Raw genomic sequence first — 143,009 nt, forward strand, 5'->3', positions numbered from 1 at the left:
AATAAAGCATAATTTTAAATAAATGTGTTTTATTACTATGACCATTAAAAAGAAAACATTTATTTAATAAAAGAGAGAGATATGGGAGAAAAATGATGAAATGAATATGAAGGTGACACGTGACATGAGAGATTCTTTATTTATTATATACTATACATATAGATACCAATATACTTAAGGCTTGACTAATACAACACAATCAAAACTTACTACGCTTCATATACTTGATGCACATGCATTCATAAATACCATGAGTCAATAATATTTTTTTTAAACTGTATTTTATTTACTAACAAAAATGTTAAACCCGTCGACCTGACTTTTCAATCATTAACTCAGTAAGATATTTAGCCGACCATATTTTGCCACTTGTCTAAAGTAATTTCGTCGGAAGTCAAACTAAACTCTTTAGAAACCAAAACAATCTTGTCAGCGGCCAACATAATCTCGTCGGTTTTAGGACAAGTGGAATAATCTGGCTGGCTAAAAGTTCGATCAAGTTAATGATTAAAAGTCAATGAGTCAATAGCATTTAGCATTGATGTATTAGAAAATTGTTTGTCAAATCAAAAATGAATATTTTGGTCGTTCTCTCGTTATCCTCTTAAATTAAATGTAATATTTATAGAAAGAAATAAATAATATCAAAAAATCAAGAGAATGTTCTTTTCAACAACCTCTTCTCAAAATATTCATGCTAAGCCTCATTGACCTGCTGTCTTTTCAAAGATTTTTAACCAACCATATTCTGATATTTGTCAAGAGTAATCTCTTCGGAGGCCATATAACCTTGTCAGTTTTAGGACAAATGAGATGATTTGGTTAACTAATGTTTTCATTGAGTTAATCATTAAAGGTTAGTGAGCCAACAAGGTTTAACGTGAACACTTTAGGAAATCATTAGTCAAGTGAACATTCTGTTAACGTGACTAGTCAAATAGACATTTCGGTTGTTATCCCATTACCTGTTAAGTTAAATGTTATATTTATGGAAAGACCTAACTATATATAAAAAAAATATCAAAACTACAAATCCCAACTAGAATCAGCTCATTCCTATGTCCTCTAGTTTAACATTTAACAACTAACACTCAAACCAACAAACTTGAACCCATCCGAATACAAAACCAAAATACCCAATTACACAATCCAAATCCCGCACCGAAGGCGACGACCAACGGAAGAAGAAGATACAAAAGAAGATGAAAAAGACGATGACGAAGAAGAAAAAGAGGATGACCAAAATGTCCATTTGACTAATCAACATCAAGAGAGTGTCCATTTGCCCAAACTCTTCTTAAAATATCCGCTGTAATACCTGTCGACACGCAAACTTTTTAATCATTATCTTAACAAATTTTTGGCCAACCAAATTCTGCCACTTGTCTAGAGTAATCTCGTCGGAAGCCAAAATTATCTCGCCAGACACTAAAATAATCTCGTCGAAAACCGAAATAATCTTGTCGGTTTTAGGATAATGGGATAATCTAGTTGACTAAAATTTTCATCGAGTGAGTTAATCAGTAGGGTTGTTCACGAGCCGATCCGAACCGAGCGAAGGCTTGCTCGTTGCTTGGCTCGTTTACAACCGAACCGAACCGAACGGCTGAAATTCGAACCGAGTGAAAAAGGAAACGAGCCAAATCGAACTGAGCATTTTTCGATCGAACATCGAGCGATTTCGTGCATATTTATTTATTTTTCACTTTAGTTTTTTCAATAATAAACAAATTTGTAGGGTGCAAATAATATATTTTTGTAAACAAATTAGTACATTTTAGAGAAACGTATAAAATGTCGTAAATTTTTTAGAGAAAAAAGTTTAAGGTGAGATATAAACATTTAAACAAACTTTTAATATTCTGAAAACTTGAATCAAGCTAATGAACTATAAAATTGACGAAATAGGAAAATTTTTTAAAAAAATGTATACTTATAATTTATGTGTGTTGTCTATATATTTATATATTTGTTCATATATAAAATAAATTAAAAATATTCGAGCCGAACCGAACCGAACCGAACCGAACCGAGCAGACATTTGCTCGTTGCTTGGCTCGTTTACAAACCGAATCGAGCAGATTGACTCGTTTACAATCTAGCAAAAAAACGAGCGAGCAGTTTCCGAGCAAGCGGCGAATGAGTTCGAGTGTCGAGCGGTTTGGACGGGCGCTAGGATAATGATTAAAAATCAACGGATATTGAACATTTCGATTATTATCCCTTGTATTTATGGAATTTATGAGAAGAAACAAGTAATATAAAAACAAAAGATGAAAATTCCCAATTACAAATCCCAACTAGAATGGGTTCATTCCGCATGTCCTCTAACAAACTCGAACCCATCCAAACACAAAACTAAACTCGGTCCAGAAAAGCGTATACACCCACCCCCATTTCACCTCTCTCTCTCTCTCTATACCGGCAATGTCTCACCGGAAGCCTTCCGATAATGGAACTGAAGGCGACGATGAACGCGAAGAAGAAGAAGAAGAGAATGAAGAAGAAGATGAGCCGCGGCTTAAGTACCAGAGAATGGGAGGCAACGTGCCGTCGTTGTTATCGAGTGATGCAGCGTCGTGTGTTGCTGTGGCGGAACGCATGATCGCTCTCGGTACTCATGGAGGATCCGTTCATATCCTCGATTTCCTAGGCAATCAGGTATTTAGGTTTTAATTATTTCATTCGATTGAATCGGTTCATTTTGCGGATGTGTTTAGTGTTAGTTTAGGTATTTAGGTTTGGAATTTAGTTATGCGGTAGGTTAATTTAGATAATTGATTGATTGATTGATTGATTAAATGGTTCATAGCTTGATACTAGATCTGAAGCTCAATTTCTATAATATTATACAGTATTGTTGTGGTAGTTATAGTTTTAGTAGAACTGTAGAAACACAGATTGTTTCAATTGAGATCATGCTAGAACAAATACCAGATCAATTGGCAAATGCTAAGTTGCGTTCATATTCTCGATTTCCTCGGGAATCAGGTAAGGTGCTCGTGTTAGGTTTTGGTTTAAATTGAATTGTTTCATCGACTGCATCGGTTATTTATGTGATTTGTTTGGTGTTTAGTGTTGGAATTCAGTTATGCGGTGTGTTGATTTAGGTGATTTTGTTGACTAATTGATTGATTGATTGATCGATTGAATCGTTTTTGTTAGGTTCTGATGTATTTTATCCGATCATATCGGTTAATTTTGCGTATTGTCACGTGTTTAGTGTTAAGAGGTGTTATTGGTTTGGAATTCAATTATTCTGTAGGTTAATCTAGGTAACTTGATTGATTGGTTGAATTGCTGGTGGCTTTATACGAGATCTGAAGCTGAATTTTTGTAATATTCAGTATTGTTGTGACATTCATAGTTTTAGCAGAAGCACAAATTGCTTCAACTGAGATCATGCTAGAATAAATACCAGATCAACTGGAAAATGCTAGATGTCCTAGTTGACTCTTGTATACCTAATTGAATATGATCATTTGGATAATTTGCTGTTATTAATGGATTAGGGCATTAGTCTATGAAGAAAAGAGGACGCGATTGAGACACTTAAGTGTTAAAAGGGATACATTAATGATCAAATCACTCAGATACATGAATGTTGGACATGGATGATGATGTTTATAGGATTATTGTGCAGCCTGTAAGTTTAATTAGGTGATTTTGGACCAATATTCATTTCTTCTCTTCTCCAGATATGGCCACTTCAGGCTTAAAAAACTAAAAAAGTGAACACTAGGATGGCTTGAATAACATTTGTGGTTTATTCTCTCCATCTTAGCTGTATTAGGTCTGCTAGCAACACTGTACATTGCACAACATCCTATATAACGATCACCAATCTTCTTTAGGAATTTGTATATGGAAACCTTATTCATGTGCATCAAGATGACTGAGAACTAAAGTTATGCTTTTACTTTGCTTCATAATTACTGATCAAGTAATGTTGCCAGTTGCAATAACTATCTAATAGAAGCATGCATGTCTTCTGAATGAACGTATAGTTATACACTGTTTTATTTTTGAGTTTTTCTCTATATTCAACATCTCATTTGAGCTCTAATTAATGTTCATATGGATACTATTTTCTTCATATATGAATTTCTATACATCTAATGTTCGTTACAGATTAAGGAATTCCGGGCACATACTGCTGCAGTCAATGATCTTTGCTTTGACTTGGAGGGTGAATTCATTGGAAGCTGTTCTGATGATGGTTCTGTTGTAATCATCAGTCTTTTCACAGATGAGAAACTGAAATTCGAGTATCATCGCCCTATGAAGGCTATTGCACTAGATCCAGATTATGCAAGAAAAGCATCTAGAAGATTCGTTGCTGGTGGTTTGGCTGGAAACTTATATTTTAATGTTAAAAAATGGTTAGGCTACCGTGATCAGGTATTTTGTTCTCCGATTTATCTTTTTTATGTCATTTTGGTTGTCTTTTGAACTAAAAAACAAAACACATCCTTTTGCATAGATTTTACACTCTGGAGAAGGTCCAATACATGCAGTTAAATGGAGAACAAGTTTAATTGCATGGGCTAATGATGCGGGAGTAAAAGTTTATGATGCTGCTAATGATCAACGTGTTACATTTATTGAAAGACCTAAAGGAAGCCCACGGCCCGAGCTTCTTCTTCCTCATTTAGTTTGGCAAGTAAGCAAAACAGTTAACATTTCTGATATTATTACATGACAATAAACTAGTTACTTTTAGCTACTGTATTTAATGTATAAGCCAAGTTGTTTGATGATATCAGGATGATGCTCTTCTTGTTATTGGTTGGGGAACAGCTATAAAAATTGCTTCAATAAAAACTAATCAAGCCAGAGGGGTAAATGGGTCATATAGGCAAATTACAACCTCCAACATGAACCAAGTTGATATTGTGGCATCTTTTCAAACAAGTTATTTCATATCGGGAGTTGCTCCGTTTGGTGACTCTTTGGTTGTTTTAGCTTATATACCCGGAGAAGAAGATGGAGAGAAGGAATTTAGTAGTAGTGTTCCATCACGACAGGTAATTCATTATTATGAGAAATTGAGAAAAATATGAAAAGAAATAATGTGTGTAAATATAATTTAAGCAGGGAAATGCACAAAGACCAGAAGTGCATGTGGTGACATGGAACAATGATGAGCTGGCGACGGATGCGTTACCTGTACTTGGATTTGAGCATTACAAAGCTAAAGATTATTCTCTTGCTCATGTTCCTTTCACAGGTACATGTTCATGCTCATTCCTAGTTATTTCAATAGCACAAGATAATTACATGTTTTAAATGTAGGTAGCAGCTATGCAGGGGGTCAATGGGCAGCTGGTGATGAACCGTTATACTATGTTGTGTCCCCAAAAGATGTAGTTATTGCCAAACCTAGGTAAGTAACAATTCTTCATTTTTTTTTGCAATTGTTTGTCATATGAAGTGTGCTTTTAATAATATTAAATTCAAAATGATAATATGCTTCTGATTGCAGGGATGCAGAAGATCATATTAATTGGCTTCTTCAACACGGATGGCACGAGAAAGCTTTAGCAGCTGTTGAAGCTGGTCAAGGGCGTAGCGAGCTTCTTGACGAGGTATTTTGCTTTAACTTCCTTTAAGTTACAATGTGTTTTGTCTGTTTACATAAAACCTGGGGCTGTAAACGAACCGAACGAGACCTTGTTCATGTTCGTTCGTTAGCATTTATCGGACAAATGAACGGTTCACGAACCCATAACCGAGTAGGTGAGTAGAACTTTATGTTTGTTTTCGATCATTAAGGAAATGATTTTTTTTTGTGTTCGTTCGTTAGTTTGATAAACAGATATAAATGAACATGTATTAATCTGAAACATAAAAATCAACATTATTAAACTCAAGGATTAGACATAATCAAGGCTGTAAAAGTAGGTCTACAAGGCCCGAGTACTCGCCGAGTAATCGATAAAAGGTATGCTGTCGCGGCGCCTTCTTTAACTCCGCTTAGTTACTCGAAATCGATCAGAGGTAGTAAACCTCGGCCAGAATTGGGTCTAGTCGGTTCACTCGAGCCAATTTTGACTTAAAAAAATAAAACATATTTCCTATGTCTATAATATTAAAGAATGAATATTATTTTTTTAATTAATGATTATCAGTTTTTAGAATACCTTAGTATTTAAAGAAGTGTATTATTTATATTGATGTTCACGTATTTTGTTATAAATATTAGTAACTTATGATATTTGACCTGGGAGCGCCTAGCAACTTCTGCAACCATGGACATAATCATATAAAGTTAAGTACCTGACATTACTATTCGAAAATACTTAACCTAATAAACAACAAATTTTATAACCCCTTAATGACCATACAAACATAACCGGACAAGCATTAGCGAGCGTTAACACACGTAAATGAACGAACATAAACGGACACATTACCGAACACAGCCCTGGTAAAATCTATAGTTGTTTAAAGTTACTGAACTCGCCTAGTCATCACCTAGTGTAACAACTGCAGATTTGATCTTTTTAGTACTTATACTTCTCATCTGACAATAACTTATACAAACATATTAATTAGGTGGGGTCAAGATATCTGGATCATTTGATTGTAGAAAGGAAATATGCTGAAGCAGCATCTTTATGTCCCAAAGTGCTACGAGGTTCTGCAACAGCATGGGAGAGGTAGGATCTTATATTCTCTTTAAATGAAATGTTTTTCCTATAAAGTTTATTATTTAAAACGTTTAATATTCACAGATGGGTTTTCCACTTTGCTCATCTCCGTCAGCTTCCTGTTCTGGTTCCATACATCCCAACCGAGAATCCAGTACTGCGTGATACTGCTTATGAGGTATGCAATATAAACTTAATGTATAAACTACACAAATGTCATATTAATTAATTGCTGTCATGGTTTTAATACGTTTAAAAATTGCAGGTTGCTCTTGTGGCTCTGGCAACAATACCGTCATCACATAAGGATCTTTTGTCTGCTGTGAAATCTTGGCCACCTGCAATATACTCTGCATTACCTGTCATCGCAGCAATAGAGCCCCAACTTAGCACGTCATTCATGAGTGATGAACTCAAAGAGGCAAGTGCATGTATTACGACGTGTGCACATTTGAACTATATATTAAGCATACTAAATCTCTCAGATATAATGATATGTTAGGCACTTGCAGTGTTGTATGAAATTGATGGGCAATATGAGAAAGCTTTTGCGATTTATGCTGATGTAAGTGCTCACATATATTGCAATTTATGCTGCGTTGTAACTTGTATATGTCATTAACTTGTTTGCATTTTTTGAAAATCTGTTTTTCAGCTAATGAAGCCAGATATCTTTGAGTTTATCGAGAAGCATAACTTGCATGATGTCATTCGTGAAAAGGTGCGAGAACATTCTTATCTTACATGTTTTTCATCTATTTGTTTGATCAACTGATTTGTGAATGTTCTATGTATTATCTACAGGTGGTCCAGCTAATGCAGATTGATCATAAACGTGCGGTTTCACTGTTAGTTCAATACAGGGACATAATTACCCCCGCTGAAGTTGTTTCCCAGCTTCTGGCTTCAAAAACACAGTGTGATTCCAGATATTATTTATATGAGTATTTGCATTCACTATTCGAAGTTAATCCTCATGCTGGCAGAGATTTTCATGACATGCAGGTGTCATGTTTTATTCAAAGGTTACATTATGTTTTTCATATATATATTCTTTTGTAATTAATGATATTTTTTTTCTTCAGGTGGAGCTTTATGCAGAATATGATCAAAAAATGCTACTTCCATTTCTTCGTAGTAGTCAGCATTATATGCTCGAAAAGGTTTAGTAACATTAATGTCTATGATTTTTTGCATTTCATATTTTATTTTTTGACGCTAACAAAAGGTGAATTTTAGGCATATGAAGTTTGCATTAACAAAAATCTACTAAGTGAGCAAGTTTTCATTCTCGGAAGAATGGGAAACACGAAACAAGCACTTGCTGTTATTATCGACAAACAAGGGGATATAGAAGAGGTTCCTGAATTTTAAATTATTAATTTATTATTGACAAATGTGTTGATTGTATTTGAGAAAGTGATATAATATATTTTTTTTCAGGCGGTAGAATTTGTCAGTATGCAACATGATGACGACTTGTGGGAAGAACTTATTAGACAGTGCATTAATAAACCCGAAATGGTAATATTAAATCTTAAAACCTTACAGATTGTTATATTTAAAAGATTAGATTAAAAATAATATAAACATCGGTTTTTGTTAGGTTGGTGTATTGTTAGAGCATACTGTCGGCAATCTTGACCCCCTTTATATAGTCAACATTGTACCTAATGGTTTGGAAATCCCTCGGTTAGTATTAAATTTTTAGTTATTGCTTACTTTGATGTTATTAATCGTCAGATGCATTTATATTTTGGATTAATTTGATCCGTTAATTTCAGGCTGAGGGATCGTTTAGTCAAGATTATCACAGATTACAGAACCGAAACTTCTCTGAGACACGGTTGTAATGATATACTCAAGGTATTGGTTTTGTTATCATACTTAACAAGTTAACATTATTATATTATCGAGTTAAGTGTCATTTTCATACCTGAGGTTTGGCCAACTAGGCAACTTTAGTATCTTTTTTAAATTTCTTGCAAATCAACGCCCGATGTTTCCAAAATCATGCTATTTTAGTACTTTTCGTCAACCCTGTCTGTTTTTTCGTTAAGCCAGGGGTAAAATAGTAATTTTTTATTTTTCATTTATTTTAAGTTTTTAACCCTGTGGTAAAAAAATAAATAAACCGAACTACTTTTTTCAACAAAAATATACGAACCGAACCACATTAAAAAAAAACAAAACATACGTTGAATTATTTTTTAAACGATAATAAAAGAATCGAACCACGTGTTTTACAAAAATAATCGATCCGTACTGCTTTTTTTTAAAAAGTGGCTCGTTTGTTTACTTTTGTTAAAATAAGTGGTTGGGTCATTTATTTTGTTAAAAAAGTAGTTTGGTTAATTTATTTTTTACCACGGTGTTAAAATAAATGAGAAATAAAAACAAAATTACTATTTTAGTACTAAAATAGCATATGATTTTGGTAACGTCAGCTGTTGATTTGCAAAAAATTGTACTAAAGTTGCTTAGTTAGCCAAACCTTATGTACGAAAATGACACACTTAACTCTAATATTATCATTGAAATATTGTTAATCTGTTAATGTGATATTGTCAGGCGGACATCGTCAACCTTTTGGTAAAATATTACAAAGAAGCAAGACGAGCAATATACCTCAGCAATGAAGAAACAGAATCACGTTCCAACATGAACGATGGAAATAATCCAATGGAGCGAGCGCCTGTGCTAAAATCCATGGACGCCAAATCAAAAACCCGAGCGGGTGGAAGATGTTGCATATGTTTCGACCCCTTGTCGATACAAGGTGCATCCGTTATGGTGTTCTTTTGTTGTCACGCATACCACTTGCATTGTTTAATGGATTCCACTAATAGTATTACTACCAAAAAGGGGTCGGGAGTTGCGTCTGGCAACTCATATACTAATGGGGATTATATGGAGGACGAAGAAGATGAAAATGACCAAGATACCCCTTCGGGTGGCTCTCGGATGCGATGCGTGTTGTGTACCACTGCCGCTGCCGGTTGATTTAGTTTGTGGATGTGTTTGTTGTTCTTTTATTCATGGTTGTGGTAGTGCTTGTATATTATGTATTGGTGTTATTTAATGGTGAGAAAATGAGGCTTTTTGTTTGTTGTTTTAATTTGAGAGATGGACTCTGTCAGAAGCTGTTGATGTGTTTATGGACGTTAATACTATATGATAATATTCTTGAATCATTTACAGGTAAAACAGATTACATGTAAATATTCATGTGTTCGTCGTAACTAAACCCGACATGTTTGTTTTTTCTGTTCATGTGTCGGTGCAGTTTGGCTATTAGTCATTCGAATTTATAATCGTTGGTTTCATGATAATTCTTTGCTGTGATGGATCGGGTTTTGTTATAAATGGTTTATGTTTTGTTTGTTATAAGCGAAACGGTTCAGTTTATTTGGTTACTCTTTGTAACTTTAATCTCATTTCAGTTAGTAAATCTAATTGTCTAGATGTGTAACATGTAACGATATTTTATAAGATCACGTGTAATTGTCTAACTTTACAACTCTCCCACTACACATGAACAACGAATCTGCAAGTTATATTTGTCTTTTAGATGGGCGAGCATTGATTGGTATTCAGGGTGCAAATTTATATTTGTTAATTTTCTTTTATTAGTTTCAAGTCCGTTTGCTTTAGTTGGTGGTTGCTTGTTTTAATCTTCTTTGTACTTTTCAGGCTTCTTGCTTCTTGCATGAGGTTATTTTGTTTTTCTATATTATATAAATTGACTTTTCAAAAAAATAAAAAAAATCTATCTTTCGTTTCTCTTTTTAAAAATATTGAAGTCATAATCGAGCTAAGAAACCGTTATTTCTTATGTTTAAATTGTCTAAAATATTGCTTTGCCATCAACGACAAAGATTATTCTATAATTAAGGAATAAACTGTCCTATGTTACAAGGCCCTAATACACACAACCAGAGAAACAACTATAAATCCTACACAAAAATCTATTCCACTAAAACTAAACATATGAATTTCAAAAATGAGACAAACATCATTTCTGATACTAACCTTGATCTCCATGCTCCTAGTAACATTTGCTACCGCAACGGGTACCACTAGACCACGATTAAGCATTTTGAACGAAAAGGCCGATTATTATCCGAAGGGCGTGCCCCTTACACCCGATTTTGTGTTCTATAACTATACACAAACTCTTGATCATTTCAACTATAAGCCCGAAAGTTACATGACTTTCCAACAACGGTATATAGTTAATTCCAAATATTGGGGCGGGTCCAATAGGAGTTCTCCAATCTTTGTTTATATGGGTGCTGAGGTAGATGTTACTATCGAACTGTCTGTGGCGGGATTCTTTCCGATCCTTGCTTCGCAGTTCCATGGTCTCTTGGTGTATATAGAGGCAAGTCTTTTAAATACAAGTTTCATTAAACAACATAGAAGGCCAGACGATTCACTATATAAAAACATAATACAAAATAATGTCTGATTTGTAGCATCGATACTATGGGATTTCAATGCCATTTGGATCGAAAGAGGAAGCATATAAGGATGCCAATAGTCTTGGATTCTTTAGTTCGGAACAAGCCTTAGCAGACTATGCTCAAATAATCCTTAATCTTAAACAATACTTATCTGCTATAAATTGTCCCGTTATAGTTGTTGGAGGATCCTATGGTGGAAGTAAGTTCTATTCAGAGGTCTAAACTAAACAAGTTCGGCTCGTTTATTATTTGTTTCATTATATTTACATATAACTATTTTTTATATATACTTACGAACGTAATTTATTTTTTTTGGGTTTAGTGTTAGCCTCGTGGTTTGTTTTGAAATATCCACACATAGCATATGGTGCATTGGCAGTATCTGCCCCAATTCTCTACTTTAAGGATCTCACTCCTGAAAATGGTTATGCTCTAGTGGTGTCTAATGATTTTAATGTAAGGGAACAAAACAATTAACTTAGATATATTATATTATTATGTGGAGATATCATTGATATAACGTTTAATGCACAGAGTACAAGCGAGACTTGCTACAAAACCATTAAAGATTCTTGGGCTGAAATTGATAGAGTTGCTGCTCAACCCAATGGGCTTTTGGCCCTTTCTCAATTATTCAACACTTGTTTGTAAGTTTAGTTGCTACATGGCTACATTACATTAGAGTACACAAAAAAACCCGAACCTGAAAAAAAATCTTGGAATCGGGTTTTTACTACCGAACCTCTACCCGGTCTATCCGTAGGATATAGATAGGATATACATTCAAGTACCAAAACCCATACCCGGAACTGGACCTGATTTGCATCCGGTAATACCCGAAAACCGGAAGCAGGTTTTCCAATGTCCGAAATCAGGTTTTAAAAAATACCTGAAAAATACATAAAAAATTACCCAAAAAAGGGCAACCCCTTAAAAAACCCAATATGTACCAAAAAATACCCGAAAATAAGGTTTTTTCAATATCCATAAATAAGGTATTCAAATACTCGGTTTTAAAATACCCGGTTCTATACCGACCCGAACCCGGTGCATAGGATGTGGTTTTTAAAGACAATATATGGACCAGAATCTAAACCGGGTATGGCTAATACCCGACTTCCCAATACCCGAACCTGGTTCCATACCCGGAACCGGGTATCAGAAAAACCCAATTTGTGCACCTCTACATTACATCCTTGAATAATCTTCCAATATTATCTTTCAAAAATTATTTTGTAAGTTTATTTGCTACATTACACTTGCTTGTATGGGTTTCGCATTCAACAATCATCGAATATTATTTATCAACATTGTTAGTATGTTTATTCTCAAATTTTTATATATTTTTTTCGCCGAAGACCATTAAACACATCACAGGAGCTCAAGGACGATTTGGAGTATCTGTATAATGGTATGGCTCAGTATAACAGAGATAATTCCCTATACACGTTTTGCAATGCATCTGATACAACCGATAATGAGGAATATATTCTCAATAAAATCACGGCTGGATACAATGCGGTTCGTGGACAAAGTTGTAAACAAGTTTTCCCTTATAGTCTAAGCAAAGATTTCGGATGGGATTGGCAGGTAGACATGTTGAGAGTTATATTGAATATTATCTAAGCCTTAACTCTTTTTAATCGTATATTATAATATACTTATAATTTTTTTCATCGATATATAACTATAAGTATGTTATGCATGATTAAAAATGTTGCATATATCAGTAACTTATGTTTGACGTAATTTGACACCCCATTTGTGTTTTATGTAGTCGTGTACCGAAATGGTTATGCCAATGGGACGTGGTGACAATGAGACGATGTTTCAAGCGAAGCCGTTCGATATGGCTAACTTTACAAGAGAATGTGAGCAAGTGTTTGGTGTTACACCAAGACCTTACTGGGCACCAATAGAGTTTGGAGGCCATGTAAATTAACATTTTATTATTATTATTATTACTATTACTATTACTATTATTATTTCTTTGTTGAACTTGCTTTAGAAGTTATAGATTTATATGTCTTGCAGGATATTAAAAATGTGGTGAACATGTTTGCAAGTAACATTATATTTTCTAATGGATTACAAGATCCATATAGCTCAGGAGGGTAAGAAACATGATTTGTTTTGTACATTTATTTGGTTATAATATTATTTGTAACTAATTAAATGAATTATTTAAATGACAGAGTTCTTCAAAACATATCGGACACTATAGTTGCTATTTATACACAAGAAGGTATCAAAACAAGTTTTATTTAATTTTTTCCCCATTTTGTGGTATCACCGATGTTGTAAAACTCGTTAAGCGCTAGTCGGGCGATGAGGTAGGAACTAGCGATTAATCTGATTAAATTTACATGTAACTTTTTAAAATTATGACCAATTTTGACTAGGGGTGCAAACGAGCCGAGCCGCTCGTGAGCCACTCGAGATCGGCTCGTGAAAAAGCGTGATCGAGCTGAGCTTAATCAAGCATGAGCCCGAGCATAAAAGTAAGCTCGTTTAATAAACGAGCCCGAGCTTCACTTATCGAGCTCGAGCCGGCTCGCGAGCTTAAACGAGTTTGTCATTAATTTTTTTTAATATATATAGTTAATAATTATTAATTTATATATATATATATATGTGTGTGTGTGTGTGTGTATGATGAAAAAAATAACCAAATATAACTAAATAATATGTATTACTATACATAAACTTATAATTAAAAGAATTGTATAAAAATAATAATAAATATATAAAAATTAATTAATAAATAGTAAACGAGCCGAGCCCGAGCCAAGCTTGAGCTTGGAAATCTACTCACGAGCCAAGATCAAGCTCGAGCTCCGTTTAAGTTAAACGAGTTGAGTTCGAGCCTTGTCAAGCTCGGGCTTTGGTCGGCTCGTTCACACCCTAAATTTCGACCAAATACGGATTAATCGGCGACTAGTCGGTCGGGTACCAACTAGCGATTAATCAGGGATTAATCGACGCCTAGACGAGATTTTTACAACCATGGGTATAAGTGATGTGACAAGCGGAGTAGCGTAGCAACTAACAAGCAAAAAAGACTACAATCATATTATTAATTGTATGTGTTGTGTGGAAATGATAATTAGGTCATCATTGCTGGGATTTGCATACTCCAATGGATAGTGATCCAGAATGGTTGATTGCACAAAGATTGGAAGAGATTAAAGTCATAGAAGGATGGCTAGCAATGTCCTCACATCCTTGATATTAATATTGTCCCACAAGATGCATATTATTTTGTTTCATAAATATAAAAGTTTGGAGCCTAACACAAAAACACATGTCCTTGAATAGTTAAGTCTTGTAAGCACAAAAATTATAAACTTCAACATCCCAAAAGGATGAACATTAACAAGATGATGGAGAACCTGAAAGAATTAAAACAAGTGTTTTAAAAACATGTTCGTACTGGTCAGTTGAACCGGTAAAACCAGAGCCCGGTATTTTTGGGCGGTTTGCTAGAACATCAAACCAACGTTTTTTTTTTCTAAAATACTAGTTTAAGCTGGCATAACGGTTTTAAGCCCCAGACATTTTGCGGTCCGTATTTTAAAACAAATACTTTTAACCTAGCGTTTAATATTAAAACGAGTAAACTTTTGGATTGTTTTTTGAAAATCGAGTGCTTTTGGGTTATTATTTTTAATTATGGATTAACTTTTGGATTATGTTTTATGATGGAATCATATACTTTTGGACTATTTTTTGAGTTGAAGTTGCATTTATATGAAATTACAAGGTAAGCTTTTCAAGCTGGTTTAACCGGTTATACCATTTTTTAACCCAATCCAATACAAGTTAAAAATCGGTTTTTAAAACATTGATTAAAAGTATAAATTTTACTTAATATGGATAATTATATTTATCATAACTCTTATAATACTATAATTAGTAGGATTTTGATCAAATAAAAATAACTTTTATCGTGAGGAGTGTACAAATAACTAGCGTAATTATGTTAACACTAGAGTAATTATTGATTATTATTACAGTCTCACTTTTGAACTAGATTAATTATTACTACACTATATTATTTTTTATAACATAATTACTCTAGTTCAAAACTGTAATTACTCTAGTTGTTTATATGTTTAGTATGTTGATTTTATTTGTACAGGATCTCACCACATAATTAGTATATAGTGACGGTAATAAAAAACTATTAAAAATCAAGAACTTACATTTGTCAACAAGGCGGATGCGATGCGATAGCAAGTTCACTTATTATCACATTGGATCTTCAAACGATCCGCCATAACACCCATGCTAGCTTCAGCCTCAGCGCACAAACTATTAAAACTTACTTGCAACTTAGCCCAATGCGACGCAGGCAGCTTTGTGACTACTCCTTCAATCTTCCGCAGCATTGAAATTGCATGACCAGTATCTTTAAACCCTTTCTTGAACCGCTCTTTGATGCGTGTCATCCGTTCAATATGACACTTCACATTTGTGTCAACTTCAACTTGCTTGTGCTCAGTTTCCGTATGGTTCTTCAAAGGCTCCTTGCGTTTCTTCACACGAGTTGTTTTTGTTTTTGGTTCACTATTTTTTTTCCACTGATCTAGTAGCGCCTGCAATTCTCGCATAAGGTTTCGTGCTGATGCAACATTCATCGCAGCTCTAGCCTCCTGCATGGATCAGATAATAAGCATGAAACATATACATAATCTTCATTTGGTTCACTTTAAATAAAACATAACCGAGGCCGTCTCTGAGAATCCCTTAAAATTTCAAGGCTCGGGACGAGTAAAAAATAAAGAGCACCTAAGGAAACATTTTAATTATGTGATAAATAATGTGACAATTATACCAATCAGGTTGCATTTCCAAAGCCCAATACGTACCAAAGCAAATAATAATATTAATAATAATAATAATAATAACAATAATATAATAATAATAATAAAAATAATATAATAATAATAACAATAATATAATAATAATAATAATAATAATAATAATAATAATAATAATAATAATAAACAAATTACTAAATGGCCCATCAAGGCCGGCTATGAGGCAGGGACGGGGGACCGACCCCAGCCCCGACACCTCGATATGCCCGAATTTTATTTTTTTAATAAAATTATATATGTTTTTTGGGAAAAATATATATATGCATTCGTATTTCGTAATGTTTAAACCCAATTACTCAACTAATTTAACGCCTAAATTTTTTTTCGCTTTCGGCCCAAATTTTTTTTCACAATTCTCGGAGACGGCCCTGGTTCCATGGACTAGCACGTTTTCCATTAAACCAATGAGTCATTTTGAAGGATTTTGTTTATATAATTTTTTTTAACAATTATGGGTTTCTCGGGAGACTGGGCACCATCCCTTTGGGCCGGCCCTGAACAAAGCAGAGTAATAAGTAAAATGTATGGAAGATACCTCATACGAAACCAGTGTGAAGGTGGCACATTGAGAACTATCCAGTAAATAGTTTTTGACTTCAGTAGACATGGTTATTTCCAGCTCGGTAGCATCAGCTTGATAAATCTTTAAACTCTTTAAGTTGGTAAATGGAGAAGGATGATGCGAGATTAGTCCCATTGATGAAGAAAGAAGCTGTAAATAATGCCAAAAGGAATCATGTATACAATCTCACTATACCTCTTTTAAATGCTGTAAACGAACCAAACGTTCAGCGAACAGTTGAACCGTTCGTTTAGGTTCGTTCGCTTAATAAAAGAACGAACATGAACAAGAAATTACGTTCGATTAGTTAAACAAACGAACATGAACCAAGCCCCCGCTCGTTCAGTTGTGTTCGTGAACGTTCGTTTGTATATGTTGCTCTGAAAGTTTTTCGTATTTATTTATTGATTATATCTTAACATTATATATTATTTAATTTATAACCCCTAACATAAAATAGGAAACCATATTCTCACATTATTTTTGCATTATTCCCATTTCCTTCCTCATTATTCACATTGACGAATACATCGATCTCAACTCTAGGTCCCCCGATTTTATTTGTGTTCGTGAACACATTCATTTCCTTAATGAACGAACACAAACATAAAATCTCGTTCGTTAAGTGTTCATGAACACAATATTTCTTTAACAAACGAACATGAACAAGGGCTTGTTCATGTTCGTTCGGTTCGTTTACAGCCCTACTTTTATTTGTTTTGGCAATCTTATGTATATATCCACTGTTGGTATCAAAAATGTTCGTTAGATCAAATTAAACATTAAGGAGCAATACCAGCATACCTCGACAAGTTCCAAGTTAAGTGTAAGAAATTTGACACTACGGAGCTGTTGAAGCAGACAAACAATTTTACGCGTATAATCCTCATATTTAAAGTAATATTGAATACATAGTCTCCAAATGAAGGTCAGCTGAAACCTTCAGAGGCCAAGCATCACTCTTATCTTTATCAACTTTATAACGCAAGGAGACAAGGTTCGGTGCGGAAGCCAAATGTATCCTTGACGAATTTATTATCGTGAGATTCTTAAGTTGAGGTGTAACCACCTTGACACGCTCAGAACAATCAAGTGTTAGATAAGATAATCCATCATGGCATATACTGATATCATGCATATGATAGTCATCGTTCGTTAGTTTACAATCATTTAAGGCGAGATTTTTCAAGTTTGCACAACTGGAGAAAAGACGAGCACACGTTTCAGTCGTATTGTCATCAAAAAATGAGGTCATATTCTCATCAAACAATGCGACACACACGAGATTCAATGTTTCTAAAGCTGGAAGGTCCCAAGTAGGCGTAGTGTCTGTAACCATAACCAGACAAAGTGAGACATTTGTTTGGATTGCTTGTTTAATGCCAATAAAAGACAAGATTTTATGAATAAGATCATCTGGCAAGTTGCTTAGTCTATCGCGTTCAATACTTCGTCTAGTTTTACGACGCCTAGCCATTCCCAAAGACATAAGAATCTTGTTACAACACAACACAAATAAAACACAAAGTGTGAGCACAGTAAAGAATAAGCAAAACTCCAAACAAATGAAACTGGGAACATAACAATTTGTGGTAATAAGACCAGGCCTGTAAATGAACCAAACGTTCGGTGAACCGTTCGGCGAGAAGTTCGTTTATATTCGTTTAGAACACAAAATTTGTGTTCATTTAATTAAACGAACGAACATGAACACATGTTTCGTTCATTCATTCATGTTTGTTTATTCATGTCCGTTTATTCATGTTCCTATATGTTCGTTTATGTGTTAATAGTGAATAATTTAATATTAGTTCAGTGAGTCATCTACTTAAAGGTTTTATATTTGTTCATTTAAGTGTGTTCATTTTCATTTGTTCATATATAAGTTCGTTTGTCTTTGTTTAGTTATATTCATTTATGTTCGTGAACTATTTGTTTAGACATTAAACAAACAAACATAAACGAACACGAGCATGTTCAATTTCTAAATAAACGAACATGAACAAAAAATATGTGTTAGATTAAGTGTTCGTGTTTGTGTTCGTTTAAAGTTAATTGAACGAACACGAACATGCCCTTGTTCGTGTTCGTTCGGTTCGTTTACGGGCCTAAATAAGACCGTGTGTCATTTCAAAGAAAAACAGATCATGCATCATTCAAAATCTTTTATTTTTTAAAAAATCCAACTATATATATCATTAAAAAGCAAAGTTTACATCGATACAGAAGGCAAACGGGCAACTAGCTGCGCCGCTAGCCCTTTTCGGATAGCAAAAGTCTAGGGGCGTGCACGGTTCGGTTATTAGCCTCCACCGTATTAACCAATCGGTTGTTCAGTTAATTGGTTCGGTTAATAACCAAAATCAAACTTGGGCTAAAACATTTACTTAAAATTACATAAAATGGATGCATAAATACATGAATCGGAGGTATAAAAACTAGAAATATATGAAAATACGAATGATTCGATTCGGTTCGGTTAATTTCGGTTAACCGAGAGTAAAAAAAATAATCAATAACCGCTTTTCGGTTAAGTTCAGTTAGGTTCGTCAGTTTTTGTTTCAATTATTGCTCACCAAGTCGTTTAAAATAACATTCATATAAAGTGGGGTCATACAGTATACTCATACATTACTATTCATGACTCGCCAGACACGACTAAGTATCTATGCAACCTTGATCTTATCTGTTAATTAGTTGGGATGAGTGTGAAAATGTGGCAATGCAAATGCATATTAATTATACCTGAAAACCCTAAATCTGGTTTAGGTGTGGTCGAATGCCGGCGTGTTCGTGTTTACTACTTACTAGTATGCTTCTTTAATATAAGTTTTAAAACAAAGAGTAAACTACGTTTTTCGTCATGTGTCGTGTCTAAATCTGTAATTTTAGTCTAATAGTTTTAAATTTGTGATTTTCGTCTATGTGGTTTCATTTCACTTGTAACTAAATCCGACTATACTAACCCCGTTAAACTTTTTCTTTAAACTCATCAGCGTGCCATCACGTAACGGGCAGTTTTGTCTTTTTTTTTTCTCCCAAAATACTCCTCAATCCTAATTCGCAAGCCGAGGGGTACACTGATGGGTTTAACAACAAAATTTAATAGTTTAACAGGGTTTGTGGGATCGGGTTTAATTGCAAGTGAAAAGAAAACACATGGACGAAAAGCGCAAATTTGAAACTATTGGACTAAAATCGCATATTTAGACAAACCACAAGGACGAAAACCGCAGTTTACTCTAAAATAAACTAGGTAACCACTCGGGGTCGATTGGTGTCGATTAGGTTTGTAACAGTAATGAGTAATGACTATAAACTCAAAAGAATAAATAATAAGCATAATAGTTTAACATTCGTATAACTTATGATAAAGAAAAACCAATTAGTCGGTTGGTTGGCAAAACTCACGTGGTGCGACTGAGAGTGAAAGTCGACACACATTCGGCCAGTGTCTAGATAGCTCATACCAACCAATATTATTCATATGCCACAATGACTTTTCTGATTGTTATTTAGTTGCTCAAGTTAAGACATCCCAGATAGTCACCCATTATGAGATAGTTCCTACACAGATACGTTTAGTTGTGGAGTTCTTATCCATATGTGATGCGTTAAAACATGTTGTGATAGTTCTTATGTAACATTCGTTATGGACCTAACATGTCTCTTTAATCCAAATGTGAGATTTCTATATATGTTACAAGTAACCTTAGTGTTTATTGTTTTAAAAATCAATTGAGAATGATAAAATTAATGTCTATGAGCAAATTATATATCTACTTAACAGGATTGGACCACGTGGCGGATGTGGTGATGTTATATCATTCTCTTTTGTTTTAAAATATGTCATTTGTTTTTTGAGGCTTACTAATTAATGTTTACGATTCAACATGGTACCGTTGATGGCAACCAAATTCAAGTTAGTTCACCCCCATAACATGCAAGTTTATATGTATATATATGTTAATGTTGGATTTTGCCATATCCTAATTTAGTTGTTTGTTTAGTTCATGTTCACTAAACAATACCAAACATATTCGCGTCTATTCACAGCCACACGGTGCAAGTTTTAACATCCGACTACACGTTTTTTAAATATTTTTTTCTTTATCATAGGTATACGAGTGTTAGTACTATTACGGGTGTTTACTAATCAATATCAACTGAATTTGTCTCGCTGTGTTACCACAATGCGACGGGTTTTGTGCTAATTAGTAATTACATCATTTCACATTATTCGAAAAAGTGGAGGGCAAAAAACCCGGTTTCATACCCGGTCCTACCTGACCCGCGGTTACAAACTAGGTTTTGATTCCTCAGAAAAATCGTACCCTGACTCACTGGAAGTCTGGAACCAGTCCCACTTATATCCAATTAAAACACAGACCCGACCCGGCTAAAACCGGATGAAAACTCAAACCGGTAACTATCTAATTATACCTGACCCGATTCTTGAATTTTGTTGATCATAACCAGAACCGAATATATTGTCGATGAATTAACAGGCCAACCCGACCCAAGTATAATATCCGGATCCTGCTTCATTCAAAACCCTGCATCACTTCACACACCAACTCATCATCATCATCATCGCCGTAGAGAAGATGTTGAGGTTGAAGCAGCTGACGTCATACAGATCTACAGTTACTCTCACCTCTCGGCTGTTATTTACTAATGAAGATAAATCAATTTTACCGAATAATATTCCATCACGGTTAACCTCTAACCGCTTTCTCGATTTCTATCAGGTTAATTATTATCATTTGATTACGCATTTATCCCCAAATTTCAAACCCTAGGCATTTAATAATCTTGCATTTATCGAATTTCATCGATTAGACTTACGAGAGCTCTACCTCGCCTCGGCTCGTTTATTATTTATTAATAAATAATAAGGTTATATACATCTTTAGTTTTTTTTTATATATATAGTTTTTAGTTACTGTTGGTGCAAACGAGCCAAGCCCGAGCTCGACCAGGCTCGAGCTCGGCTTCTTTCACTTACACAGAGCTCGAGCTCGGCTCGTTTCGAGCTCTATTTCCAAAGCTCGAGCTCGGCTCGTAAGTAGATTTTAAAGCTCAAGCTCGGCTCTGGCTCGGCTCATTTACCATTTATTAGTTATTTTTTAAATAATATAATTATTTGTATATATTTTTTTCTATTATATTTTTCTGTATAAATAATATATATCATTTAGTTATTTTTATTTATTTATTTATAACATTATATATATATATGTATATATTAATAATTATTAAATATATATTTTAAAAAATTATTTAACTGACAGGCTCGTTTAGGCTCGCGAGCCGGCTCGAGCTCGATAAGTGAAGCTCGGGCTCGGGCTCGTTTATTAAACGAGCTTACTTTTAGGCTTGAGCTCGGGCTCGATTAAGCTCGGCTCGTTCGAGCTTTTTAACGAGCCGATCCGGAGTAGCTCGCGAGCAGCTCGGCTCGTTTGCACCCTTAGACTTATTAACTTATAATATTTATGCATAACATAATGTATATTATTTAGTTATAGTTTTATGGACGGTAAGTATATTTAATTCAATAAGTAGAAGTTGTATGTATAATATTAATAGGCTCGATTAGGCTTGCGATCCAGCTCGAGCTCAATTAATGAAGCTCGGGCTCGTTTATTAAACAAGCTTTTTTTATGGCTTAGACTCGAGCTTTTAATGGTTTATTTATTATCAAATAATAAGTTTATATACATTTTTAGTTTTTTTATATATACTTTTTAGTTATTAACTTATAATATTTATGTATAACATAATGTATATTCTTTAGTTATAGTTTTATGGACGGTAAGTATTATTATATAAATATATATTTAATTCAATAAGTAGAAGTTGTATGTATAATAGGCTCGATTAAGATTGCAAGCCAGCTCGAGCTCAAATGCTCAATCAGTGGAAGCTTGGGCTCGTTGATTAAACAAGCTAATTTTAAGGCTTGAGCTCGTTTAAGCTCGCCTTGATTCATTTCAAGCTTTTAACGGGCCGATCTCAAGTAATGTAGCCTGATTTTTAGTTATAATGTTTATGTGTAACATAATGTATATTATTTAGTTATTTTTAATTATAGTTTTATGGATAGTAAATAATATTATATAAATATGTATTTATCTCAATAAATTGAAGTCTTATATATGATAGGCTCGATTAGGCTTGTGTACTAGCTGAGCTCTAGCAGTGAAACTCACACTTGGGCTCGTTATTAAACAAGCTTTTTTTAAGGTTTGAGCTCGTTTAAGCTCGGTTCAGTTCGAGCTTTTAACAAGCCGATATCAGTAATGAAGCCTGATTTGAATGCAGCTCAACTCGAGCTTTTAACGGTTATTATGTTGCAAAAGTGAATTTCATCGTTTGAAATCGTTCAGACTTACGAGAGCTCTACCTCAGCTCGTTTGTTATTTATTAATAAATAGACTTACGAGAGCTCTACCCCAGCTCGTTTGTTATTTATTAATAAATATAATAAATTGATATACATTTTTTAGTTTTAATGTTTATGTGTAACATTATGTATATTATTTAGTTAATTTTTTATGGTAGTTATATGGATAGTAAATCATATTAATGAAGTATAAACTTAATTCATTAAATTAAAGTTATATATGTAATAGGCTGATTTAGGCTCGAGAAGCTCGGGCTCGTTAGTTAAACAAGCTTAGTTTAAGGTTCGAGCTCGTTTAAGCTCGGCTCAATTCGAGCTTTAATTATTTTTATATACATTTTATGTTTAGTTATTGTTATTATAATATTATGTATAGTAAATATTATTATATAAATATATATTTGTTTATCTCAGTAAATTAAAGTTATATATATGATAGGCTCAATTAGTGAAGCTCACGCCCAGGCTTGTTTATAAAACAAGCTTGTTTTAAGGTTTGAGCTCGTTTAAGCTTGGCTCGATTCGAGCTTTTAACGAGCTGCTCTTGAGTAATGAAGCCTTGATTTGAATGCAGCTCAACTCAAGCTTTTAACGGTTATTATGTTGCAAACAAGCCGAGCCTGAACACGATTAGGCTCCAGCTTGGCTCATCTATAGACTTACGAGAGCGAGAGCTCGCTAATTGGTAATTTGGTATCGTGAGCCAGCTTGAGCTCGATAACTCGATAAGTGGAGCTCGTTTTTTTTTAGGCTCGCGAACCAGCTCGGGCTTGGGCTCGTTTATTAAACAATCGTGTATTAAGGCTCGAGCTCGTTTAAGCATTGCTCGATTTTAGCTGTAAATGAGACAATCTCGAGTAGCTCATGAGCCGGCTCGGCTCGTTTGCACTTTGCACCACTAGTACTTGCAATTTTAATGAAGCTTAGTTTGAATGCAGCTCGGAAATAAGGATGCGATCGAGAAAGAGCGTGCTCGACTGTAAGTTTTAGGATTTAGTGTTTGATAACTGTAATTTGTTCTTGAGTGGATCATATTGGTTAATTTTTGTTTTGTGTGATTTAGGGCAGTAAAGATGAGATGAATAGAGGATATTTTGCTGATATGGCAGAACTCAAAGAACATGGTGGTAAGGTAAGTTGTTTCTTTAATAATATATGCAGATTATATGAACTCTTTACGGATTATAGTTTATCGAATGTATACACATTACACAGATTGCTACAGCAAATAAGATTATCATTCCAGCAATGACCGCTGTGAAGTTTCCTCAGCTAGAAGCCAATTCTTCAAATGGCAAATGTTTCAAATTACCAATAACTACTTATGGAACCGACACAGAATCAATGAAGGATGAAATCCCGAAAGCTACTTTGATGTGTCTTTCGTTTCGAGCAACCTCCCAGGTTTCAATTTCATTTCATTTCTCATCAATTTAGTATAAGGAATTATGTTGATCTGTGTTACATGATATTAAATATGTTTTTTAATACATGTTAATTGTATCATAGCTAATAATAAACCTGCTAGAGAGAGATTGTTTATATGCAAATTTCTGGATTGTCGCATATGTATATGAAATGTGAATTATAGTATGATGTAAAGTTTATAACTTGGAATATATATTGCATATATTGAAATTAGGGGTGCAATGAGCCAGGTCCGAGCTCGACTAGGCTAGAGTCTGGCCTATTTTGTTTTATGGGAGCTCGAGATCAGCTTGTTAGTCTTTTTGTCAAGCTCTAGCTGATCTTGGGCTTGACTCGTATACATTTTATTTATTAGTTTGTATACATTTTTAAATGTTTTTATAATTGTTTTGATATAGTCTGTTTATATATACATATGTACATATATATTATTTAGTTATTTTTATCCTAATTTCATATATAATAAATATTATTATATAAATGTATATTTAATACATTAACTAAAAATCATATAAATAATAGGCTCGTTTAGGCTCGCGAGCCAGCTCGAGCTCGATAAGTGAAGCTCGGGCTCGATCTCTTTTAAGCTCAGCTCGTCCGAGCCAATCTTGAGTAGCTCACGAGCCGGCACTGCTCGTTTGCACCCCTAGTTGAAATGTCATCTTTTTACAGGCAATGACTGATTCTTGGAGTGCTCCCTTTATTGAAGCTTTCAAAGACTCAAATAAAGTTCGGTTATATGAGGTATTATGACTTATGAGTTTTTGCATATTCTTTATAGAAATTTATGTTTTCTTGCATATTTTAATTTTTATTTTTATAGAGATTACAAGTTTTTTTTGTGTTTCAGATATCATTCATTGAATCATGGCTGTTATCTTTAACCCCAATAAAGAAGCTTTTACTTATGATGCTAAATAAGTCAAAACCCGAGGAAAATAGCTTGTTGCATAAACAAATCGCGTATGCATTCGGAGATCATTATTACTTTAGAAAAGAGCTAAAAATACTCAACCTTCTAACGGGGTATCAATATTTTTATCTACATCTTTCTACTTTAGTTATGAAATATGAAAAATATCATTCGTTTTTTAATAAACTTCTGTTATCGTTTATGATCTACAGTTACATGTTCTTGCTGGATAAATTTGGTAGAATACGTTGGCAAGGGTTTGGCAATGCGACACCCGATGAATTGTCTTCACTTCTATCGTGCGCGTCACTTTTGCTTGAAGAAGAATAATGGTAACAAAAGTTTTGTAATTCTTTTTTAAGAGATTGTTATAATAAAAAGAAAACATGTCTGCTTAACATGTCATGGTTTAGATTTTGGAACCATGGACTTCAACATCTAAGATAGTAATATATCTGGTTGCCTTGTAAGTCAAAACTGAGAAAACAATTTTTTGCTAATGTTTATGTACCATTGTATCCGTTCATTGTCAAAAGGCGTGTAAATTGTGAAGTCTATCGAGTATGTGCAATAGAGATGCATAACTACGCCATTTGACCTTGTTTTTAATCATCACGCCGAGTCTTTTACACAATTTTACACAATGCTCATACAATGAGTCTTTGATCCTTGTGTTTAGCTTCGACTCACTTCCCCATCATCCGAACAATCAACAACTTTTAAATTATAAATGAACGTATATTCAGTCGACTGTTTGTGAATCATTTGGGTGGAGGGAATGGGTGAAGTCTTGTTCGCGAGCGTTCGTTTTTGTTCGCAAGCGTTCGTTTATCTTTCTACGTTTAAAAGGGAATGTTAAGATAAACGCGGGTAAAATAATAAAAATCTCTTTGTATACAAGACACATGATCCACTTGCTAAGGAGAGCTCTGAAGTTTCAACAATTTCAATCCTTAGGAAATTTTTTTATACTTAATTTGTTATTAAAATTGATTAAAGGCTTTTAGATACAAATTAAGAATTCATAAACTAACATTTGACTTAATTACGAATTTCCCTCTACCTTCTATCAAGTTGCAAAAATAAGAGCTTGAATACCATTTGTAAATGATCGAAGAAACAAGAACGACTACTAATTTATTGGCTAATATATTTCTGAAAAGTCGAAAACTAAATTATACGGGCTTTGTCAAATCTTCTAAAATAGGTAAAAGAATTGATGTTGATTGAATGTATTTTCCGAAATAACCTAATCCTTTTTTTATAAGACCCGCATAGAAACATGCCACTTAAGTGAGTAAAGCCAAAGCAATAGTCATTCATATTACAATGAATTGTGTAGGTTCTATGGATTATGTGTAGGAAAGATACCCGCACATATGCAATATCTATAAATAAAGGAAAATTCGTTTTTACTGGTCCCAACTATTGCATTTTGGTCATTGCCGGTCCCAACTAGCGAATTGGTCATGATGGTCCCAACTTTTAATGTATCTATTAATAATGGTCCGCGGCTAACAGAATTCTAACGCCGTTAGTTTCAGATCGCCGGAAAAACGTTTTTGACTTGAAAAGTCAACTTTTTTTGCCTGAAAACACCACCTGAACACCGCCACCACAACCAGCTGACTCATCGCCAACCAACCACCGTCACTTAAGCACCATCAATTGATTCCGACGATGGTTCTAGGGTTCCGGCGACCTCAGCAATTGGGGTTTTTACAAGAAAAATGTTTCTAAAGGTATGATACAAAGTTACCATGATTTTTGGGACAAAATTGTTGAGTTTTCGGGAAAAATGTGTGTTTTCCGGCAAAAAAACGTTTTTCCGGCGACCTGAAACTAACGACGTTAGAAAACGGTTAGTCGTGGACCGTCAGGAACAAATACGTTAACTGTTGGGACCGTCAGCAGCCAATTCGTTAGTTGGGACCGGCAGTGACCAAAAGACGATAGTTGAGACCAATAAAAACCAATTTTCCATAAATAAATTTAACTTTAGTTATGTATTTTTTTAGAAGGTTAAAAAGGATGAAAAACATTGAATTTTAACCATTTACTTAAATTTCACCATTCTCAGGTTCACTCGATTAAAGAGGCCCTTGACATCACAAACAAGTGCATTGGTACAAAAATTATAAAACAGTTATTAACGCAATTGTGTTGGTTTCTCTTTGGTCAATTTGGGGGTGCAAGGAACTACAAGATTTGTAATATATTACTACTTTACCTTCAAAAGTGTTGGAGCGGATCAAATCAAGGCTTTCTTTGGGTAAAGAATATCAAAAAGTTTTCTCACTTAGATTAAGATAATGGGTGCAAATTTAGCTTTGTATAGTTTTTCAACTTTTAACTTATTTGTAAGAATATGTGTTATGTGTTGTGGTTTAACTAAAAAATGAAGAATGCCACGTAGGCATGGAGGCTCTCGCTAACCTTTCATTTAAAAACCCGTAATGATTTAACTAACAATAAATATATTATTATTATTATTATTATTATTATTATTATTATTATTATGCGAGTGTGTGAGTGTGATTCGTTGGAAAGAGTTATGACCCCAACCACTTAGTCCTGGTGCATGTTATAGTATTAGCGCCCAACCAGGCTTTCTCATCTTTGACGTCCACATGAAATTCGGGTGAAATGGTTTAACATAAAACAGGGTGAGGTGACAGGCAGTGATGTAAAAATTGCTAGTCGGGTGAGGGGGTGAGTACTAGCGATTAATCAGATCGGTCTTCAATGTATAATGTTCAGTTTTACACACACACACATTTTTATATGTAATTTTCAGCTTTATACATACGAAACACGTTTGGGTCAGAAATTCGTTGGAATCTCGCTCGAAACCGCTGATTTTGATCGGAATCTCGCCGGAAACTGCCGATTTTGGCCAGATGCTAAAAAAAAACCAGTTAAGTCTTAACTAATCCTGATTTTGGCCGGATTTGACCATTGACCGATTAATTAGCCGATTAGCCCAAAATTAATTAGTGAAATGGAAACTAGCGCTTAACTATAGATTAATCGACGTCTGGTCGGGATTATTGCAACACTGGTGACGTGGGCACCACCCCCACTACTATTGGTCTAATTTTTGATCTCTAAGCCACCCGCATGTTCTAACTAATCAATTCAATATTGTCGTTAAAAATAAACATTCCGTTCAATTTATATTAATCTATGCTAGTATAGTAGGTTATAAACGAGTCAAACTGCTCGTAAACCATATCTACTCATTTAAAGTTGAATCAAGCCAAGCTTAACCGAGTCCAAACCCGAGCCCAAACCTAAAAATAAACTCCTATATAAACAAGACTAGACCCGACCTTCACTTACTGAGTCATAAACAAACTTTTTGGTGGGGTTTGAATAATAATAATAATAATAATAATAATAATATTACCGACTTTTCAAATTTGGGGCTTCTCATCATCCTCCATCAACCACCAACAAATTATCACAAACCAAACAATTACCCAATTTTAAAACCCTATGATATTATTATTATTATCTTCACAAAATCACAAACAACCCATTTGCACACAAGGTGTTTGATAAAAGTCCTCAAAGAAAACACAATACCATTAAGAACAGAAATTCGGGATGCAGGCATTGTCCGGCATTGGCATTGCGGTCGCCGTGTTGTTGTTACAAGGGGTGGTTGTTCTTTGTAGTTTTCCGGCGAGTTTTAAATTGGAAAGAGCTTTTCCACATTATAATAATATTGATGATTTGGTGGAGTTGAGCAAGATTAGAGATAGAGATTATTCGAGGCACCGTGGATTGTTACAGCAGGCGTCGAGAAAAGATTTTATTGATTTCCCGGTTAAAGGGACTTATGATCCGTATCGTGTCGGGTAGTTTCTTGATTAATTGTTACAAAGTTTCAATCTTTTTAATGTATGCAAAGCGATGGAATAAGAACGAGGCGTGTTCGTGTTCGATTGGTTTGGTTTAACGGAACAAACGATCGAATACAAACAATTAAACGAAGGGGCTTTCTTGTTCGTGTTTGTTCGTTAAGGGATGAACGTTTTCATGTTTGTTATGCACGTTCGTTAGGGGTGTACATGGCCCGGTTCGGTTTTGTGCTAAACCGGAATGTTGGTTTTTGAGTTATTGAAAACCGCTCGGTTTCGGTTTTTGAGTTGGGTTATGTTTGGTTCGGTTTCGGTTTTTTTGCTTTTGCCATTTGGGCCGAAAAAAAAGTTCTCCGAAAATACTGAATTTGGGCCTAAATTTTTTTGTTCGTTAATAATAAAGAATAAAAAATATGAGCTCGGTTCAGTTATTTCGGTTTTAGTTACACGCAAAACTGAACAGAAAGTTCGGATTACAAAAACATGAAACCAAACCGTCAGTTTTTGTTATGGTATGGTTTTTTCGGTTTCATTCACACCCCTAAAGTTTGTTAACAATATAAACGAACGCTTCATTAAGTTAAACGAACGAACATAACTCAATATAAATGAACAAACATTAATGAACATAACCGAGTGGAAACCACTTATAAGTAAGCATGAACATAAATCTGTTGGGCCTAAGAATTTAATAAAACCAGACTAAATTGTAACAGGTTATATTATAATTTCATGAAACTAGACTAGATTGTAATGGACCAAAAAATTTAAAATAATTGTATAAAAGAACGTACACGACTGGACACAAATAAATTTAAATTAATGAACGTTCATGAATGTGGCACGTGCTCATGTTTGTTCATGTAAGTAAATGAACAAACAATGCTGTTCATGTTCGTTCGTTTATTAAATTAACGAACTTTATGTTCAGTGGTTCCCAAGCAGTTCATTGAACATTCGTTTCGTTTGCAGGCATATTTATTTTAATAAGAAAGATGAGTAATTCTTTAAGTTACATTGTATGTTACTCTGCAAACTTCTTTTATTAAAAGATTTCTATATGTATTAGGCTTTATTATTCAAAAGTCAAATTGGGTTCTCCTCCGACGGAATATTATGTACAAGTTGATACCGGAAGTGATGTATTGTGGGTCAACTGCAAAGATTGCAAAGGCTGCCCTACATCAAGTGGACTCAACGTATTATTCACACATCCTCTTTTATATACAATTTCATCATATTTTGACATTTAAACGATCGACTGATGACAATGTGCACGCGTGTGTGTGTGTGTTTTTTTTATAAATTTAAAACAGATTCCAGTTGCATTGTATGACCATTCAAGTTCATCAACATCTTCTCTAATCAACTGTTCAGACGAAAAATGTTCCATTGGAATGCAAACCGGTGATGCAGAATGTTCAAAGGACCAGTGCACTTATAGATTTAAGTATGGAGATGGCAGTGCAACATCAGGATATTACGTGTCTGATTTACTTCATTTGGAAATGATGTCTGATAAGACAAACCAATCATCAAATGCTTCATCCCCGGTTGTGTTCGGGTAAGTTATTAACTGAATAAAAAAGTAGCAAACTTTGGTTAAATTTCTGTTTTAGGTAATAAACTTTTTTTTTCACCAGAAAGAAAAAACCATCAAAGTTTCAAAAATGTTGATTTATGTTAACTTTGACCATGTTGACTTTTTTTTTTCTTGGCGTGACACTTGAAAACCGGTTAACTCAAAAGATTACTTAAGATTGAAGAGTTTGAAACTTTGATGTTTCTGTCCACATGCAAAAGTGTCACATACTATTATTATATGTACATTTACTGCATTTTTTAGTTTTCCAATTTTACTCTATTGACTTGAAAAACTTGTAAGATTTAATGATAGATGAAGGTAAAATGGGAAATCTTGTAATTTCAACTATCGTTTTTCGAACACCAGTTGACTCAAAAGATTACTGAAGGTCGAAAAGTTTAAAACTTTGATAGTTTTGTCCACAAGGACAAGTGGCACAATTTAATATATGTAAATTTAATGCATTTTTTTAGCTAACAAATACCAATTTTACTCTATTGACTTGAAAAACTTGCAAGATTTAATGTTAAATGTAATGAAGGGTAAAATGGGAACTTGAGTAAGTCATAACTATCCATTTTCGTAGTTGAACAATTATTTTTGGACAAAAATAAGATAGAAAGTTGGTTACTTGAAATAAAAATTTAGTCAAAGTTGGTCAACTCTTATGCATTTTGGTGAATGTTAAAACCTTTTTTGATCTAACAGAGTTATGAAACAGTTGCAGCACATATCAATCTGGTGAGTTAACTATGCCCGATAGAGCGGTTGATGGAATATTCGGGTTCGGTCAACAGGGCTTATCCGTAATTTCACAACTTTCTTCACAAGGGGCAGCCCCAGACGCGTTTTCTCATTGTCTTGTTGGTGATGGTGATGGCGGGGGTATTTTGGTCATTGGTCAAATCATGGATCCAAATATGGTCTATACGCCACTTGTCCCGTCACAGTAAGCTTTCTTTTGAATTATTGTCTTTGCAGTTTGTGGCACGGTTTCTTAGTCAAACATGGTCAACCTTGCAGGCAACATTATAATCTAAATCTGCAAAGTATTTCTGTTAAAGACAAAAAATTATCAATCGATCCATCGGTTTTTGAATCATCAAATAACCGAAAAGGAACTGTAATTGATTCGGGAACAACTCTTGGATACCTCGCAGAGGAGGCGTATGATGCGTTTGTAAATGAGGTAAGAACAAAAGGGCCAAAATGTCATAAAGCTTTAAACTTTTTAACTCCCTTAATAATTTAACAGTTTTGCACAATGTTTGCAGCTTACAAAGTCTGTTCCAAAATCTGTGCAGCCTTTTGATGCAAAGGGATATCAGTGTTATGTAACTAAGAATAAGTTAGTATTTGGTGCTTTTTTAAATGATATTATTAGTATTTATTTATTTTAATATCGTTTTAGTGGCTCTGAGGAGTTCCCGAGTGTGAGCTTTAATTTTGCGGGTGACGCTTCTATGGTTTTAAAACCCGAGAACTACCTTCTGAGACAGAAGACCGTGGTATTTTCATGCTCAATATTGTTATCATTAAAAAACAAGTGAATCTTTTTTTTTTTTTGTTAATTTGAATATAAATTACATTCTTTTAGGACGGTGAGACCGCATGGTGTATCGGATTTCAGAAGGTTAAGGGTCAAGGTTTCACAATTTTAGGAGGTATAAATATTTAAATTATTATTTTCCGAGTTCTTGATCATTAAATGTGGCATTTTCAACTTTTTGATGGCATCTTGTTTCATGCAGATATTGTTTTGAAAGACAAGAGTATTGTTTACGACTTGGGCGGTCAACGATTTGGATGGGTTGACCATGACTGTAAGTCCACAAACTTTGACTCTTATTTAAAAAGAAAAAAAAATGAAGACATTGTTTAAGAATTTTTAATCGTGTTGTTAGGTAGAAAGCCGGTTAACGTGTCTACTAAATCAAGCGGTCGTAGAAGGATGTCAAATGCTAGTTCAATGGATTATACAAACTCACTGCATAATACACTTTATAAACTGACCCTCATCATGTATCTTGCTTTCTTGCTACATTTAATGTAATTTTTTAAATGAAAGTAATCTTTATTTATTTTTGAATTTTATAGCATAACAACCATCATACTTTATGATTATGTCAATAGTTACACGAGGTCGGTTTTTGTATATCTATAGAGCTTAGACATGTATATGTAATAGGCATTAAGTTACACATTGTTGGAAGTTGTAAAGCTTATGGTTTTGAATACAAATGTTTTCTTGTGCTTTATGCTTGGGCATTTCATTTCCGGTTACTAAGTTTACGATTGCAAAACGTTTACCCGTTTGGTTTCAAGCGTTAGGCGGCCACAAAGCCAATCACAAGAAGCCGAGGCTTAATGTGGACGAGGATTGACTTGCTATTACCAATTTCAAGTATGTATATATATTTGTGAATATATTGGGTTTCAATGAAAAAAAACAAAGTATTCTGGTAGTTTCTGCACGAAATAATTTAAAGGGGTAAAATAGTCATTATGCACAGATTCAGATTTCTAACCAAACAACACTTACTGGTTCAGCACTTATTGGCTCAAACTCTCTTAATCATTCAAACCTCTTATTGATTCAGTATTTAATGATTCGGCATTTGCCAAACAGCTCCTAAGTTGTAATTTTATTATTATTTTTAATACCTGAACTGAAACAAGTATAAGACTACTTAGTTTAGTTCAAATTATGGTTTCATTTGCAAGTATCACAAACCATAATATGATATTGTAAGTATGCCCATTTTTCTACACTTTCTTTAGTGGTCTTTAACTTCTAATGAATATAATTTTAAACTCATGTAATAAATTAAATTTTGTTGATATCTTTCTTAAATTTTAAAAACCTGTAGTAAGGTTGACTTGATCAACTTTCCTGGATAACGAAAAGACGAACTTAACGAAATGATGTTGTCTTTATAGCATTTGAAAGTTTTCGTTCAAGTCAGTCAACAAATATTGCCAAAACAACGAAATAAAGAACGTTTCATAGGTGGTCCAGATATGAAATATGCAGGAGTCTTCATTCGTCACATTCGTTGTCCCCGGTCCAATTAATGTTATTCGATATTTCATTTGTTCATTCCTATTTTAAGTCTTTCTCGAGACAAATCCTGTGTACCGTGTACGTTGGGCATAATTTCCACCACTTCTAAAACATCATTATTAGAAGTATAGATATTTTAGTTTATAACGTTAAGCCTATCCAAGCATCGTGTGAGTAGTCTAGTCATATTTGAGAAAATGTTTAGCTTGGGTGATATAACTGACACAAGGCTTGAGTACGACCCAACCTTTCAAAACATCAATATTGTTTCTCTGAGAGGAACATAATATGAGTTACTACGCCCTACTCGAATATATCAAACTTGTGAAACAAGTGGAGTCTTACAGCAATATTATTCCTGAAACTTTGATACATTCCTTGAAATCCTACACCATGTTAGTATACCAGTCAGATCTAACAAATGAATTCAGCAAACCTATGCCATGGATCGGGATGTATATCGCGTCAGCATCTCTTTTTTGCATCCTTGCGATGACGGGCGATTTATTACATGGTTTCCGAAATAAAAACCTTTGGTTTCCATGCAAATATTTTACTCTAAACGCGGCTTCTCTTACATTGATAGCTGTTGCAATGAAGCTACCCATGGATCTTAATAATTCAATGCCTGGTTATGTGGACCAGACCGCAAAGCTCGGAAGCTTGGCATTTATGTGCACCATGATGGCTAATTCATTGCCTTCTCTAGCAACCATGGACCATAAGGAGCTTCTCACAAACGTCATCGCTTTAGGATTTCTGGTAATCACCATTTGTGTTAATGTTTGCATTCAGATAAATACGGGTGTGCTTTCATATTATATGGATGACGAGTACACGCTTGAGAATATTTCTGATGCTAAAGATCTATCGTCACATATGCATTTATGTGACCGAAGCTTTATAGCAATCGCTTATTTGGTACTGTTACTCATGTCGTTGATAATATACATGTGTTCCTCTTTAGCGATTCTAACGTCCAAACAGATGCTCGAGTTAAAAAACAAAGTAGTTCACGAAAACGATTTACTAATTGTTGAGAAGTTAAAGCAGCATGTGAGCAACCACTGGATCATGAATGTAACTAGCAACTCCATATACATGACAACTTGCTTTACTACAACATCTGCTTCAGGGGTAATATCTGTTATAAACACGCTCATGCATTGTACGACTATGTCTTTCATGTGTGCACATGTAGTTAAACATAATTTGGACAATAAGTCGGATTATAAGTGGTCGATGTTAGTGATTGTCGGTATACAGTTTATCGGAGTTATAGTTGCTTCAATCGCTCCATTTTTTAGATGCTTTGCGGGATTAAGCTTTAAGGTGTCCACAGAATGGTTTTCGAACCATATCAATGTGTTTAAAGTAGAGAGCTATTGGACTCAGAAGTTATGTGATTGGGAACAGAACAGCATATCGTTCTCAACCGGTGACAGTAGAAGCACAATTATCATCCAGAATATCAAAATCCTAATTTTGAGATTTTGTATCGGACTTCAGAAGAAAGTTGTGGTAGCATGCAAGATGATAGCGTTGATCCCGGTTTTCTTTGTCATTTGTGTCTTGTGGCTTCAGACCATCTTCGGGTTAGTTTTTAGACATGCACAACAAGATACAAGCATTAATATTTGTGATTTACATAATCGAGACGATGTGGAGCTTGCTGATACAACAGTGAAGAAGATTCTGAACTTTGTCGATAGCGTTATCAAGAAAGCTGAAAAACAACAACCTTGTAATCTAATGAAGCTGCTAGAGAGATCTCGAGTTTTTGAAGGAGTCGAATTCTTTAACAGGCATCATGTTCTGCCTTTACTTTCAGAAGAACTCGTCAGTTGTTGGAGCTTAAATGTGATAACCTTAACAAGCATAGTCCGTTCTCTTCCAAACATCGAACACGACAAAGTTGATACCTTGCTAAGCAGGGTAAGTGAAGGTCTTGTATATGTCACCCTTGTGGAAGAAAGCCTCAATGCTACTAGTGAGTATATAAGCATTCAAAAAGCGGCAAAAATGTTACGACTAGAAGTTGAAGTCTACCATAGATGGTTGGGAAACAAAATGCTAAACCATGTTCCTCATTTGCATACGACACGACAAATTCTTGAATGGTTAAGGGATACCGCTAAAAACATGGTCATCAAGACGGAAAGTAAAGATACTGAAAACCAAAATGATAATTCGGATAATTCCATCTGCAAGTCTATTTGTGCCAATTCAATGTATTTTGTCACCAAAAACTCCTACTTTCGTATCGCTCCAACATTGAGCCGATTAGCCAAGAAGAATTATTTGAGCAATTATCATCACTGATTGCAGACACATTGGCGGCTTGTCTCACAAACTTACCCCGAGTTATAGCAATGAAATGCAACAAAAGTGCGATAGAGGAAAGGGAGGCCAGTATCCATGCTGCAACCCGACTTCTTGGTGAGACAAAGCAGATAATCGATAACCTTCAAGATCGTGAACTTCCAAGTATGAATCCAGACGAGCCCGTTTATTGACAAGTGGCATGCTTATTATAACTTATGAGCAAACATTTCCTTGAAAAAAAATGTTGGACCAATGAGGCAAGTTCATTCATCATCATCATCATCGTACTCAGTATATCCCACCAATAGCAAAGCTATGGTAGGGTCTGAGGAGGGTAAGATGTAGGCAGCCTTACCTCTACCCCATAGGGATAGAGAGGCTGCTTCCGGTGAGACCCCCGGCTCGATGGCAAGTTCATTAATATCTATAATCATTTCTCTTCATTAGGCTAAATACGACATTTGTTATTTGCTTCCTTCTATTGATTTCATTTCATATTGCAGTGAACTCCAGGATCAAGCCGATTATAGCGCGAGTAACACAATCCAACATTTGAAAACATGTTAAGATCAATATGGGTTCCTAGTATATATTGTATCCTTGGTATCAGTAATATCATTTATTATACTTAATTTTGGTGTGATTTGAGACATGTTAATTGAATTAACTTAATGAATTTTTTATTTTATTTTTAATTTGTATTTGAAGCTTCTTAAATATTTTTTTTTTCATAAAATGCAAACATATTGTTGAAGATCAACCAATGAAATAGGGATGAGATGGTATACTAGTGATACCGAATCGGTATTTGTATGATTGTATCAAAAATACCGAAAGCGAAAATGAGTAGATCACAAACCGTGAATACCTTAACGATTAGGGTAGTATGGTACCGGTTCAAAACTCATAGTGAAAAATTACTGAAACCGAAAACAACAAAAATGAAATTGGTACCGGTAGTGATGGACACATAAACTTTTCGTAGGGGGGGGGGGGGGCACAATATGGGGTGGTAAAAACGGGCCAAGTCAAAAAAGTTGACGGGTTTTCACGTGAAAATAATCCTTTTAATATTTTTTCTTACTTCCCAACAAATAATAGATTAATGCAATTAAAATGTAAATTTTAACTTTAAAGAAACAAGTAAAATATTAACATGATGAAAACTTAAAAAAAACAGTTAGAACATATTACTAAAGTTAGAAAACATAAAGTTATATTCTTGGTTTATAGTAACACTCACGTCAAATAGTTATCATTATTTAATAGAACAAAGAGGTCAAAATTAAAAGGAATATCCCATTGAATAATAACCAAGTTTTAAAAATGTTTTAATTAGGTCACTCATATATATTTTTCTCAAATCGGGTCACTAAATCTTTTATGTGCGTCAAGAAAGAAATGGAGGATAAGATGTGGGGGCCAGAATTTGCAATATATGTAGTTAAATTTAGAATATTTCAACGTCAACGTTAAAATAAAGATAAATTAAAACACATTGTAAAGTTAAAACCCTAATTAGAACACTTTTTAAAATTAAGTGATTTAATTAAAACATTTTTAAAACTTAATTATTATTATATGAAATTACCTCTAAAATATTACTAAATTTCTTTAATACACTGTGGGCCATCATAAAATTACCCACTTATACAAACCTAAGGTGGGCCTTTAGTTTAGCTAAAATGTTAAAATATATATATATATACTTAGTTGAGAATTACTTACCCAACAATAAACCTACGGTGGACCCACCCTAACTTAAGGCTGAATCCGCCTCTGAACCTGTACCGGTACCGACTACCGATGCTGTTTGATCGATTTCAGTTTGGTATCATGCCAATATAGAATATACCAAAAACCAAAACCGAAAATAAGTTAAAGCACCAAGTAAATATGTTATCGATAACGGCAACACGGTAGTGGTTTGAAACTAGTAGTGAAAAAATACAAAATGTATCAAAACAAACTCATACCAAATGTGTTGATCCCACTATTATCAATTATCATTGTACCAAAACACAATAGCTATGATCTTTAAATGTTATTGAACAATTACAATTAATAACATATCAATACAAACTTTAAAGACCAATAACCTCTACAAACTTACTGTCTCGTGTCTTCTCATCACATATTTCTTGTCCAACTTCACCAACTGTTTAAGTGACACAACACACCATCCATTTTTACCTTTAGCAAACACCTTCTCATCAACACAATCAATAACAACACTAACATTCCCGAACCCGTAAACTTGACGCCCGTCGTGCATTCTCCCTTGTTTCGGTTTAAACATCAAACCATTCTCTTGCGCATAAAGCTGGATAACCTCTTTCAAACTTATATCACTTAAGTCATCCACTTGTACACTACGCTTTTGTATAGTCGAATAAAGCGTATCGAGTTTTTTCCCTAATAACGGGATCCACGGATGAAACCATTTGTTCCATTTGTGTATCGCGGTATGGTCACGAATCGGGTCCCACAAATTAGCCGCAGCCGATAGTTTTGGCATTACTATATGATCGAGTAATATTTGAACCGTCTGACGTGGCATTAACCGTTCCCACGATTCGAGAAACTTAAGCATCGGTTCCGGGTCCCGCACGTGCCACGTGTTCGTGCACGATGTCCTTAAGTACGGGAACACGACCTCCATAAAAACCTGACTGTACGACGAGTCGAATGTCTCGTCTCCTTGTAACAAACCTTTCCAAACCGACACAACGCCTAAATAATTTTCCGGGTTCGTTAACGGGTCCCACCTTCGAAATTCTCTATAAAACAAAGGGAAAGAAAACAAGCACGCGAGTGTCCATAAGCTGCCGAGTTTATATTCGTCGGGAAACCGGTTCTGTAAACTCGTGAAAGATTTAGCGAGTGCGTCTAGAGTCAGCGCACGCGTTTCGCTCTCGTGACCCAATTGTTCGAGCACGTTAACGATCTCTTCCATGTTATCGAGCTCTTTCGTGGTGAACACGCAAGTACACGGGCCCCGCAGTTGACTTTCTGAAACTGGCCGAGTCGAACCCTTTGACCACAACTTCTCCTGCAGTTGACTTTCCGAAACGGGCCTAGTCAAACCCTTGTTCTGGTCAAACTTGTCTTGTAACATAGGCACATTAACAGCTTCTTTGTATTCTTCATATCCCATCCCCATATTTTTCGGGCGCATTTTCGCTTCAATCGGAACAACGATTCCTTGCGCGTTTTTCCCAAGCCCGCCTCCTTTATACCCCATTTTCTCAAGTAACTTTGCACCAATCCCTTTCGTTATAACGCCTAAATTCCCAGCATTGACTTCTTTACCAGTGTTGACTATCTTTGACCCAAAACCGGGCTTGCTACCATCGTCATTTGGATTATCTCCTTTGACGTTTTGACTGATTTCTTCGGCTGGCATTACAACACCTTTAGAAACAAAGTTCACTGGTTTGGTCAAATCACAAAAAGTCGAAAATCCGCCTTTCCTACGTTTATTCTTGCGTTCTGAGCCGTTGTCACTGTAATAAAAAACACCATAGAGCACATCATCTTTGGTTTGGCTACGCGTTTTTTCTTTGCGTTTTCGATAATAAAATTCTCCGTCAATCCACTGACCGTCTTCGTAATCGTTCTCCATCCCGAATCTCTCCATTTCTTGGTCTACATCCATTGTAAACAAACCTGCAACATGATCAAATATTCGGTTAACAATCTTAACTACTAACTATTTTGACTTATTATTATTATTATTATTTTCAAATGTTTATTTCTAATAACCTTTCATACAATTTTAACTATCACATGATAAGATAAAGCATTAATGATCAAAATCATCTTAGCAGACAATTTCATTCTATCAAGTAGGGCCAGTAAACGAACATAACGTTCATAGACTGTTCGTTTAGTTATGTTCATGAACGTCCGTTTATGTTCATTCATTTATTTACATTCATTTAACTTTCAATATACATGTAAGTAGTTATATTTATATAATATAAACATAAAAAGGGCTCATTTAAATTATATGTACATGTATATGTATATGTATATGTATATGTATACATAGTTAAGTTTTATTTGGTTTGGCTAACCGAAAATAGTCAGTGTCAACGATTCAGTCCAAGTACCAAGTTTGTGTAATTGTGTTGATGTTTTCTTTACATTCATATGTTAATTTTTATGCATAAATTAATCCCATAATACCCATATATATTTTTATTTTGATACATAATTATTTTGCTTAAATCCTATACATTACCATGAATTAAACATGTATGTAAAACAATCAATAATAAAAACATATGTAATTAAAAACTTACTGTATTGTTATCGTTGATCACCGCTGTTAATGCTGAAGTTAAAAGATTCGAATGTGTTACGGAGGGTAAAAGGTTTGTTTAATTGTTACGCAAGTAATGTGAGTTTGTATGTATAAAATTTGATTTTAGAGTAATATATATTTATAAACAAACCCACCGACATTAACTAAAACTAATATTAAGTTATTAACTAAAAAAAAGCCTTAGGTTTGTAAGTTTGACATATAACCCCTCGTACTTACATATTATTACACTAACAATCACTCTTGTTCGTTTCTCTGTAATTACTCATTTACTCGTACCGTTATCAAGAGTCTATGTATTTTTGTCATATAAGATTGTAGCATACTTTTTTGGATCAACCTGATATTCCGTCAAAATACCACATCTTTTCTGGTCTCGGATACAGTGAGCATATCTGGCACGGTCCGTTATCTTGAGCAAGATTGTTTTTTTCTCCCTGGTCCTTTTTTTGTGCAGGACTCGATGAGGCGAAGTGCTCTAGCGACTAGCCCGTCACACCGTAAACATTTCGGTTTAGATCGATTATAGTGGTTAAGACGGCCTAAATGATCGGTCTTTTCCAATAAATAAATAAATAAAGATATTTGTTTTTTTGTAAATCCGGATTTATACTATACGAATTTTGTTCCTGCTTGATCCCAACGGTTCATGTCTATTCAGGTTATTTTCATTCAAAACCGGTTTGGTTTTAATCCAGTTTTGACTCTGTTGACCGATTATGATCCGGTTTAAAAAATTATCGGTTTCTTCACTTGTTTATTATCACAATTAAAGGTTAGGAAATAAATAGTATACTTGTTAATAATTGTTAGTTTCCAACACTAATTTATTAAATTACAATTGAAACAATATTGTAACAAATTAGTTCTATTTTTAAACATATTTAACTAAGATGGTTAAAAATGTACAAAAATTGCAATTTTAACATCGAAAGTTTATATAATACATGAACAAAGGTTATACGTAAACAACTAAATAGGCTTCAAAATCACTACTTACTTCTTTTAAGCCTTTCTTTCTTGAAAAGTTGTGAATAACAACAATCAATCAAACCCAGTGGGATCCCACCAATAGCAAGCTATAAGTAGGATCTGGGGAGGGTGAGATGTAGGCACACCGTACCTCTATCCAGATGGGATAGAGAGGTGGCTTTCAGGGAGACCCTGGTATCACGGAGCTATCCCTTTTGACTCCGTGTGGCGCCCGAAGGCCAGCCAGTTGGTCCGCTCATGACCAGGGCTTGCTGGTTTCGTCCTGCCTTGGACTCATCAGGCGAGCGTCAACAGCTCGCAACCAGCGATGTGTTCGTCGTGCCAGCACGACTAGGCATGTACGCCTTCTTTCCCGCTGAGGCCGTGCCCGAGGAAGTCCAGGACGAGCCAACAAACCCAAGCGTTGCAACACAAATTAAGCATCTCGATCATCAAATATTTGGTCCATGACACTGGGCTCTAAAAACATATGTTTGAGGGAATATAAGAGGAAATTAAAGTTTAACATTAATATAATTAGTAATAGCCCGTAATAGAATTAAAACTACTAATAAATAAAACTATATAGTACATGACATTAAAATAGCATAATGGTGTGTGACCAAAATAAGGTAAACAGCAGCCCTTTAATAATTAAATGTATTATTATTATTATTATTGATTATATAATAATCGTGCTAAAGTATCTAAAACTATAAATGCCAGCTCACCACTGGTTTTCAACTATTAGGGGGTGTTTGGTACAGAGAATGGAATTGTAGAGAAATGGAATAGAGAAATGGAATTGCAGAGAAAGGGAATTGGTCTGGAGAATGAGAATTGACTGTTCTGTTTGGTAGTACAGAGATTTCAGTAGAGAAATATAGCTGAGAATCATTTCTCTTGTTTGGTACATAGAAAATAAACAGAGAATTATATCAACTTTATCATTAGCACAAGTATTTTTTTCATAACAAATATTTATTAAAAAATAAAAAAACATATAAAAAGATGCATAAATTCCAACCAAAATATGCATTGATCAAACCAATTCACATACAAAACATAGTTTTTAAGCAAAAAACATCAACCATAGTTAAAACCAATTCACATACAAAACATACTTCAACCATACACAACTATCCCATTGAACCATCGGTATACAACTCGACCATCTCAATTTTCTCTTCTATTGTCAACGCAAGAAAAGAACGTCCTAGATCCACATCTTTACCAATCAAATGAGCTGCTTTGAACCGTTTTTTCGTAGTGATACCTGGTAAAGCTTTCAACTCATCACTAACCTTTTCATAGATTGCACGAGCCTCCATACCTTCTTTGCTAAGTTGTTCACCCACCATCTCCCCAAATCGAAGCAAAACTTCCTTGATATCTTTGCAAGACTCTCGATATATCTCATCTGCATCCGTGCTTCTAGTGACCTGGCGCATCATAGTCAACTCTTGAACCAATGTTGTCATACAACCATGCTTTTATTTTCCCATCAGTTGCAGTTGAGAATATAAACTGCACGGTTTCTTTAAAATGTGGACATACAGAATAAACAGGTGCTTCATGACCCTCAAATGTGTATTGTTTGAAACCCGTAACTGCATTCCAAACTTTTATTAATCTATCGTCACCGCAAGTCACAATGCAAAGTTGTTTGTTTGGATAAGAAAACGCGAGATCATTCACACTGCCAACATGAGCATCGATCTGTATATAATATGGAACATAATAAATGCATTAATATATACATAATGATGGCAACCGCCTAAAGAGCTAAAAATTAAAAGGTGAAGACAATATAAACCTCCAAGTGGTTTCTGACATCATCGCCGCCATGATACGAGTATATCTGCACAATGTGCTTTGAGTACGCAACACCTGTATCAACGTTCATTATTGTTAACTTTGAACTTTAATGACAAAAGATATAAAACTATTAAAAAGTTAATAATATACCAAAAAGGGTTCCATCAGGGCTCCAAGTTACACGATTGATTAATGCAGTATAGTCGCTGGTCAAAGCGGCCTACAATAAAGAGCCAATGCTCGACGTATAAACAAAATAATAAAAATTATAATTTAATAAAGAATAAACACATCACAGCAAACTGTGTTCATTTAGTTAAACGAACAAACATGAACAATTATGTTCTTTAGTTTACATTTGTTTAAGTTTGTTTGTTAACGTTGAAGTTCATTCGTTAATATTTCCATATATGTTCAGTCATGTTCATTCGTGAACCTTTCGTTATCCTGTTAACGTACAAACATAAACAAACACGAACATGTTTATTTTCTTAATGAGCGAAGACAAACAAGAAAACCACATTCGTTTAACTGTTCGTGTTCGATCGTTTGTTGTGTTAAAGTTAAGCGAACAAACACAAGCGTGCTCCCTTCGTGCTTGTTCGGTTCATTTACAAGGCTACCTGCAAAGGCGTTGAAAAGACGCTAAGATCCCAAACTTTAAAATTCTTATGAGCAAGTTTTTCTCTGCTACCAAGTTCCCATATCATGATATCCCCAGTATTTGTTCCAACTGCAATTAGTGAAAAAAGACAGACATTAATGACATAATACACAATTAATAAAAAGTAATTTAGAGTAAACGAGAGCCAACCAAGAAGCAGAATCTGCTGTACTGGATGAAAATCCATACTCTTAACCACGGAGCCTTGATTAAGTGTCATCACCACAGTTTTTGGTAAATCATCTGACGAGTATGAACTTTGACCATGGTGACTTTGACCACTGTAACCAATAGGCAAGATATTTACAGGCATATGATTAACCTGCTAACAACACACAAATGCCATCAGAACCTGGTAACATTTAATGTCAAGACTACTCAATTTTTTATAAAAGAAAATGACATACTTCATCAGAAATACCAAATGCCCTTGTTCTTTTTAATACATGTTCTGAGTCAGCTATTTGATAATCTACAGCAGTATTGTTCGTTGGCGGAGTCCTAGGGCGCTTTAGCATAGCTGTTATACCTTACATTAAGATAACATGTACCACTAATTCATTATATAGAAAAACAACCTTAAATCACATCAAATGTAAGCGAATAAAGTATGTACCCGAATTATTTGGTGAATTGAAACCAAGAGGACCAGCAGAAGCCGAGGGATGAGAAACAGTTGGTGGATTAGCCATCCAACCAGCAAACACGATAACAATCGACATCAGCAGCTGAGTTTGGATCGAGGTTTAGGTCTGGTCGAGCATAAGAAAGTCGAAAAAATGAAAATTTCATAACTAGGATCGTTGGAACAGCAGGGAGAGGCGTGAGAGAGTGAGGCTGAGAAATGAAACCCTAGAAATCCAATTCTCCGCTTTTTTTAGAGAAACAAAATCAGAGAAATGGAATGGTTTATTTCCATTTCTCACCTCTTTCTTTCATAAACAAACAAGAGAATTCTTTCCAATTCCATTTCTCACCCCTCAATTCCCTCTACCAAACACCCCCTTATTTCTCCACTCATAATATTGTTTAGATTCCATCCCCTAATTCTTAGAAAATAAATAACATACTTGTTAGTTTCCAACACTAATTTATCAAATAACAAATGGAACAACATTGCAACAAAGAAAAACTTGTAAAATTTTTTTAACTAAGTTAAATACATTAACATCGAAATTTTATAATGCATGAACAAAACTCATACATAATAACTAAAGAGCTTAAAAATCATGACTTCAATTTATTACCTTTTAGTTTAAGAAAAAAAACTAAAGAGCTTCAAACAAAACTTAAAAGGCATGATATGTACCAGTGTACCACAAAAGTGTCTTTCATGTTTGATTCAGCCACATTGCATGACGTGGTGGTGCCATGTTAGCACATTTTAATATATTTATATGAGTGTTTAATGATTTCTTTTTCAGATAAATTGTTGTTAATGTAACAAACTTAACAGATATCTATCGTATTTGTGTTGCTGCTAGGGGTGTAAACAAGTCGAGGCCGAGCTTAATTCAGTTCGAGCTCTTTTTTCTAAAACTTGAGCTAGACTCGTGATTTGTTTTTCAAGTCGGGGCTCAACTCAGGCTCAACTAGTTTGCTATTTATTAAATAATTTATATAATTTTTTTTAAAAAAAGTTTGAGAACCTTAAAATAGCCTAAAAGCTCGATTTGACCTCGTTTAGTAATTAGTACCTTAAACAAACCAAAGCTCGAATTTGAAGTGTTAACCTAATACATGAATTTCAAAAGAGATCAAACTTAAAAATACACAAGGCTTGTTAAAGCTCAATGATTCTAAATAGGCTTCGACAATGCTCTAGCTCGAAAATGCTTAACTCATTTCGAGCCGTCTATCGTTCAAGCCCGAGTAACTTACAAGTAGATTGGCTTGTTTACATCTTCAGTTGAAGTGCTACCACAATGCGAGGAGCTTTATTACTCACTTGAAATTTATTAGCGCATTCTCAGCCCGTCCCCCATCCCGATATCTATAATTACACTACAAAAACCGCATTTCTATTTCATGTTCAATTAAATAATACTTTTATTATATCTTTATCATTACATTTTATACTCTCATCTACTCACAACCAATTTAACAAATATTAAAAAATAAATAGGTGCAAACAACCTTTTCCCAAATTTACAAAAAAATCACCACATTTTCTCTATCCACCATATAATTTATAAAAAAAATTCCCAAATAACCCTTTTGAAGAGAGAGAAATGGGAAAATAGCCAAAATCCCTAAATATTCCTAAAATAGGCCACTAAATTTGGACTGTGACGACGAGTTAATAATGTTTCATACAAGATCTCTTTAAATTCCAAAAACTTGTAAAATTGTGTAAAACTCAGTCTTTTAAAACAAATTTGTGTTGAATTTGTACAAAGAAGACGAGGTAGTAGTTTATTTCCTAAGGGGTGAGTTGCTTTTATTATTGATTATATAATTGTGCATAATCTATAAATGCCACTCACTTTATATATCATATCTATATACATACACTCACTCACTAACTATATATTCTCCACCAATCTTAGATCTGCATTCTATTCATTTTATTATTCATCCACCACAATGTCCATCACTACTACTAAGTTATTCATTACACTACTATCTTTCACTCTTCTCACCATAACCGTCATATCTTCAGATCCAACCGTAACCTCACCGGCACCGGCACCACACCTCGGTACCTCCGCCGACTCCTCACCGCCACTTCCTCCACCGTCACATTCACCAGCATCATCAGATCTACCACCTGCTCCTACTCCGTCGGATAATAAACCACAATCTCATACTCCAGCACCGACACCGGAGGCTGCGGACGCTGCTGACGTGAAGAGTGAGGAACATAATAACGGTTCGAAGTCCGGTGGAATGAGCGGCGGAAAGAAGGCCGGAATTGCAATCGGAGTGATTGCTGCGGCGTGTGTGGTTGGATTCGGTGGAGTGTTGTATAAGAAACGCCAGCAGAATATAAGAAGAGCAGAGTTTAGTTCGGCCGCACGCAGAGAGTTTCTCTAGATCCAGATCTATTATTATTATTACAGTTATTATTATTATTATTATGTTTATTATTGTTTGATGTATTATTATTATGATGATGTAGATTGAAGCATGAGGTTTTATATTTTTTACATTTACATACAGTTTATGCAAATTTATGTCTGATTATTTAGATTTTATTTATGATTTATGATGATTAGTAGTTTGAGTTTGATACATGTTACCGGATGATTGAATTTGAATGTCAAGTTTTTAATCAATTTTTTTGTGGAACTCATTTAGATCAACTCAGTGTTGTAGAATTCACTAGACGATTGTATGTATAGTTATATAATATGTAAAATCATGAAGTAGATAGGTACTATACCCTCCTTGACCCATTCAAGACCGAAATTGCTGGAATAATATTAGGTGTAGGGGTTTAAATAAGTCAAGCATCTCGTGAATTACACGAGATTGGCTTGTTAAAAAGCTTGAGTTACACAAAATAGCTGGAATTAGCATCTCTATTATTCAAAGCTATTGGTATTATTATTATTATTATTATTTGATATTGATATTGATATATTAAGTTATTATGATGTAGATTTATTTGTTGTATTCTTTACATTTTTATAAAAATTTTATGTCTGATTGTTTACTGTTATATTCTTTAATCATCACATGTTTACTGTTTGATTAGTATTATAATATTATTATAATAACTGTTGCCTGATGATTGAATTTCGGTTTTCAAATCAATTCAGTATTATGGGACTAGCTATTAATCGGGATTAATTAGATTTGAGTGTTTATAAATATTTTTTAGTTTTATATCTATATGATATACACACATTTTTTTATATGGAAAATTTTGAATGTGACTGGATTCTGGAGGTGTAAACGAGCCAAGCCTCTCATGAGCTACTCGAGATCGGCTCGTTAAAAAGCTCGAACCTAAAAATAAGTTTGTTTAGTAAACGAGTCTGAGCTTTAGTTATCGGACCTGAGTCGACTCGCGAGCCTGGTCGAGTTTGTTATATATATATATATATATGTTATTTTATAAATATAATATGTATTTATTTATTAAATGTTATTATAGATTATGTTATATATAAAATTAAATTAAAAAACAATATAAAGTTAATTATAAATATATAGAAATGTATTAATAAATAATATACAGGTCGAGCTTGAGCTATAGAAATTGAGCTCAAAACGAGCCTTGCTTGAGCTCTCAGCAAGTTAAAGGAGCCCAGTCGAACTTGGGCTCTACTCGTTCACGTCTCAAATTTGGTCCAATCAGTGACTAATGTCACCAGTTACCAAAAATTTTATGTACAGGGTAAGCAATTAGTCGAGCTCGAGCTCGACTCATTTACATCTCTAATTTTGCCCGATTAGGAACGATTAGTAATTAATGTCACCAATTACCCAAAATTTAATGGGGATTTTTTCTGATTTTTACAACCATGGATCAATGCATAGAACATCATTGATAAAAAAAAACACAACACATTAGTTACAAAATTTCATAATGCTTCTGTATACTGTTCTTCAAATTCCAGATATTAAATTTGGCAACACATCACTCTTTATCTCTCAGTTAAATAATAATTTAGCTTCCTCTGTAACCTTCTGTGTTATTAGTTTCGGTTCCTTGTTGAGGAACAGCTTGAGATTGCGAGGATGCAGTTTGATTGCGCCTCGGTTCAGGGCGTAAAACAATCTGTGAGTTTATTGGTTGATCTGCAGATATATCGTTTAACCACCGTCTTTTTAACCTTAAAATCTCGACGATAATCGAGCTGCCACTCATTGCAATCCCACAGCCTGCAAATGTTGCAAGCAGGATCGACAAAACGGGCTGAACATGAACCTGAAAATGCCATTAATAAGATTGTAATAATAGTAATACTTGTTTTTTCACATGTGAAAGAAAATGATATAGTTGGTTGCTTACAAGAGAGTAGAAAATATGCGCGAAGATTACTACTAATGCAAATTGAATCGATGCGTATAACCACACGAATCTTCTTTTTACTGTAAACAAAACAAAATATTTTAGGTAAAAACAAAACATGAACACAATGATTCAAAAGGTGTTCATAAAAAGTAGAAAGCAACATAACTGTCTAAACTGAAACAAGTCGACCGGTTTAAGATTTAGGCGCTTTGGTTCACAGTTCCGTTTTTACAATATGAAATTACGTGTATGCATTATATTCGTAAACCATTTAATTATCAAAAAATTTCAATATAAACTACCAATTTTGAAAAAAAAAAAGAAATCGGTTTGAACATTCAAAACTTAACTGTCAAACCGCTAAATCTGACAGTTAAGTTTTGAATGTTCAAACCGATAACTTACGTTAAAAAATCGGTTTGAGCATTCAAAACTTAACTGTAGACCGTAGTTAACGGGCTGGCCCATAACTTATGTTAAAACGAGTCAAACCAGACCGTGTACTTACCCATGGTTGAAGATGTCATGGATGAAAGAAGGCCCAAAACGCACGAAAATGGAAGAGAGAGCGCAATAGCACTTGTACCCATGTTTCCGATCTTCATACAGAATGTAGCGTCGTCAAAACTATATTATTCAAAACCTAAGGGGGTGTTTGGGATTGCGTTTTAGTATGATTATCTCACTCCAAAATAGTGAGATAATCAGTTTGTCAACACAATCCCAAACCGGGCTTAAATGATGTTATTATGTGTCTTACCAAAAGCTGCTCAATGAAACAAAAGTAGGCCAACATGCTGACAATAACAAGAATTGGCACTTCTTGCCATACCCTATAGACATCACTGCCAAATATAAACATAAGCGGTTTAATATTAAGTATTAACTAGGGGTGGCAAATGTGGCCCATGGGTTGTATTAAAATGTATATAATGGGTCAGAATGAGTCAAACTAAAAAAAATGATTGAAACGGGTTGACATTTCTCGAGTTTTTTTTTATGAAACTAGAAAACGGAGAAAACTTTTTAGTGTTTTTACTTTTTTAGTTTTTGATTTATATTTCGAGTTATGATTTTTTAATTTTTTTTTTTTGAATTTTTAGTGAGGGGTTTTTGAAAAATAATTAAAAAATCATAACTCGAAATATAAATAAAAAACTAAAAGTACTAAAAAGTTTCCTTCGTTTTCTCGTTCCATAAAATAATAATAATAATAATAAATAAATAAATAAATAAATAAAACTTTCAAGAAATGTCAACCCGTTTCATTCATTTTCTTTTTTTAGTTTGACCCATTCTGACTCATTCTATACATTTTAATACAACTCATTCAACCCAATGGGTCACATTTGCCACCCCTAGACTATTAACCGATAAAAATATCAAAACCAAAATGATTAACATACCCGAATCCATCTGCTTCCATTGGTTGTAATCTACTTACACCCGTGTGTCGGTTTCTGACAGTACTTTGTATCCTTAAAAGTGTCACGGGTAAATTTTGGACATCTTGATGACACACATCACAAGTCTTGTTACCCTTGATGCTAAACCATTTTACCGCACAATCTTTGTGAGCTAACGCAAGCTCGCCTTTGCAACTGCATTCCATTTTTAGTGTTTCTCCGCCTTCACATAGTTCAACCATGCATATCCTACAAACAGCCTCTTCTTCGGGTATATCCTCGTTATCTTAAAAAAAAAGTTTTATGATAAAAGATTTAAATATGTAAATGCGACTCGAATATTCAAGCTTTATAAATTATAATCACCCTTGTCACTAGTTGGAGAACGGGTTGGTGAAACGGTATCAAAATCTTTCACTCGTGGAGTTGAAGGAATCACGCGGAAAAAAGATTCCATTGTCTTGATACTTGTATCTTTATTGAGGACTGGGACTGAACGTGACCGCGCTATATGCACTTTAACTTTACTCTACAAACAAACGACACGAAAAATAATTAAAACATTTTACACATCTAAATGGGTTGGGTCGGACGGGTTGAAATAGCAAGTTGACCCGAAACACTTTTTATTCTTTTTAAAAAGAAAAATAAATCATTTATTAGTAATACAAAAAACAATTATTACGGTAAAAAAATGAAAGTTTAGAATTTAAACGATTTAGGATGTTATATGCATTAAAAATAGACTCGTGTAACTTTCACTTAAAAGTAAATCAGACAGGGAATGAGTCAGATGGAACTTTTACGTCTGACTCATTCCCTGTCTGACTAACCTTTTTTTATGATATAAAATATAATTAAAGTTGACCCATTTTTCAACTATGGTCAACACATAGAACTTAACGGGCCGAAAGTCAACATACCTCCAAATTAAGCGAACCACCTGAGTTTCCCAGTACAGATTCTTGATCCGACTGTACAATGGGCGTAACGGGCAAAGAAGAAGTCCTTTGAGGGGTGAACATTTTGGTAAGTGACCATGATCGCGGTATTGAAGGCCTTTCTTGCATCACTGAACATGAAGCTGCTGGCATTACATTATTATTATTACCATCATTCTTTTCTACATCAAGAATTGTATTCTTGTTTATAAAGTTAGGTTTTGGTAGTAAACTTTTCTTTGAAGATTTTGTTCTTGAAGCATAATTAGCAGAACATGCATTTGCATTTGCGTTTGTGTCTGTGTCTGCGTTTGCGTTTGTTCTTGTATGTGATGCCAGATTGAAATTTACTTTCTTGTGATTTGGTGATGAGTTTATCTTGATTTGAACAGATTCGTGAGACGACGAAGACGATTGTGTTGTTCTTGATGGTATCTCCAAGAACAGATTTTGTTTTTTCGGGTTTGGTGAATTGGTCGCAGTAGAAATCTCTTCATCAACCTGAAAACAATGAACAAATATGTAAAATCTCATGCACTAGGCAACTACAAAAAAATAATAAGTTCTTGTCACATTTAAATCTAACACTGTCTACTATCTATCATCTATGCACTATGTTGTTGTTGTTCTTCTTATTATTATTATTATGTTACTTTTGATTATTCCATATTACATAGGGGTGGTAAATGTGACCCATTTGGGTTGAATGTGTTATAATAAAATGTATATAATGGGCTAGAATAGATTAAACAAAAAAAATGAATGAAACGGGTCAAAACGGGTTGACATTTCTCAAGTTTTTTTTATGGAATGAGAAAAACAGAGGAAACATTTTAGTACTTTTAGTTTTTGATTTATATATCGAGTTATGATTTTTTAATTATCTTTTTTGAATTTTTTAATGAGGGTTTTTGAAATGGGTCAAAATGAGTTGAGATTTCAAAAACCCCTCACTAAAAAATTCAAAAAAAAAAATAAAAAAGCATAACTCGAAATATAAATCAAAAACAAAAAAAGTTAAAGTACTAAAGTTTCCTCCGTTTTTCTCGTTCCATTAAAAAACAAAACAAAAAAACTCGAGAACTGTCAACCTGCTTTGACTCGTTTCAATCATTTTCTTTGTTTTGTTTAACCCATTCTGACCCATTATATACATTTTATTACAACACATTCAACCCAATGGATCACATTTGCCACCCCTAATATTACACGATCGCTTTCAAACCGTGACACCAATAACGACAAGGAAGATTTCGCCTTTTGAACTCGTAAGAATTAAGAAACACCCTTGGACTGCAAACAGGAAAGAACTTTTGGTTCTTTTTGAAGATTTGTTTGATAAGTAAATGCAATCCAAATCATTCTCCACTAAGTTAACTTATATCAAGCTTATTCCAACAACATAATGTCAAGTTAAAAGCACATATAGCTTTTTTCGCCATTCGAGTTGCATAAAGTACGCCACTAATCTAGCGATTAATAGTCGTTAACAGTTTCTTAGTGTTGTTAACTTGTGATCATATTGACATATATAAGTGGGATTAAAAGTTGATTAAAAGTAAGATTACTTTTTGCCTCTAAACAAGTATTAGCCTTGTGTGCTTTCTTTTATTCCCTCATATCAGCAACTTTTTACTTTGCTGTTAAAATTTAAATTCTAATACAAGTATATAAAGAAATTGTTTAAATTTTATACACGAATCACGCACGTCATACACACGAACAATGTTCACATTTTAATCGGTTAAAGTAACGAGTTCACCGTCTTTAAAGTGGAAATAATAAGTAGACAGATCATGTGTTAGTTTGGTATATGTTGTTGCTAGCGAGTGCCAACATCATGAGTTGTTTAGTTAAAGCACCCCTTATCATGATGGACACAAATCTTGAAACCAACTTTAGAAATTAATAATAATGGACTTCAATTATTTTAGACAGAATTACAGTTTTTGTCTTTAATAATAATGGACTTCAATTTTTTAGCCCGTTTCTTTTTGCAGTAGTCTTGGATGAGTTGTCAAAGTCGATTCAGGGGACTCTCCCGTGGTGCATGATGTTCGCAGACGATATTGTGTTACTTGCTGAGAAAAAACAAGATCTAAACATGAGGCTTGAGGAGTGGCGAACAGCCTTAGAGACAAAAGGTTTAAAGATTAGCTGATCTAAGACGGAGTACCTCCACTGTGATTTTGGTGGGATAAACGACAATGAAGACGCACAGATCACAATTGAAGGGCAGGTGGTCCCGCAGGTAACGAAGTTCAAGTATTTAGGATCATTTGTACAGAGCGATGGGGAATTAGACAGTGATGTGACCCACCGAGTTCAGGTAGGATGGTGTAGACGGAAAGCAGCCACAGGTATATTGTGCGACAAGAGTTTCCCGACTAAACTAAAGGGAAAATTCTATAGGGTGGCAGTTAGACCTGCAATGCTATATGGAACAGATTGTTGGGCCATCAAGAAGGCACAAGTGCGGAAGATGGAGGTAGCAGAAATGAGAATGCTACGTTGGATGTGTGGGCACACAAGGCTAGACCGAATAAGAAACGTTGTGTTTCACGAGAGATTAGGGGTGGCGAACATAGCAGACAAGATAAGAGAGTGGAGACTGAGATGGTTTGGACATGTAAAGAGAAGACAGACGACGAATCCTGTTAGATCCGTAGAAAACATTACTATAGAGGGGAGGAGGGGTAGAGGACGACCGAAATTGACTTGGGATGAGAGGATTAGGCATGATTTGATAGACCTAAACCTCTCCGAGGACATGGTTGAGGATAGGAATTCGTGGAGAAGTAGAATTAAAGTTAAGGATTTTTAGAGAGAATTGAATACCTTAGGGCTTAGACTTTACTTATTTAGGTCACATACCATAATGGTATTTCCCTTACATATATTATTATTATTATTATTATTATTATTATAATTATTATTAGCTTTTATATAGCTGTTAAACTGTGAACTTATTATTAATATTATTATAATTAGTAGTAGTTTTTATATAACTGTTAAACTTTGATTTCCTTTATTTTGCTTCATACACATGTACTTAGAGCCGAGGGTCTCTCTGGAAGCCACCTCTTTATTCCTTTGGATAGAGGTACGGTGTGCCTACATCCCACCCTCCCCAGACCCTACTTATAGCTTTGTTGTCGGTGGGATTTCACTGGGCATGATTGATTGATTGATTGATTGTCCTTTAAATATATACAATTTATGGATCGGATTCTTTAAAAAGTTTATTTGCTGACAAAATACATTCGTTTTTTGTGTGTCATCCAAAAACTCAGTTAAATCCAAACATGCCAAGACTTAACGAAGTTTTTGTTTAACATAGTTTGTTTAGTTTCCTTTTCTAATAATATATTTACTTTGTTTTTTAATTATAAATACTGAAAAGGAAAAGTAAAATGACTTAAATACCCTCACATGCCAAGACTTAACGGGGTTTTTGGATGCCAGTTAGTCAAAAGGATAAAAATCAAACAAACATGCAATGTAAATGACACTGCCTGCAAATAAACTTTATAAAGGATCCAATAAATAAATTGCATGTGTTTAAAAGGCAAAATTTGTAATACTCTCATTATTTTATAAAAACTAAGCTAATAATAGAAAATCAAGAGGGTTTGCTGGCATGGATGAGAAAGTGTTTTTGGTCCAAAAAGCTTTTAATAAAAGCACCAATTTGTTGCTCCTGAGGAAATTTTCTATAATGAATCTGAAAAGTGACATGACTCAAAAAAAAAAAAAAAAAAAAAAAAAAGAAACTGATCTTCCCTCCAAAATTAGGCAAACTTTCATGATTAACATAAACTTATTCATAATAAATAAATAAAATAAAATAACTATAAACTATATGACAAGATTAACTAACAAACAGAAAAGTTACTCAAAACTAGCATAAAGTCATCACTTCTTTATTGCCATAAACACATAATCATTATTATGAAAAAATGCAATGGACATAATGTGCACAAAATCTTCATTACTATGCAAACTTTATATCGCAGCTTGTTGCCCGCTTACCTTTTGTTTCGATGTAATCACTATTTTTCAAGTTTTAAGTTATTAAAACATATGGCATATTGTTTTATTAAAAAAAAAATCAATTCTAAAAGATCATCCGAATAACTGATATTATGATATTATTATAAGCAAAAATTTTGTTTCTTGCATATTGTAATTAGATATTTAGCTAAGACTTGATCAACATGAAGTTTACATCATAAACAAACATACCCACATGCTAGAAACTTAAAAAGATCATAACTTTCTTAATAAACAACCCGATTACCGAAGACCCATAAGCGATTTTATACGATAAACACATAATTCATTGATTTGAATCAAGAAAACAAACCAATATCAAGAAAAAAATATAAAAAAAAAAGGAAGAAAGTGGAAACCAGCCTTGTGAATAGAGATGACAACTTCTTCACTTTGTGATGGACTTGAATTATGGTCTTGAGCTATAGACATGATGTTGTTAATGTTATGCTCTTCAAGATTTATATAAAGTTTTGATTTTTATTGAACACCAAGAATCTTGAAATGAAAATTTTGAAGAAAAATGATGAAAGATGAGATGTGTGAAAAAACTAGAAAGAAAAGATGAGTCTTTAATGCCATATATAGATGGCATGGTGGTGTCATTTAAATCCTTCATTTGTTCTCACACAAAAAAACAGACAAATGGGCCTACTTCCATACTCATATCCTTCTATATTATGCCTTTTTCACATTAGTCAAAAAAAAAACTTTTTTTCTTTAAATTTTTACTTTATTTCAAATGTGTCCATCACCAAAATATTGATAATGATGTCACAATAGCTTGATTGAAATTCAATTAGCTAACACAAAGTTCACATGGACTCCTTTGTAACCATATGTTTCTTTTGAGTAGCATGTGTGATGTGTAGAGAGTAAGCAATGCTTCACTTTAAATGATGTTTTTTTTTAATTCTATTTTGCATTTCCTTTAATTCTCATGATATGAATTTTATGAATTTGGACAAGCAAGATTAAGTATGATTAGACTTAACAACTTTTAAAATTTATTATAAAATGTGTCGATAATGTACGACAATTTATATCTGAATTTAATATCGTGTCGGATCATTAAAAGATTTTAAGTGTTTCAGTTTTGTGTTTTATAAATGCGATACAATAATAATATAATCCTTACAATCATATAGTCCTACAAAATTTAAGTAGAATAAAAGAGTGATGTTATCCATTGATGTAACTGTCGACAGTTATAACCATCAACTCAAAGTTAAAATGGTTCGTTTCCTTATATAAGGAAGATCTATGTTCTAAATTCGAGTACATTGTCACAACAAATTTTGCATATCCGTCATTGTTTTCTTTGTAATCTTAAAATATACCACACGATTAGAGATACATTTAGATATACAAATTCTAAAACCTCTAAAACCAAGAAGTTGGATTAATGTATGTAAACTCAATGTGTATACACATATAAATATTAATTATTATACATATATTTTGGTAGTTATTTTAGGATGGTTAGATGTTTTAAAACTCAATGTTTTTTTGGCAAATATAGTAAATAGTTAGTGTCTACCGCTAGTAGAATGTCGGTTAAAGTGACACACAAATCATATACTTGTTTAGTATAAAAACGTGTATGTTATGTAACAAATAAACAAAATAATCACTTTCAGATATATAAGCTAAGATTTTTTTTTTCATGTGTTCAATTTTTATTTATTTTTTATAGAATAATTTAATCCACAATGTATTTTTATTGGTCGATAATAATATCATCTTTAAAAATATGTGTCCACGGTCCAACCTTTCGACTATTTTTCTCTCAATGGACCTCCGTTAAAAAATACATACGTCGTTAAGTGTTTTCCGAATTTTAAACCGAAGTTTTACGGTTTTTGATCAGAAGACAAAAACGAGTCGATTGATGTAAAACTTATCTCGAAATAATGATTCAAATGGCTTAATAAAATTGAGCAACCAACTACAACCAATATTTTATAATAATAATAATAATAATAATAATAATAATAATAAATAAAATAAAAGTTTATAAAAGAAATTCTGTCATGGGAAAGGTATAACAAGCTCACAAGAAATATGTGAATGATAATGATGGAAGTTGTGAACAATTCAAAATTTGGAACTTAAATTTGTGATAATCATTGACCTTAGGTGGATAAAGTCAATCTTTAGGGTACCATAATAACCGTGCGTGTATCATGATGCGTCATGCACTTAACAACATAAACATAATATATAAAGAGAAAAAAAAAGTACAATAAGAAGTGCTTTGTGGATTTAACATAAAGGAAAAAGAACTGGATACTCAGTTACTTAGATCACGCGTAATGATAACTAAGCATAAACGCTTGTTTTCTGATACATGGCATCCCGGTCAACAATGGCTACTTTTATAAAAAGTGACGTAGTGGTAACAATGCTCCGTAACTAAGTTCAAAACTAAGTGGTGTAGTGGTAACTAAGCATGTGTAACTAAGTACAACCGTTCATTTTCTGATACATGGCATCCAGTCAGCAATGGCCACCAGTCCTCCGCCCCCCCCCCCCTACCTAAAACTAAGCTTTGCTCCCCTCGTTTTGAGTTTGTTTTCCCCTTCAAAACATGACCACTACGTATGGTCTTACTGTTGATTATGTATTAAAAATCCCTCAATTTTTTTATGCTTCATAATATCATATATTAGTGTTTTAATTGGTTAAATATGAATTTATCAAGCTCTAAGAAATACACACTTTTAGTTGTTTTCTATTTTTTTCTCTATATAAATATTTGGAAAATATGAATATGCATGCTTTAATATGAATGTTCTCATGTATTTATGTGTTTTCTTATTATTAATAATCGCAGTACATTTACAAAGAAGTTATTGAATTTGTCTTGTTAATGAGTAGTTAATTAATTAATAATAATAATAATAATAATAATAATAATATAATTTTACTAAACCATATGCTAATGATATGATGATTCTTTGGAACTTATTTTTTCGAATGGAGGTCGAGAACAATTTATAAGAGATGATATTCGAATGACGAAATATATAAGTGCAATTATTTATTTATTAAATAATTAATATTATCATCATTAAATAGTTAATAGTATCTAGTTGAAATTGCACATTGTCGGTGTTGAAATTGCACATTATTTGACTTTATTGGAGAAACATGTATGCAATTGAGTTAACTAGTTTTTCATGGTATGATTTTATACGATACATTATACCCGTTTTTATGTGTTATATTTCATTTAGTCCCTCGAGTGTTATCAACTTTACGATCTTTTCAAAAGGCAACACCACAAAAACTCTTGGATTCGCAACTTGTTACAACTTACAAGTACAACTACTTGAATGTAGAGGTGCACAAACCGGGTATTCTCAGGAACCGGAACCGAGCATGGTCAACAAACTCAAAACCGGGTCCGGGTAGGAACCTGTTCCGGATATAGTCGAGTATTTGCAAGGTTTTGACGGGTTACATCAGGTTTTTTTTTGGGTTTCGGGTAGAGTCGGGTTTTGACCAGGTATTGGCGGAACCAATTCCCCCGGGTACAATTCCGGGGGGAAACCCAAAGCCCGGTCCGTAACCACGGGTAGGGTCGGGTCCGGTTCCTGGTAGGAACCATCGGGTCGGGTCCGGAACTGGTTTTTTTGTGCACCTCTACTTGAATGTTGCATTGGTACTTTAAACTGGAAAACATAACCTCACTTTTAAACATAAAATGCACATGACATATCTAGGTGTTTTTTTAATCATTTTAAGAACCTTAATATTTATCCAAAAGAACCTAAAGCAAAATAAAAAAGCACATTTGAAAGTAAAAAAAATGGTCAATAGTGGACTAGTAGACCCCACAAATAAAAGCCCAATTATACCCCTGTTATTGCCTATTCAGCAACCTCAGAGATGAATGAAAAGAAGATAAAAGTAAAAGAAAACACAAGCATGACTAGAAGAAAGGTGCATATAAATTGCTAGTGTGACTATGTTACATATATATACACATACACCTGCAAAAGCAAAAGGTGGTCTAAAAGTTATCAACAATAAGGTTGTTTCTCGACCCGTTTACATAAAAACTAGGGGGTGTGTGGCGCAGTTCGGTGCGGTTTTAAGCTTCAACCAAACCGAAAACCAAAACTTCAGTTTTTGAATTTTTTAAACAGTTCAGTTTCGGTTTTTAGGTTTTCATTTTGGTTTCAGTTGGGCAAAAATAATGAATTTAGGTCAAAATAATTTTGTTAATTGTTAACTAATAGATTATTATCTATTCGAATAAAAGTATTTGAGTTACATATTTATTAAATTCTTATAAATTACTTAAAAAATTTAGAAATTCGGTTCGGTCTTTTTGGTTTTTATTACATGCAAAACCAGAACTGAACCGTTAATTCGGTTTTTACAAAAACATAAACGCTGTCAGTTTTTGTTTCTATTCGGTTTTTTCGGTTTGGATTTGTTGGTTTCGGATTCGGATCGATTTTTTTTGTTTCTTGCAAACCCCTAATAAAAACCGATCGATCTGTGTTGTGTTTTTATCTCAAAACATGTAAATTAACCAAACCAACAAAATTGTTAAAAAAGAAATATTACTCGTACAAAAATACAAAATTTTAATCGGTACACTAAAAAGTGTTTACCTATACGAGTTGTCGACAATGTGAATAAGTAAATAACATAAATAAGTTCTTTTCTATCTGACTCATGTGAATTTGAATAAATATTATATTAGTTATTACCTCTCAAGAAGCATTACTAATTCACAATGTGGAGTATGAGGAAAAAGGTCAACCGCCATGGCTTTGACCGGTTGAAATGGGTCAGAAACGGGCATAGATTTGGCTCTCTGACGAGCTAAACTCACACTACTCATATTTCTCCATCCTCGGTTTTTGTTATTCCCTTTTTCGTTTTTTTCAGTAGATGGAGTGCAAAGTTCAATAGCGTTTGCCATTAAGCTCTCGGGATTACATGAAATATAACTGCAAATCAAAGTTAAACGAATTGATGTTATTATTAACTCGAGTTACAAATATATTGTTCATAACAAAGATAATGTGAAAATGGATACTTACACAAGCCTCTTCAAACCCGAGTGAGTTCTGAGAGCTTTAATCACCTGCAAATATATCCGTTTTAAGATAACTCTTAACACGAACTTAACCAATTTATAAATAAATTTATATGACCAAAAATTATATAACCAAAAATCATTACTTACGGTGGGATGAAGTCCAACACGAGGCGGGTCAACAATGGCAACAACATTATCGAAACGATGCATTTTAGTATATTCGGTATCTGGTGATTTGTCTTCAGGGGCACTTGTTTCATCTTTATTACCGGTATTGCCATGTGATTCTTCTTTTGTCAAATACTCTTTTAGTAAAGATCCCATCACATCCTCAGCCTGTTGCACAATGCCCAAAAAAGTTTATAAAATTTATTGGAGTGTGTTATACTCGAAAGATTTAGATTTAACTGAAAAACGTTAAGTTTCGTCTTTTAATCCTCACCTTTGAACAGACAAACCTGCAATTGCTTATGCCGTTTAATTCAGCATTCCTATTTGCATCAGCTACTGCAGAAGCATTCATTTCAATTCCAACAACCTAAAAAAAAGATTGCGAAAATCTGGTTAAGGTAAAACCAAGTTACATATATAAAGTATCCTTCACAAATATGTCTGTCCTAGTCATTTTATCTATCGTCGCTATAAAGTAAAAACAATAAGCATTTGCCTAACACTAAAATATCTTATTATTATAACTAACAATACTATTTTATACAACTTGTTTTATTACAGCTAATTATCTGATTATTACATAACCACTGTGTCAAAATGCACATCCAACCAACCCCATAACAGTTTTTAGTTTGTAGTTCACAATTTAACACCTCCCACCAGGCCTGTAAACAAACTGAACGAGCGTGGTTTTCTTGTTTGTTCGTTAAGAAGATGAATGTGCTTGGATTCATTTATGTACGTTCATTAACAATATAAACGAACAGTTTACAAGTGTAAGTGAACAAACATTACCGTGCATTGATAAATGCACATATCTTAGCTGAAACCAATTATGAGTAAATGTGAACAAGAATGTATTAGGCCCAAAAGGTTATTAAAACTATAGATTATGTATTAATGAGCCTTAAAAATATATAACTTTAATAACTGGACGAGCTTATATAAGTGTAAACTAGCGAAAACATAACTGAACGTAAACAAACTAACATAAACAAATTTAAATGAACGAGCGTTCACAAACATAAGTGAATGAACTGGACATGTGTTCATGCTTTTTCATTTAACTAAATAAACAAAAATTTCTGTTCATGCTTGTTCATTTATTAAACAAACAAACAAACTTCCTTTTTGACGCTTCAAGGAACAGTTCATCGAACGTTCGATTTGTTACAGACCTACCTCCCACTAAGATAATCAAAAAATATTAATGAAAAGCAAGTTACCATTCCAACACGGTTAGCTAAAGTAAGACCAATGGTCCCGGTCCCACAACACACATCAAAAAGCAAAGTATTAGGTCCCAAACAAGCCCAATCTCCAGCAAGTGCATACAATTTCTCTGCTGCAAGAGTGTTCACCTGCAAGATTTTAAAGTTCAAAAGTTATAAACTTACAATTCAATAACTAATATTTCAAAAATTACATACATGTAAAGTGAAAAGGCCAATACTTGAAAAAAGGCTGTTGGAGATATACAAAACCGAAGATTATTTATATAATCATGAATCCTCGCTTCAGCAACAGCTTCGAATTTAACAAGAGGTAGGGACCGCAATGGGGCATCAGCTGGTGCTACATTGGATACCCCTTGATGATCCTACATATAAATGAATAGATCAAAATAAAATCATGGATATTGTTGTTATATGCTAAAAGAGAAGATATTGATTTAGAAAACGATACCTGAACAACAAGTACCGTAAGAGGCAAAGATGGTGAATTTGTGGCAGCGTTCGTCACAAAAGCTTCAGCCATTTTCTCAAGTTCAACATTAACAGCTTCCTCATCAAATCCTGCTGATGAAATCTGTGTATAGAATATTAGATATTAGCAAGATTCTTATAAAGATTTAGAAGATGCAAACTAAATACAACCTGAACCATAAGCAAGACTTCTGCAATGTTTGATTCACCAAGTTCACCCTCAGGAATATTACCCTGTTTCCTTCCTTCTCGGACCTAGTTTATTCGTTCCCATAAAGTGTTATAAGATAATTATTTAGACGTAAATCATAAATGCTGGTTTGTTAATAAAAAGAATAGGTTTCACTTACTGTTAGTTGACGCCAAAATCCAGTATTAGTCATTCTATTCCATATAGGAAAAGTTGAATCTTGCAGAAAATTCTGGAAGATTTTGGCATACTTGCAACTAATTTTAGAAACATTGGGGCAATCTGAAGGTTCTTCAACTGCGGTCACACCCTCCCTAATTCATAATAATTTTAACTCATGATCAAAAACAAGGCTAATAAAATAAAAAAAATACCAAAAGTCAAAATAACCTGAAGTTTCCAAGCAAAAATCCCACTGTTGGTTTTCCTTGTAGTGAGTATCCAACAGAAAATTCACATTTGTTGCGGTATCCGTTTACAAGCGGTGATTCAATTATACCCTCTAGTTTGCAAGCAAGACCGCCTGCAACCATTAAGAGAAAAAAATGCAAATTTTTAAACTTTGGTGTCTATTGTATATCGATTTCAATATTAGTGAATCATATAAAAATATATATCACCTATATCCCTGGATTTTTGTATCCAGTCTGGTTGTGCAACACCATCGGGACAACCTTTGCGAGCATTTCGAGCCTACAAATATTCAAAAAGTTAAGTTTTTTTAACGGTAATGATACACCAACTATGATATAAGATTAATTAAAATAAAAAATAAGAGTAAAAGTTGTGTACAAATTTTTTCAAAATCTGCATAATGTTCTTCTTCTTTTGCTCTAGCTGATCTTCATAAGACATATGAGCAAGTGGAGTTACAGCATCCCGGGCACTTCTACCCTTCAATGCTGAACTTCCAGGGGTAGAATCGTCATTTACCAACCCTCCATCTTCAGCTTTATTGTCTGAATCCAATGAATCTGAATTGTTTGAAACCATTGATGGTTTCACATTTCTTTCAAATGATCTGGGAACTGCGTCCACTATCTTTAAGTTTTTATTCCCAATCGGTTTGCCCTGAAGCTTCTGTAACAACAAGGTGTATCATTACAACCTTCAATTATCCTACGTATTTAGTAGAAAATAAATCATCTCATATAATTAGATGATACCTCTATTGCAGCTTTCACTTGCTCCGCTGTTTCAAAGCTTACAAATCCTACAACCATCCCTTTCCTAGTCTTAGCTGACTTGTATTCAACTCCCTGTAGTACGTTAATCAATATAAACCCTAATTAATTGTATAATTAGACAAAACATATTCTACCATGTCATTGTAATGTAAATTCCCTATAATAACTAAAAGCGCATATATTGGGGCCTCGACTGGAAAATGCGCCTAGGCGCAACAAGTGAGGGCTTTTAATAACTATGAATACATTAATCAATATAAACCCAAATAAACTATATAACTAGCCAAAACATTTTCTACCATAGCATTATAATGTAAATCCCTATAATATATTAATCAATACAAGTCCTAACAAATTGTATAATAAAAACATATTCTACGAGGTGAGCAATAACCAAACCGTTAACCAAAACTGAACCTCATTAACTGAAAACTGATTAACCAAAAAATCGGTTATCGGTTTTTTGTAGCTAAGTTAACTGAGCCGAGCCATTCGTATTTTCTTACAACTCCTAGCTTTTATATCTGAATTTCATGTATTTATACCTCCACTTAATGTATTTCTAAGCAAAAATTTTAGCAAAAATTTGGTCTTGGCAATTACCCGAACCAAAAACAACAAACTAACCGATTAACCGAAAACCAATTGGTTAATAAACTAGATTAACCAACGACTACAGTTTTGGTGTTGGTTGAGGCTAATAACTGAAGGTGTAAACAAGCCGAGCCCAAGCTCGACCGGGCTCGAGCTTGGCTTGTTTTGACTTACGAGGGTTCGAGTTTAGCTTGTTTTGAATTACTAGGCCTTGAGCTCGGCTCGTTTCAAAATCTATTTCCAAAACTCAAGCTTGGCTCTTGAGTTCCTTTTTCAAGCTCAGGTTCGGCTAATTTATTATTTATTAATTAGTTTACACTTTACATACATTTTTTTATCATTTTGACATATTTTTAGAAAAAAGACATAAACGAGCCTAAGCTCGGCTTGGCTATTAAGTGTTAACTTAATGCATAGAAGTCCAAACGAGGTAAAACTTAAAAACACACAAGCCTCGTTAAGGCTCGACAAGCCTAAACGAACTTCGCATACAAGGCTCGGGATCGATAACTAAACAAGATTTATTAAGCTTGAAAAGGCTAGGCACCACATTTCGAGCATTTTATCGATCCGAGCTCAAGTAGATCGCGAGCAGCTCAACTCACATAATAGCCAGACCGAACCGTGCGCGCAACTATTCTACCATATCATTGTAATGCAAACCTAAACAATTTATATAATTAAACAAAACATTCAAAACTAAACAAATGCAGCACACATAAACAAGTAAACATTAACAAAACATTCAACCTGCTCATCTATAAAGTTTTTTAAATTATCCGAGCTCCATTTCATCGGAACATTAACGAAACACTTATCGAGTCCAGTCTCCGAGCATCCGTCTTCATCCGTCACCACAACTCCATCACCTTCACCTTCCTTCTCCACCTTCAACTTCTTCACTCGTTCAGAAGTCGGATCCAAGTATTATCCGGCCGCATCCGGAGCTCCGACTCACCGTGAGCATACCGACACGTGTCACCGTGACTACACGCAGCACCAGTCCGCCGGAAGTATGAACAGAGGCTCGTTTTCCATAACGGATGTACTGAACCGGTTTCCGGTTGGGTTATGGTTTCGGTTTCGGTTTCGGTTCGCTTACGTTTCTCGCCGTGTTCTTCTTCTTCTTCTTCTGCAGCGGCGGCGGCGGCGGGTGGATTGGCGTCTGGAGGTGAACTGATGACGTGTTCCGGCGAGGTTGGTTGTTCGACGGTGGCGTTTGACGGTGGTTCGTTCGCCGGAGTAGTTAGGGTTTCGGTTTCCATTGTCGTTAAAACGGTTTTGGGGTTTAGAGGTTTAGAGAGTGTTTTGAGTTCGGCTTCTTTTTATTTAGACTATGTTCAGTTTGTGCAAACGAGCCGAGCCGTTTGCGATATACTCGAGTTTGGCTCGTAAAAAATTTCAATCAAGCCGAATTTACTGGGCTTGATTTTAAAATTAAGCTTGTTTAATAAATGAGTATGAGCTTCATATGACGACCCCAAGTCGGCTCATGAAGATAACAGGCCTAGCATCTTTATAATAATATAATATATTATTTTAGAAAGCGACTTTCTTGTAATTTTTTTAGAGTGAGCCCCGATGGCCCATACTGGTCAGGACTATGTTTTAACCGGGTTCATGTTGGCTACAGAGTTTGGCTTGGACGTTACCCCGGGAAACCATACCGTCGACTGTCACTTAACAATCGTACCGCCATAAGAGCATAACTCTCTGGCGTAACACACGGTGGGACGAAAACCCGGGTGGGCTGCGAGTTCGAACTGACAACCTTTGCATAAGGCCTAGCTCAAATCATTCATTGTCAATATCCCACCCAAATATGACACTAGTGGGATCCGAACTTGGGTCGTTATTGAAGAATCTAATCTTTCTATCATTAGGCCACAAGTGGGGGATTAATAATATAATATATACTTATATAATTGTTAATTAATATATATATACATATAAATATATATATATATATAAAATGGTTCAAATAAGAAAAAAGAGTTTCCTATAAATGGTAAGAACCAACAAAATTTTGACATTTAGCATTACAAATGATGAAGAAAGAACAAATGTAGAAAACTAATATCTATGTACACTTTTCAGTTATTTAACTCGTATACACCTCGTGTACTTAATATATACAGACTCAGAGTAGTTGACCCGTATACATCCCGAGCAGTTAACACTTCACCTCAAGTATTTAAAATCTTATACATCTCATGTATTTAACATCTATTCAACATGTGTATTTAACTTGTATATACATTTTACTATACACTCGATATAGTAACATTTCAATGGGCCAGCATATGTCAATTATGGACATCTAAACGCTATACCATATCTATTGGGCTCACTGGGGCAACATAGGTTTGCAGGTCCATTTAAATACATATGCCTATTTGTCTAGTGAAAAGTCAAGGCCCATCCAACTTTTATTTTTTTTCCTTTTTTTGAAAGGCAACTTGGTGTCTTGGTACATTTGCTATTAAACGATGATTTTTTTTAACTTTTGTTGTTTATGGGATTTGAACTCAAAATCTCACAAAATTTCTCAATTTATTATGTTTAAAGATTTTGTCATTACCAATTGACAACCAACCCATTAATATATGGACACTTGGTTGTCCTGTACACATAGTACCTATGTGTGTGTGATCTTCATGTAGTATTTATGATTATTAAGAAGTATTTTTACTTTTATTACATCAGTAGGCAAAAACTAATAAGAAGAATTACATTTATTTGTATAAACCTTCAAAAGTTAATACATCTTTAAATTAATAATACATATTACTTGTAATGGTAAATACGTGTAAAATCAGAAAAGTTGAATTTTTTTCTTTACACGTGATGTCACTTTTTAAAATACTTTTACACACATAATAACTTTGTTTAAAAAAACAATTTTAGGAATACATTAATATAAAATAGAGATAGTTGAATTTGATTGTGTTTTCTTCATTATAAATTATCATGTGAATTATATATAACTTTACATGGTTTATTAACACACATGTGCATTAACTAACGTACTTTTGTTGAATAGGGAATCGAATATTATTATTGGCAGATTGCAATAATTCAACAATAAAATAAAAGCTACACACCAATTTAATTTGTAGATTTATCTTTTAAATTGTGTATATTTAGAACACATTTACCTTTTATCATATTAATTTTATTATAAATTATTCTTATATGATTATATAATATACGACATTTTTAACAACGTTTGGAGCTACCCTAATACATAAGTGAACGAACCTTTTGAGACGGATGTCCGTCTATACTAACTTTGACATTTCACGTCTGACTCACCTGGAAACACCAACAATAAGGAAACTCATTACTATAGAAAAAACATCTTGAATCATGTTTCAAATCTTAGACCTTAAAGATCGTAAGCCTTAATCATCACTCAATGTCATTGGACTAGAATGCCAGATTGCCAGTTACGGTGATTTTTGGGATTATTTATGAAACCTCCTCATTAATTTTCAAAAAGTTAATACGTTACACATGTATGACTTATTAACTTTTCATCGTCACATAAAAAGCAATCCCAAACAGGTTGTTAATTTTTAAAAAGTTAACGAGTTATAAGTTGGCTAAAATAAGTAATCCGGAACATACCCTACATATAATATACGACACTAACAAGTGATTTAGAACTTAAAAGCATGTTATTTATTCTTAAACGCAAGTGATTGATAGAACACAAAATGATTTGATGATGGATCAAGTGGAATCAACGTGTCGGAATTTTAAGGTTGAGACTTGAGAGTTGAAACCTAAACTCCATTATTTGACTTGACTATCTTAAATTAAGATACCTTTCCATTAGTAATGATTGCAGAGTGGGGATTAGCTAGGTACAATATATTATGTATGTATCGATTCCGAAAATCTTGATTATGAATTTTCGAAAACTTAGCAGTGGCACTGAAAGTGTTCGATTTGGTATCATTCGGTACCGGTAACATAGTCAAATGTTTAGTAAATATCAATACCGATCCCGATTTTCTTAAAACCTGATACTGGTATTGAAATACTTGTTTAGGCGGTACTTCATCCTTATTGCAGAGTGCATACCAACACTGAATTATATATAACTTTTTAGCGGCTTATTTATTTATTCTTTTCACGCATTTTAATGTAATAAATTAGTAAAAGAAGATCTAATTGACTTTTAGTGTTCTATTGGCAAAGTCAAAGACTTTAAGCACGTTGGCTTGGAAGTGTTTGGAAGGTCCTGAATTTAAGTCCCACAAACAACAAGAATTAAAAGAAATTCGCCGTTAAAAAAAATATAAGTTCAAGCACGAGCTCCTAGCTTGTGTAAGCTCAACTTGATTCGAGCTTTTAGCGAGCCGATATTTCGTATTCATGAGCGGCTTGACTCATTTACGCCCATAAATAAAGCAATTATGTAAATGTTGCTACGAGACTTTATCACCTAAAGGCTAAAGTCCTAAAGCAATGCAAAAGAGTGACTTGTCGAGTTACTATTCATCTCGTTGGTGATTCAACTTCATTCTTTCTCTTCTCAAACTCATAAACCACAAAACAAATAACACTTTGAATCTCACCACCAACAAAAGGGAGTTCTATCTATTTACCGGTCCCCGTGTGAGAATAAGTATGCATGTTTGGCGAATAAGAAGAATGAACAAAGGATATTAAGCATAACAGTATATATAATAGAACGTTATCATATATACTTGAGAGGTGTGTGGGATATATAAGATCACTTGGTTAGGGTTTTTTATCTTAATGTTTTATTTTTATTTCGAGGAACTTGTAGTCAACATTCTAGGAAGTGATCATGCTTAGGGGCTGTTTGGTTCATACAGATCTGAATGAGTCAGATCTGAATGAGCCTATGTTCCATTCAGCAACAACAACAAGTCTGAATGGTTTAGGCCTAATTTTAATCATGCAAATGTTTTTCTGTTTGGAACCAAACAATCTGAAGTCTGAATGAATTAAATGTTTACATCTGAATGGTTCCATTCAGATGTAAACAAACAGCCCCTTACTTACATAAAATGTTACATTTGTTTTGGTGTAAGTAGTCATTGCTTAAGAAATTATGGTGCATGTCTGTTGGTTGTTACTACTTTATCGGCATGTAAGCTAATTATATTTGTTATGAGTTAGGATATCGTACAATAATCCTTAACGTACAAAAATATACGCGAATTATGCTCAAGCCAAAAACAAAACTCTCAAGGCCAAAAATCAAAAACGTTCAAAAGCCAAAAAAACGCTCAAGAATTCGTAATACGCTCAAAATAGGTTTCGTGAAGAAAAGTAAAAAATCGATCGATTAACAATCCAAATATGTTTTTTTTGTTGAATCGATTATTAATTGGGTATGTATTGATGATTTCGAGATCTTGTAATGTGATTTCATGGATCAATTTCATGAATATAGGTATTTTTGTTTGTTAAGGTACGTTAAGGATTATTGTATACTATCCCTTATCATTTGTTTATAACCAATGGGATTTATGTAAGTGTTGTGTGTCGCGTCTTCTTGAGTATATTAGAGTTGTGAGTCTTTTACTAGACTCTGAAGTTAGTATGAGACCAGTTAAGACAACATAATCTGAGCAGAGTGAGACAACTTAGCTTTATAAATTAAAAATTACGATAGCTTAACACACAAGAAAGTCGTCAGTATAAAAAAAACCCACTCTTAAACCATTGAAAAGACTTTTTACCAAATGTTTTGTTTTTTTTATGGATGGGTTGCTTTCCCAACTTAAACGGCTAACATTAATCCAACGTTGGTTTCCCACTGACACACTTTCAAGTCAACCCGCCCGAGACTTACCTGCCCCATATGAAGCCATGAAGTGTCCTAGTATTCATTTTTATATTATTGTATTATAATTCTTTAATTAATGGTATTTTAGTGTTGCATTAATAGTTTTTTTTTTTTTTACTTTCTAAAGATATACGAGTGTTGGTATGATGCTAACTAGAGATGAGCAAATAAACCGATTAACCGAACTGATCTTAAAATCGAATCGAAACTGAACTGGTTTAAAACCGATCATGTAAAAACCAGTTTGGACAATTGGACCCGATTAAAACTGTAGGTTCGGAACCGGTTTTTAATTTTCTCCACCAAAACCACTTTCAAATCGGAACCAAAACCGGTAAAAACCGATCATAACCTATTTATTGAAACGAACTGCACAAATTATAAAGTATCCGAGTCTAGATTATTAAATTATTAATAAGTAATCTAGAATCGGATTAGTTCATTTGTGCTTTCACTTTAAATTAGCTATAAAATATAAACTACACAAGAATCTATTAGGTATCTAAGAGGAAAATATAGTAAAGACATGGATAGGGACATAGGGTATGATGGAACATTTTTTGGTACTTTGCATGCTTTAATTTTGCTAAAATCTCAGGCAAATAGAATGAAAAGTCACATAAACACCAAATCCTTTTTTGAAAAAAGAAAAAAAGAAGACCAAATCCTAAAAGTTAACTTTTTGTTTAAACCCTTTAAAACAATATTTATTTTAAATTTTATATTAGGCAAGTTAAAGTCATTACTCATTACACTAAATTGTAACAAAAAATTAACCTCAAAAGATTACTACATACAAACTACAAAGGCTATATATTAAAACTCTCATATCATGAATAGTAATGGTCAATTGAAGCAATATAACAAAAATCCCATTTGTATATAAGTAGGGAAATGTTAAATGGTCTTAACTCCATAGATTATGATAACTTTTCAGGCTTGTATCTGATTAAAAAAATATTTTAAACGTAAGTGTGAATTATTAAAAAAAACGTACATATATATATATATATATTAAAATTTTCTAGTAACTAAATTTTAGATTTGTAAAGGACTTCCAACTTTCAAGAGCTTAATCCTAGCACGTTGCACATATCATTTATCATGTCAGCGTCACATTATCATCACCTATATTATTTATCTACGCTACTTAACGTATGTTATACATGCCATTACCCTCTCTCTTATTTTATATATGAGAGAGAGAGAGAGATTTGTGTGCGACATACCAGTTTTATCCTACCATTTGTGAAATGGTTATGCATGGCACAATGTTACGTATGACCATTCTTTACCATTCCGTGTCACATTAGCGCCATTGTCATTGTATACCTCACACTCACAATAATAAACTAAAACTTGGATTTAGTTTTCGACCAGGCTCATCACCAATCACGTGTACATAAACCCGCTATACGAGTCGATCCATTTAGTTGCATCTTAACTCTAGCACGATCCATTAATTAAACAAGTTAATCCGCAATAATTGTTTACACAATAACACATTATCCACACAAAATGAAAACACAACATATAAAATTTGAATAGTGTATGTTCGAGTGATACCGAGTTGACTCAGTTACTCATCAATCATTTCACACGGTATCACATGCTAACAATATGGGTCCATTAAGTACACCAACAATACGAACCTTCCCCGTTACATAATAAGCCAACTAAATTAAATTAAAGTAGATTAGAAAGTTAAATTTTATTGAGAGTTAATAGGAATGCTAGGATCCCCACTTGTGGCCTACTGATGGAAAATTTGTGTTCTTTAGTGCAGACTCAAGTTTGAATCTCATTTGTCTCTTTTAGGTGGATATTGATAATAAAGAATTTGAGCTAAACATTGTGTAAAGGTTGTCAGTTCGAACCCAGAGCACACCTAGGTTTTCGTCTCACCACGTGTTATGCCAGACAGTTATGCTTTTGTGTTGGCACAATGACGATCAAGTGACAGTCAGCGATATAGTTTCCCAGAGGAACGCTCAAGGAAAACTCTGAAGCCAACGTGAGCCTGGTTAAGACAACATAGTCTGACCAGAGTGAGAAATCAAGACTCTTCAAATTTAAAGAGTGCGATAGCTTAAATAAATAAAAATCACCGTTTAAAAAAAAGGAATTTTAAGCTTGTTGAGTGGGGTCTTCTCACCCTCTCACACGAATCAAATATGTCATGCAAGTCAACACGTTTAATTGCATCTAAATCTAAACACGATATATATTCATTAAACAAATCCATCAAAACACAAATCAATAATTAAATAGGTTAAAATCAAAATTACCATAGCGTTCATAAAATTTACACCATAAGACACATCTACACTAGAGGTGTAACCGAGCCGAGCATAGCCTGAGCTTGACTAGTCTCGAGCTCTTTTTCTTAAGCTCAAGATCACATCGTGAGTTATTTTTTCAAGCCAACTCGTTTGTTATTTATTATATAATAATTTATACGCGTTTTCATTTGCTATTTATTATATAATTTATTATCTTTATATATTTTGAATTCTTGATGAGCCTAAGCTCGACACGAGCTTGTATGCACTGCATTAAACAAGCCAAAATTTGACTCAAGCTCAACATTGTAACGTGAATTAAATACATAAAAGGCCCAAAAATTTAATACTATAAAATACACTAGGCTCGTAAAGCTTCTACAAGCCTAAACGATTTTGCTACACTAGGCTCGAGCTTGGTTAATAAAGAAGCTTTATTTAAGACCCGGACTCGATAAGGACCAACTCGTTTCAAGCATTTGAGTATCTTGAGCATGCCTCGGCTCATTTGCACTAGAGGTGAACAAACCGGTTTGGGTTGAACCGATGCGGTTTGATCAACAAAAATCAAAACCGATTTACGATCTGTTTTAGTTCTGCATTTGATCGGTTTTGGCCGGTTTCAGTTCGATTAACCGATGTTGGTGGATAAATTCACCAACCGGTTCCGAACTTACGGTTTCAATCGGTTCCAAACCAGTTTCTAAGACAAGGCTCAAGTTCGATAAATAAACAAGCTTTATTTAAGACCTGAAATCGATAATGACCGGCTCGTTTCAAGCATTTGAGTATCTTGAGCGCGCCTCGGCTCGTTTGCACTAGAGGTGCACAAACCGGTCTGAGTTGAAACCGATGCGGTTTGATCAACAAAAGTCAATACCGGTTTACGATCGGTTTCAGTCGGTTTTTGATCGATTTTGGTTCGGGTTTTGACTAGTTTGTGCCCGGTTTCGGTTCAGTTAACCGGTTTGGAACCGATGTTGGTGAAGAAAATCACAAACTGGTTCTGAACACACGGTTTCAATCGGTTTCAAACCGGTTTCTACATAATCAGTTTCAAACCGGTTCGGTTTTGGTTTGATTATTAGTCGGCTCCATTAATCTGTTTATTTGCCCACCTCTAGTTTTCACCAGTGCTGTTGAGACCGGACTGGCCCGTGTCTATATAATTCGCTCGGCTCTCAGGGAAGCAGCCGGTCGTACCGGAAAACCGAACCGGTCGAATCGGTTTTGTATAGATTTTTTTTTTTTTGAAAAAATATTTTTCCTACCCGACCTGTCAATTTTTGACCAAAGTTGTTCGACCGGTCCGACCGATTAAGCCGATGAACCGGTAGACCGTCCGGTTATGTTTTAAAAACATTGGTTTTCATCCATAATATATAAGGTGTATGCGAAACGAAAATAGAGTCGTACTGGTTTGAAATTTGAGTGACACGTCGACTAACTAATAATTTCACTGTGTCACATGCAAGCGATAAGGGGTCCATTAAGTACACAATAATACGAACCTTCCCGTTCCCATTACATAATATTATTATTATTATTATTATTATTATTATTCACACACCTCCACTTTTCTCACATCCCAACGCTCTCTCTCAGATCCATCTCCATCTCCATCTCCATCTCCATCTCCATCTCCATAATTTCATTACCATTACAAACTCCACAGTGTTCTATCTTCCATTCACTAAAATTGGCTTATCATGTAATAATAATAATATGTAAGATCCGAATGAACAACCACCACCAACAATGGGGAAACAATTACCAGTTAGGGCTTGGTTAGGGCACCAAATCAACATAGTATTACTCGTGGGTGGAAACCACACCTCCTCCAGGTTTTGCACTCGCTAGATCTCTTTTCCTTCATCGTCGGTTTAAATATCCAATTATTCGATTCATCAGGTTTTAATTTGAGTACTTTCATCCTCTCTTGTTTAAATATTAAACATTTGCAATGGCTTTCAAAGCCTTGAAATGCCAGATCCTACGTGGATCACTCGCCTGGCGGTTGGTTTTAAGACTTATCTTATTCGTATTAGCCATGGTTATTGTCTCAGTCACTCGTATCGCTAACGAGATCCCTACTACCGTGTCCGGTTTAATCGGTATCGATGAATGTTCGTTAGGTGTTTCACCTGTTGAAACAAACACACCGGGTTGTGTAGATGGAGAGAAGTTCACGGTTGGTGTGATTCGAGAACTGATGAATCAGGAAATGTTGTCCCTGGACGCGAGAACGTTGTGTGTAGGTGAGGCGTCGGTGTCGATTGCGTCGACATTACGAGAGTTAGGGTTCTCGAACGCGTTTGGGGTTCGTAGGAACCCGATACTGGCGTTGTTACGCAGACGATTTGAACACAAACTTGACATTGAGTCTGATTCGTTCGACTTTGTGTTCTCGAGAACGATGGACGGGGCGTCTGTTCCGGCGATTACGATTTTGGAAATCGAACGTGTTTTGAGACCCGGTGGTGTTGGAGCGATACTTGTGGGTCCGAGTAGTTTTTATACCCGAAGCTTGGTGCGATCGGCGACGCCGGTGTCGTTGATGTTGAGGAGTTCGGAGATTATTCATGTTTGTGGGATTGATTCGTTTACGTTAATCGTGTTCAAGAAGCATTCGGAAAGCGTTGGATTGTTTGATAACTATAAGCTTCCGAATGATTGCCCGGCTGTTTCGAAAAATAAGCCTTTTATGCAGTATCTCGAGCCTATTTCAGATCACGAACCGACGAATGTTTCATATTTGCCAAAGTTTGTGAATCTCGCAACGAGAAAGCGGTTGATTTATATCAACATGGGAGCAGGGGAGCTTGATGTGAATTATCCTATACATCCCGATGCGTTTAACGTTTATGTGGTTGATCACAATGTGTCCGCACTCACTTCACATGTGAAAAGGCCGGGTGTTACTTTTGTGTATCATCCAGGACTCGTCGAAGATGAGAAAACGGAGTCCAGTCTACTTTCAGCTGATTATCTTGAAGCTCCGTTACATGAAGAACAATTTGAGTTCATTGATTGGTTTAAAGAAACCGCAAAAGATGGTGATTTCGTGGTGCTTATGATGTATGCTGGAGCCACACAGTTGAAGGTGTTGGTCGAGTTGTTTGCGAGTGGAGCGATATGTCATGTTGACGAGCTTTTTGTTAAGTGTTATGATGGGATTGATTGTGGGACGAGTTATTGTAGTGACTGCGCAAGTCTGTATGATGGTCTTCGAAATGCTGGCGTGTTTGTGCATCAATGGTTTGGGGAGTGAGCCCGAACAGTTTGTTTTATTAGCTTTGTTACGTGTTGTGTCGAGAATAATGAGGTTAGTAAAAACCGTGAGCCAGTGAGCCCGTATGACGGTATAAACCTCTGTGTTTGTGTTTATTAATGTTGTTTCTTCATGTCTAGAGGACATGAATTGTGTTTTAATCTGTAATGTTTTATCAATGTGTTTAAAGTAATGTGTTATGTGTGTTTGTTTGTTTTTGTGTCTTGTTTTTCTTTGCTAAAATTGGATTAAATTCATTAACCAAAATATATTGCTAAAGCATATAAATATAGGGACAGGTTATTGTATAATAATCGCCTAACGTACACTAGGTATGCGAATCACGCTCAAGACAAATACAAAAAACGCTCAATGTTAAAATCTAATATGCTCAAATCCATATCAGTTTTTTTTATAATTACACAAAATTTATAAATACGCTCAAACCCATATCGGTTTTTCATAATTACACTCAAAATTCATTATTACACTCAGAAAACGTTTTTTGTGCAGAACAGTCAAAAATTGATTGATTGATTGACGGTTGATATGTATTTTTTCTATTTTTTTGAATGATATAATTGGATATAGATTGATGTTTATTAAGATCACGTGATATAATTTTTCATGAATCAATTTCGTGAATATAGATTTTTACACCTAACGTCACTTTAAAACAGGTGATTTAAAATTTTATTTTATTGTTGTAATTATATGTATATATAATAATAAATAACAAATTAAAAAACTTGAAAAAAATGATTAAAAAAACTATTTGTAAGATCAAACTAAGAAGGTTTATACAATTTTATAAGCTATTACTTAAATATTTTACTAGTTAAAAATCATTCTTTTCTATGCACACACAATCACCTCAAATCTGAATCTCATTTACCAGAATACAACTATTAAAAATTACAAGTGTGCCCTGATTAACTCAACACCAAATGCTTGCAAATCAAGATTCAAAAGTCAAAAGTCAACCCTACAAACTTCCTTTCCAATTTCTTACAAAAATAAAAAACATTTACTTCAAAAACCTCCAAAACCAAACTTTGTACAAAATAATCTAAAAACACAACACGAAATATTTCTCTAGTCGGTATTAGTAACAGCATCGGTTATACTCCCATCACGTATTTGCTCGCCTTTTAACTTATTACGTTTGCACCAACATACAAATTTAGGTATCGTGCCGATGTCTCCCACAACCCACGGGTGCGTTGCAACCATCTCTAGACTCAGTCTTTCCGCCGGGTCTGTTAAATATACAACACTCGAATATCAAAACACATTTTGACTAAAACTAAAAGTCAGAGTATTGTTAATAAAAATTTTACTCACCTTTGCAGAGAAGACCCTCGAGTAGGTTCTTGAGTTGCGGGTTTAAACCCACTGGGAGCCATATATGATCGTTAACGATCTGCAAAACAAGCCAAAACATTAAAAAGATTCTAAATTTATGAGAAATTTATATAAATGCTACGTATCTCGCAGGGTGTCACCAAGAAAAGGATATTGTCCCAAAATCATACAATACAACGTAACTCCAACTGCCCACGTGTCAGAAGCTTTGCCATGATATGTTAGACCTATTTATTTTAACTTATGAGTAATTGATTCTACAAATGTCAATCTTGACTTATAAAACTCAAAAAAGTCAACTTTGACCATACCTAGACAACATTCGGGAGCAGTGAAAACAGGAGTGCCAGGAGATCGACGAAGCTCATCCTTTACATACTACACGATAAATTTCAATCCAATCATCATTAATTAATATCAATATAAAAATTTAATAAGTTTAACGGTTTTGAGATAATAAATTTTGATTTAAGAAAATAATGTAAATGATGAGTTTTTGTTGAGGTATACATATGAAAGTATGATGAAAGTGCAATGACAGCTTTTTATCTTGTTTCCTTATTAAATAGGATACATTTAATTTGATATAAAGGACAATAGTTAGATGGAACATGCCGGTGACAGTGTGATAATATTTTTAATGAAAAAGAATGAGTATCCTTTGGATGTATTATATAATTATACAAAAGGACTGAAAATGTGAATACTGAGAGAAAGAATTTATTACCTCAAAAACCTGGCTGACACTAAAATCGCCAATCTTAACCGAGCCATTTGCGGTAACAAGAAGATTATCAGGTTTTATATCACCATGCACGACATTCTGAGATTCAAAAAAGATAAAAATTATAACATTAAAACATAAGAAAAAGATATTACGTTTATAGATAAGACTCACATGAGAATGGAGATACATTAACCCGGAAACTATATCACGCAAATATCTCCTTGAAACATTTTGATCCAAGCCACCTGGCGGTCCTGCACCCTCAAACACCCATTTTCCTTCAACGTATTCTAGAACTGGAAAAAGATTAAAAAAAGTTCAAAAAAAATCTACTAATTAATAAAAAAGTCAGGAACTTTAACCCAAGAAGACGAAACATTTGTGGCTTTTTCATACCCATGTAGAAATGATCGGTGTTTGGGTCATCAATAACCTCAAACAGATTTACTATATTGGGATGATTTAGCATTTTCATAATTAAAACCTGCAAGCCATTAATATAGAAACCATCATTAACCAACAGGATTACCATAATCTAATTCAAATGAAATTTTAAATAAATACCTCACGGAGAACATCAGTCATTGCGGTTTCAGATGGAGCGACACGTAGCTTTAATAATTGAGACTTGTGAAACGCCTGTATTCGAATTTCATATCTTTTATCATACTGTAAAGTGTAAACAATATTTTATAAAAAGATTCGAAATTTCAAATTTTGGTAAACTTCCTTAATTGCATAATGCTTCCCGTCCACTTGGCTTCTATAAAGAACCTGTTAGAGATACAAGCCAAACAGGTAAAGAATATTAACATTTTTTAGCTACCAAAACGGAAAGTATCATAAGAATTACCACTTTTCCATAGCTACCGGAACCAATTTTGTACTCACGAACATACTCATTTACTGTCTTGTTTCCATTAGCATCCTAGAACAAAGGGCGAAACAAACATAAATAAAGATATGAAGAAGAAAATAATGTTTTAAGTTTTAACATAAAATGCATACGTCCATAATGGAAATCAGAGCATGGTGGTAATAAGAACTGGGATTATATATGTGGACTTGTGGATGTCACCAAAGTATTCAGATTTTTTTCACAAACGTCGCCTATCTACTTATGACGGTATTATACTACTACTATTCACCAACATGCGTTTTTTTGACAAAAACACGTTGGATGCCAAAAATGCCCCTCAAACTTTTTAAAAAACAACACTAGCTTCGATGAGGTGTCAGCATGTTATAGTATCTTAATCAAAATATTAAGAGAAATTCTGCCATTCAGATTGTATTTGGGCATAGATGATATAAATAAAACTAGATACATACCGGCGACATATAAAATAGGTTTCAATATATCAGTTAAGGAAAAAAGTTGCATACTGGATGTCCTCTACATACATTATCCCATAAAAATTGACATCAAGTTTAACATAGTGCACTAACAGTATTAGACAACCTCATATTACATAAGGTAACACGACATAAAAATTATCAAAATACCTCTGAGCGTACAACCAATCGAGTCTCCTTAACAGGGACCTCCCTGCAAATCAAACCATTTTGCATTCTGTACAAAAGAACCTCCTCTTCCTCTTCTTCCTCTTCTTCTTCTTCTTCTTCCTCTTCTTCTTCTTCTTCTTCCTCCTCTTCTTCTTCTTCTTCTTCTTCTTCCTCCTCTTCTTCTTCTTCCTCCTCTTCTTCTTCTTCTTCTTCTTCCTCATCTTCTTCTTCTTCTTCCTCATCTTCTACTTCATCATTTAGCAACAACTCTTGTGAAACACGGTCCTGAATGTGGGAATTAGGCGTAATTTTATTTTGCCGTTTGGAAGATGAAAAGCCGAAACACCCACAGCAGCCCATTTCTACCACACTTGCAAAAGACTGTCCCTTTATAAACATTGATACTTGACCTTAACTGAATGTAACAGTTACCAACTTTACCAATCCTGATTCCTGACCAACAAACAAAATAAATCCTGAATCAAACAACTGACGGTGCAAACGAGCCGAGCCGAGCCGAGCCTTATCGATCCTGAGTTTTAAATAAAGCTCATTTAGTTATCGAGCACAAGCTCGAGCCTTGTATGGAAAAATTGTTTAGACCCATCGAGCCTTAAATGAGCCTAGTATATTTTTAACTTTTTATTGCTTTTGGCCTTCTATGTATTAATTTCACACTGCAATGCTGAGCTCGAGCCGAGCGTTGGCTCATTTAAGGTACTGCACACAAGCTCGAGCCGACCTTAGGCTCGTTAAGGTTTTTCTTACAATATATAAACATAACTAAAAATGTATATATTTAATAGATAAAAAACGAGCCGACCTCGAGCTTGAAAAATGAATCATGATCCAAGCTAGAGCATAGGCTCATTAGTTGTTAAGGTATTTCTTAAAATACATAAAAATAGTTTAAAATAAATACAAATTTATACATAATAAATGAGCCGACCTCAAGCATGAAAAATGACTCACGAGCTGAGCACAAGCTTTAGAAAAAGCGCCCGAAACAAGCCGAGCTTGATTTGTTTAAGGTACTGTACACGAGCTCATGTCGAGCTTCGGGTCGTAGGAGTTTTTCTTAAATTATATAAAAACAATAAACAATATATATAAATTATTTGATAAATAATAAACAACACGAGCTCCGAGCTTGAAAATCGACGTACAAGCTAAGCTCAAGCTTTACAAAATGTGCTCAAAACAAGCCGAGCTTGAAAAACAACTCATGAGGTGAGCTCGAGCTTTACAAAAAGTGCTCGAAACAAGCTCGGCTCATGTGTCGCTTTTCAAACTATACTTATATACTTTAAATACACTAGGTACAAGACTCGAGCCTAGTCGAGCTCGGGCTCGTTTACACCCCTACAAATAAGTGAAATAACCATTGAATTAGTCTCACCTCACCTGCTACAAAGATTAGGAAGTAATTAACCTAATTAAATCTCCTGCTTGCTATACTCCAATCAATGCCGTTGAATAGTTGATCAATTAAACCTAATTACGATTCAAATCCAACAACATCAATAATAATAATAATTAATATTAACAGCTCCAATTTATTATCAATTAGAACAACATGAACATGAACATGAACATGAACATAATAATAATAATAATACCTGGAATGAGGATGAAATCAAAATTGATTGATTGATTGATTGAATCTGGTAGTGAGAGGTGGCGCGTGAGGATATATATATATATTATATGTATGTATGTATGTATGTATATATTATGCTCCGGCGTACGGACGGCCACAAATATGGTGGTTGCGAGGTGGAACGGTGGGTGAATGATGGGTGAGAGGGCCAGGGGTATTTTTGGTATTTTAATATATTTTAATTTGGTTATGGTTTGGGCCTCTGGTTATCGGGTCTCGTCGTGTTTCTTTAAAAGCTGGCCCGTTGCGTAGGTAGCAAAACCCGTCGTGTTGTGGCAGTGCAGATACGTAGTTACTTGAATTTGGTCGGTATTGTTAGATTTGTAACGGTACTGATACAAAAATTGAATAAATAATTCTGATAATGCACATGATGGTATTGACACACATATAACTTATAATATAACTGATGATCAGAGCGACGAGAATTCAGTCGGTATTTTAGATTTGTTAACACCGACACAACATTTGCTACTTTTGTAAACTCCAAGAAGAGTAGCGGAGATCGTAGAGCGTATGATACACAAAAAGTATTTGAAACGGCGTTTATTGGTCAATAAAACACAGTTGTTGCGGAAATAGGACAGTGAGGTGACGCAAAATTTGGTCGGAGTCGGTTACGTTTGTTACGGTATCGAATTAAACACAAAAAATGATTTTGTCAAGTTAATATATTCAATAGAGGGAAAAAGACACAAGAAATAGGTTGGACGTTGGGAAAATACCGGCATTTATGGCGGCAAGTCGAAGTGTTAACATATTTAGAAGAAAAAGAAAAGACAAAAAAAGGCCGATTGTTGGTAAAACCCAGCCTTTATGGCGGCAAGTTAAAACGGTTCTTTTAACATCAATTAGATTTGTTACGCTAGGGAAAAAAAATCCCAAAATGTAAACATATTTATACCCCAAAAAAATATTTTAAAAACGTGGACACATTAAAATATTCAAAAATTCCCTTGTGAATTCATAAATTGTTGTTTTCTTTTTTTCTTTTGTTTTTTTAAAAGTTCAATAAAAATCTAACGTCCGGATACATTTATTGACAAAAGGTCATAAACGTCTGTGATTGCAAATAACATTGATAACCCAATCGACCACTAGAGGAAACCCACGTCCCGAATGCTTGTGGTAAACCCTGACTCAAGCATGATATAACGTCACGAATGAAACTCGAACTAAGCAACCGACAACCTTTCATAAAAACATACTAAAGTACCGCTAAAACCCTACTCCTTTATTAAAAAATCATTATAGAATGTTGTGTTTGTATACACTCATGTAACAACTTATACCATAACTTCCTTATGATTTTTAATTAAGATAAAGGCCACTTTAACTTCACAAACAAAGTCACTTCAAAATCCCAATTTGAGCTTATTGCCTAGTTGACCAAAATTAATGAGATTTCACACCCAATTTTTTATTTCAATTTTTAGCCACCCATAAGAAGTGCAATATTGCATGGTGAAGCAAAGTTTTTGTATGCCTTCCCATGTGAAATATGCTACAATTACATATCACGTCACAACATTGCTTTTTATAGATATAATCATATAATAAATATATTACTTAAAAACTTAAAAACTTGTTCAAAATACTTATAATCTTGCAATTTAACTTATTAAAAATCTAACTGATAATAATTATTTTTTTTAATGAATAACTCTTACCTTTCTAAAAGAGGACTTCTATTTAGATTTAGAGTTGAGTGAATATTCACATTCTTATACATACGATTTTTACAAATATGGGTAAAAGAGCTTAATGCGATTTTGAGAATTGACAAATCAAGAATATTGGGTTGGGTGGGCCCGTCATGCCGGCCCTTTTTTATTGGTTTGACAGTTTAATGGTTCAATTTTACGTATTCGATTTTGTTTTTCAAAATCATTAGTTTGTGTTTAAAAAAATTAAATACTAAATAGCAGATCATAATTCTGAAAAATATACTTAACTACATATTTCAAAAAAGAAACAAATAATAATAATAATAATAAAATATATTAATAATAATGATAGTAATAATAATGATTAATCGATTGTTTCTATTTACATGATCGGTTCCAAGATTACGCCATTAAACATTGAAAACCTAATCGTTAAACTAGACCGTTTGGATCTCAAAACGACTGACTTGTTTCAATTTAGACAGTACAATTTGTTTATCTGTTTTTTTTACCACCCTACTTTTATGGTTTTAACTAGTAATTATTAAAATTTGATAAACATAAGTTACATAACCTAAATATCTATCAAACAGAAAATATATGGTAGTCAACAGAATCAAAGATTCTATATAGATTAGCATGTCCTAATATTACTATGTTGTTTAAAAAGTCAACGGATATTATTTGCTTAACAGTCAAGTTGACATAAATAACTTATTCCGAACTTAATGGATTATACAACTTTATCACCTTGTAAATCACCATCTTTAACTTACAATAATTTCATTCATATTTCTAACATTAAACACACACACAAAAACACATAACTTTTAATTTATTAATATTAATATGGGGAAGTCACCTATCATTTTGGTGGCTTTCCTACTCATCTCCATCTCTATCGGAGCAACTGCGGCTAACGACGCTAAGAACACCCCGCCCGCCCCTAAGAATTCACCTACACCTGTGCCCAAGACACCGACACTTGTGCCTAAGACACCAGCACCAGTGCCCAAGCCTAAGACACCAGCACCAGTCCCCAAGACACCAGCACCCGCACCCAAGCCAAAGACTCCCGCACCCGCGCCCAAGCCCAAAACACCAGCACCTGCACCAAAGCCCAAGACACCAGAACCCGCTCCCAAGCCCAAAACACCAGCACCCGCACCAAAGCCCAAGGCACCGGCACCAAAGCCCAAGACACCGGCACCTGCACCAAAGCCCAAGACACCAGCACCCGCTCCCAAGCCCAAGACACCTGCACCTGCTCCAAAGCCCAAGACTCCAGCACCTGCACCAAAGCCCAAAACTCCTGCACCCGCCCCAACACCCAAGACACCAGCGCCCGTACCAAAGCCCAAGACTCCGCCACCAGCACCAAAGCCCAAGTCTCCGCCACCAGCACCAAAGCCCAAGACTCCACCACCAGCACCTAAACCGAAGCCGAAGCCAAAGCCTCAAGACGATGCCACTAACTATGATGACTTGACACCCGAACCTGAAACAGGGCGACACCGGGCCTTTTGCAAATCGAAAGGGGCTTGTTACTACAGGACACTCATTTGCCCAAAAGAATGCCCAGAGAAGAAGCCCAAGAAGAACAAAAAGAACAAGGGGTGTTTCATCAATTGTGGTAGCAAGTGTGAAGCCACATGCAAATGTAAGTATCCTATATCATTAAACTCTTCATTAAATATTTATACATGAACATATAACTTATGTTTAACCAACATGTAACATAATTTTAATAAATGTAAGCAATCCATTTCATCAAACTCTTTTTTTAAATATTTACAACATATAACTTACATATGTTCAACCAACATGTATCAAAATTTTAAACTTTGGTAGGGAGGAGGCCTAAATGTAACGGTTATGGCGCGTTATGTTACGACCCACGGTTCATAGGCGGCGATGGAGTCATGTTCTACTTCCATGGCGGTAAAGGCCGTGATTTCGCTCTAGTCTCGGACACCAACCTCCAAATAAACGCGCACTTCATCGGATCACGGCCCAATGGTAGGCGTCGTGACTACACGTGGGTCCAGTCACTCTCGATCATGTTCGATGCCCACACGTTAGTCATTTCCGCCAAGAAGGCGGCACAATGGGACGAGTCAGTGGACTCGCTTATCATAAAATGGGATGGTGAAGAAGTAACCGTCCCATTTGATGGGGACGCAGAGTGGAAAACCGACACTGGGGCAAGAGAAGTGGTGATCGAGAGGACTGACGACGTTAATGCGGTTAAAGTAACCGTTGACGGGTTGGTATCGGTTAACATGAAGGCGGTCCCCGTGACGAAAGAAGATGACAAAGCTCATAACTACCAGTTACCGTTAAATGACGCTTTTGCCCACTTCGAGTTGCAGTTTGAGTTCCTGAATCTTTCAAACGACGTGGAGGGTATTTTGGGAAAAACGTACCAACCGGGCTATGTTAGCCCGGTGAAGAGAGGCATAGCAATGCCAATAATGGGTGGGGAAGGTAAGTATGAAACTCCATCTTTAACTTCCCCTCTATGTAAACTATGCCGGTTTCTAACAACTGCTACTGCTGCTGCTACCACTACTGATATGCAAATATCAGTATATCGCAATACTGATAAGTTATTGTAATTTTACAATTTCATCTTATGATTCGCGATTAAAATGTGATATAAAGTGTTAATAAGGAAATAACTCCATAATTCGATTAATATGCAAATAATATTGTTTTATTCAATGATCATATGTTCATGTCATTTTTGACTATTTTCAAGCGTTTAACGCACACGAAGCTTCTACGGCTAAACTTTTAACTACGCCTATACACTGGTCACCGAAGGTGGTTGCTGAGACTTCAGTGCTGCAAGTTCTTGACCCAATGCATGCCTGCAATGTTCACCTTTTGTAAGATAAAACTGTATTGAACATATATGCATGTTAAAAAGTCAAAGTCAAAGTCAAAGTAAAAAGAGTTGACCTTTTGTATAATCGAAAGTGCGTTTGTACTCCGGCATTCACCGTGGCTAAAACTTCCACATTTTCCTTGAGGAGTTCCAAAGCTAGCAAACTTGATTGAAGATATGACTTGATTAGGATGAGGGCACTTAAGCGAAACTCTCTTTGACTCTAACTTTAACTTTCTTGTTGACTTGTGTTGACTCCATGCTTCCATTGGGATAGGGTGAGATTCGGAGACGTGCGAGCACAAACTTTCCAATTCTTGTGTCGCGAACTAGATTTGTGTCGGGTCTCCTCCTACTTCCTCAAACAAGACCAAAACATTCCCGGTTGACTTCAACCAAGACCGAGGCACATGATAACTACAAGATCATTTTAGTTGTTTAAAAGTTTGAAACTTTATGAATTATGTTGAATAAATACTCCAAGATTAATTCAATTATTAAAAAGATTCAAACTTTATGAAGTATGCTGAATAAAAACTTCAAGATTAATTCAAATATTAAAAAATTTAAAACTTTATGAAGTATATTGAATAAAGACTCAAGATTAATTCAATTATTAAAAAGATTCAAACTTTATGAAGTATGTTGAATATAAACTTCAAGATTAATTCAAATATTAAAAAGATTCAAACTTTATGAAGTATATTGAATAAAGACTTCACTTACAGCTTTTGTGATGGTTCCCCACAACCCTTAAGGCATTTTGATGAGCTATATGACCCTTTGTAACTACACTCTGAGCAACCGCTAGTTGGAGCAATATAGCAGGCCAATAACGACCGATGCTTTGACCATTGACCCACGCCTCGCCTTTTCGCATTCCCGTGAAGTCTATCGCAAGTGGAGTATCACCAGAAGGAGCATCAAAATTGGTCTGTTACAAGTTTCAACATAGTTTCTTGTTTAACATATAACACTCAAGTCAAAGTTTGACTTTAAGGTTGATTTTATATTACCTTGTACCAAGTCAAAGGTTGACTTTTAGGCGACCCCGAGACCCAAAGTGATGAACCACCACTGTCCAGGCCTAGTGCTTCCCCTTTGAGTCCAATTTGATATGTCCATTGCTGAGACGAAAGGTCAACAATTGACCCGCCCGTGAGTTCCACTGGGCCCGTAATACCCGCACCCGTTTTGTCGAAAAACACACCGTAGTTCTATACATAACGATAAATATCAATATTCACTTGTTGCCCACAACAAATACTTTGACATTTACAAAAGTCAAACCTGAAGTCCAACGGTCAAACTCAAGAGATCGAGTTTGTTCTTTCCATGTTTAAGAGTGATCGGAAAATCTTTAGAAAAATCAGGCTGGCCCGCATTGCCAATCGCACTACCTACAAGTTTAAAACGACAAAGAATTATTTTTTTAAAAAAAAGACAACAAAATATTTCATTTTTATTCTTTAAAAGTTGCTTTCTTTGTACCTTCAAGTTGACCATTAACAAACAAATGAAGAACATGACCGAGTGATTTCACGTGAAGAGTCGTTTCAGAATCACCCTGAAGAAAGGACTCGTCACCTTTAACATCAACGCTGCAAAACGATAATAATATTACAACGATGATCCAAACGGTCCTAAAATGATCGTAAAGTAAAGTAAAGTAAAAGTAAAGTTCTTTTACCTTATAGAATACCATAAATAATCACTTTGATCAGCCGTCGTGTTTATTTGCTCCACTAATCCCTTCTTATCGAACGCATCGTTACTTGATATCCCCACAGGCTCACTAACATAACTCCAATCCGAAGAAACCGCCTTTGAATCACTTAATTTATCTTTAACACCTGTAGCCACAAACCTCTTGATAGTAGCCATAGAGTTTATCTGTCAAGTTTAAAAAAGTCAACAAGCTTTAACCTTTGCGATTATTTGAACTTATAATAAAATTTTGATAATAACATCAAAGCTTATAAAATATACTACAAACAAATATATTCTTTATATTTAATTTGTAAGGAAACCAATGTGATCGATGAAATAGATATGCGATAGGTTTGACCTCAAAAGTCAAACTAACCTTTGCAGAGTTGAACACTACATTCTTGCAGTCAGGCAAAATGCTAACAGACCATGCAGGTAAGTCGTAAGAATTGCCGTTAAAGTTAACCGTTGCATCATTTTGTGTATCGATATTTGCCAAAAAAGCAGCACATGTTGATGATGTTTTATAAACACTAGCCTCTACATTTTGACCGAGAGAAGTGGTCGTTGGATCAGTTGCCACCAACGCCTCTTCACAAAGCTTTATAGCCTTATGTAAATCCTTTAAATGGCCCCACTTTGGTTCTCGAGGCGCCCCTGCATCAATAACATTAAATGAATATTTGAAAGCGATTATGTGATACGAATAATGAAAAAAGTCAAAAATCATACCGTATTCGTCAAGTGGAGCGTCAATCATAGCTCGTTGAAATAAACGGTCCACCGGTCGAACGACCAAAATTAGTCCCACCATGATACTGCAACGAGGCACACAAAACATTAAAATCTTTTACATAATTAAGTTGAATAAATTTAGTTAATATGTAATAAATTTACACTAACCATGTAATAGTTTTGAAAGGTTCCACCTCGTTGGTAAAAACGTGCAACCGCGTATGCAATATCTTCCACGGGTCTATAAGGCACGGCCCCACCAAACGAAAGAAACCACCCTGTCCAATTTTCAGTCCACATTGTCGGCTTGTTTTCAGCGTTCGGTTTGTACCCATCGCAGTAGAACCCGTTGCAAGTGTCAATCTACATTCATAACAAAAGAAAACATATATTAATTTATATTAACATGCAAAAACATAAACTTAACAACCACGGTTTTTTTTTTTTAAGTTGTATTACAATTGGATCAGGCGCGTCTTTTTGCTGACACATGACCCATGGCACTCCTGTATCCATAGACGTAGCCATACTCGCAGCCCATTTGACATACGATTTTGCAGCAGGACCGTAACTGCTTTGAATATTACCGTACTAGTTCTCAATCTGTCATCAAACATGCACAGACAACATTTAATATTTAAGTAAAAATAATAATGTGTCACACTAAATTGCTAGATAATAGATATGATTAATTAACTAACCTGAGATAATATTATAGGTCCACCTTGAGATGCATATAACTTCTCTTCCTTCATCATGTTTACTATCTTGGCTGTAAATCGTTTCATTTCGGCCTAAAAATATATGCGATTTGGTTAACAAAAGTGAACAAAATTTAAGCTTTTTTTTTACTACTACTACTACTACTACTAATAATAATAATAATAATAATAATAATAATAATAATAATAATAATAATAATAATAATAAACCTTAAACGGCTCGTTGTCTGTTCGAAGCTCGATCCCAGGTATGAAATGCAACCAGAGTGGAAAACCACTGCATTTGAGAAATATAATGAGCATTAACATTGTGAATACTAAAGATCAAAAGAATTAAAATTGATACGAACCCGTAATTCCATTCGGCGTAAACATAAGGGCCGATTCGAAGATGAACATAAAGACCAGCATCAGCCACCAGTTTAACAAATTTAACCAAATCTTTTCTTTCTTCAAAGTCATACTGTTGAGTTTCAAGATTTTGTTAGCATTAATCTCAGTCAACATAATTTTGATTAGATTTTTCAAGATTTACCCAAAACACTAAAAAAAAATTGTATTCAGCAAATTTTTATAAATTTAAGCAAATAAAAAAGGTTACTTTTCTTAACATGTGGTTGAGATTTAAAAGTAAAATTCAAAATATATATATATATAAATCCAAAATTTATCCTTTTTCTAGAACACCAAAATATCAAGATTCTTGAAACAACATAAGAAATTTATAAAAATTTATAATTTTTTCAAACACCAAAACATCAAGAAAATTTTCCCACCAAAAAATTGTAAAATGGTCTCCAAAATCCATATAAACAACACAAGAAAGATTTCATAACTTTATCAAACACCAAAAAACATTTCCCACCAAAAATATGCAAAAGGGTATCTTTATAAATATCAATCAATTACAAATCATATTCCAATATCCTTAAAAATAAACAAATACCAAAAATATGCAAAATGGTAATTATAAATAAAGGAAGTTTAAATAAACATCTATCAACTATAAATCATATTCCAAGACTCTTAAAATCATTAAAAAAAATTATATCCCAAGAAATTTTTCCCACCAAATATATGCAAAAGGGTTCTCTAAATAAATCATATGCCAAGATTTTTAGAAATCATTAAAAAATAAAAAAAAATAAAAAGAAAAAACAAACCTGGTTTCTAACAGGCTCATGCAAATTCCAAAACACATATGTTTCAATCACATCCAAGCCTCCTTCTTTAGACTTCTCAATAAGCCCTTGCCACATCTAAAATATTATTAACCAAAAGTTAAAAATTTTTATATTAAAAAAAATATAACAAAAGTAACATATGACACTGAGGGGAGCAAAAGAACCGGTTAACCTAACCGACCCATAAACGAAACCGTACCGGTTTGAAACTGATTATGTAGAGACCGGTTTGTAACCGACTGAAATCGTTGATTCGGAACTGATAATAAACCTGTTTGACTTTTGTTGACCAAACCAAACCGGTTTCAACCCGAATAGAAACCAATTATAAAACCGGTTTTGACTTTTGTTGACCAAACCAAACCGGTTTCAACCCGAACCGAAACTGATACTTTGTTGACCAAACCGATCATAAACCAGTTTTGACTCTTGTTGCCTAAACCGAACCGATTTCAACCCGAACCAAAACCGACCATAACCTGACTTTGACTTTTGTTGATCAAACCGAACCGGTTTCAACCCGAACCAAAACCGACCATAAACTGGTTTTGACTTTTGTTGACCAAACCGAACTGAAAACTAATCATAAACTGGTTTTGACTTTTGTTGACCAAACCGAACCGAAAACTAATCATAAACTGGTTTTGATTTTTGTTGATAAAACTGAACCGGTTTCAACCCGAATCGAAACCAATCATAAACTGGTTTTGACTTTTGTTGACCAAACTTGTTGACCAGTGTATGCAGGTGCATCATACATACAGTGCACCCTCACTTACATCAGGTGTACTCCGAGGATAATGAATAGAACAAGACACCAACACCCTCCGTTGACCGTTGACCACCACTGCACGGTGGTCATACGTCACATTATCACCCACCACCACATTCACCAAAAACAAAAATAATAATAATAACAATAATAATAATCTCTTCATTATAAGTTTTGTTTAAGTTATTATTGTGAAGTGAAGAAGAAGATGAAGTTAGAAGATATTATTTATACTAATAATAATAAGTCATGAGGTGACTGATGACGTCATGTTTATCAATCAACATATCTTGTTATTATTCGAATAAATGTCATAACTGAATTTGCCGGGAATTAAGCAAGACAAACATTGCATTATCTATAAATAATATTTAATATTATTATTATATAATATTAAATTTTAATTAATAATGTTATTTAAAAAATGGGACTGCAAAGTTTTGTGTATTTATGTATCAGATTATTATTATTATTATTAATTTTATTATTATTATATGATAAGTTAAACTTCTATGATCTTTTATATATATTTATACATTTTTTTTGAATTTTATTTTATTTATTATAAAAAAAATAATAACATACATAATGTTTGATGATGATATAGTTTTATATATAAATGAGATATTATAAATCGGTTTAAATGAGATATTATAACTCGCTTATATTTTTTATTATAAAATTGTTTCTTAATTATAAATAATATTTAAAAAAACGAATATTATTTTTTAGCATATTCGTATTTTATAGGATTTTCGTATCAATATTTGGAGAATAATTTTAAATTTAATGAGATGTTATAACATGTTTAAGAACTATCTGGGTTTGGTGAATTGCGTGAGAAACTTCCGATAATTAATAAATCAATCTGATGATTCAAGAAGATGTATGAAACAACCAAAAAGATTTTAAATTTTTCGTTTATATATATTTAAGATAAGATTTAAGATTCAAATATGGTGTTACGATTTATTTGTTTTTATCTATATTTAAAATTTGTGATTTAATGAAAAAAAAGTCTCCATTAAGTCAATATTACGTTTTTATTTATGGTGTTTTGCATAAATTGTGGTATGTCATTGTAGATAATTAAAATAGACAAGTTTGACTAATGTTTGTTTTTATCTAGATAGACGTTTTTTTAGTATACAAGTATAGACATTCATGAATCCAATCAATCAGTGGAGTCAAAATCGAAATTACCGGCTAAGCAGGTTAAAGGCTTAGCTTAGCCGGTACCCAATGCACTGAACTTATGCAATGAACTTATGCAATTTGTCACGTGTATGCTTCATGGATTAAACACGTGTCATGTAACAAGCTAAGTTAGTTTGCTAGTCCATGTTACTAGCCGACAATATCATGTCACCTTACAGACTAAATTAACCTTCATATGGTTGGCTAATGACGTGGACGTGCATATAAAGGCTAATTTAGTCTTTAAGGTGACATGACATTATCAACTAGTTATAACTTATAATTTACAACTTGTCAACTTATTCCCTTACACAATAAGAAATCTCCTATACAACATGATGTTCCTAAACAATCTAGTAAATTTGATTTTTGATTGTGTAGATTTTCCTTTTGTTTTTTTTATTATTTTTTAAACTTTATTAGATGCTATATTATAGGCACTATTAAGTATTAACTAAAGTTGTTTAATTTTTGAATGATTTAAATGGTTATGCAAATATCAAACTACGACATATGTTCCTCAAAATGTGTATTTTACTCAAAATGTGTAGTTTTCATCCAAAAAATGCATGTATGTTTTTTTTTTCACGTTTATATACTTTTGACAAATAATGTGATCATAACGACTTGGACAAATGTGGTTGACGTAAGTCGTTCTTTGGCTTTGCGTGCGAGCATGCCATACTTTCTTAACCAACAGCGGTTTGATTTATGCTTTTGATAACAAACTTTATTTAAAATAATAATAATAATAATAATAATAATAATATTTAAAAAATAAACCCATAGTTTAATAATCTGGTTAGATGCAAGGCCGGCCCTTGGGTAGAGCAAGCCATTCATTTGGCTGAGGCACGTAAACTTTGGCGGTCAAAGTATTTTTTTTAAATCTTTTTAAAAAAATAGGTATGTATCTTAATCATCTTAAATATATTGGATCCAAAACCTTTTTATCCATAATCCATTTAAACTATCAGGCTCAAACTAAATTTAAAAGCTAAATAAAAAGATAACGTTAATTGTTGTTTTAAAAAATTAGCTTATATATTTCGTTAAGGCCTACGAACAATATTTTTATTTTAGCTTGGTCGAGGTATGTAATTCTTAAAGACGACTCTAGTTATATGCTATATAAGTTTTATTGCGTCAAATCAAATGGGTTCGCTTTAGATCATCAAAATGATCCGGCCGCTCATGTTTTTCGCACTTGAAATTAAGCTAACTATAAGATTCGATGTGTATTTATAATTAGACCGACGTACATTTGTGAGTAGGCCCAACAGCTAAGTGATAGATGTGACCAAGACGACAAACACATAACATAATTTGGTTGGTAGTATTATTTTATTATTTGTTATTATTCAATTAGTCTATATAAACAACGTATTGATTGATAATATTTGTTGGTTGCTACTAGGAGCTTAAATAGTATAGTTCCTTTTAAAAAAATATAAAAAATAACATGTTATTAATAGTAATGTCTTGATGTAAACACAACTTTTTAATGAATATCAAAAGTTAAATTTAAAATAAATAAATAAACTCAAAAGAGTTAACATCAAAGGGATTTGCAAAAACAAAAATTAATAAGAATTCAAGTAGAAAGTTGATGGTACCAAAGATTTATAATAGTGACTTGAACCAAAACGAAAAGTAATCAATAAAAACAAAAGATGGTGTTTTTTTCAACACATCAATTTCAGCATTCGTTTATACAAAATTAGTGTACATATACAAAATTCACTAATTAGCGTATGAGTCCCCATTTTATTTAGTTTAATTCATGTAACTTATATTCAGGATTTTAGAACACCATATATTGTCTTTGTATAGTAAGTTAAATATACTAGTAAATACACAAATAAATTTTTTATAGAATTAATCTATTAAATTTTACAAATTTTCATTCACTTTCTTTCCTTCACCCTCACACTTTAAGGCCACACTATGCCCACACCTTCTTTAACGAAGTTCGTATACCGTGTTCTGAAGAGACACGGTGTACATTTGACGGAGGTGCACCCGATGGCGATCGCTAAGGTTCGCCACTTTGAATGGGTGTGCCATATTCTGGGCGTTGAGCCCCGCGTCGACCGCCTGATGACCTTCTACTCCTGGAGGTGCATCCAGGGCTGGTATACCTTGATCACTCGGATCAAGGGTTTGAAGATCTGCGCTACCGAGCGCAGTCTTCGGTATTGGAAGCGGGAGTTTTTCTACATCTCCGCTCGCGTCGTCCCCATTGCGATGACGTTCAAGAACGGGAGGGCGCTCCCTAGCCTTCACGCCTCCAATTACCAAGAGGCGGAATGGTTCACCAAGATCTCCCAGATCCAGACTCCGGTTTACCGCTTTGCGGAGTCTGGGATGGTGATGCTCGGTATGAGCCGGGTGTGGAAAGATGCTGGGGCAGAGGCGCCACAGATTCCCATCTTCCTCGAATACGGTTTGAACTCTATCCCTTACGGTATGCTTCATATTATTTGCTAATTTAGGGTTTTTGTTCTAACCATTTCTTTCTTTTTATTTTCAGAGGGAAACAACTTGCAGTCTCTTCTGCAGCCGCGGGGGAGCGGTGGTCCCGCTCGGTTGGGTACTCGTGATCTTGAGAACGAGTTGCCCATCCTGGAGCAAACGGCGGATCGGTTTGTGGAGGTCTACCCGCCGGGCCACGAGATTCTGAGCGCCACGCAGCCAGGTAAGGGACTCTAACCCTCGCCCTCTCAATGCTCAAACCTCTGCTGGAATTCCTCTAATTTTGTCATCTTCTGATGAGGAATCCGCAGATGGTCCTTTTTTCGTGAGGAAGAAGAAGGCTACTGGCACGAAGGGCAAGGCGAAGGTTACCTCCGCCGTCGACCTAGGAAATCAGTCTGACTCCGAGACTAAAAGCGAGGAGGCGGCGGGGAACCCTGGGGGTGGTAAGACCACTGTTCCGAAAGTTGAGACAGCTGTCACCTCCGGGCAGCCCAGTACGACGACGATGACCGGCATGAAGAGGCCGGCTCCATCGGGTTCGTCCCCGCCTGTCAGAACCTTCAAGCTCAAGAAAACTCGTAAGTATAAATTATATTCAGCTTAACTGCATATCTTTCCGCCATCATACTTATATATCGTCTTCGTGCAGGCGTGGATGCAACCGCATTCCCGAGTGGAGCGGGAAGGAGCGTCTCTGGACCCATGACGGTAAGTTTGGTCAACCTACCCGAGGCGATGACCCAGGCGGCTGCGCCTGTTTGCAGCATTAATTCAGTTGCTCATCCCATGGAGGCAACTGTTCCAACTGTAACATCATCCCCGCCGGCTGTCAGTGCCATCTTCACGGAATCCTTCACTGAGCCGGCGGTGGTTTATCCTGCGGGTTCTTCGGCAGCTACGGCCACGGTTGTGAGTTCACCTCCAGTGAGTTCACCTCCGTTAGTTTCTACCGCAGGGGCCTCTACAATGCCTCCTCCAGCGCCGGCGACTACGGCCGGTCCCTCAGGTGTGTTCAGGGTTGGGGCTTCTAGCCAATCTTTGCCTCCTTCCCATCTCCCTGACCTCTTGGATGGATATCCCTTAGGTTCGGGTGATGGGTTTGGCGGCTACCGGCCTGTTGTCGACCCTACAGGTGCGTAGGGTTATTTTGGCTTATTATTATTTTTTTATCATCTTTTCCTAACTGTTTTTTGTTTTTACAGTTTCGGATTCCAATGAGGTGTATGTTCCACGGTGGAACATCCGCCGGGGAACAACCCTTCGAACAGCTGTGGACTGCGTCGAGTGGGCGCGTCACGCAACCCCAAGTGGTGCGTTGGGGGAAGCCATGTCTAGCTACCAGGAGGGTAGGCTGACGAATGAGCTTCGGATTCTCCTTGCCCGGATGCAGCCGCGCGTCGAGTTGCTTTGTCGTGAAAACGACAACTTAAAGACGGCGCGTAGCCAGGAAGTGGCTCAGGCGCGGGCTATCCGGGAGGAGAACAGGAGACTTGCCGCCATTGCTGCAGATAAGGAAAAGGCCTTCAAGGCCCTCGAGGTTGAAGTTCAGGCCCGGCTCGAGGCCCGTTCCAAGGCTACCCAAGCTGTTAACGAACAGCTTAGGTTGGCTAAGGAAACTGCGCGGAACGCGACCGAGAGGGCCACCAAAGCTGAAGCCATTGCTGAGCCTCTGCGCGCCGAGAATGAGGAGCTTAAATGTCACACCCGGCCCTAAACGGCGGAAACAGCCGGGTGCGCGCGAGTGGGAATTGATAATCAAGCACGGGTCATTGCAAACATTCAAATAAATTTTCCATTGCGCATGAAATGTCTAGTACAAAATACATTACATTGTTTAGAATTACATATAAAAACATCCGCATATGAAAAACATTGAAGATTTCCGCGCCATATCCCCTTACACGGCGGGAACAACCACGCGTGTGGAATGGATAGAACTAAAATCTTCCAAAAACCATTTTTATAGATGTTCTGCGTGAAGTGCTCTATGTGTGACTCCTTGCGCTACTAATTATCACCTGAAAGACACGTAAAAACATTTGAATCAGTATAAACTGAGTGAGTTCACAAGTTTTGGTGACTTGATAATTCGTATTACATCATATCCTTGATAAAACCATATTGAAACATATTTCTGATAACATCATTAAAACATATGCTTGATAAAACCGTCCCGCGGGTTACGCGCGGACATTTCTGAAAACCGTGCTCGTCCATCCAAAGTGGCGCTGCCACTACGAGCTAAAACAATACCGTCCCGCGGGTTAAGCGCGGACGTTGTGCTCGGAAAACTAGGCGCTCGTCCGTGCAAAGAGGTGCGACCCCTACGAGCGGGCTTTACAACCAGTAGTACTACCCCATGACCATACTAGGCACTCGTCTATGCAAAGAGGTGCGACCCCTACGAGTGGGTTGATCAAACACAGTAGTCCCTACCCTTAGAGTTCCACTGACGAAGTGATCACTGTCTAAATCTTGCGCACTTACATTGAAAACCAAGATAAACACCATGAACATATAATCGTTTGCATTGCTTGTAAATATACCATGATAAAACATAATTTAAACACGTGTCCCTCGCCCCGAAAACAGTTTAAAAACAGTGAAAATAGGGGCTGTGAGACTCACCTGTGATTCTTGTTAAGTGATGGTTTAGAGAGAGATTAAACGAGATTCGGGTTTCCTGATGTTAGCCTCGAAATTGGAAGCCTAGAATATGTTTAAATAACAAGAAATATGTGTATTAAGACCAAATAATCGAAGAATATATGGGCTGGTCAGAAAAGTAAATCTCAAGACTAAAGTTTCGGCTTACTTAGCGATGGAACTGGAAACGGATGCTTGGGAGATGGTTAGTGCAGAAATACAGGTTTAAGAGAAAAGTTTGAAGTGTGTTTGTGTGATATTTTTATTCAAGAATTGATACTTATTTATAGGCAAATTCAAGGGAACACAATCCCTTGATTTAGGGGATTGAAATCTTATCATATTGGGTGTAATGATGACAAGGTATGGGGTTTATTATTATTTATTTTAGGGATGGGGGTGATGGTCCTAGGGAGTGGTTATAAAGATTCTGATGGATTTGACAGTACATGCAGGACTGTGGTTGGTGAGAGTAGGTGCGGCTGACAGCTGACATTTCGTGTTACAGTATACTTTTCCTGGTACTGTTGTCAGTGTGCAGTCAAAAGGTAAAAATCTCTGAAACACGCAACTAGTTCTTTCTGGGCGGGGGTAATCCCCTTACATCTGAAGAATAGACTAAGTGTTTTGTGCGTGTAGCCTGGCGCGTATAGCCTTCTGCGTGAAGGCCATTTCTTTGAACGTTGTGGGTCCGGCGGCTCCAGTTGGTCTTCGCGCAAGCGTCCTTGTAACGAATCCTGCGCGTATCACTGCGCAGGCGTCCTTATAAGAAATCCTGCGAGTCCATCTGGCTCTGCTGGAACCAGCGTTCTCAGAGTTTATTAACAGGGTGAACTTTTGGATTTAAGCGAAAAGGTGGTTGGTTTCTATGCAGACGTTCGTAGCGTAAAGGGTTTTAGTTTTAAGGTGTCCCGCGGGGATTCTTCCCGCAGGTGTCGCACATAACTCCTTTTTGTTTGATGCGGGTAGGTGCGTAACCTTCTCGTAGTCAGGGACGTTGAGTTTCATTTGTAGATTCTCCATGAGGTCTTGGTATTTCAACATAGTAATCAGTTATGTTGAAGTCAATTCCATCTTGGAGCTTCAAACAAACTAGCTCTCAATGTTCCCTTTTTCCGCGCGCGCATAAATGATTTGGGTCTTAATTAGGAAATTAGGATATTGTTTGAACATAGTTTTACTTATTGATTATTGAAGAGGTATGCAACCTATTAGACAGAAACGACATAAAATTAAGTTGTCGTGAAAACACAACAAAAACCTGTGCGCGTGGCGCATATAACATATGCCCGCGCTGATCCTAACATGGCGCGCATCGCATCCGCGCATGGCGCATATAACATATGCCCGCGCTGATCCTAACATGGCGCGCATCGCATCCGCGCATGGCGCATATAACATGTGCCCGCGCTGATCCTAACATGGCGCGCATCGCATCAGCGCATGGCGCATATAACATATGCCCGCGCTGATAATGGCGCGCATGATATTCACAATCTCCTAATAATTAGGTTGGTTACTTGGTTTATGGGATTGGGAAATTACCGGGTGTCACATTAAAGCCAAACTAGAGAGGCTCCAGCAGGCTCATGATGCCTTGGCCATGGAAGACGCCAAGAAGCTCCAAGAGATCTTGGACCAGAGGGGTATGCTTGACCACACTGAGCGTAAGCTGAAGGGCGTTGAAGAGGCTGCAGCTAAAGAAGTGTTGCTTGCCAACCTTAACCAAAATGAAGCCGAACGCGCCCGTGACCAAGCTCAAGCTGCCCTCCAGGAATCTCAAGCTGCCCTCCAGGAAGCTCTGATCACCAAGGAATGGCTTCTACGAGAAGCGTTGTCGCAGGTATGCGTAGCTTTATAATATCTTTACGCTTTTCTTTATACTTAGAAGAAAAGTTTTTGATACATACATATTTTTTGTAGGTTGTGCATCGGGTCTTCACAAACACATCCTATGACGATGCCATGAGCGCAGCCCTCAACGCTTCCCATGATGATGGGGAAAAGGCTGGTTTCCTGCTTGGTCTGGGGTTTGTTGAGAAGGGCATCCCGCCTTCCAACTTCCCTCTTTATGACGTGGACACTGAAGCTGCTTACGACCAAGCAGTGAACCAGTATGCTGCCTTCCCGCATCCGGTGATGGAGAATGTGAACGAAATTGCTGCTGCTGATGATGGGCTAACTATTCTCAAGACTTTCCTTGAACCGCCACAGCCAACTGATGGTGCGGGTTCAAGTGGGTTTGGAGGGAGTGGTCCTGAAGTTTGAACCTTTAGATCCCTTCCCACTGTTAGAATAGATTTATATTTTTGCATGCGGGTATGTGCCCAGCAATTCTTGTAATATTTGAATTTTGATGGAATATATATTATTTGTTAATGCCTTGCCTTGTAAACCTTATATGTTTTGTTTCACGCATAATTTGGTTTAACTTAGCAATTTCTTGATTACTTTGGATAAGTTAACTTCTCAACGTGGCAGATAATAGGTTAAAGTGTTGCTTCCTCTTTCGTGATTGTGCGGGTAAGACCGTCACTTTCACTTAGTAGGGTGGCTAAATTTTACCTATATCTGACCTGCGTAAAGGTTTTCCTCATCTTTTCCTTAAAAATTTTCTAAGTGTTTTAAATAAGTTAACCTTTCGACGCGCGGTTGTCAATAGGTTGATGTTCAGTTTCCTCTATCATGATTGTGCGGGTAGGACCGTCACTTTCATTTAGTGGGATGACCAAACTTCACCTATAACTGACCTGCGTGAAGGTTTTCCTCATCTTTTTCTTAGAAATTTTTGCCGTTTTTTGTGGGTTTTGCCGCCTTCCACACGCAACGACTTACTTCTTTTCACACTTATTTATGCGGTGAATACCGGCATATCAGTGTGGATAGTTCATAAGTATAAAGGTAAGGCTATCAACACAATGTGATAAATGAGGATCATTTCCATTAGAAGTGGCTCTAGGCCTTTTCTTTACAAGTTTGGAATTGATCTACATGTAACATTTGCGTAATTGAGCTCCATTCCATGTTCTTGGGATGGGGGTGCCATCGAGCCTTTCGAGCCGGTATGCGCCCTTTCCCAAAACTTCTTTGATAATGTATGGCCCTTCCCAGACCGGGGCCAGCTTTACTGGGCGTTCTTGGTTCGAAGCCTCGTTGTTACGCAGTATGTAGTCTCCGACATTGAAGTTGCAGAGTTTTACCCGCGTGTTGTAGTACTTTTGCATTTGTCGCTTGTAGTTCTCTTCACGCGCTGCGGCTAAGTCTCTGCGTTCTTCGGTTAGCATAAGGTCTAACCGTCTTTCCGCATCATTGTCTTCTGGCTGAATCAAGACCCTTGGTGAGGGTAAACCAATTTCGACCGGGACCATGGCTTCAGTGCCATAAGTGAGGCTGAACGGGGTTTCTCCCGTACTGGCCTTTTTCAGCGTTCTGTTTGCCCAAAGGACGTGTGGAACTTCGTCCACCCAGCCGGATCTGTGTTCCAAGAGTCTTTTCTTTATGCCGTCGACGATGCTCTTATTTGCTCTTTCCACCTCACCATTACCCTGCGGGTGCGCCACTGAGGTAAAGGTGTGGGTGATTTGAAGTTCTTCCAGCCACTTTTGTAGCTTCTTGTCAGCAAAGTTGGTGCCGTTATCGCTCACCAAATTCTGTGGAAGTCCAAAACGACAAATAATAAATTCCCAAATAAAATTTTTGATATGTTTTGCGGTTGTTTGGGCTAAGGGTTTTGCTTCTATCCACTTGGTGAAGTAGTCGATGGCTACCACTAGAAACTGAACGTTCCCTGCTGCTGTGGGAAATGGACCTGTCACATCGATGGCCCACTTCTGAAATGACCATGAAGAGGTGACTGGAACAAGTTCATTCTTCGGGCGATGCGTGTTGGGTGCGTAGAGTTGGCAAGACCTACACTTTCTGATGTATGCCAGCGCATCCGTATGCATCCCCGGCCAAAAGTATCCCGCGTTGTTTAGCTTAGCTACAACAGCGCGTGGACCTGCGTGTACTCCACAGATGCCCTCGTGCACTTCCCTTAGGAGGTAGCCAGCATCTTGGTTGTCCACGCATCTTAGGAGTGGGCCAAGAAAGTTACGTCTGTAAAGGATGTCATCGATGAGTTGATAGTTCAGTGCTTTACAACGTATTTTTCTTGCCTGTGATTTTTTTCCCTATATATAAGGGCTCATTTTTTACTTGTATCGGACATCCGAAAGCTTAGAGATGGCCATGTTTATTATAACAAAGAAAATGAGTTAACAATTACAATATATACCAAAATTTAATAATATGGAAAAGGTAAATCAAATTTACTAGAAGAACCATATTTTTAACCTTTTTTGTCGATCTTCTTATGACCACAAATTATTAGTCACAGACTGAACAGTACACACTGCATTATCACAAGCTGTATAGCAGCATGCATACACAACACACAAGTGACAAGTTTCTTTAAATCAAATTTAAGAAAACTTTTGTTTCTGTTGCAATAACATGCAACATGTTCCACTTCCTTGTACTATTTCCCTTCTTGTGACTCCCCTTGTCTCTTTTATAATCATTAATCATTGTCACTATTTCATGCATCTATTTTTATAAAATTTTGCCCTCATATAGATGCTTCAATTTTGTATTGGATTAAGAACTGAATTTAAATAAACCTTGTTGAAGATTATAACTTCTTTCATTTCCACCAACACCAAGAAAATCTCTAGTAAAATCCGAATCATGTGATGCATTGACACCGTTGCCTTTAACTTGCTTTGATTCTATCGAGTTCATCATCATCGTCATCAATGTGTCATCGTTGTCGTGATTGAATGTATCAAAATTTGGCAAACTTGTTGTACTCATGACCCCAAACCGGCTAATATTAATGGGACTTGTACTCTGTGTCGACCCCATTTGAGCTGCCTTTTGTAATAGCCCGGTGGCAGACATATGAGCCGCCACCGGCGGCCCAGTGGTTGAACTACTGTAGTTGTTCAACCATTGCACTGTTTCCAGTGGCAGCATTCCATCATTATTGTTGTTCAAACTCGCACACCCCGAAAATGAATTACTAGGGGTTTTAAAATGTGAATCATTCCCATTTTGATTTAACCAAATTGGTAACATAGGCTTTGCAAAATTAATATCAAGATTAGTTTCTAACATCCTCGGAAACCGCATTCCACCACCACTGCTCATCATCATCGAAAACGAAGCCATTCTCGATTTTTCTTCAGTTAAAGCATGACAAAACGCTCTATGCGTTATGAAACTATCTTTCCTGATGATCATATACACATCAACAATTCAAGAAACATGCAAACATTAATGAACTTTCGTTATCCTTTTTATTGAAATATAGTATTTAGGGTCTTAGTTTCAAGCCCACGCGCCTGGTTTATCTTTATATATTGTAACCCTATTTAGTTGATTGCTTTCAAATCATACAATAGGGTTATAAACTTATAATATATATAGATATATATAAAACAGGTCGTGGGCTCGTAACTAAAACCCTAATTACTATATTCTAGTATTTTTCAATCTTTAATCATTATGATCTAAATTTAACTATAATTGAGATGATATAAATTAACTTACCTATTAAAGATTGTTCCACAATCACACTTATACTCTTTGGTACCACAAATCTTGTTATGAGCTTTCCAATCTGACTGAACCGCGTACTTCTTCGAACACTTTTCGCATTTCCATTTCTTCTCACCATGTTTACGAAAAAAATGCTTCTTAACTCCGGTGAGATCTCCGAGAGCTCGAGATGGATCATGATGAACACAGCTTGTTTCCGGACAAATATAAACCTTCTTCTTCATAGCTTCATTTCTGTTCCTTTGTTTAAGCTTCCATGGTAGATTGTGTCCTCTTCTGTGAAGTTGTAGGTTTTGGTCTCTTTGAAAACCCTTGTTACATATTTCACATGTGAACCGGTCCTTTGCTATTAGAGATCTTGGAGATAATGCTATCACTTCTGCTTCTGGATCTGTATATTAAAAGAGTTGGTGGAAAGATAATCTAGAAATCAACAAAGTTAAGTGGTTTTGATTGGGGCCAGTTATATGCCGCAGGATAGATATCAGACGGCCGTTTTAACAAAAAAAAATTCCAAAGTTTGAAGAACCTCTGAATAGCCGTTATGACCAATAATTTTCAAGTTTGACCACCTATGGTCAGAACGGCCGTTCAGATATTATTCAAACAATACTTTTCAAAGTTTGACATTTTTTTGGTAAAAACAGTTGTCTGAATGTTTTGTGGACGGCCGTTTGATAGTGTGAAATAAAATAAGGGTGGTGTAGCTATAGCATGACCGTTATTACCTGGTGTACCTCGCTTTCGTTTGGATGAGTATGAGGAATTAGGGTTAGGGTTTGAGATGGGGTCTTGGATGATAGCTGGAAAAGATGAAGGAGGTGATGAATAATATTCACTAGACATTTTTTGGTATGGTGTGAGCTTGTGCACAAATTATTCAAGTGTACAACTTTTGTTGATCTTTTGTCATGTTTGAATCTTGATAGAAGAGGATGATATCATTTAGAGAGAGAATGGTGTATAGATCTTACACTAGTTGTATAGAATTTAGTCGGTGAGACATAGACTTAACTTGGACCATATCTTTCTCCATTAGTGTCTCACTAGTCACGAGCTAATTAGATATGATAGATAATTATTACTTTTTGTTAGACCATAATTTTCAGATAAGATAAGACAAAGAATTTTAACTATTGATGTTTTTTTAAATTATGGTTTGATCATGTAGCAATAAAGTTGCAACCAGTCAAATTAGAAATGTGGTTGTGGGATGAGATGAAAATAAATAAGTTTACCGATGGTTATTACAAATACGTCAGGGTTACTACTAAACAAATAAGTATTACAAATGGAATTTTATTAACGAGTACTAATGGAAATTTTGGTGGTGGTCAAATTAGTAGTTACCGACAGAATACGTTATTAGGGAACAAATAAAGCGACTCACAACCTCTTCCTAAGATTACCATGATGATTTAGTTATTAGTATAATCAGCCAATTATATAACTAAGGGCATATTTAGTGCACTTGGCTCCCGTGTTTCACGATATGATTTATGCAGTCTCACCTTACACATTTTTTTACAATTTTATAACTAAGAATTGTTAATCCTACCTCAAATCAGATGCATATAGAGTGTAGGAAGGGAATGGTGGTAGTTATATATAACTTTATTTTATTTATATAACGAATTTTTTTCATGATATTGAAATAAATTTCGACTAATTACATGGGTCGGACAGGAGGATGAGCTGACTAATCACCTATTAGTCAATTGCCCATTTGCAACACGTTTGTTTATGATCGATTTTAAGTTTATTCATGGTGTAAAATCTCTATTCCCTGATGAATTATCCGTTAAAGAGATTTTGATGGTTCCGAATAATGCAACAACTTTGCCCCATTGGGGTAAGACATGTGGCTTTCTTATCATTTGTATGGTTTTTGTAGTTTGCTTGTATCGATAAATGTTTAGCATTAGATCAAACTTCAAAGGGTAAAATTAAAGTGAATATGTTCATTTAGATAAAGAGAAAACAGTGCATCTCATCTTATTATATTGAATGAGATAGATATTATTATTATTATTATTATTATGAAAAAAATATTATTAGTGGTAAGGAGTCTGAGGTTTTCAATGGAAACATAGGTTTAATCCTCACAAGAATCACAAACAACACTTTGTAAGGGGTATGGATAGTCAATGAAGGAATACTATGATTTTTGTGATCTTCAGTTCGATCATGAGGGCGTCTGGATTTTACCACCAGTGAGTCTTCAGGCAAGTGGATTTTCTCCTGAACCGGAAATAACTAGGAGGCGTTTAAAGACTCTGTCCGTCTAGATTGCATCAGCTAACATGACCTTTTGCCATTGAGTTATCTCTAGAGGTGGCAAATGGGTTGGGTCGGGTCGAACGAGTCATGGGTTGAAATGAGTCATGGGTCAAAACGAGTTTGGGTCAGAATGAGTTTGGGTCAGAACGGGTCAATTAAAAAAAGGGTTGTTTTAGTTTGGGTCGGAATAGGTTAGGGTCGAACCGGGTTTCGAGTTTTTTTTTTTTTTTTTTTATGAACATGAATAATGGCTGAAACATTTTAGTTTTTTAAAAATTTTTGTTTTTTATTTATATTTTAAGTTAAGATTTTTTTTATTATTTTTTTTTTAATTTTTTTTGAGGGGTTTTCTATAAAGATCAAAAACCCTCAAAAAAATATTCAAAAATAATAATAAAAAAATTATAACTCAAAATATAAAGCATAAACAAAAAAAGTAAAAACACTAAAATGTTTCCTACGTTGACCTCGTTCCATTAAAAAAAATCCGAGAATTGAACCGAAATCGAAAAGACGGACAAAAACGAGTCCCGAATCGACCAAAAAGAAACCAAAACCCAACCCGTTACGGGTGAAAACTCGTGTTGGCTTGAAACATGAACCGAACACGTTCCAATCTTAAACCCGTTTTGTGTCGAAACCTGTCTTGTATGAAAACCCGTTCCGATCCGAGACCTGTCACATTTCCTTAGGACGCTAACCCACATCAACCCAATTCTTTGAACTAGTAAACCCATTTTGACCCAAAATAAAAGGATGAAATTTAAAATGACTCATATTGACCCATTTAGTTAAAACTTTTTACCCAAATCAACTTATTTAATTTTTAAAACAACTCAAATTGACCAATTTAAAAATGTTTGAATCAAGATTGTCACCCCTAGTTATCTCGTATAAAGTATCTAGTCAATTTATTATTTGTTGGCTGTAAAATAAAAGGTTAAAAAAACGGAAAAATATTCGTTAAAGTGTAGCTTTTGAGGTAAAAAAAAAAGAATGATTTGGTTATAATTAGTATGGCTTTTGTAGATTAAAAGGTAAGGACGGTGGCCGTCCGTGAACTGACGTGTCATTTGATTTGGCCCCAGAAAAAAATCATCAGGTTTTCTACAAAAGAAATAATCAAGTCAAGTGGTAATGTTAAATTCCTAAGGTTCATAATATATCATTCAAATGGTTAACATTGAACTATTTTATTTTATCTTGTTAGTTATATCTTGAATATTTTTGATTTTAACAGAACTAGTTGCTTTAAACCGCGTGTTGCAACATAAACGCGACAAAAACTCGACCGGTATCATTTCGGTCTGTTACGGTATTGGTTCGTACCATAACTTAATTGAATGTGAGGATTATCATATTAGAAGGTTGTAAGGTTAATTATGTAAATATTAATGGAAGTTGAGGGATACTACATTAAAACGTTATAGCGTTAATAGTGTAACTAAATGAAAGTTGTAGGATATCATATGTAAACAGGCATGTGGGGTTACTATATGTCTATATTAAAACGTTATAGTTATCATATGACTAACTAGTTTGATCGACAACATGCGCATTCGTAACAACATTTTCTCATCTGAACCACCTTAGTTCAAATTCACGAACTCTTCATCCGAACACGTCTTGAACATGTCTTCATTCGAGTAAACTATTCCTCATCCGAAGCATTTGATCGTCCGAAGCAACTTCATTCAGATCACCAAGCATTTGTATTACACATTTACATAACGTTCATTTTTCTTAGATTCTAAAAACTAGTGCATTGATAAAATACTTCAGAAGAATTTTGAACTGTCATTGATATTAATCATCCAATTATGATGAGATAGAAATAATAATTCAAGTAATATATGTATCATCACAAAATTCTTAATGATGTTATTAACATTAGTGATGATGGTGTTTGGTATCAATTAGTTAAAGGTGGTGGACTAATGGTCATGTTAATAGTGAATTTAAAGTAGTTGAAACATAATCATGATGCCTTACCAACATTAATAAGTAATAATATTAGAAGTTACAAATAATATGGTGATAACATAATCATATAAAATCAATTAACAACTCACGCGCTATATAGCTCTACTACAAAATTATATATTTTTCAGACAATCACGTGAAATCAATCTTCACCATTTATGACCGCTGGACCAAACGTACTTTGGTAATAAAATATAACTTTTTTAAGGAAAAGGTATACCTTTTATAGGTTGATATTTGTATATTGTAGGTAGTGTATTATTATCATGAAAACGCCATAATGTTAAGACTGTGTTGTGGAGGTGCTATACCGCCCTTTCACGTCACCGTCAAGTAGGAAACGGAGCTTTAAAGTCTTCATCCATAAAGCCCTGTTGTGGTTTAAAGTCCTCTTACCGTTCCATTATATATATACATATACATATACATATACATGTATGTGTTCGTATGAGAGAGAGAGAGAGAGAAACATCTCATGGTCCCACCACACCTCCCCATACCGCCCTTTGTCTGGATACATCCTCACCCGCTTACCGCCCCCATATACAGCCCCGAGATAGTGTTTCTCACCTATAACGTCCCATTTGAAGTCCACAACGACTGGTCTAATAATGCTTGATTTAGTCGTCTATCCCTTTCATTTTATGTAAGCTAAAATGAGTCGCATGGTATTACAATAATATATTATTATTATTATTATTATTATTATTATTACAATTATTTGTTATTAGTTATCATGAACTAATAATTCATGAAAGACTAAAAGCATACTTTTCAACGGATTTGAGTACTAGATGGGGCATACAAATTGCTTTTTAATTATTATCTTTTTCATACAACTTTTTTTTTATACATAGCACATGTTATGTTTAACTTTGAGAGTTAATAAGGTTTTATTTTAAATTCAGTTGAAGGTCATATTAGAAGTTAATGTAGCAATGACTGAAATACACTATTAGAAAGGAAAAATGGAAGTATTTAAGTTAGTCTATAAACAAATGTGCCAACTTGAATCGGTTTTATATTGTTAACCTCGACATAACTAGATATGATTTGAGTCAAACAAGTTGTGTTTGTTTACATGGTTAAGATTCTACGAGGGGCCAATGAGCATTTTTATACCACTTTTTTTTGGAATGAAGCATTCGGATCAAACCACACATGTAGGGGTGAGCAATTTATGGTTCCAAACCGGAACTGAACCGCAAAATCCGAATTGCATTATTGTATTTTGGGTCCGATCCTGATTCTTAAATTTAGGTGAAAATGATTTCTGGTTCGGTTCCGGTTAGAACAGGCGGTTCCAGTTATAGAACCGCTAGAACCGGGTTAGGTTTAAACTTTGAAGATTACATTTAAGGGGCAATTTCATAGAATAGTAACCAAGTTTCAAAAGTGTTCCAATTAGGTCACTTAACATTAAAAAATGTTCCAATTAAGTCACTCAACTTTCATATTTTATTAAATTAAAGGTTTTAACGTGTTTTTTAACGTTTTTATTTTTTGTTTCACATAGGAAATCTTTTTATCTTTTATTTGATGTTGACGTTGAGTGGCGACGTGGATTTTATTTTTTATTTTTGAATTTTAATATAATTAACCTTTTTTAATTCTTTAAAATTATAACTACATATATTGCAAATTCCGACCCCCACATCTTATCCTCCATTTCTTTCTTAACAAACAAAAAAATCGGTGAGACTCGATTTGAAGATTTAATGACCCGAATTAAGAAATATATGCATGAATGACCTAATTGAAACACTTTTGAAAGTTGGTTACTATTCTATGAGATATTTCCTATATTTAAAATTAAAATCCAATATATTTAATAGGCTTTCCAACTTCCATGTACTAGCGACCATCCACGTTCTCACTTTCCCGGTTATATACAATCCTTTAAGATAATAATCTTCCACTGCCTTAAATATATTTTAAGATATAATTGTTTTCCGTAACATTTTGAATTATTCTAATCTATTCTCAATCCACTCCATTAAAATATAATATGCTGATAAATGTATTAATTTGCTTAATTTTGCAATAATAGTAATAAACTTACATTGAACTAAATCATTGCAAACAACAATGACGGGTGTCAGTGTCACACTCCACAAAATTAGGGCGACTAAAGCAATGCAACCAACATAAAAGTTATCACCTTGAATCTTCATTACAATTAATAATTAGGGATATTATTTAATAACTAACAAAATATGACATTTTGTATCGTCTTATATTGTCCCCATACCCTTTATTAACTCTATATAAAGGGTCTTGATATGTCTCATAATACCTCTCCCGTTCGTTCGAAGTTCGAACCATGGGAGAAGACCTTCCTCATCTCCCACCCAGTTTTAGATTTCACCCGTCGGACAAGGAACTCATTATTCATTATCTGCTTAACAAAGTTAAACAACATCCACTTCCCGCCTCGATAATGGTGAAATCAATCTATATAAATTCGACCCGTGGGTTCTTCCTGGTGAGCTTCTTGCGTTTTTATGTTATTATCGGGTTTACTATGGATATTCATGGTTTGTTGTTCGCGTGTTATTATGGGGTGCAAACGAGCTGAATCGAGCTTGGACTCGGCTCGTTCAACTTACACGGAGCTTGAGTATATTTTTAAGCTCGAGCTCAACTTGTTTACTATTTATTAATTAATTTTTATATGGGATATTGGTTTCAAATACTCCCAACTTTGACTCATTGGTAGATAACACTCACAACTTACGAAATGTTTTACAACACTCCCAACTTTGACCATATTTTCTTATGGCACTCCCGGAGTAACGAAACACTAACTTCGTTAGTGTTTGGGGTAAAAATGTCATTTTTCAAAGTTCAAGGGATAAAATCAAAATTATGTTTATTATATATTTTACATCCTTACCCACACACCCACCCCCCCCCCCTCTTCCCTGCCACCACCGCCACTGTAGCCACCAACCACCACCGGCAACCACCACCACCACCGGCAGCCACCAACCACCGCCAACCACAAACCACCACCACCGGCAGCCACCAACCATCGCCATTGTAGTCACAAACCACCACCACGGTATCTAAGTTCCAACAAAACCCCCAATTTCAAAATCCAAAAAACAGAGATGATGATGGCGATGGTGTTTGTGTGTGTGTGGCGGAGATGATGATGGCGGTGCACTAACAATAAAAGCAAAGATAGACAAGGGGTCAGCCGGAGATGGTGATGATAGCAGGGCGGTGGTAGGGTAAGACGGTGACCTCAGATATGGTAGCGAGGGTAAGTACGACGGTGGTGGTGACAGATTCTTTCGCCGTGGCCTTCGATGGCGGTGGTAGTTGTTGGCAGGGAGGTGGGGTGGTGGTGGTGGTTGGGAGGAGAAGGATGTGAAATATATAATAAATTAAATTTTTGATTTTATCACTTGAACTTTGTAAAAATGACATTTTTTACCCCCAACACTAACGAAGTTAGTGTCTCGTTACTCCGGGAGTGTCGGAAGAAAATATGTTAAAAGTTGGGAGTGTTGGGGAACATTTCGTAAGTTGGAAGTGTTATCTACCAATGGGTCAAAGTTTGGAGTATTTAAAACCAATATCCCTTTTTATATATTTATAGTTGTTTTATATATTATTTTCAATCATAATTTATGTATAGAATAATATATGTTAGTTATTTTTAGTTAGTTGTTCACCATATTATATATATATTAATTAATAATTTTTAAATATACATATTAAAAAATCATATAAATGATAGGCCCGTTGCTCGATAAGTGAAGCTCGGGCTCGGTTAATAAATGAGCTTACATTTAGGCTCGAGCTCGGGCCCGGCACGATCGAGCTTTTTCATGAGCCGATCTTAAGAAGCTCATGAGCAGCTCGACTTGTTTGCACCCCTAGTTTTATTGTAGAGTTTACCATAGACTAATATGGTTTCTTGTTTATTGGTAGACAAGGCGTTGTTCGGGAATGATGAATGGTATTTCTTCACCCCAAGAGATAAGAAATACCTGCAGGCTCGGGTTATTGGAAGGCTACAGGGAAAGATAAACCAATTTTTGGTTTTTCGGGTTTAAGAATCGGGGTGAAGAAATCTTTGGTTTTCTTTACTGGCAGCCCGACAACGAGCATCAAGACCAACTGGATCATGACCGAGTATAGACTACCCGAGTCATCTAGCCAGTCATCCGGTTCCATGCGAGTAATAATGTTATTTTAAGCAAATATTTATTTAAACTACGCGTTTAAAAATATACGTCTGTTGGTTTCATTGTTTACTGTTTTATTATCAGTTGGATGACTGGGTGTTGTGTCGGCTTCGCCAAAAAGGCAACAACTCAAACGTGAAAGTACAAGAGCTCCCTTCACCATACATGATTACAAACACTAATTTGGAAATAGAGTCGAACCGTAGGCTCAGAGAGATTCAAATAATGGCCTCGATTCTTGCGGGTCAAGGTATCCCTCCATTGACCTAAACGGGTTCTCCCAAACTACTTCAAGGAGACTAAACCGATCTAGAATATGGAAACGGATCGGTTTATAAAGAAAAGTTTACTTTTGATCAATAATGTGATTCGATTGTGTATGATAATGTCTATAGACTATAATAAGTTGCAAAATGATGCACAAAAGGTTGATGTTTGATTTTATTTTTCACAAATAAAATTTGTCTTTGATTTAGCGTCTTAGTAAAAATGTATACCCGCGGTTTTATATATCAGCTGTTGGCTGTCGCATGATTCTCCAGCTCATAGTGTTTGTGTACCATTTTTCTGTAATCTGAGAAACAGTTGGTTATTATTAATATTCATTTCACATAAAAGCAACAATGATTCCAATATCAGTATATCAGTTTCAGAATGTACATGAGTTGTAATTTATGTAAAAAGATATAAAACATAAACTTTTTATAAGGCCTGTAAACGAACCGAACAAACACGAACCGAGCATGTTCGTGTTCTTTAGTTTAACTTTAACTGAACAAACGATCGAACACGAACAATTAAAAGAACAGGGTTTTCTTGTTCGTGTTTGTTTGTTAAAAAAATGAGTGTGCTCGTGTTCATTATGTTCATTCGTTAATAACATATATGAACGTAAACATAACTGAGCAAACACCAACTACAAGTAAACATGAACATAAAGATGTTAGGCCTAAATTTATATTAAAACTAGACTATTCTATTGAGCAATTATGTAACTAGACAAAATTGTAACGAGTCTAAAAAATTAGACAACTATGCAAACAAATGAACTTATCCAAGCGCATACTAATTAACATAAATGAACAAAAACAAACGAAGATTAAAAATATATATATATATATATGTAAATGAACGAACATAAACGAACTTTCACGAGCAAAAGAGACATGCGTCGTTTGTTTTAACTAGATGGATGAAAATTTTTTGTTCATGTTAGTACATTTTTTAAATAAACGAACTTCTCGAGTTCATTGAACGTTCAGTTCGTTTACGTTTACAGGCCATAATATAATAAGCTGCTGTTGAGATATATGAAGTTTTTATCACAGTAAATTATGAAAATAATAATCTTACCTTCTTGATTGCTCCAGAGCGAAGCAGCAGAGCTGTTAAGAGGACTTTCAATATTTGGTTTTGCATAAAAGAAAAAAAAATATTAAACCAAAAAAATAAGACCTAATCGGAATCAAATATACTAGTTGATGAGGGGTTTTACAAACCTCCTAATAAACTTTGAATTGACAAAAGAATGGTTCTACAATCATAGGCTGCAGACCACTTGTCCTGCAATTAGAAAAAGAATTATTATTTTTTTCATACGATTATCCTAAAAAGTGATGACCAAAATTATACACAGATTTACATACCTGAAGGACTAATTTTGACGTTATTTTACTAATCTCGTGAAAATAACGTTAAAAGTGACGGACGGTTAATCAGGCATCATGTAGTGGCGTTGATAGCTGAAAGATAAGGGTACATGCACCGATCAGCCGGTGTCCCGATGATTGAGTGCTATGTGCCTTATGTCTAAGGCTTGATGCAAAACTACTATCGAGCCGGGGGTCTCACCGGAAGCAGCCTCTCTATCCCTATGGGGTAGAGGTAAGGCTGCCTACATCTTACCCTCCTCAGACCCTACCATAGCTTTGCTATTGGTGGGATATACTGAGTACGATGATGATGATGATGATGATTTACATACCTGAAGGATATCAAGGCAGATGTTACCAAACTGGTCAATATTAGGATGAAAGCACAATGTTTCAAATTTAACTTGAGGGGGTTTGAAAGGGTAGTCAAGGGGAAACTGTAATGAGAGTTTATAGGATAAACCCTCATACATAGTTCCTTTCCCGCCTTCTATAGTACCGATCCATGTAAATATGCTCTCTCCTTTTGGAAAAGCAGATACTCCAAGATCTCCACTCATCTATGCACATCAACAATTTTAACTGTTATTCAACTTAAAAACACCTTAAGATGTGCATTTACATGTTTGTAGAGAAAAAGAACAATATGACAAGATGTAAGTTTGCAAAATCTAAGTGCGAAAATTTGGTAAAACTTTGGCAGTAGAAAATACTTTACTAGAGAACGGTCATGTCGGTAGGCTTGTATTACAAAAGAACAAAACATTCAGTGAACTGTTCGTCGGGAAGTTTATTTATGAGCAAATGTTTATTGCTCATTTAGTTAAATGAACGAACATGAACACATGTCAAGTTCGTTCATTTATGTTTGTTGGTTTACATTTGTTTTAAGTTTGTTCATTATGTTTGTTGATATATCCGTCTAATTTTTTTAGGCCCATTACAATATAGTCTAATTTAATAACTTTTAAAACCCGGCACATTGTTGTTCACATTTGATTTTAATTGGTTTTAGCTCAGTTATCTTCGTTCGTCAATGTTCAGTTTTGTTCGTTCATGAACCGCTCGTTTATACTGTTAACGAACGAACATGACCACACTCATTTTCTTAACGAACGGACAGAGACAAGAAAACCTCGTTCGCTAATTGCTCATGTTCGGTTAAAGTTAAACAAACAAACAAACAAACAAACACGAACATGCTCCGTCATGTTTGTTTAGAAGCCTACATGTCGCTCTTATATGGATGTATACATAACAAATTGATTAGTGATGTCAAAGTTAAGCATACATTAAGGTTTAACACCAACATTTCATGCATTAAGATTAAACCAATAAATAAATACAAATTTAGTGCATAAAACTAGTCTTCCTAAATTAAAATTGCAAGTTTAAAACTAGTAATTGGTTCTTTTTTCTGTATGAAAAGTGAATATATACTAATTCTAAACATAATCACAGGGTGCAAAAAGGCCGAGCCACTTGTGAGATACTCGACATCAGACAAATAAAAATCTCGTAACCAGCCAAGTTTTTTCCAGCTCGAGCCAATCCCCAGCCTTATATAAAGCTCGTTTAGTAATCAATCCCGAGCTTGAAATAACTACTCAGAAGCCGAGATTAGGCTCGTTTAAGGTTTTTCTCAAAATACATAAAAATAATTACAAACGTTTATAAGTTAATTAGTAAATAATAAGCGAGCCAGTCTCAAGCTTGAAAACCTACTCTCAAACAGAGCTCGAAATGAGCCGAGCTCTCATAAGTCAAAACTAGCCGAGCTCGAGCCTGCTCAAGCTGGTGCTCAACTCAGCTCATCTACACCCCTAATTCACAGGTATCATCATCATCATCATCATGATTAATAATCAATCGATCATAGAGACCTAGTATTAGCCTATTAGGTATTACAAAGTTCTCAATATTCTCTTATGCACAGCCATATATTCTATCTCTATCGTCCTAATTAAATCCTACATATATGCATCAATTCACGCTCTATCCATCCTGCATCCTTACGGATCACAAAACATCACCATACAGAGTTCTAAATTCAATTACATAGCATATAAGTTCAATTAACAACTTATTAAGTAACAGACAGTATTAGTGTATGACATACCATTAGTGCCATAAGTTCCTTCTGTAACCTGCAGAAAAAGAGAAAAAAAAACAGATAATAAATTAATAATAGAGGTACAAACGAGCTGAGCTGCTCGAGATCGGCTCGTGACAAAAAGCTCAATCAAGCCGAGCTTAAACGAGCCTAAAAGTAACTAAATAATATATATTATATCATATATCAAAATATAATTAAGAATATATATAAAAACAATTAACAAATAGTAAACGAGCCGGAGATCGAGCCTAAAAGTAACTAAATAATATATATCATAATATAATTAAGAATATATACAAAATTAATTAACAAATAATAAACTAACCGAGCTCGAGCTTGAAAAAACTAAAACTACTCACGAACCGAGCTCGAGCTCTGTGTAAGCTGTTTGCACATAATAACAACTAGAAACCTAATTACGCTAACGGAAATCAAATTATAACAGATTAATCGTAAACCGTTACAACTGATTAACCTCTAAGTAACGGAAGTAGTATATAATGTCATATATAAAAATATAATTAAGATCATATATCTATACTATATATAATATAGGAGTGAGGGACCTCTTAAATTTTAAGAGGTACCACTCTTGTTGCATATTATACAAGTAACAATGCATATAATTTTAAGAATTTAGAGGTAAAGTAGTCTTTGCATATTCAAATATAATATACAATAGTGGTCCTCCAACTTTAATCAAGTTTTGTTAGTATATTAAATAGTTACATATTCCCCCTAGTTATTAACCAACTACCCCCACAACTTTAAACGGCCGTAACTTTTTCACACATTAATATTTATTCTAAAAAAATACACCATAAAAACGAGCATTTTATTATCTTTAATTTGAGTATGGTATTGCTATAGTTTATTAATTTTTAAAAAACTAACATGTTACATGATTACCAATTATTACCGGCAATAGGTCGGGCATGTTCGACTAATGGTGTTGGAACGGTTTAGGGTTGAAACAGGTTAATACAAAAAGGGTTAATTTAGTTCATGTCGGGGTGAGTTTAGATCGAAAGGGTTAATGTCAAAACGGACTTCGGGTTAAAACGCTTTCGGGTCGAAATAGGTTCGTAAAAAAAGATTGGGTTAAAAGTAGTTTATTTGAAATTATTATACATTTCATCTTTGCTTCTTGCTTGACGCCACATATTATGCGCGTTCAAGCATCAGTTACATGGATGACATTGTTTATACATACCGGTTGCTCGCGTATAGGCATTATGTGGTGCACTTAGTGGCACCGGTTACACGCCCGATGCCACGTTAAATGCATACCACTGTCGGGTTTTGCACGTACCGTTGCGAGGTTACAAACGTAGTAACAACGGTTGCGTTTCTATGTACACCGCTGCATGGTACGGGCAACTGGCTAGTATATATATAAAGATAACTAACAAATACTAAAACGAGCCGAGCTCGAGCTCTATGGAACGGAAATCAATTATAACAGATTAACCGTAAACCGTTACAACTAATTAACGAGTAACGGAATTAGTATACAATAGTATGCTTTATATCAAAATATAATTAAGATTTAAGAACATATATAAAAAAATAATTAATAGTAAACGAGCCAAGCTCGAGCTTTGAAAAACTACTCAACGGAAATCAAATAATAACAAATTAACCTCTGAGTAACGGAATTAGTGTCTACGGGAACCGGAGATGCTTTAGGGTGCTTTGACGATGACGTTTGATGACGTGGCTGTTGTTGTTCGGGCGATAGGTTATCCATTGGTGCATCCTGTCGAATCTCCATTAACAAACGGTTATGGTGTGAAGGTGAATTGGTGTGTGTGTGTAATGGATGAATTGATTGATTGTGACTGTGTGATTGTGATTGGATTGAATCTATAGGTTTTGGAAAAAGGAGATGGAATGGAAGTGTTTTTGAGAGTATTTTATTATTATTTGGGAAGAAGTGATGAATGATAATGGACAGCTGAATCATTATCATCATTAATTATTCATTATTGTTATTGTTATTCAATATTATTATCTTTTTAGGGCCAACGACGGGGTGACCCGTTGGCAAAATGTCACCGTCAGCCCTAGTCGTATGAAGCTCTTAAGTGCCTCCAGGTTATCTCTATTTTTAGGGAAAACTCACCCACCCGAAGTGTTGTCTGTGATAGGGTTGTTCACGAGTCGAGCCAAGATGAGTTTGAACTCGAAATTAAATGAGGCAGCTCGGCTAGGCTTAAGCTCGATCTTGAAGTTAAATGAGCCTAAGATCGAGTCAACAAGTCGAGCCATACCCAAGCCGAGATCAGGTGGAGTTCGGCTCGATTAGTAAAATGAGCCAGCTCGTCTCAGATCGTTCCAAGTCAAGTTTTTTCGCTAGTTTTATTCGAGTTTTTATCGAGTGATCTATGACCCCAAGCTTCGAGCCGCAAACTTTTTGAACAACCCAAGTCTGTGGTGATTGAACTTGTGTCTCCATTAAGAAGTTTAGACTTCCTATCACTACACCAAATTGGAAAGGACATTAATTATTCAATATTAATGGACCGTAGATGTAATTAGGTTGTTAATGGAATATGAATCCACGAAACTCAGCAAGGGCATGCTCGTATTCACTTGTTTGGTTTCACAAACACATATTGAACGAAATTTCTTTTGTATGTTCATTTAAGAGAATGAATTTGTTCGTTTTAAATTTTATAAAGAACGAACATAACCATGCAGTTGTTTAAATATTATAAAAAAAACTTCTTATTATCCAATCGTTTATTTGATTGGGCTAAAAATAGTGATTTCCGGGTAGCCAGTCAAACCAAGAATCGCTAATGTCAATGATATGATCAGAGGCCAACAGACCAAATTCTATTAAACTTATATATAGTTAAATCTTGTAGTTCGATTTTATACGACCTGTTTTGAGTAAAGAGTGCAAGGCAAACTAGTGTCTTGTTTGAATGGTTTCACGACTTTAAGCCAAGTCATGAACACACATGCTATCATTTATACAAAACCCATTTACCGAGCATGAGCGAAAAGCGAATGCTTGAAAAAAAAAGGTATGGACTCTGGACTCATGCTTGATGGTCAAGTCATACACCAAACATGTTGTCATTGCTTGAGCATGGAGTCCGTGGACTCCTTTTATAGGAGTAGAGTGTTCCGTGAACTACATTAGGGGCCCAACGCGAGATGAAAACTATCAAGTTTGTGTTGATATTTTAACACGTATATGATTTCTTAATTTTACGTATAAAGTTGAGTGTTGAGACGAACGCTAGAATGTTACAGAAAAAAATTGTTTAAATGTTTTGATAGAACAAGGACTGGAAGTGTAATATTAGTATTTTCAAGGGGTTATTTGCAATAGTTTCATTCTTAGGGACTTGATAACGTCCCCATATCCTAATCTCGTACCCGTTCCCATACTACTTAGGTCTTTATTGCCACATCACTTAGACCTTAGAGGGTGTGGTTTGTTGTAAATGCTCTTAATTGCTTGTATAAGAACCGATTGACGAAATGAAACAATCGGCTAAGAGTGTGAACGAATTCCTCTCGGTCACATTCACATATAATGACATCCGTATCTTAAGATTGGATCAACCGGTCCGACCTAAAAGAAACACAAAATATTCCACACATAAAAGTCTTATTTCTATTATTTAGTTTCAATTTTTCTCTAGTTTCATAGTTCCAATCTATATACAGTTATCTAGAAACGTCTAAATATGGTTACCTTAAAAGACTTACCTAGAAACAACCTCTAAATAGTAAAAATTCAAAAAGATAACAAAATACTAAAAACAGTAAATCATATAACAGCCTAATGTGGGCATCCAAAAAAAAAATAGTGGCCATAACATAAAAAATTATTTTAAAAATAAATGTAAATATAATATAGTGTTGAGCTTAATAAAACTATCAAGCTGGCGATGTAGAGAAGGAGGCGTTTCTTGGGATTGTAATTATTGTTTTTTAGAGGATTTGGAAGACCGGAAATGAAAAGGTTTTTGATGGTAAAGAAGTCAAGATCGAAGAGGTTATTGAAGGTATAAAGTCGCTCGGCTATGTATGGTTCAAAATAGGTCAAAACATAGACACAGCTTGGTCGAGTTAGCGTAACTTCTCTTTTATGTAATTTGTTTGTGCGTTCCGGCCGTTACTCGTCCTGTGCGGGAGGTCTGGTTGTAGGTTATGTTTTGTTTGTAATATTCACAGTTCGAAAAAAAAGGTATAACATTGAACTGCCGAGAAATAAATGGTTGTTTACAAGATGTCTAGATAGAAACAAGGACCATTCAATGTGTTAGGGGTATTTAATTATTTGATAAGATAACTGTCACCGATTCGATATGTTTAAAAATAAAATATAACTCAGCTCATTTACAATATAATACTCTAATTTCTTGTTCGTTCATCATGAAAATACACTTGTTTGTGAATGGCTCACAACCACAAACAAGCGGGCAATAATGAACATAACATTGTTTTATTTAATTTTGCTAACATTAATGGTCACTTGCTAAGGTTCAGTCCAACTACCAAGTTTATGTTAGTGTTTTTTAACATTCATATACATATATTACTTTACATATAAATTAATCATATAATACTTATATATATCTTTGTTTTATAGTTAACATTTTGTTTATATCTATATGTTTAAGACTAGGAAAGTTATTAAAAAATATATATAAAAAAAACTTTAAATGAACTCAAACATTAGCGAACATAAACTGACGTAAATAGACATTTACGATCACAATTGAGTGTACATGGCCTTTATATGTATTCGTTCATTTAGCTAATCGATCGAAATTCATTGTCCTTGTCTAGGACCGAACATAACCAAACTTCCCGTAAAACAGTTCGCCAAACATTCAGTTCGTTACGGTTTATAACATAACCAATCCATTCATTAAAACTAAAGATATTTATAATTATAAATATTATAAATATCCACAGTGTTTACATCGAAAGCCGAAATACATCACAAACTGAGCACCAAGTTGCGCCGCTACTTTATTCTTTTAGGGTCATGCTATGCATACACCAGCCCTCTGGTGTGGGAATAATGTTATACGGCTCGTACAGGACCTATACGAGTCGTATAGCCCTAACCTATTGACCTGCGTACGAACGTGTCAGTGTGGCAGCTTTTTGCTGTCTATACGAGCCGTGTAAACCCTATACGAGCCGTATAGATTTTCCAGCTCGTATAGCCTACGTAACTCGTCTAACCTATACGAGCCGTATAGGGTCTATACGACTCGTATATACAGCATGTCAGCATGTACTTTTGACCAGAGATTTTTAAATCCTCTTCTGGTCTATACGACTCGTATATGTGGTATACGACCCGTATAGACCAGGTATCAGATTTTCAAAAGGCTATATTATGAAGGCTATATTTCAAAAGTTAAGTTAACACGAGCCAAAACATCTACACCAACAAATGAAACTATTTTTATAGCAATTGTATTTCAAAAGCTTAGATAACTCATATATGTGTCAACCAAAATGGATTGCATTACAACATCTAAAAAATCGTTACCCCGAAACGCTCATGTTGTACGTAGGTTGTTATGTATATTTTATTTTGTAACCAACTCGGGTGTTGTTTTTAATATTTTGTAGTTTTAAAATTGGAAAAAAAAACTATACGAGTCAAATAGACCCTATACGAGTCATATAGCCATATACGAGCCGTACAGGGGCTATACGATACAAAAGAATAAAACCTGACACTTCTGCTTGAAAATGACTTGATCATGCACCTATACGAGCATATAAAGCCTATACGACTCGTGTAGGATACCCTGGTGTATAAATAACCAACATGGTGTATGTATAACCCAAGCCTTTTTTTAACTCGCGTATCACAAAACTATAGTAACAAGGTACCCCATATTCAAGCTTCGGAACGCCTGTAAAGCTTACCGAACACATGAAGAGCGGTTACAAAAGCGATAAACACAACGCTCATAACAAGTACAACAGTCGGTGAGATCTTAAGTCCAGGTGCATCATCAGTGTAAAACCTCAGCATATTACTTCCACTATTATTATTATTACTACTGCCGGTGAAAGTAGAAGATCCGGTGGCGACACGGCGGCGCCGGAGACTGGCGGTGGCGGCGGGTGAGCCGCGAGGTATGCCGCCGGTAGGAGTAGGTCTGGAATTGGAGGTGGTTTGAGATTGAGAGGCTCCTCTCGCCATTGATGGAGTAGATTGAAGAGTTTGGAGTTCAGTTATTATTATTATTATTATTATTATTATGTTCTATCAAATTCGACTAAATTATATAGTGATTCTTCTAGAGTCAAGTATCTTGAGAATCAAATAATAAATAATTAGTTTATCATTAAAGAAAAGATAATCAAGAGGTAAGTGGTATAGGTTTTGACATTGTTGTAAAAATCCTGACTATATGTCGATTAATCTTTGATTAATTGCTTATCCATACGTTATTGATTAGTTTTGGGATAGTCGGTCAATGGTCTAATCTGGTCAAAATCAGGATTAATCAGACCCAGTCAGTTTTTTATGATGAGGTTCTTGCCAAAATCAGCGGTTTCCAGTGAGATTTCAGCCAATTTCCGATCGAAATATGTTTTCGTATGTATAAAACTTAAAATTTACATATAAAAATGTGCGTGTATGTGTATAAAACTGAAAATATACATTAAAGTCCGATCTGATTAATCACTAGTCCCCACCCCACCGCCCAACTAGCGACTAACGATTTTTACAACATTGGTAAGAAGTTTATATTTAACACATAAGTGATCCAGTCAGCAAATAACTAGCCACATGGATGGTCCAGTTAGCAAAAAAACTAATTGGAATTGGAATTGGAATTTGAATTGGATTTGGAATGGAATATTTGAAATTCCATATCATGTGTTTGGTTGGTTAACATGTTATTTGAATTGGAATCTTCTCTATTTTGTTCATCTCCCTTAATCCTCTAACACATAAATAACAAAATAACAAAAAAAATAATAATTTAAAAAAATCTAAAAATATAAATATCAGAAAATTAAAGTATAATAATAATAATAATAATATATGCTTTTTCGATATTGGGGCAGCAACATAATACTGTAATAATAGTAGTGACTGAGTACTTGTTTGATAATAATAATAATAATAATATATAATAGTAATATATGCTTCATCTTCTCGTGACTGTCTGTAACTAAAACACACACATAAACCCCTAACCTGTGGTGGAGGAAAACGACGATGGAGAAGAACGACGGTGGAGGTAGACGAGCAAGACGGTGGTTCACGGTGGTAGAGAATGGCGGTGGAGAGAGTCGGTGGAGCAGAGTCAGTGGTAGTGGTGAAGATGATAATATGAAAGAGCGGCTATGGTTAGGGTTTAATAAAACATTGCTTAACAATCATTTCAAAATTGGTGGGATTTTAAAATCCTATGAAAATTGGATTTTATGGGATTCTCTTTCCATTCAAATTCCGGTTAATAGTGAAACGAACACATGAATCTGTGGGATTTAAAATCCCATTCCGTCCAATTCCATTGAATTCCGCGAAACGAACACGCCCATAGTGTTAGCCTTTAGTTTGCTTGGATTGTTGTATGAACATAGGTTGAAAGTTAGGATTGCCATATATTATTTTTTAAAGTCGGGCTTACCACGGCCAGTAAATGAAAATTGGAATTATTATTTTTAAAGTTGAGCTTTTATGAATATCGTGTAATGGGTCGTATTTTGTATTGGGTCATATTTCTCTTTCTTACTAGTGAAAGGTTTTTTGATATAATCGTTGCGGTTCAAAAAATAAAGAGTAAACTGTGGTTTTCGTCCCTGTGGTTTGTCCAAATTTGCGATTTTAGTCCAACAGTTTCTGATTGTCTTTTTTCGTCCCGGTGGTTTCATTTTGCTTTCAATTATATCATAACCAACTAACCCCGTTAAATCCACCTGGTTATGTCCATCATCTTGAGGGGCAATTTGGTAATTGTACTCCCAAAAGAAACACCAACCAACCCTAAATCCCTAATTCCCAGACCTCTTTTTCATTCTTTTTGTTTTCTGTATCATCTTCTTCATCCCAAGATAGACAACATTTGAATAGACAATGTCGAGCTCCTCTGACACACAATCACTTCGTCTCCGAGCCAACAATCGAATGGTGTTTTTCTCATGTGGTTCAGTTACAACCATTCGCACGTCTTGGACCGATGCCAATCCTGGTAGACGATTTCACTGTTGCACGAGTGTAAGTTTTTTTTATATTGAAACTATACTTTGTTTGTTTTCCCTAATTACTTCAAAATCTTACCAGGCATCAAGATGTGGTTTTGTTGATTGGGTTGATTCCCCATTGTGCCAAAGAGCTCAAGAAATCATTCCTGGTCTATTGAGATCTGCCAATAATCACGAAGCCATGGCAAGAGCTAATGCAATTCAAAACAAAAGGCTGAAGATTTATTTAGGTTTAAGTTGGATGTTTTTTTTGTTGTATTTGATTTTTAAATGACCTGAAACTTGTAAAGGTCACTGGCTTTATGTTTTTATGTTGTACTCTTAACTATAGGATGTGATTAAATGCACTATGTTGCAAATTTTGTTGATGACCACTATTAATGAAATTTCGTATTTTGGCTACCATACGACAAGTTTGGTTTATTAACGTTAGGGGTGCAAATGAGCTGAGCTCAAGCCTAAAAACAAGCTCATTCAATAAACGAGCCCGAGCCCGAGCTTTACTTCCGAGCTAGAGCCGGCTCGCGAGCCTAAAAATAAGCTTGTTTAATAGAGCTCGAAACTAGCCAAGTTTCGAGCTCGAGCTATGTATAAGTTAAACGAGCCGAGCTTGTGCCTAGTCGAGCTTGGGCTTGGCTCGGCTCGTTTGCACCCCCTAATTACCTTATGCATTATAACAATAGGTTACAAACTAAACATTGTTTGTCAAAACTGAGTTGGTCAAATACCACCATTTTTGTCAATTACCGACACTAGAATGCATAATTCAATGGATTCTTGCAACTAGTTTAGGGTATGAAAAGTTTACCTAATATTTTATGTACCAGCTCTTCGTTTTTTAAGCAAATAATAGAGGTCATTTGACACCTTATCTTGTTAATTAAAGATATTTACTGCAGTGACATGTTAGCATGATATCACTTGGAAATGCTAAAGACAAATACCTGGATTTTAAAAAGACAATCAGATACTAAAATATGCAACTTGTCAAAATCTGAATTTTAAAAAGACAATTACCTTGAAAAACTCATATTTGTCAATAAAGTAAAACATACCAACAAATAACAACCATATAATCACAAACATACTAAAACATCCATACTTTAACCAAAACATAGCATCCATTACATAAAAACTAACATGCAACATCTAGAGTCAAAGCCTTGATATACAAAACATGATAACCATCAAACATAAATACTAGATTATGTTTGGGAAAGTATTGCAAGTTCGACTAAAAAGTCAAACATGCCAAAACATGATAACCATCAAACATATTAACAGTTTCAAAAGACAATAAACACAAACACCATTCAATCAAAGACCTTTGGTGGTGCCTTTCTTTTTTGAACCTCCCACCTGTGACACTTTTTCTTTCCCTTTGGTGCTGCCCTTCTTTTTTGAACCTTCCACTTGTGACAACTTTTTTCCCCCTTTGGTTGTGCCCTTTTTCTTTTCAGGCTGTGATGAAACTTTGGCGCGATACAAGACATTATATTATGCCCATGTGTTTTGCAATTCCTGCACGTGACTGTGTTACTAGACCTTGGCATTTTCCCTTCCCTAGCAAGTTCGCTCAACTCCTCAGCACTTTTCTTTCGTTTCTTCTTTGGCCTTCCAATTTGTTTGTGGTGCTTTGGAGGCTTAAGAGTTGTTGGGCATTCTGAAGGCGTCCACATTTGAACACCGTTGATTGGGTCACTGGTATGATCGTACACCTTCTTTCATGTATCAAGCAAGTAGACTTTAGAGATCCAAGCCTCTGGAATGTCAACATCCATGCCATTTTGGGCCATATTATAATTGACTGCCACTGCATGCTTGCATGGCATGGCAATCAACTCCCACATTCCGCATGAGCAAGTCTTCTTGTCAACATCGACTACACATTGATCTTGTGAAGGCCCACTTACTTGGTACTTGTTCATCCCATTCCATATGACTTTGTACAATAATGCATCTTTTTTAATTCCTTCAAACAGTGTTGTTGCTTTCGGAGTCAGAGGACCGTCACACTTGGAAATGCTTTTACGAACAAAAACAATTCTCTTCATCAGATATTCCCTAATAAACTCCAAGCAGGTTATAATGGGCTTGTCTCTTCCGCCAACCAGTTGCCTGTTGAACACCTCGCATAGATTATTTAAGAGAACATCACTTGTTGACCTTCCTGCAAAGACACAATAGATAACATAATTAGGGGTGTGTTTTTCAATATAAGTTTAGATTTTAACTTTTTTAACCCGAATACCGATCCTAATTTACCAGAACCATTTAACCTAAAACCCTAACAACCCGACCCGAACGACCCGAAACCCGAAAAAATAACCAGAATCGTACCACTGAACACGTAATATTTTTAATTTTAAAAAATCGTACCACTAAAGTATGCTTTAGACCAGTGCTTTGGGTGGATATCACGTAGCCAATCATGTAAAGCCTGATCTTGGACCCTCACTTCTGTCATTGCCTTCTCAAATTGTGGAATAGTAGTTGCTGTAGCACACCTCCAAAGTAGATCTTTAAACACATGACCCCTCCACTTAGACTTCATATTCTCATGAATGTGTCTCAAGCAAAATCTGTGTTCAGCACTTGGATATGTCTTCTTTAAAGCTGGTATAATACCCTGATTAATAATAAACCCAAGTAAACACAATACGTGAACAGTTAAAACTTGGATGTACCTTTTGTCGATAACTAATGAAAGTGAAATTGGAATTTGCATATAGATCAAGATCACGACCTAGGCACTCCAAGAACCAAGTCCATGATTCAGTTGTTTCAGCTTCGACTAAAGCATATGCCACGGGATATATGCAATTATTTGAGTCTACTCCCACTGCAGTTAGAATCTGTCCAGGAAAAGGCCCCTTCATGAAGCAGCCATCCAATCCCAATAGGTCCCTACCACAAGCTTTAAACCCTTCCCTCAATGGAGCTAAACAAATGTAAACCCTCTTGAACTGCCTTGTTAAACTAGATGGGTTAAACTCTTTCTCTACCTCAATCTCCACAGAGGTTCCCGGATTAGCTCTAACTAGCTCCTTACAATAGTCCCTTAGAAGTGCATACTGAGTAGTGAAATTACCATCAATCTTCTGCCTAGCCATGGCCCTCGCCCGAAAAACTTTAGTCTCTGAGAGTTGTATTTAATATTTCCTCTGGAATTGATCTTGTAGTGCTTTAACTGGTATGTTGTAGTTCAAAGCAACAATTTGTTCAGCTTCTTTAGCAATCCAACTCACAGTACACAACTTGACATTTCTTGTATTAAGGCATGTATGCTCATTAGTAAAGGTCTTCACAACCCAAGAGGATAATTTATTGTGGTTGGAGATATGTAAGACAAAAGGACAAGTGGGAATTAGTTTCTCTTCCATTGGTTCTTTCATTGCTTTTTTTTACTTATCCACCTTTTGAGACCCACCAACTTTACTCTTCACAACTACCTCTTTGGACCCACCAACAACATGTGTAACTCCAACACACAACACCCTTACTCTTTCTTTATCATTCTTTTTAAAGTAAAGTTGCCTTCTACTCTCAGTGCAAAACTTCTTCACTAGATCCCTAACTTCATCCCTATTTGAAAACTGTTGTCCAATATAAAAAGGTGCAAACACTGGATCTTTGCCCTTTCTATTCTTCTTCCTAGCCTTTTTCATTGCCTTGCTTAAAGTTGTTTCATCTTCATCCATGCTATCAAAATCATCTAAGTCAAATTCAAAATCACTATTATCATCTTCACTAGCGAAGTATTGATGTTCTTCATTAACAGCTATTATCACTGTCAACAAAGAAATCAGAATCCTCAGAATCATCTTCATCGCTACTCTCGCCATCCCCATTGTTATCTTCGTCACCACTCTCACCATCCCTAGTGTTATCTTCGTCACCACCCTCACCATCCCCATTGTCATCTTCATCAATGTGATCCTTAGTCCTAACCTCATTATCTACTTGGCTTACTTGACTTTCATTGATAGTTTCTGTAGTGCCTATTGCCTGGCATCCAAGCTCAGTGTATACCTCAATAACCTTAAACTCCTCAACATACTTAAACAACTCATCAAGATCAATGTCATTTGTTAAAGCCCTTAAACCATAATCAAGATCACTGTTTGGAACCTTAAAATAGTAATAAAGTATTTCATCTCCTACATGAAGATCTAAGCAATCTGTCATAGATTCTAGTTCGTGGAACCCAAACTCGAAAGAGTCAACCATATCAAAAAACCCTACCTTTCCATTAACATAGGTTCTGCCTGGAGGCTTTGTGAATCTCCCACCATAGTTAAACTTCATGGAGAAAACCTTTAGGTTACCCCCTGTTTAATAAACAATATCAGTAAAGATTTAATAATTATTGTTGATCCAGACAATCATGGAAAAAAGTTTAAAGAAACCAGTTAAACAGAGATCGGTACTTACGATATTCTTCATCGGGGTCAAACTTTTCATGTGGAGATCGAAGCCACTAGAGACTAAGCGCCATGATCACAGAGTAGTGGTGAATCGTCGTTGTTTGTTCGTCTAGAGTTTGGAATTGTGGTTCATTGTTCTTATAGGGTTTGGAATCGTGGTGTCGAACAAAACAATTGAAAAAGACAACTGGATGGTTTTTTAATCAGGGATTTAGGGTTGGTTGGTGTTTCTTTTGGGAGTACAATTACCAAACTGCCCCTCAAGATGATGGACATAACCAGGTGGATTTAACGGGGTTAGTTGGTTAGGATATAATTGAAAGCAAAATGAAACCACAGGGACGAAAAAAGACAATCAGAAACTATTGGACTAAAATCACAAATTTGGACAAACCACAAGGACGAAAACCGCAGTTTACTCAAAAATAAATCTTCGACCAATATGTACAAGTTTTCACAATAAATTGTTTTAAAAAATGACTAAACACGTATTGATTTTCCTTTTTTTTCCCATTATACAAACATGCACACAATAATATCTTGAAATTTATTAAAAGAAAACAAGTATGTTTTTTGTTGTCGGTTATATGATCACACAAAGTCATAAACGAACGAATTTCAAAGAGAAAAAGAGAGAGTTCAGTCAGTTCACATCCTTACTCTTGATGACATGTTTAATGAATCTTAAAAAAAGTCTTCACTTTCCCCACACTATATCTTAAGGTATAAATGATACCAGTCAAAAACATATTTATAATTTAATTGTCACACAACCATTTTAACACACTTGATACATGTTCTCACAACTATAGACTCTTATTAGGGATTTTAAAAATCTGTTAACATTGTCTGAACTGTCTAAAATATGCTAAATCGGCCAGTTTGGACGAACTAGAACGTTGAAGTTCGGTTTAAGAGTTGAAAAACTGTATTTCATGGTTTGGTTTATGTTTTGGAACCGACCTCTGGGAAACCGAACTAGCCGAAATATTATAAAGCAATTATTTTTTAATCTATGTAACTTTAGTAAAAGCAAAATATTTTTTTCACGTATAAAAATATGTATTTAACTATCACACATATATATATTATTAATTTAACCGAGTTCGTGCTACCATTTTTTTTATATCTTTTTTAAAAACCCTTTAATCCTTGAAAAGTAAAAATGTTTACTTTTTTAAATTAAACCTACCATTTTTTACTACACTACAATTTCGAAAATCTAATAGTACGATTCCTTAATAAAATTCGGCCAAACTAGAAAACTGTCAAAACTAAATCGTTTTGCTAATTCGGCCTTACCCAACCAACTTGCCTTTCCACGTTCGGTTTAGTTTTCTCACAAACCATGCTTACATGAATTCTATCAAATCAGGCCGAACCATACCTTAAACAACTCTAGATGTAATGTTATGACTAATAAAAAATAAGAAATGTCCAGTCTCAAATATTGTCTGCCGTCTTTAATAATAAAATGCATGTAAATAAAACAACTTTATGTTTAAGTATGCTTAGCTCTAGGTGGAGGACTAGAGGGTAATAAGGTCCACATACAAATCTCCATAAATATTAAATAGAAAGAGATGTTACTTTATGTCAATTTAATATAAAACCAGATAAGTGTGTGAATGGTATACAAAGAATTATGTTACACAACACATACTACCTTCCTTAGTCAGTATCATCCTAATTGCAAATACATTGACATATTGACCTCGACTTTGAACTTTTCTTCGAATACTACATTCTACTTAAATCCACTCATTACATCTTTATTTCTATAAATAAATATCTTCAACAAATAAAACCCTCATTTTTATAGAAAAATGGTGGCAACACACTCTCTACAAAACACACCCACTTGGGCGGTCGCTACGGTTTGCTTCGTCTTCATCTTTCTTGGACTTGTTATTGAACATTTGTTTAATATCACGTCACGTGTAAGTATAAGCCATTCTATATATCTTTCTAATGTTATATATTAACCGACGGGTTTAGTTACAACATCCTTTGGCTTATTTGTATGGTGTTCATGTAGTGGCTTAAGGAACATAGGAAAACAGCCATGTATGATGCAATAGAGAAGCTTAAATCAGGTAAAAACGCGTATATAACTAAAACTGTTAGACAAGTTTATTATCTGTTATAGTTTATTATCATTTAATTTATCATTTAGCTTTAACTTTATTTTTAAGTCATTGTTCTCTATATATATATATATATGTATGTAGTGTGGATATTATAATAGTTATTGACGTTTTATTATCTTTTTTATTGTAAACTTTCTAAAAATATATCTGGCTTTCAGTTATTAAATACACAGAAAATATTATTCACGTTACACTTTTTCAATTTGTGTGATATTTTTAAAAATGTAACATGTGTTTGTATATGTTTATTATGTTGTAGTGTTGATGCTTTTGGGATTGATGTCACTAATTCTAGTGACTACCCAAAAATCGATCGCTAAAATTTGCATACCGAACGACGTTGCATATACTATGTTTCCTTGTGACAAAATCCAAACATTTCAAACAACTGAAGCATACGAAATCCATTATGCCACCTCTACTCGGTTCGAACAACTAGCTCTTGAAGACAGCATGGTCCGACCAAATCATAGACTGCTAACTTCGGTTAATGCCACTTCTAATTCAACTGGTTATTGTGCTTCAAAGGTACTTTGATTATATAAGATAAACACATTGATTAGGCTAAATCTTTATAGTTTTCATTACTAGTCTGGTCATAAAATAACCTACGACGATCTCAAAGACTTTAAAAGAAAATAGATAAGTATTTTAAAAAAACTACTCATACATTATTTGAAAATTTTGAATTTCTTAACAGGTACGTTTGTTTGTGAGTAGTTTAAAACGAAATATATATTACCTTACGTTTTTGTGTGTGTTTATAAATCTACTAAAATATCAAATATGAAGATTTAAATAAAAAAATTCCGTTATAAGGTAGTAATGAATATTAAATGAGATTTTAGAAGGAAAAAAAAATGATTGAAATCCGGTCAACTACTTGGTCCGGTTAATTGGTCCAACCAGGGTGAAAGGTTCAGATGAAAGCGGTTCAAATAGACAAACAAATCAGCTACCTAACTAGTTTATTATTCCAAACGACTGATCCAGTTCGGTTTTTCTTGTATATAGGGAATGACGTCTTTCATATCCGAGGCCGGAATAAACCAACTGAACACCTTCATATGTGTTTTGGCCATCATGCAAATAGTATATAGTGTTGTTACCATGACTTTGGGGAGTGCTAAGGTTACTTATTCTACCTTTTGTTCTTTTTTATAAAGTGTAGGTACTAGTATGTAAAGTTTACAGAAGTGAGGTACCGATGATGAAATAACCGCAAAGCCAAAGTTGCAATTAGCCCCTTGTGTTTTTTTCTTAAAAGTTAATACTGAGATAACTTCGGTGTTCGTCTCTATGGTTTGTTCAAATTTGCAATCACATTCCAAAATTTTAAAATTTGTTGTTTTTGTCCCAAAGGATTCATTTACTTTGCAATTTTCGTCTATAAGGCTTCGTTTTCATTGCGATTTTGAATTTTCATCCCTATGGTTTGTTAAAATATGTTAGCGAAAATGATGAAAATTGCAATGAAAATGAAACCGGGGACGAAAACAACAAATTTTAAACTTTTAGATTGAAATGATAAATTTGAACAAACCACATGGACGAAAAACACAGTTCATTCGTTAAGATTTAATCTTCTTAACATAATCTTCTAACACAGATGAAGAGTTGGAAAGCTTGGGAGCAAGAAACTCGAACACTTGAATACTTGGTGGCCAATGGTATTATATAATTACGAATTCTATAAAACGTTGATACATATTAACATGTTAAATAAATAATCATATATGTATGGGATGCATACAACAAGCTTTAAAAGAACTAATAACAATATCACATGACTTAAAAATATAACAAATAGTAACACATAATATGTTTACCCTTGTTTCAGATCCTAACCGATTCAGATTTACAAGACAGACAACATTTGGAAGACGACATATGAGTGATCCAATCAACACGACGATTTTATTATGGATTGTAAGTTCAATAAAATTATGCAATTTTTACAAGACACTTTTTATCTCGTGTTTATGATAAATACATGAAATATGTTGAAACAGAAATGCTTCTTTAGGCAATTCTTTCATTCCGTAGCTAAAGTTGACTACTTCACCTTGCGCCATGGATTTATATCGGTGAGTGTTCATATAAACGATATATTAAAAGATGGAACTGGAAGTTTCAAAGACGAGTGTGAGTGCCATAACAGAAAACGATAATAATTTATGGACCAATATATCATTAATTTATATTTCCAGCTTTATTTATTTATTTTTATTAATAATCATAGGCTCATCTATCTACAAACAACTATTTCAATTTTCGCAAGTACATACAACGTTCATTGGAAGATGACTTCAAAGTTGTGGTTGGCATAAGGTAAAATTTTCATTAACAACCCCTACCCATTATTTAATTTGCATAAGTGACCCATATACTTTGTAAATTTTAACCTTTGCATCGTTTTGACAGTCCTTTAATGTGGTTTCTGCTTGTCATCTTCATGCTTATCGACGTTCATGGTACGTAGTTTACGTTCAACTTATTAGGTTTTCTTAACTAATCTGACCCTTGAGAGTGCCTAGATAAAACTAGGATTGTAAATGAGTCGAGTCAAGCTGGGCTTAAAGAGCTTGAACTCGCCTCATTTTAATTTTCATGTTTAAAGCTTACACTCAGCACACAAAATATTATTTCTCAAACTTAATTGGACTTCTCAATTTTCCAGCACTTGGACTCTCGATAAAACTAGGGGTTTACAAGAATCGAGCCGAGTATAGAGAGCTTGAACTCGTCTCATTTCAAGTTCTATGTTAAAAACTCGAGGTCAACTCGTTAATAATTCTTGAAACTCGAAATTGGCTCAGCTAGATTATTATTGTAAATAGTTAATTATTTTTTATACATATATCATTATTTTATATGTCTTTATAATTATAAATCTATATATAATAGAGAAATGTATATTATTTAGTCTATATACATATAATAATAATATATTTATACTATATAAAATAAAAACTTATTATTTAGTTACATTTATCAAATAGTAGGCTCTCGAGCCTAGTCAAGTCAAGTTTGGTAAGTAAAGTTCAAGATTGAGCTCGTTTATTAAACAAACTACAATGTAGACGATACAAAGTTTTAACATTATATATTTTTATCTTGAGTTGTGCATTTGTTTTGTTCCTTGTACTTAGGTTGGCATATGTATTTCTGGGTAGCTCTCCTTCCTCTTGTTGTAAGTATATCACTATATATCTCCCATCCATCGGTTCAAACGTCACAAAAGTATAGTTTGTGACGCTTTTAGGCTGAGGCAAAGAGCCTCGTAGCTAATCTTTTTGGAACAAATTATTTTAAAATTTGATCTAAAAATAAATTTTCGTAGCTTTTGTCCTGACTGGTTAATTGTTACATTAATGCTATAGACTGTGTTGGTCCTTGGGACCAAACTACAAGTGATCGTGGCTCGAATGGCGCTACAACTCAAGGAACAAAACAAGGTGACCAAAGGAGCCCCATTGGTTACACCTAATGACCATCTTTTCTGGTTTAGCAAGCCTCACTTTGTCCTAACTTTATTGCACTACACACTCTTCGTGGTAATAATAAGTAAAATTTAGTTATCTCCTCAATGATCATGCTAATTTATCGCTAATTATGTTTTTTATCTGTTTTTCAGAACGCGTTTGAGTTTGCGTTTTTTGTGTGGGTAACGGTACGTTATCTCACACATACAATTTATTAGGGACCAAATTTCTCACAATTTTTTCAAGTTCGAGTTTTTTCAAGTTTGGTTAACTAGGTTTCGAGTATCTAAGAAAAAAAAAATAGGGAACTAGATTAAACAGAATATACCATAACTGATTGAACCATACTCGAATAAATAGGGAAGTCAAATAGAATATACCATAATCGAACTAGATTGAACTTACTAATCGATTGAAGCGACTAATCGATCCAATAGAATACAATCATACACCATAATCGAACTTGTTATTGAATCGTCCTCAAAAATCATAATTGATTAAACATAATAAATCGTAACCAAATCGATTGAAACTACTAATAATATCAGGTTTTCAAACAAAAAGTTTATTCGGGTTAAATCAAAACCCAAAAATCAGACCACATAACCAACCCGAATTACTTCGATTTGGGTTCGGGTTTTTTGGGTCAGGTTAGTTCGGTTTGGGTTATTCGGTCAAAACTCGGAAATAGAGTAGACTTAGTTTTAATATTATTAATTTGTGTTATTATTATTATTATGTAGTTGCAATATGGGATAAATTCATGCTTCCATGAAGCTACACCTATTGTTATATCAAGGGTTGTATTAGCGTAAGTAACATAAAAACACTTCATTACCCTCAAGAATTACATGTAACTACTTTGGTCTTAAAAGTTTTAAGAATGTGAGATTTTGCCACCAAAGTAATTACATGTAGACTTCCAATATACCTTGACAAAAATACAATCTAAAATATTTGTTTATAGGGTGATGGTTCAAGTCATTTGTAGCTACATCACTCTTCCACTCTATGCTCTTGTGACTCAGGTGTGCATCTCTCTTCATTATCGTGTTATTTATGTATCTGTCGGGTGATCAGTTTACGAAACATTTTTAAGAAAACACCGGTGAAATAAATCACAAGTCGTCCATCATTGTTAGTCAACTTTATTCTTAGTATTCATAGAAATAATATACGTAAATGTCACTCAAGTATAAACTTTTTTTCGTTAAGGTTTGTCATGTATTAAAATCACTAAGTAAAGTATGTGCCTGCATTTGCACCAACATTTACCACACACGTAGCAAATTATGATGCTTCATTAAGTTCTTTTGAAAAAGTCAAAAACAAAACCTTAGTTGATGAATCAATCGACAAATTCTATGTTGAAAACTATCGTCCCTTCAAAAGTATTGTAGGCATTTTCATCGCTTGACGTACTTTTGGCTGAAATTGATATAAATAACATAAGATGCAACATTGCAACTCCATTGATCCTTAGATCTTTTCGAATATGTAGATGGGTTCAACATATAAAAGTGCGGTGTTAGAAGATCAAACAAGGCATATGATAAAGCAATGGCATAAGGAGGTGAAGGAAAAGCGAAAGAAACTAAACCAAACACCTAGTGATAGTCCGATATCAAGCATAGTTACTCAACTCAACTCCATGGATCAACATAATCGATCACCTACTCTTTCCGAGCTCGCTTCTCCTGTTGCCAAGGAGACTAATGAAATCGTGGAAGTGATCGAAGAAGCAGAATAAGTAGTGTGTAAAGCCTAATAGAGAACTTATTTGAGCATTATTTATTCATTAAATTTATGGCAGGTGATGTATATATTGTTGGAAAATAAGAGAACTGGTAACTTTTGTACTTATTGTAAATAATAAATAATAAATAATAGTAGTACTTATTATTATATATTTTAAAAAATAATGTTGACTTTTAGGAAGCAGAAAATATTACATTCCAATAATTTATGTTGTGACCCAATGGGCTTAAAATACCAGTTTATCCAGCCCATTAACTAGTGTCTAGCTCTATCATGAGTATTATCTATTGATCTGTGTAGTTCACAAATTGAATCAATTTTGTTTTGATATTTAAAAGGGACTTAAAAACTCACATATAACACATCATTAAAATATTTATATTTATTAACTCGTTATATAGTTGTTTGCTATCATTAAATATATATATATATATATATATATATATATATATATATATATATATATATATATTGTTACTTTTTTATAACAATATATATATATATATATATATATATATATATTGTTACTTTTTTATAACAATATATTTCTTACTATAACATAAACGTGACATACGTGATGAATAATTTTATAAAATACTACGTATGCAATGATTTTCTAAATAATAATTATTATTAAAAAAAATCAAATGTTTTTTCTTCAATAATCACGCCGACAAAATAAGATCTCTCTCTCATTTGATTGTCATGTTAATAAATGACTGAATTGTGTATGATCATGACAATCATATCTTTGAACCCCTCCGATTGTAGATGCCCTTATTAGAAGTTGCGTAAAAGTTGTTCTTAGTTCATTAAGTTTATTTATTTATTAACATTGGGCCATCTTAGGTAGGTATTTTAATTTAATTGATAGCAAACACATTTTGTCCCAAATTATGAAAAAAGGGAAAGCAACACAAGTAATGAAGTAATGGGACTTTAATACACACAAAGTTTAAACACGAAGAAATGACATTTTATCTAAAGTTTTAATAAGTGATGTATATACAAATACGTGTCTATTTTAACTATTCTTTTATTATTTTCCCCCTTTTCAATGCTTATTTTTTTCACTCTTGCGGTTGTTTATAAGTCTTTATCATTTCTTATGATTTAACCAGCAATAGAGTTTAAGAATAAGGTGAATAAAGCTACTATTAGAATCACCAATATTTTGATTAAGACAACAACCTAATTCGAACTTATCTACACGTGTCATAAGTAAAAAGTAACAAACATTACAAATAAAATTAAGAAAAAGTTTGATGTGAGGTAACAACCATTTCATTTGATTGAACCCATGTTACAAATATGCTTTTGGTACCTTTTTGGTCGGTTACTTTCATATGTAAACACTTTACCATAAAGCACAAACACGGTTGAATATGTTTTTATGCTTTACAATGACATCTCACCCTATACACAGTAAATATATTGAAAATAATAAAAGACAATAAAAGAGAGTGATATGAACTATTATGAAGGCCCACTAAAAATTAACAGAACATGCCCAAGTCAAGTGGTCGTACCATTATTGATGAGTTGACGGCCCACCTCATGTAAACAATTAAATGTTTGCCTGCCTAATAATCCGTTTTAGACCATTATGAATTTATGATCATGACAAGTTGCACGTACCATTATTATGTCTTTAAAAAAAAAACTTTTTGTGTCATTTTTGTTATTTATAATAATATAGTGTTTTACCTTTTTTTTTAATGATACTTTGGACATTGATGGGCTACTAATCCACCCGATCACCTGAGTATGGATTTATGGAATGCTAGGCTGGCATGTCCTTGTAAAGAAGCTCATACAGTAGTCGGCTTCATCAATCTTGACCTTGAGTACCAAGGAAACCCACCATATAGTTTTACTTACCAAACTATTTAATAAAGAATTACGTGTCTTTGTTTAGTAATTAATAAGTATCTAAGGTTAAAGGTGCACAAATTGGGTTTTTTAAATATCCGATTTCGGGTATGGAACCGGATTCAGGTATGACCTGGTATTGGCTTACCTGGGTTGAGATCGGGTCTGGGTATTGTCTCTAAAAACCATACCCTGTGCATCGGGTTCGAGTCGGGTATGGAACCGGTATCTAAAACGGGTATTTGAATACCCTATTTCGGGTATTGAAAAACCTTATTTTCGGGTATTTTTGGGCTTTTTCCGGGAATAGATTAGATTTTTTAAGGGTTGCACTTTTTAGGGGGGTTTTCGGGCATTTTTTAGGTATTTTTTTGGGCAATTTTGGGTATAGATCGAGTATTTGAAAAACCTAGTTTCGGGTATTGAAGAAATTTGGTTCCGGGTATGAAACCGGTTCCGATTTTCGGGTATTACCGGGTATAAATCAAGTCCGGTTCCGGGTACGAGCATTAAAAACCCGGGTATTGAAAAAACCGGTTCCGAGTATTTTTTTCGGGTCCGGTTCCAGGTTTGGATTTTTTGTGCGTTAATAATAAATTAAATAACTTAATTTAACACATACATAAGCATTTAGAATAACTTTTAAATTATTATTGAAAGAAATACTTAAAAAGAATAAAAGTTTATTTAAAAACCTAGGCACAGGATCAACCTCAGTTGATTATTGTAGGAGAAACAAAAAGTAAAGAGATAATCTAATTTAACTATACTAATAAAAGAAAATAATGAGGATGATATGGCAATCCCACATTTATTTTTAATCTAATCTCTCTTCTTATTCATCCTACCTATCCATGAGTTATGGAGCAAAATCATATTGTCAAATGGGTTATAATTTCCTTTCTAATTCTCTAATATTTCATCTCATTCATCCTAACTATCAATTGGTCATGGGTCAAAATAATTTTGCCAAATGGGTTATAATTTAATTTCTAATTCTCTAATTTCTCATCTTATTTATCCTACCTATCCATGGGTCATTGGACAAAACAATTTTGATAAATGAGTTATAATTTATCTTCTAATTCTTTAAAGTTTAATCTCTAATCTCATTATTATAGTTATCCACATGTAATTGGTTAAAACAATTTTTGCAAATGTTGTATATAAAAAAATCGAATTTGTGGATTTCAGATTCTAGACTTCTTATTGTTTGTACTATATATTTTATTTTCTTTTTATTTATAATTTTGTTCGTTCTTTCAGATAATAGGTCTTTTTATCTTTATTGTTTGACAAATCTCGTGTAATACACGGGTTCAAAAGCTAGTAAAGATATAAAAAAGGAAACGTTAATGTTGTTAAGATGTCCCAATTGCAAGCTTGTAATGATGGGGATACGATTTGTCTCCTATGTAGGTCTTCCACTTGTGTGGCTGCCAATCATTTAAAATAAATAATGTTAATTAATTAAAGCTGTTTAATTTGTTATCTAACAAGGTATTAAAAGTATTAACGCAACTTTAAAGTTACGTATAAACATTTAGGCCATGTGTAGTGGGCGAGAAATTTGGGCAACAATGAGGTTTTGGGGGCAACAACATCGCCCTCGGGGCTACAAAAGGGACAAAATGTGTAAGGGTGGGGGTGGGCGACATATTCTTGTCCATTGGTTGTGTTTGGGAAATATTATTAATATAATATGTTGTGCGATATATATATATATATGTGTGTGTGTGTGTATATTATACATATACATATAGTTGGTATCATTTTAGAACTCTAGAAAAGTTAAGAACTCTTAACAATCAAAAATTTTTAAAATTTTTTTTATATATTAACATTGTTTAAGAGTAGTTTTATCATATTTCTATATATAATTATTTTATTACATATATTAATCATAAATTTACATATGTGTTAAATTTATGTACTAACACATATGTAAGTGTAGGTTTAAGGTTTAGAATTGTATAGGTTTAAAGTTATGAATAAAAATAAGAAAATGTAAGGATTTCTCAAAACTCATTAAAGATGATGGTTTAGAAATTTAGGTGATGCTCATATATCATCTCTTTTTCTTTCATCTTAATATTTTTAAAATGTAATTCAAATTCTCCATATTTTAAACAAACTAAATCTTTGTTAATTATATCTTATTTCATTTAAGATTTGATTATTATTATATATCTTTTAACGTTATATGCACATAACCTTCAACTAAGTTTTTTTTTTCAAAATGGTGTTAAGTGGATGTTCTTGTCTTGTATCATGTTTTATGGCTCGTAGGCTACACGTACTTCTGTCTTCTTGTAACCCTTTAGGTTGGCCACATCACATAACATAGTTTATGCTTATTGTTTATTAATAACCTTATTTAACGCGGATAAATGTTTATCTAATCTTTCTATGAATCATCAAAGAAACATGATTTTGTGTTGACATAAAATACTAAGATGTAAACATAATATTATATTATTCTACACACATTTTCAATTGAAATCCAACATAAGGGATCAAAGGACAAAGGAAGATCAATTTTGTTTAAAATTAATATCTATTATAGACACGCACAAGCATATAAAAGTAATAAAACCTTATATGTTAAAACAAGAAGTGAGATACAAAAGACGTGGAAAGGGGGAGGTCGTTTAGGAAGAAGGGATGCAGATGTACGATGAGCCCTCAAATTTGAGCTTACGTAGCTCCAATAAAATCCATATGCAATTTATGTGTTGAAGCAAGAATCTTTATAATAACCTAAAATTTCGCTTAAGAGAGGATGATGCGGATTAAGTTGGAAATGCACGAAAATCTGGAATCGGTAAGGAGCAGAATTAGAGGTTTGACGCATTAATGTATATTTACAAAAGGGAGGACAAGCAGATGCGGGCACCCGAGCATGGTACTGCTTAAATCACAGGAACGTTGTCGCAACCCCTCGGGTATGGCAGGTGGGTAGTGCTCTTGGGTGCTTAAAACGAGTGACACCACCAGTTAGATCTTTTTGGCTAAAAATAAGCTGACAATGCATAATTGGTGGAGTTTTAGGGTACTTTAGTGTAATAAAAGGAGCAACCTAGTATCCTAATATTTTAAAATTTTTAATCATGATTGTAGAATAATGAAAACCCCGTAAGGTGTCATGTATTATTGATCAACTATATATAGAGGAGTACAATGATATAAATACAAGGAAACATATTTAAATACAATCTCCTAATCATGGTAACACTATAATACTAAAACTCTAATAATATATTCTAGAATATTCTCTAATATTCCCCCGCAGTCAGAGCGGTAGGAAATCGGACGCTCGGACTGGAGCGCAAAGCTTGTGAAGATATACGACTGACTGTCACGTAGAGCAGGAACTCGATCGGTTATAGGATCTAAGAAGATCGGCGACAGCTTGACCCTAGTCAGGCGGTTAGGCATGATGACAAGAGCTTCGACTGCGACGGCAGGAGCTACGAATGAGTCGGCCGAAGCAACGACTTGACGGAACAATTGCGGCACAATAATAAATAAATAAATAATAAAAGATATTTTTATTATTTTAACGAGAAAAAAAATATAAAACAAAAACAAAATTAAATAAAAAGGAAAGAATATATAAGAAGTAATGAACTGGAAGAATGTGAAAACAAATACATCAAAAGGGAAGAAAAAAAGATAATAAAGATCCAATACTTCAAATCAAAAGTGGTTCTCCAGATTTAAAACGTGATGATGTGTTACGCTCGGAACCGAAACATAGAACCGGATAGTTGGCAGCGCATGAGAAAGCGGTGGCTTTTACTTATATATGTCCGCAGGTGTGTCACAATGTCAGTATTGGATAAAAAAGTGGTGACCGAAGATAGACCGTAGACCCTTACTCTATGGCGGCGGTAGATCGTAATCTACACCAACGGCCGAAGCCAGTTATATATATGTACAAATGTCCCGGGGGTAGGACGAGAACGAGAAGAGAAAGAAATAGGCCAGAACCCTAAGGCTTTGATACCATGTAGAATAATGAAAACCCCGTAAGGTGTCATGTATTATTGATCAACTATATATAGAGGAGTATAATGAGATAAATAAAATGAAACATATTCAAATACAATCTCCTAATCATGGTAACACTATAATACTAAAACTCTAATAAAATATTCTAGAATATTCTCTAATAATGATAACAAAATAAAAAAGAATTTTTTTAATTGTTTGTAAGTATTTAAATACACTTTAATTGATTTAAAAGTATTTGAATAATAACATATTTAAAATAAACTTATTTTTAAGTGGATAAGCCGAAATAATGTTGTTTATCAAGTTGTAATTAATAATGTGTCAAGTCTTCTTATGGGGTTGTTAATGATATAAAGAAATTGTATTTATATGATTTTTCTTCAAAAGCTAAAATGATTATCAGACCACACATTGAGTATATGGAAGACTGTTATTCTTTTGGCCATTACTAAAGCATATAATTGGAATTTTGATTCTGGTGTTTGCTAATGTCTCAAGTGCTATAAATGCACACACACATATAGCTACATATTAAAACAATGAAAAAAAGTTAAATAGTAAATGTTAAACGACCGGTGTCAAGTTTCGAACTGAACCATTAAAACTGTCAAACTGAAATTATCATAATTTGACCGAAGCATTTGGATTGTAAAGTGGCTGACTTGCTTCGGTTTAAACGGTTGGGTTGGTTTCAAACAATGTATGAACACTTGCGGTCCGATATAGGTTAAATGAAGTAAAAAAAAAAATTAGTTTTAATCAGTGGCGTAGCCAGAAATTTTTTCTACGGGTTCGAAAAATTTTGAGGGACAGACGACCGATTTAGATTTGGGTTTTCTGCGGGTGCGATGTCAAAATACACTAATATATTACAGTAAAACAAAAATTTGTACGGGTTCAACCGAACCTATTCTTCTAAAGTTGCCTACGCCCCTAGTTTTAATTCCTAAATCCATTATTAAAAAATTAGCATTACCTCAAATACAACATAATTATCCATTATGTGAAAGAGGTGTTAGAGTTGACCTTTTCATTTTGTACAAACACAATTAAATGATCAAAATCAAATCTTTGTTAAATTCTTTGTCATGATTAGGTTTTGGTCAACCACTTATATGAAAAATGATGTTTTTTCAATGTATTAGAATATGTTTAGTATTTTCATTAACAAATATGTCTCAAAGAAGAAATAGATAAACGAAGGTTTGTTCATAAGAGTTACATTCACAAATGGATTAATTGTTTACCCATTAAGTCATTTTTTTTGGGTTGCAAGCGATTCTAAATAAAGTCCCATAATGAAGGTATCGGAAGAAAATATGCGAGTAAATCTCGTCACACCTACGTTAATGGAATAAGAGAAAACGTTGATCATGTACTATACTCTTGTTATTTTGCTTATACATTGTGGACTTAAACTGAATTATTGTGAGAGTTCGCATCCCACATAGTAGCTCTTTAGAGGAAATCCTTCGGATACCTTACGATATCTCAAATCAAGCAGCTCACAAGAAGGCAATCAACGTAATTTTTCTAGCAATGACGTGATTCCTGCGGATAACTAGTAAAATTTTCAATACCACACCCGATTCTATCGAAAAACAAGAAACAAGAAAGTAATAAATGCTGTAAAAATTTCTTATTTTAATAGTTGAAAATTAGTTTATTGTTGCTGGGTGAGTCATGACTGAAGCATCAAAATCCTATGGACGGTTGACATTACGTTTTTAAGAAGGCTCACTTGGGTATTGGAGATTGTTCTAAACGTTGTCAATAATATTAGACTATAACTCGTGTGTTATATTTATTAATAGAGTAAACTGCGGTTTTCGTCTTTGTGGTTTGTCCAAATATGCGGCTTTAGTCCAATAGTTTTAAATTTGCGATTTCGTCCATGTGGTTTCATTTTACTTGCAATTAAACCCGACCCCACTAACCCCGTTAATTTTGGTCGTGAATCCATCAGCGTGTCATTCACGTGAGAAACAGTTTTGTCCTTTTTTTTCCCAGATACACCCCAGCCCCTCACGTAAGGGGGCTTGCGAATCAGGATTGAGGTTTATTTGGAGAGAAAAGGGGACAAAACTGACCCTCACGTGAGGGGCATACTGATGGGTTTAACGACCAGACTTAACGGGGTTAGTGGAGTCGGGTTTAACTGCAAGTTAAATGAAACCACATGGACAAAATCGCAAATTTAAAACTATTTGACTAAAACCACATATTTAGACAAACCACACGGACGAAAACCGTAGTTTACTCGTATATTTATTATGAAATAACATATCAATATATTCGTCTACTAAAAAGTTGTTGAATGTTTGGTTCTGGTCACTCATGTACCCTAAAGGTTAAAGTGTAGCATTTATCATGTATGGATACCTATCTCTACACTAGTT

The 143,009-nt window shown here is 34.8% G+C and overlaps 16 protein-coding genes and 2 pseudogenes across 21 annotated transcripts; 8 read left to right on the plus strand and 10 right to left on the minus strand.

Annotated features, from left to right (window-relative positions):
- The first annotated feature begins 2,373 nt into the window (after positions 1-2,373).
- On the plus strand, positions 2,374-9,735 carry LOC143615238 (vacuolar protein sorting-associated protein 41 homolog). Its single transcript, XM_077088415.1, has 19 exons — positions 2,374-2,661; positions 4,132-4,401; positions 4,484-4,663; positions 4,767-5,027; positions 5,098-5,230; positions 5,296-5,386; positions 5,486-5,588; positions 6,559-6,662; positions 6,738-6,831; positions 6,919-7,084; positions 7,166-7,218; positions 7,309-7,374; positions 7,458-7,658; positions 7,739-7,816; positions 7,893-8,012; positions 8,097-8,177; positions 8,260-8,345; positions 8,438-8,519; positions 9,225-9,735. The coding sequence occupies exons 1-19, from the start codon at positions 2,428-2,430 to the stop codon at positions 9,654-9,656; spliced, it is 2,835 nt and encodes a 944-aa protein (XP_076944530.1). The 5' UTR covers positions 2,374-2,427; the 3' UTR covers positions 9,657-9,735.
- A 2,729-nt stretch (positions 9,736-12,464) lies between these two features.
- Positions 12,465-14,546, plus strand: LOC143615228 (uncharacterized). The gene is made up of 5 exons (XM_077088406.1): positions 12,465-12,709; positions 12,897-13,052; positions 13,154-13,233; positions 13,315-13,364; positions 14,230-14,546. The coding sequence occupies exons 1-5, from the start codon at positions 12,533-12,535 to the stop codon at positions 14,346-14,348; spliced, it is 582 nt and encodes a 193-aa protein (XP_076944521.1). The 5' UTR covers positions 12,465-12,532; the 3' UTR covers positions 14,349-14,546.
- Positions 14,547-15,269: 723 nt separating this feature from the next.
- Positions 15,270-16,880, minus strand: LOC143615237 (uncharacterized). The gene is made up of 2 exons (XM_077088414.1): positions 16,538-16,880; positions 15,270-15,774 (listed from the first exon to the last, which is right to left on the minus strand). Exons 1-2 carry the CDS (start codon positions 16,697-16,699, stop codon positions 15,361-15,363), a joined length of 576 nt encoding a protein of 191 aa, XP_076944529.1. The 5' UTR covers positions 16,700-16,880; the 3' UTR covers positions 15,270-15,360.
- A 4,270-nt stretch (positions 16,881-21,150) lies between these two features.
- LOC143615227 (uncharacterized) lies at positions 21,151-25,834 on the plus strand. Of its 4 annotated transcripts, none has more exons than XM_077088402.1 (7): positions 21,151-21,315; positions 23,909-23,949; positions 24,039-24,102; positions 24,186-24,374; positions 25,071-25,142; positions 25,249-25,424; positions 25,524-25,834. In XM_077088402.1, the coding sequence occupies exons 1-7, from the start codon at positions 21,172-21,174 to the stop codon at positions 25,639-25,641; spliced, it is 804 nt and encodes a 267-aa protein (XP_076944517.1). In that variant the 5' UTR covers positions 21,151-21,171; the 3' UTR covers positions 25,642-25,834. The 4 variants fall into 4 exon arrangements, with proteins under 4 accessions (XP_076944517.1, XP_076944518.1, XP_076944520.1 ...); XM_077088403.1 differs by having other exon boundaries at positions 21,217-21,315; positions 24,034-24,102; XM_077088405.1 differs by having other exon boundaries at positions 21,222-21,315; positions 23,898-24,102.
- A 2,844-nt stretch (positions 25,835-28,678) lies between these two features.
- Positions 28,679-32,815, plus strand: LOC143615222 (aspartic proteinase 36-like). The gene is made up of 10 exons (XM_077088398.1): positions 28,679-29,174; positions 30,247-30,376; positions 30,494-30,741; positions 31,484-31,711; positions 31,786-31,951; positions 32,037-32,110; positions 32,174-32,270; positions 32,360-32,426; positions 32,514-32,589; positions 32,671-32,815. The coding sequence occupies exons 1-10, from the start codon at positions 28,921-28,923 to the stop codon at positions 32,813-32,815; spliced, it is 1,485 nt and encodes a 494-aa protein (XP_076944513.1). The 5' UTR covers positions 28,679-28,920.
- Positions 32,816-34,114: 1,299 nt separating this feature from the next.
- LOC143615226 (uncharacterized) lies at positions 34,115-36,148 on the plus strand. The gene has a single exon (XM_077088401.1). The coding sequence runs from the start codon at positions 34,115-34,117 to the stop codon at positions 36,146-36,148; it is 2,034 nt and encodes a 677-aa protein (XP_076944516.1).
- A 2,001-nt stretch (positions 36,149-38,149) lies between these two features.
- Positions 38,150-39,859, minus strand: LOC143615230 (septin and tuftelin-interacting protein 1 homolog 1-like). Its single transcript, XM_077088408.1, has one exon. It carries the CDS (start codon positions 39,807-39,809, stop codon positions 38,253-38,255), a length of 1,557 nt encoding a protein of 518 aa, XP_076944523.1. The 5' UTR covers positions 39,810-39,859; the 3' UTR covers positions 38,150-38,252.
- Positions 39,860-42,887: 3,028 nt separating this feature from the next.
- Positions 42,888-44,248, minus strand: LOC143615232 (topless-related protein 4-like). The gene is made up of 5 exons (XM_077088410.1): positions 44,086-44,248; positions 43,895-44,004; positions 43,422-43,491; positions 43,270-43,343; positions 42,888-43,172 (listed from the first exon to the last, which is right to left on the minus strand). Exons 1-5 carry the CDS (start codon positions 44,246-44,248, stop codon positions 42,888-42,890), a joined length of 702 nt encoding a protein of 233 aa, XP_076944525.1.
- A 4,305-nt stretch (positions 44,249-48,553) lies between these two features.
- On the minus strand, positions 48,554-55,993 carry LOC143615233 (uncharacterized). Its single transcript, XM_077088411.1, has 8 exons — positions 55,665-55,993; positions 51,231-51,749; positions 50,674-50,836; positions 50,308-50,593; positions 49,662-49,746; positions 49,410-49,500; positions 48,899-48,978; positions 48,554-48,814 (listed from the first exon to the last, which is right to left on the minus strand). Exons 1-8 carry the CDS (start codon positions 55,731-55,733, stop codon positions 48,554-48,556), a joined length of 1,554 nt encoding a protein of 517 aa, XP_076944526.1. The 5' UTR covers positions 55,734-55,993.
- A 3,848-nt stretch (positions 55,994-59,841) lies between these two features.
- Positions 59,842-65,520, minus strand: LOC143615223 (zinc finger CCCH domain-containing protein 24-like; annotated as a pseudogene). Its single transcript, XR_013150432.1, has 14 exons — positions 64,962-65,520; positions 63,597-63,689; positions 63,223-63,510; positions 63,051-63,123; positions 62,821-62,953; positions 62,591-62,744; positions 62,412-62,495; positions 62,221-62,343; positions 61,988-62,134; positions 61,761-61,895; positions 60,806-60,901; positions 60,511-60,699; positions 60,365-60,408; positions 59,842-60,271 (listed from the first exon to the last, which is right to left on the minus strand). The product of XR_013150432.1 is annotated as a zinc finger CCCH domain-containing protein 24-like (transcript).
- An 8,766-nt stretch (positions 65,521-74,286) lies between these two features.
- Positions 74,287-75,594, plus strand: LOC143615234 (uncharacterized). The gene has a single exon (XM_077088412.1). It carries the CDS (start codon positions 74,287-74,289, stop codon positions 75,592-75,594), a length of 1,308 nt encoding a protein of 435 aa, XP_076944527.1.
- A 904-nt stretch (positions 75,595-76,498) lies between these two features.
- Positions 76,499-79,912, minus strand: LOC143615221 (serine/threonine-protein kinase GRIK2-like). Its single transcript, XM_077088397.1, has 11 exons — positions 79,193-79,912; positions 78,540-78,614; positions 78,415-78,460; positions 78,251-78,324; positions 78,083-78,170; positions 77,858-77,982; positions 77,687-77,782; positions 77,271-77,337; positions 77,078-77,186; positions 76,939-77,024; positions 76,499-76,853 (listed from the first exon to the last, which is right to left on the minus strand). Exons 1-11 carry the CDS (start codon positions 79,589-79,591, stop codon positions 76,690-76,692), a joined length of 1,329 nt encoding a protein of 442 aa, XP_076944512.1. The 5' UTR covers positions 79,592-79,912; the 3' UTR covers positions 76,499-76,689.
- A 3,456-nt stretch (positions 79,913-83,368) lies between these two features.
- On the plus strand, positions 83,369-85,165 carry LOC143615235 (uncharacterized). The gene is made up of 2 exons (XM_077088413.1): positions 83,369-84,179; positions 84,371-85,165. The coding sequence occupies exons 1-2, from the start codon at positions 83,369-83,371 to the stop codon at positions 85,135-85,137; spliced, it is 1,578 nt and encodes a 525-aa protein (XP_076944528.1). The 3' UTR covers positions 85,138-85,165.
- An 86-nt stretch (positions 85,166-85,251) lies between these two features.
- LOC143615239 (beta-galactosidase 8-like) lies at positions 85,252-90,782 on the minus strand (annotated as a pseudogene). The gene is made up of 16 exons (XR_013150433.1): positions 90,540-90,782; positions 89,740-89,835; positions 88,927-89,039; positions 88,787-88,853; positions 88,556-88,648; positions 88,314-88,457; positions 88,023-88,217; positions 87,852-87,937; positions 87,496-87,776; positions 87,100-87,302; positions 86,901-87,010; positions 86,700-86,809; positions 86,426-86,626; positions 86,136-86,343; positions 85,484-85,826; positions 85,252-85,392 (listed from the first exon to the last, which is right to left on the minus strand). The product of XR_013150433.1 is annotated as a beta-galactosidase 8-like (transcript).
- A 10,709-nt stretch (positions 90,783-101,491) lies between these two features.
- On the minus strand, positions 101,492-103,660 carry LOC143615229 (protein indeterminate-domain 7-like). Its single transcript, XM_077088407.1, has 3 exons — positions 103,174-103,660; positions 102,446-102,845; positions 101,492-102,125 (listed from the first exon to the last, which is right to left on the minus strand). Exons 1-3 carry the CDS (start codon positions 103,298-103,300, stop codon positions 101,492-101,494), a joined length of 1,161 nt encoding a protein of 386 aa, XP_076944522.1. The 5' UTR covers positions 103,301-103,660.
- A 7,628-nt stretch (positions 103,661-111,288) lies between these two features.
- LOC143615224 (uncharacterized) lies at positions 111,289-116,495 on the minus strand. The gene is made up of 6 exons (XM_077088399.1): positions 116,328-116,495; positions 114,688-114,715; positions 112,901-113,128; positions 112,416-112,479; positions 112,270-112,329; positions 111,289-111,490 (listed from the first exon to the last, which is right to left on the minus strand). Exons 1-6 carry the CDS (start codon positions 116,456-116,458, stop codon positions 111,429-111,431), a joined length of 573 nt encoding a protein of 190 aa, XP_076944514.1. The 5' UTR covers positions 116,459-116,495; the 3' UTR covers positions 111,289-111,428.
- Positions 116,496-120,540: 4,045 nt separating this feature from the next.
- On the minus strand, positions 120,541-120,899 carry LOC143615231 (protein transport protein Sec61 subunit beta-like). The gene has a single exon (XM_077088409.1). The coding sequence runs from the start codon at positions 120,881-120,883 to the stop codon at positions 120,575-120,577; it is 309 nt and encodes a 102-aa protein (XP_076944524.1). The 5' UTR covers positions 120,884-120,899; the 3' UTR covers positions 120,541-120,574.
- An 8,255-nt stretch (positions 120,900-129,154) lies between these two features.
- Positions 129,155-134,862, plus strand: LOC143615225 (MLO-like protein 3). Its single transcript, XM_077088400.1, has 15 exons — positions 129,155-129,268; positions 129,367-129,424; positions 129,738-130,006; positions 130,493-130,609; positions 131,088-131,148; positions 131,319-131,407; positions 131,491-131,565; positions 131,721-131,809; positions 131,903-131,952; positions 132,631-132,671; positions 132,862-133,035; positions 133,116-133,151; positions 133,707-133,774; positions 133,931-133,991; positions 134,465-134,862. The coding sequence occupies exons 1-15, from the start codon at positions 129,155-129,157 to the stop codon at positions 134,711-134,713; spliced, it is 1,551 nt and encodes a 516-aa protein (XP_076944515.1). The 3' UTR covers positions 134,714-134,862.
- Positions 134,863-143,009: the final 8,147 nt, after the last annotated feature.

This window comes from Bidens hawaiensis, unplaced genomic scaffold (genome assembly GCF_021521415.1).
Source record: "Bidens hawaiensis isolate Kalapana, Puna unplaced genomic scaffold, B.hawaiensis_p1.1 tig00042310_1, whole genome shotgun sequence".
Taxonomy (NCBI): domain Eukaryota; kingdom Viridiplantae; phylum Streptophyta; class Magnoliopsida; order Asterales; family Asteraceae; genus Bidens; species Bidens hawaiensis.

Bases quoted from the DNA above. Each gene is read 5' to 3' on its own strand.
- LOC143615238 (XM_077088415.1), top strand. From the start codon at position 2,428: ATGTCTCACCGGAAGCCTTCCGATAATGGAACTGAAGGCGACGATGAA. The intron at 5,028-5,097 runs GTAATTCATTAT...TAATTTAAGCAG, and splicing joins GTAGTGTTCCATCACGACAG to GGAAATGCACAAAGACCAGA. The intron at 6,663-6,737 runs GTAGGATCTTAT...TAATATTCACAG, and splicing joins TCTGCAACAGCATGGGAGAG to ATGGGTTTTCCACTTTGCTC.
- LOC143615228 (XM_077088406.1), top strand. From the start codon at position 12,533: ATGGCTCAGTATAACAGAGATAATTCCCTATACACGTTTTGCAATGCA. The intron at 13,234-13,314 runs GTAAGAAACATG...TTTAAATGACAG, and splicing joins GATCCATATAGCTCAGGAGG to AGTTCTTCAAAACATATCGG. The intron at 13,365-14,229 runs GTATCAAAACAA...AATGATAATTAG, and splicing joins TGCTATTTATACACAAGAAG to GTCATCATTGCTGGGATTTG.
- LOC143615237 (XM_077088414.1), bottom strand. From the start codon at position 16,699: ATGGGACTAATCTCGCATCATCCTTCTCCATTTACCAACTTAAAGAGT. The intron at 15,775-16,537 runs GTATCTTCCATA...TGATCCATGCAG, and splicing joins TCACACTGGTTTCGTATGAG to GAGGCTAGAGCTGCGATGAA.
- LOC143615227 (XM_077088402.1), top strand. From the start codon at position 21,172: ATGTTGAGGTTGAAGCAGCTGACGTCATACAGATCTACAGTTACTCTC. The intron at 24,103-24,185 runs GTAAGTTGTTTC...CACATTACACAG, and splicing joins TCAAAGAACATGGTGGTAAG to ATTGCTACAGCAAATAAGAT. The intron at 25,143-25,248 runs GTATTATGACTT...TTTGTGTTTCAG, and splicing joins ATAAAGTTCGGTTATATGAG to ATATCATTCATTGAATCATG.
- LOC143615222 (XM_077088398.1), top strand. From the start codon at position 28,921: ATGCAGGCATTGTCCGGCATTGGCATTGCGGTCGCCGTGTTGTTGTTA. The intron at 30,377-30,493 runs GTATTATTCACA...AATTTAAAACAG, and splicing joins CTACATCAAGTGGACTCAAC to ATTCCAGTTGCATTGTATGA. The intron at 32,427-32,513 runs GTATAAATATTT...TGTTTCATGCAG, and splicing joins AGGTTTCACAATTTTAGGAG to ATATTGTTTTGAAAGACAAG.
- LOC143615226 (XM_077088401.1), top strand. From the start codon at position 34,115: ATGAGTTACTACGCCCTACTCGAATATATCAAACTTGTGAAACAAGTG.
- LOC143615230 (XM_077088408.1), bottom strand. From the start codon at position 39,809: ATGGATGTAGACCAAGAAATGGAGAGATTCGGGATGGAGAACGATTAC.
- LOC143615232 (XM_077088410.1), bottom strand. From the start codon at position 44,248: ATGCCTGTAAATATCTTGCCTATTGGTTACAGTGGTCAAAGTCACCAT. The intron at 43,344-43,421 runs GTATATTATTAA...ACGTTGATACAG, and splicing joins CCCTGATGGAACCCTTTTTG to GTGTTGCGTACTCAAAGCAC. The intron at 43,173-43,269 runs GTTTATATTGTC...TATTATATACAG, and splicing joins ATGTCAGAAACCACTTGGAG to ATCGATGCTCATGTTGGCAG.
- LOC143615233 (XM_077088411.1), bottom strand. From the start codon at position 55,733: ATGTCTATAGCTCAAGACCATAATTCAAGTCCATCACAAAGTGAAGAA. The intron at 50,837-51,230 runs GTATGTTGACTT...GTTTGTTTGTAG, and splicing joins GTGGTTCGCTTAATTTGGAG to AGTAAAGTTAAAGTGCATAT. The intron at 49,501-49,661 runs GTAAGACACATA...TTCTGTATGAAG, and splicing joins GTTTCATTGAGCAGCTTTTG to ATCGGAAACATGGGTACAAG.
- LOC143615234 (XM_077088412.1), top strand. From the start codon at position 74,287: ATGGCTTTCAAAGCCTTGAAATGCCAGATCCTACGTGGATCACTCGCC.
- LOC143615221 (XM_077088397.1), bottom strand. From the start codon at position 79,591: ATGTTTATAAAGGGACAGTCTTTTGCAAGTGTGGTAGAAATGGGCTGC. The intron at 78,171-78,250 runs GTATTTATTTAA...AATGGCTTGCAG, and splicing joins TGACTGATGTTCTCCGTGAG to GTTTTAATTATGAAAATGCT. The intron at 77,783-77,857 runs GTGAGTCTTATC...TTTGAATCTCAG, and splicing joins TAATGTATCTCCATTCTCAT to AATGTCGTGCATGGTGATAT.
- LOC143615235 (XM_077088413.1), top strand. From the start codon at position 83,369: ATGGGGAAGTCACCTATCATTTTGGTGGCTTTCCTACTCATCTCCATC. The intron at 84,180-84,370 runs GTAAGTATCCTA...AAACTTTGGTAG, and splicing joins GTGTGAAGCCACATGCAAAT to GGAGGAGGCCTAAATGTAAC.
- LOC143615229 (XM_077088407.1), bottom strand. From the start codon at position 103,300: ATGTCTAGTGAATATTATTCATCACCTCCTTCATCTTTTCCAGCTATC. The intron at 102,846-103,173 runs GTCATGCTATAG...TTTAATATACAG, and splicing joins AGGTACACCAGGTAATAACG to ATCCAGAAGCAGAAGTGATA. The intron at 102,126-102,445 runs GTAAGTTAATTT...TATGATCATCAG, and splicing joins TGTGGAACAATCTTTAATAG to GAAAGATAGTTTCATAACGC.
- LOC143615224 (XM_077088399.1), bottom strand. From the start codon at position 116,458: ATGGAGATTCGACAGGATGCACCAATGGATAACCTATCGCCCGAACAA. The intron at 113,129-114,687 runs GTATGTCATACA...TGATGTGCATAG, and splicing joins AGGAACTTATGGCACTAATG to ATGAGTGGAGATCTTGGAGT. The intron at 111,491-112,269 runs GTAAGATTATTA...ACTGTTTCTCAG, and splicing joins GCTCTGGAGCAATCAAGAAG to ATTACAGAAAAATGGTACAC.
- LOC143615231 (XM_077088409.1), bottom strand. From the start codon at position 120,883: ATGGCGAGAGGAGCCTCTCAATCTCAAACCACCTCCAATTCCAGACCT.
- LOC143615225 (XM_077088400.1), top strand. From the start codon at position 129,155: ATGGTGGCAACACACTCTCTACAAAACACACCCACTTGGGCGGTCGCT. The intron at 131,149-131,318 runs GTATTATATAAT...CCCTTGTTTCAG, and splicing joins TGAATACTTGGTGGCCAATG to ATCCTAACCGATTCAGATTT. The intron at 131,953-132,630 runs GTACGTAGTTTA...CCTTGTACTTAG, and splicing joins CATGCTTATCGACGTTCATG to GTTGGCATATGTATTTCTGG.